Source organism: Oncorhynchus kisutch, linkage group LG18 (genome assembly GCF_002021735.2).
Source record: "Oncorhynchus kisutch isolate 150728-3 linkage group LG18, Okis_V2, whole genome shotgun sequence".
Lineage (NCBI taxonomy): Eukaryota > Metazoa > Chordata > Actinopteri > Salmoniformes > Salmonidae > Oncorhynchus > Oncorhynchus kisutch.
In genome coordinates, this window is record NC_034191.2 from 19,592,442 (window position 1) to 19,716,695 (window position 124,254).

Below are 124,254 nucleotides of genomic sequence, written 5' to 3' on the forward strand. Positions count from 1 at the left end.
GGCCAGCGCTGGTTCTGTACGGGAGACATAGGAGAGGTCCATCCTGATGGATGCCTCAAGATCATTGGTGAGGAGCAGGATTAACACCTCTTCTGAATGGCTTAATTCTCAGTGTCCCCTTTCACCATGGTTATGCACCCAAGTTCATATTTGCTAAAATAAGCATTTACATTTGGGCATGTCCATCAAAGGAGGCTGGTGGGAGAAGCTGTAGGATGATGGGCTCATTGAATGGTTGAAATGGAATCAATGGAGCAGAGTCAAACATTGTTTCCATGTTTGATGTGTTTGGTACCACTTCACTGATTGCATTCCAGCCATAACAATGAGCCCATCATCCTGTAGCTCCTCCAACCAGCCTCCTCTGATATCCATGTACAGTAGTATATAAAGAAAACTCCCTGATACTGCCTATGCCAGCACACCACATCAACATCATCCCAAAACCACTGAATCCCTTCTTCAAAACCTATGCCCCTACATTCATCAGTCTGGCAGGGCAGTTTCCAAGAACAACTGTTTCCCAATTCCACCTCACTTCTGAGAATTCCTCTTGAGCCATGTTTACTTTAGACTGACAGAAATCCTACAGCTCTCTCTTGTCTACATCTGTCTGTAAAGAATTGCAGTGCAGTGGAAAATGTGCTGTTTCCCCTCCAGTTCTCCTCAGTGTGTCCCTGTGTCTACAGATCGTAAGAAGGACCTGGTTAAGCTCCAGGCAGGAGAGTATGTGTCTCTGGGGAAGGTGGAGGCCATGCTGAAGAACTGCCCCCTTATAGACAACATCTGTGCCTACGCCAACAGGTGTGTGTGTGTGTGCGGTGTGCGTGAGTCTGTGTTTTTGTTTGACAATCCTTGTGGCAGTGGAGGCTGCTGAGGGGAGGATGGCTCATAATAATGGCTGGAACAGAGTGAATAGAATGGCATCAAGCCATGTGTTTGATGTATTTGATACCATTCCACCTATTCTGCTCCAGCCTTTACCATGAGCCCTTCCTCCCCAATTAAGATGCCGTCAACCTCCTTTGCCTTGTGGGTACCAGAAGTCCTCACAAGGATGGTAAACAAGGACAATTTGGACAAGTGGGGACATTTTTCCGCTCCCCACGAGGAAAACTGTTATTTTAGGCTTAGGGGTTAGGGTTAGGGTTACAATTAGGGTTAGGGTTAGGAGTTAGGTACAGTTTTAGGGTTAGGGGTTACAGGTTTGGGGTTAAGGTTAGGGTTATGGTTAGGTTAAGGGTTAAGGTTAGGGTTAGGGTTAGATTTAGATTTAGATTTAGGGTTAGGGAAAATAGGATTTTGGATGGGAATAAATTATTTGGTTCCCACGAGGATAGCTATGCAAAACTGTGTGTGTGTGAATCAGTCTATGTAAAAACACAGAGACATGGTGGTGTCTTCTTAACCGTTATCTCTCTTCAGCGATGAGATGTACGTGATTGGCTTTGTGGTGCCCAATCAGAAGCATCTGCTGTCGCTGGCGGAGCAGTATCTTATCCGGGGCTCGTGGGAGGAGCTGTGTGACAACGCTGCCATGGAGGAGGTGGTCCTGCAGGTCATCACCGAGGCCGCCCTATCAGGTGAGAGGTCAAAGGTCATCAGACCTTGGAGAGAGGAGAGGGAAGTTATAGATAGATGGTAGTGGTAGTAGTAGATACAGGTTATAGTGAGTCAGGTTGAAGCTCTACTTTTGTCATCCATTCCTTTTGGTGGTTGCTTTGGTTTCATCTCTGACTGGAGTTGTGATGCAATTCCTCTTCTTGTCTGTCTGTGCAGCCCAGCTGGAGCGGTTTGAGATCCCCCGTAAGATCCGTCTGAGCCCCGACCCCTGGACCCCCGAGACGGGCCTGGTGACCGAAGCCTTCAAGCTCAAACGCCAGCAGCTGAAGAGCAAGTACCAGGACGACATCGAGAGAATGTACGGCGGGAAGTAGGACCAAACCAGACCAGAACCTCTCCAAGCACAGAGCCAGCATCTGCCTCAAGCCGCCCAGCTCCTTGCTCAAACCTCTTTTCCCCACCCGACCCCCGAACCCCGACCCCCATCCTGGACGAGCCACCAGAAGCACTCAAATGACTTGAATCTACTTTGTTCTCCTGAGACCAAAAAAGATAGACAGATTGAGAGAGATAGAGAGAGAGACAGATTGAGAGAGATAGAGGGAGAGAAATATAAATATCAAAGAGAGGAGGCTGTGTTATTGCAATATTTCCCCTCCACTGTTCCTTTATTCGATAAAATGGCTTTGCTTAAAAATGTGAATCAATAGACAATAGCCTAGCCCTGAAGACTGTTGGAGAGAAAGATTAGCTAGGGGAGAGTAAGTAAGGAGTGTTGTTGGAACACCCTCAAACAGTATCTCCATGTTCATTCCACTTCTTACCCTCTTTGGAGATGATTTTCCTCAAGATGTGAGTTATGAGACAGGACAGGTAGGTCATGCTGCCTGTTGAGCTCGTGTCTGTCTGAGTGTTGTCGACTGTTATTTAAGCACAAACTCAGGTTGGTTGGAAAACTTTCCGTTTTAACCCCAATGCCCTTCTGTCTGAGGGCGTCAGGAATGTTAAGCCATGAGAGCCTGTAGAGAGCAAGTACCATTAACATTTAGGTTAAAAGCTGCTGTTTGATTATTTGTTTTTCTCCTTTAATTCCGTGATTCTGTTCACATTAGTATAGAGTCCTCATTGGCTAATTCTCTGTCCAAGTTCAAAATCCATGGCTCCAAATCCATTTTTTTTCACTGCGTATTCTATTGTTTATTTCAGAACCTAGTTCTGCCCAGAGACTAGTCTTACTTTCTGCAGGACAGGAAGAAACTAGCTGTCTGTGTTTATTTTTGTTGTGTTTGGTTGATGCTGTTTTTTTTGCTTAGTGAGGCTTTAGTACTATGATTTATATTTGATGCCCATCTGCCCATCCAATCCTACAAGCATGAAGTCAACAGGAGGTTCAGAGAGACTAAGATAAGATAATGACTTTATTATCCCAATGGGGAAATTTTGGTTGCGGCTAGGGCAGTGAAATGATGAGTCTCTTCCACCAGAAGAAAAACAGAACATTTTGACGTGAATATACAGTACCACTCAAAAGTTTGGACACACCTACTCATTCAAGGGTTTTTCTTTATTTTTACTATTTTCTACATTGTAGAACAATAGTGAAGACATCAAAACTATGCAATAACACATATGGAATCATGTACATAAATCACTGACAATGTCACCAGCAAAGCACCCCCACACCATCACACCTCCTCCTCCATGCTTCACGGTGGAAACCACACATGCAGAGATCATCCGTTCACCTACTCTGCGTCTAACAAAGACACGGCGGTTGAAACCAAATATCTCAAGTTTGGACTCATCAGACCAAAGGACAGATTTCCACAGGTCTAATGTCTCCACTTCTCGTGTTTCTTGGCCCAAGCAAGTCTCTTCTTCTTACTGGTGTCCTTTAGTAGTGGTTTCTTTGCAGCAATTCAACCATGAAGGCCTGATTCACGCAGTCTCCTCTGAACAGTTGATGTTGAGATGTGTCTTTTACTTGAAATCTGTGAAGCATTTATTTGAGCTGCAATCTGAGGCTGGTAACTCTAATGAACTTATCCTCTGCAGCAGAGGTAACTCTGGGCCTTCTTTTCCTGTGGCGGTCCTCATGAATGCCAGTTTCATCATAGCGCTTGATGGTTTTTGCGACTACACTTGAAGAAAGTTCTTTAAATTTTCCAGATTGACTGACCTGCATGTCTTAAAGCAGTGATGGACTGTCATTTTTCTTTACTCATTTGAGCTGTTCTTGCCATAATATGGACTTTTTCTTTCACCAAATAGGGCTATCTTCTCTATACCAACCCTACCTAGTTACAACACAATTGATCGGCTCAAATACATTAAGAAGGAAAGAAATTCCACAAATGAACTTTTAACAAGGCACACCTGTTAACTGAAATGCATTCCAGGTGACTACCTCATGAAGCTGGTTGAGAGAATGCCAAGAGTGTGCAAAGCTGTCAACAAGGCAAATGGTGGCTACTTTGAAGAATCACAAATATAAAATATATTTTCATTTGTTAAATAGTTTTTTGGTTACTACATGATTCCATATGTGTTATATCATAGTTGTGATGTCTTCGCTATTATTCTACAATGTAGAAAATAGTAAAAATAATGAAAAACTCTTGAATGAGTAGGTGTGTCCAAACTTTTGACTGGTACTCTATAATTTCAGAACTCTTCACTTAACATTTCTATCATTAATATGATTATTATTTATGATAATGCCAATTAATAATACGCTTGTCATAAAATCATAATGTTTGTAAGAAAGATGTAGATTGGTGAATACCAATTTCTTTCAGTGGTAGAAAACATATTTGTACTCTGTTATAGGTGTGCACTTACATTAACCACACATTCACTTGCTAAGAGCTGTAGTTCTAGAACCACTGTCATGCTTGAAGTACACAGTATGCCATATGATAATATAACATTTGGACCAAACTAAGGTGGGATTACTTGACCTATGGCAAGAAGAGATGCACACAAAACACTTCCGTACAACAGTTAAGAATTTAGAGAATTTAGTTAAGAGGACAGCTTCAGCATTTATTTGTGTGTGTGTGTGTGTGTGCATGCTGTGTTCTCGCACTTGAAAAGGCCATTCCTTGTATGTTGTTGTATGTGATGCATCACAGCAAAAGGTAGCCTAAAGCTTTCCTAAATGGTACAAACATTGCTCTGTAGAACACCATTCCGCACATGACACCTGTTGCCTTTTCTTGTGATTTCAGGTGGATAACTACGCATAGAAAATATTTGAATAACAATGCTGTACACAGTAAAGATATCGTTTCTTGACAGTATGTGTTACTGTCACCCAGAATAACATGCCTTTCTGATGTTTTCCTTTATACTGTACATACTTTATATGAGGGGAGAAGGAATTATGTATAGCCTATTTTAAATCTATTGAAGCTTTATAATATAGACCCGTTTTGGAACTCCTCCCTACTTGTCTGGGGAATCTGCCTTGTAACATAAGTGCATCAATTGTATTTATTTGTCATTTGCCTTGGAAATTATTAAATGAAGAAGTAAATAAAGATTGTGTTTGGTCTATCAGTGCTGTCCTGAGTTATTTGAGTGCAAATTGAGAAATTAAGCTGTCTTAAAAATCTGATATCCATTATGTCGTCCACTACAATTAGACCCATAATAAAGCAGTGATTGGTGACGTACCGTTAGGTGGTTATGATGATAATGATGGTGATAATAATGCTAACGATGACGATAACGATGATGATAATGATAACGATAACGATGATGATGATAATGATAATGATTGCATGAGAACGTTTTGTTTGAACTGTAAGCTAGAACAAACTTGTTTAACTTAATTTATCCAATAAGCTCAAAAGGGACCAGGCTAATCAAACTGAACAACCGTGCCCACCATCGTCATTCGTCACAGCCTACTTATTTGAGGCTCACATTTCCAAACCCCTCCCGTTAGCACTATCCTAGATCATTTGTTGCTTAAAACTTCTTAGGGCTGAAATCCCGTTAATGGGATCGATATGACAACAGCCAGTGAAAGTGCAGGGCACCAAATTCAAAACATCAAAAATGTCACAATTAAAATTCCTCAAACATGTATTTTATACCATTTTAAAGGTTATCTTGTTGTTTTAAACTCTGTTTCATTATCTGTAATAATTTATTTCTATTTTTATTTCACCTTTATTTAACCAGGTAGGCTAGTTGAGAACACCTTTATTTAACCAGGTAGGCTAGTTGAGAACACCTTTATTTAACCAGGTAGGCTAGTTGAGAACACCTTTATTTAACCAGGTAGGCTAGTTGAGAACACCTTTATTTAACCAGGTAGGCTAGTTGAGAACAAGTTCTCATTTGCAACTGCGACCTGGCCAAGATAAAGCAAAGCAGTTTGACACATACAACAACACAGAGTTACACTTGGAATAAACAAACATACAATCAATAATACAGTAGGAATATCTATATACAGCATGGGCAAATGAGGTAGGATAAGAGAGGTAAGGCAATAAATAGGCTGTGGTGGCAAAGTAATTACAATATACCAATTAAACACTGGAATGGTAGAATGTGCAGAAGATGAATGTGCAAGGGTGAATGTGGAAGGAAGCAGGCCCCCTGATCACCCTGTGTCTGCCAGCAGGGGAGGACCTAAGACCTCAGCTCATGCTGTATGGGGTGGGCCGAAGGCCTATTCCATCGAAGGCCTTCACCAAGATCTGGCCCACCCTCACGTGCCTGAAGGAAGCACTGTGGTCCTCCCGTAACCTGCTGGTAGCGAAACAAGTAGACACCACCCCCCAGGCAGTGGCCATGGTAGCCACGGAAGCCCTGGGGTGGTACGGAAGGAAGGAGGCCTCGACCCCAGGCGAAGGGTCCCCCACAACACCCTAGGTCCCAGCGGCCACGGCCTGACAGCGCTGCGGCACCTAGGGCGATGCGCCTAGGGGAGGGATCTCTTCTGGGCCCCTAAGGACGGGACAATGATTGATTCGGGAGAGCAGGAGGAGGCGAGTTTGATAAGGACTCACCCTGCTCCTGTACAAAGGACCGAAGACAGCCTTTTAACAAAGTTACTTTTTAGCATGTTTCTCATGTCTTAAAAATGTTTTACCTTTGTTAGATCATTAGTACACATTTTAAATGGCTTTACAGATTTGATGTTTTTACAATGAAAAGTACTTTTATTCATGGTTGTTCTTATTGGTTTTAACAACATGTACTTTTTAACAAATTTAAATGTAACCTTCAAATGCTGTGTTTTATGCTTTATTGCCGTTTTAATGTGTATGAAATGATGTAAAACATGTATGAGCTGTTTTTAAAGGAAATGTGACAATAAAAAAACTTTTCCAAAATAAAAATAAAAATATATATTACTTTGAACATCCTTGCTGCAAGTTATAAGGTTGTGGAAAAAGCTGATGTGCACGTGACAGATAACGGCAATTATAAATATTCTATATTGCAATCTTCAGTTCGCTTCTTTTTCCAATATTAAGTGAATTAAAAAAGGGTTAGGGTTATTGTGATATAATGTTGAACTTTATTGACGATGCGTGTGCAGTTGAAATGTGGCTATTGAGTCAATGATCAAAGACTATTTTAAATTTCTTTCAGAACTGAAAATTAATCTGATTTCAACTTCCGGGAAATATATATTTTCGCAATATTGGGATGTGCAATTTTAACAGGATTGGTGTGCTAGAGTTGAAGCGTTGCACACCCATTAACTCACACGAATGCATGTCGATCGAAAATTATTTTGGATAAATTCTGTTAAATATCTGTTAAACAACAGCTGTTAAATATCATATTCTATCAGAAAAGAAAAAGTTACTTTAGTAACTTGACAGAATTGGAACATAGCGTTCGAAAATCGGATAACCATTGTTTGTCACATTTGTGTCTGGGCTCTGTCGACTCCAAATTTGACACTGGGCCAAAACTTGCCTCTCGACCACAGAGTCCACGTGATTATAGACGTCCCAAGATCGCTATATAAATATTCCCATGCACTTGGATATCCTGTTATTAAATTCGAGAGGCGTACACACACGAGGACACGGATCATACAGCTGGGTCCACATGTCCCACAGCTTTATTGCTCGGTAAGTTGGATAAGTAGTGTATAATTAGTAACAATAGGCTTTAGCAATTGTTTACTAAGTTTTGTCTAATAAAAAATGTATTTGGCTGAATAGGCATACTTTATACGATTAATAAAATAATTCGTATAGCCTGCAATTGAGAAATGATGTGCTTAAACCTGTGCTTAAATGTGTGCGTAAAGATGTGCGTAAAAGTCTTGGCAAAGAATCAAGATCCTAACCTCTGTCATGTTTCTGTTTTTCAAGGAAACTTCCTTCATAAACTCCACTTCATAAACTCCACTGAGGATGGAGAGGTCAGACAACTTTACAACGCCCCAACTTCTTCCCCTGCAGAGGGCTAATGACGCGTCCCAAACTGACAAAAGCAACAGCAACGCATACGTGTACATTTTCATAGTAATCTCCTTTTATGGGGTCTTCCTCGTTGGAATAATGCTGGGCTACGTTCGCTCCAAAAGGCGGGAGAAGAGAAGGTCGAATGTTTTTACGCGTCTGTTGCACGAGGAGGAGCAGCGGGAATGGGGCGCGCGGCAAAAGAAGCACAGCATCACCATGCCCTCCTTCCAGGTGTCGCTTCCCTTCTCCGCGGGGAGCAAGGGCCTCTATGAAGGAAGGGTCCTGAGCTCCCCTCTGGCCTGCGCCCTGTGCTCCATTGAGCAAAGCAGCGTCAGTTCACTGTGCTCCTCCGCCGACGTGCGCCTCGCCATCGAGGAGGAGTCAGACAGCGGGACCGCGGAGGGACCAGACGAGACCCTGAAGGGCAGCTCTCTCGACGACTTCGCCGAGATACAGATACTCTGAGAGGAACTGTGACGCTCAGAACAGATGATGATACTGGAAATAAACGCAACAAAACTGTAGACTTTCCACCCCTCTACGTCATATAGGAAATAAGTGGAGAAATGAATGACTGGTAAAGAAAGTTTAGCTCGACATATGGAACAAGTGCTCTTTAACCATCCGGTTCTGAGCATTGAAATGTACCTGGAACCCACTTGAAATATATTTTCTGTAACGAAACCCTCTTAAGATGTAGCCTAATGATTTCACTGTGCAGTGTTCATGTCTATGTAGGTTTACTTGGGGTTGTTGTGTAAATTGAAGATTTTAAAAACTATGCTATGTTTGAGAGATATGGTTCTTCTCAACTCTTCTAGGGAAATAAATGTTTTTATGTTGAAAAAAGTTTATCCTCTCGTTTTTAAATGAAAGGGAGGTTGCAATATCTAGTTTTTCTCCAGAAGGAGGCAGTGCTGCAGTAGTGTTACACTACCTGTTTCTGAGACACACTAGTGGTTTCAGTAGAATCATCATTTACATGTTAGTCATTTAGCAGCTCTTATCCAGAGTGGCTTACATGAGCAATTGGGTTAAGTGCCTTGTTCAAGTGCACATTGACAGATTTTTCACCTAGTCGGCTCAGGGATTCAAACCAGTGCCCTTTTAGTTACTGGCCCAACCACTAAGCTACCTGCCACCCCCATCCTGTCCTTGAATTGTCTTGTTCTGAAGTGTTGACATACTAATTGATCAAATTAGAACCAACTTTTTCAGGCTGTTAGCGATTATTGATTTTGACTTATTTACATTTCTTTCATTAAGCAGACTCTTATCCAGAGCCACTTAGAGGAGCAATCAGGGTTAATAAGGGACATTGGCTGATTTTTCACCTAGTCGGCTCGGAGATTGGAACTGCAACCTGTATCTGACAAGTCATCATGCAGTAAGATTAGCCCAAACCACCCCACCCACTGGAGACCTTCCCATCTGATAGTAATCCTGAGAAATGAGCTCATGGGATTTCTCCTCATTGCTATGACAATAACGCTACTACTGCCCATCCCCCTCCCAGGCTACCACCCACCCACCCATCCACACACCTTACCATAACAGCCCAGCTGTAGGCCATAATGCTCACAACTCACTCCATTGACAACATGCCAAACCAATGTTAGGTAGAACACTATTATGAAAGAAAAGGAATGTATTTTATGATGCTATTTAGAATGTAATGGCCCCTGTCTGGGTCGTAGGCCTCAATAAGGAGTCTTGTCTTTCTCAAGCAATAAGCTCTGTGTGTATGTGGTCACGAGTTTTCTCCCTTCCTCTCTCTTTCTTTCTCTCTTTTTCTTTCTCTCTCTCTCTCTCCCTCGCTCTCTCTCTCACTCTGTCTCTCTCTATCTCTCTCAGGTTAAGTTGACATAGATACAAATCACAAAAGCAAGTTGAGGCATACTAAATTCTATTTCCTGTGCACCTTAAACATAACTGAATTATTGTGAAATAGTTAAATTTTGGGTACAATTCATACATTATACACAAGGAAAGTGAGGCAGGATTAATGCTATTGTCTACTTCATGTTATTCCACAAATGATTGATAGTGTAGACACATCAGTGTGGACCATAAAGTGGAACTACAGCTGTAGGAATGGTTGGGCTCATGTCTTTTTAATAAGGGCCAACCAGAGAGATAGGGTTGGTGAAAGAAAGAGCCTGACATCAAGGTGGAACTATACTGAACAAAAATATAGTTTACCACGCTCACTGCTTGTAGATCATTTTATATACTGAACAAAAATATAGTTTACCACACTCACTGCTTGTAGATCATTTTATATACTGAACAAAAATATAGTTTACCACGCTCACTGCTTGTAGATCATTTTATATACTGAACAAAAATATAGTTTGCCACGCTCACTGCTTGTAGATCATTTTATATACTGAACAAAAATATAGTTTACAACGCTCACTGCTTGTAGATCATTTTATATACTGAACAAAAATATAGTTTACCACGCTCACTGCCTGTAGATCATTTTATATACTGAACAAAAATATTAATGCAACATGTAACAATTTCAACAATTTTACAGAGTTACAGTTCATATAAGGAAATCAGTCAATTGAAATAAATCCATTAGGCCCTAATCTTCACATGACTGGGAATACAGATATACATCTGTTGGTCACAGATACCTTAAAAAAAAGTTAGGGGTGTGGATCAGAAAACCAGTCATTATCTGGTGTGACCACCACTTGCCTCATGCAGCGCGACACACTGTATCTCATTTGCATAGAGGTGATCAGGCTGTTGATTGTGGCCTGTGGAATGTTGTTCCATTCCTCTTCAATGGCTGTGAAGTTGCTGGATATTGGCGGGAACTGGAACACCCTGCCATACACAGAGGATCCCAAACATGATCTATGGGTAACGTCTGGTGAGTGTGCAGGCCATGGAAGAACTGGGACATTTTCAGCTTTGAGGAACTGTGTACAGATCCTTGCGACATACACTACCGTTCAAAAGTTTGGTGTCACTTAGAAATGTCCTTGTTTTTGAAAGAAAAGCATTTTTTTTGTCCATTAAAATGACATCAAATTGATCAGAAATTTGAGCAAGATGACAATTTTTGATCAATTTGATGTTATTTTAATGGACAAAAATGTGTTTTTCTTTCAAAAACAAGGACATCCTTAAGTGACCCCAAACTTTTGAACGGTAGTGTAGGGTCTTGCTGAAACATGTGGTGATGGAGGCAGATGAATGGCATGACAACAGGCCTCAGGATCTCATCACGGAATTTATGTGCATTCAAATTTCCATAGATAAAATGTAATTGTGTTAGTTTTCCATAGCTTATACTTCCCATATCATAACCCCACCGCCACCATTGACATCAGCAAACCGCTCGCCCACACAACGCCATGCATGTGGTCTGGGGTTTTGAGGCCGGGTTGGACGTACTGCCAAATTCCCTAAAACGACGGATTATGGTAGAGAAATTAACATTCAATTACCTGGCAACAGCTCTGATTGACATTCTTACAGTCAGCATGCCAATTGCGCACTTCCTCAAAACTTGAGACATCTGTAGCATTGTGACAAAACTGCACATTTTAGAGTGGCCATTTTTATGTTCCCAGCACAAGGTGCACCTGTGTAATGCTGATGATGTTTAATCATCTTATTGATATTCCACACCTGTCAGGTGGATGGATTATCTTGGCTAAGGAGAAATGCTCACTAACAGGGACGTAAAGACATTTGTGCACAACCTTTTTGTTTATGTTGTGTTTCTACTTTTGTTCAGTGTAGAAGCTGCAGTGTGTGAAATGGAAAGAAAGAGACCAAAACAATAGAGAGAAGGAGAGAAAGAGAGAAATGGAGAGAGTGACACACAGAGCGAGTAAGAGAGAGAGAAAGAGTATGAGAGAGAGAAAGAGTGAGTGTGAGTAAGAGAGAGAGAGAGAGTGTGAGTGAGTGAGAGAGGGAGTGTAAGTGAGTGAGTGAGTGAGTGAGTGAGTGAGTGAGTGAGTGAGTGAGTGAGTGAGAGAGGGAGGGAGGGATAGATTAAGAGAGAGAGAGAGTAACAGAGAGAGAGACAATTCATAGCAGCATAATACAACAGGATGTGTCTAAATAGCATCCTCTGTCAGTGGGAGCTGAGGAGGGTGAGTCCTGCCTGCGTCCTCCTGCATCCTACACTCTGCCCCACATATACTGTACACAACGAATGAGGTCTAAATGAGTCACTAATTCTGGGTCCTTTCACCTTCGTTCTCTGTCTGTTCTTTTAGCCACTTAATATCTTCCTCCCAAACTGTCTAAAATGTGAACTTTTTCATCTTGCAATTATGAGTCAAACTATTGACACACTATTGACACAGATGTTGTGAGTCACAGCTTTTTCCTTCATTGGCCAATAAATGTGTTGACTGTTATTGTGGTTAATTCTTTTACGGCAACACAGAGTCCCCTCCATCAGAGTATATGGATCCGCCAGAAGGTAAATACTGTACATCATTAAATCAATGTGATTGTGTTTACTTTCCTTACAGCGGAAAGACCAGTGAGAGTAATCATTCAGAAATGATTCCATCATTAACAGTGTTTGCTCTTTTCTCTCTGCTTTTTTAAAAGGAAATGTGGTTCATGACATTTCTGCTTTTTCCCTTGAAGATGCTGTCAGTGTTGCCAAGGCCACTAAATACATTACTGTAATCACCAAGGTGGTTAGCCAGGGCTTGGAAATAGGGGAATCATACATGAATCAAAACAATAATCCTGTTTTGTTGTATAATCAGCCATATGAAATGAACCACTCAGAAACTGCGAGAACACAGACATAGGCTGTATTTCTGCTACTGAGGACCAAAGGACTTTTTGCTGCCAGAGCTGGAGAAGATGAGGTTTAAAAACTGAAATAACCAGTATGCTAATGGTCATGAATTGAGGTTTGTGAATAAATCACATTTGCATTACAACAAACAACAGAGGAGCCAATCTCACCCTTTTTCTAATGAATGTTTCTAAAGAAGTCCCTGTTAGGCAAATGGTATTTCTGTTTCAGCTGATCAAAAGACATAAGAACTCCCTCCTCGTAACAATGTTCCAGAAGGGTGATCCCCTTATCAGACCATGGTCTAAAGTTACTATTCTGGAAAAACATAGGGATCAATCTATTGTTCCATAAAGGGGTGTTAGGGGAAAGAAATCCCCCTCGTCTGAACAGCTCATGTAGTTTGCACCATGCCAGGACATAATGTATGATTAAAGGGTTGTCTGTGATGGGTTTTATAGATTTTCTGTCCCATTTGTAAAACAATTCCACCACAGTGGCATCATTTACCTCAAGCTTTTCAATGTTCAACCATGAGGGAGAGGGACCATTGTCAAACCTCTGAGCCAGAAACCTAGACTGTGCAGCCCAGTAGTACATTCTAAAATTGGGGAGGTTTAAGCCCCCTTGACTGTAATCAAGGGTCAGTTTATCCAGGCCAACCCTAGGGGTTTTGCCGTGCCAGATAAACCGTCTGGTCAGCTTGTCGAGAGAGGAAGAAAATGCTGCGGGAACAGGGATAGGGAGAGATTGAAACAGATATAGAAATCTGGGCAGGACATTCATTTTAATTACATTGATTCTACCCAGTAGAGTGAGAGGTAAGTCTATCCATTTACAAAGGTCAACATCCACCTTTTGCAACAAACTGGCCAGATTGAGTTTATAGAGGTTGTTCAGATTACCATCCACCATTATGCCCAAATATGTGAAGCCCATAGGCGACCATCTAAAAGGAAACTTGTGCTTGATGGTATGATGGTCAAAGACAGACAACGGTAAGATTTTGCTTTTATCAAAATTGACCTTATATCCAGACAAAGAACTATAACACTGTAGTAGGATCTGCAAGTGAGAGAGGGAGTGTTCTGGGTTTGTTAGAAATAAGATAAGGTCGTCCGCAAAGAGTGATAATTTATGGGTATGGGGGCCCACCTCAAAGCCATGTATGTCAGGGCACGTTCTAATAGCCTCAGCCAATGGTTCGATGGCGAGGGCAAAGAGGTGGGGGCTAATTGGGCAACCTTGTCTGTTCCCCCTATAAAGAGGGAAAGAGGAGGAAGTAATCCCATTGGTAGCAATCCTAGCTTTAGGAGATTTGTAGAGTGATTTTATCAAATTTACAAACATGGTACCTAAACCAAACTTTTCCAAGACGTGAAATAGGTATGGCCATTCAACCCTATCAAAGGCCTTTTCAGCGTCGAGGGAGACTGTGACACTAGGTATTTTGTTTTTGTTAGCAAGGTGAATTATATCAAAGAGCCTTCTGAGATTATTGGAGGACCATCTATTAATTATGAAGCCAGTCTGATCTGGGTTGACCAACAGGGGAAGACATGACTCCAGTCTCTTAGATAGCATCTTGGTGACCAGTTTACAATCTGTGTTAAGGAGAGAGATTGGTCTATAGGAGGCGCACTTTAGTGGGTTTTTCCCTTTCTTGTGGATTACAGTAATCACTGTTTGAGAGAAGGACTCTGGAAAGCAGTTGTCTTCTCTGGCTTTTTTAAGTACCTCCATAAGGTAGGGGTCCAACAGCTCCCTACATTCTTTATAGAACTCTGGAGGGAAGCCATCCTCCCCAGGAGATTTATTAGAAGGTAAGGATTTAATGGCCTCCAACAATTCAGGAACTGAGAAGTGTTCACTCAGGCGCTCGCTGTCTTCCCCTGACAGGCATGGGAGGTTGAGAGAGGAGAGAAAGGAGTCGATCTCTGATAGATCATGGCTTGATTGGGAAGTGTAGAGGTCTTCATAGTATCTCTTAAAAGTATTATTAATTTCAGTAGGGTCGAAAGATATCTCATTAGTAAAAGTTTCTATGGCATTAATTGTCCTCTTACTTTCCTCTGCTTTCAGTTGCCATGCCAATACTTTGTGAGCTTTCTCTCCAAGCTCGTAATAATGCTGTTTTGATTTAGTGATGGCCCTCTCAGCTTGATATGTGTTCAGAATATTATATTTTAGTTTTTTATTTATCAAAAGCCTGTATAGATCTTAAGTCGGGCCTCTTTGGTAGGTTTTCTCTAGCTCAGAGATTTCAGATTTAAGGGCACTCAGTTCCGCACCGTGTTTTCTCTTCAGCCCTTTAGTATAGGAAATGATCTGTCCCCTCAGATAGCCTTCAATGTGTCCCAAAGAATGAAGCTGTCAGGAGCGGAGGGTTTGTTTGTCAAAGTAAAAATATTGATCTGCTCTTTGATGAATGCACAAAAGTCAGGTTGCTTCAGGAGTGTAGAATTTAGTCTCCATCTATATGCTCCATTTACCTTGGTAGGAATGGAGATTGATAATACCAGAGGAGAATGGTCACTAAGCAATCTGGGGAGATACTCAAATCAAATCAAATTTATTTATATAGCCCTTCGTACATCAGCTGATATCTCAAAGTGCTGTACAGAAACCCAGCCTAAAACCCCAAACAGCAAGCAATGCAGGTGTAGAAGCACTCGACATCTAACACTCTATGAAACAGTTGTGTCGAAAGTAAAAAGTTATCTATGCATGTGTGTGTCTTGTGTGGGTGTGAATAAAAAGAGTAGTCCCTATCCTGTGGGTGCAACTGTCTCCAGATGTCTAGTAAATTGAGATCTTTCATGAATGACATGGTGAGCTTGCCGGCTTTGATAAGAAGTGAGGGTTTATCAGAAGATCTATCAAGAACTGTATCTAAGAAAAAAAATTAATCTCCTCCAACCAGTAGCCACCCTGGTGGTGCTTGAGCGACCTGAAGGAAGACATTCTGAATAAACATATGGTCATCGAAGTTAGGAGCATAAATATTCAATAGGGTCCAAGACTCTGAATACATATGCCCCTGCACCAAAACAAACCTGCCAGAGGGATCAGAGATGGTGTTGTTGACGCAGAAGGGGATGTGTCTACTTATCAAAACAAACCTGCCAGAGGGATCAGAGATGGTGTTGTAGACGCAGAAGGGGATGTGTCTACTTATCAAAACAAACCTGCCAGAGGGATCAGAGATGGTGTTGTAGACGCAGAAGGGGATGTGTCTACTTATCAAAACAAACCTGCCAGAGGGATCAGAGATGGTGTTGTTGACGCAGAAGGGGATGTGTCTACTTACCAAAATTGCAGTTCCTCTTGCTTTGGAGTTAAAAGAGGATGCAAAAACTTGTCCTACCCATTCCCTCTTCAATTTCTTGTGTTCACTGGCTGTAAGATGTGTTTCTTGTAAAAACACAATGTCAGACTTTTATTTCTTAAGGTATGTATAGACTCTTTTCCTTTTAATCGGGCTGTTAAGACCTTTTATGTTGAATGTGACATATTTTAGTGGATTAAGCATAGGTTGGGTTTCAAATATGTAACTGAATGGAAATCTATCATATGCAGATAATTAGGAAATGTTTCAACTTTGGTTTGAGCACAAAAGTGACCTGTGTGTCTCTTTAGGAAGGAAACAATAAACATAGAAAAAATAAAGAAAAAAGAAATAAAAATCCCATCCACCCCGATTGTCAGACTAAAACAACAATCCCAACAATCAAACATGAATACACTTGTAGAGATACGTTGCTGCTCGCTTTCCATCTTGCTCTTACTAGCTAAAACTTGGCGTAAACTAAAACCTGCGAGCTCTCTAAGTTGAAAACAAACGTTGTGAATAGATATTTATGGCTGAATATTTACTGCCCACGGTAAGGGATTGCTTGAGTCTCTTTTCGAAAGATTAACATAAATGAGGGGGAAAGCAGTGGGCCTAAGCCCACTTATTGCTTCGCCCAGTGGATATGGACTAAACCAAAATATACTCTCCTGTAAATGTAATAGAACTCACCCCGGAAATATACGGTTAGTTGAAAATGTAAAAATCAATTATAGTGACCGGGAGATACCAGCAGTTCAGTCTGGATAAGAGAAAATAAACTAACTGCATTTTATCCCCCAGAGAGACTGTCCTGGCTCAGACGTTGCATTTTATCCCCCAGAGAGACCGTCCTGGCTCAGACGTTGCATTTTATCCCCCAGAGAGACTGTCCTGGCTCAGACGTTGCTCAGTTCTTTGAGAAAAGTGTGCACTTCTCCCGGTGTGTTGAAGAGATGGCTTCGGCCTTTGTACTGAACTTTCATCCGCGCAGGGTGGATGAGGTAGCCGGTGATGTTCTTCTCCTTCAGTGTTTTGGCGGCAGGTCTGAACTGCTTGTGACGTCTGGCGAGATCCGCGCTCATATCTGGGAAAAGGCAGACCCTCTTTCCATCGATGGTGATGTCCCCTTTGGCTCTTGCGAGTTGCAGTATCTTCTCTCTGTCTTGGAAACGGAGGAACCTGGTCAGGACGGCTCGTGGGGTCTCATCTGGCCAGGGTTTAGGTGCTGATGTTCTGTGGGCGCGTTCGATTTCCAGCGGCTTGGTGAAGTTGATTATGCCTAGGACCTCCGGGATCCATTGAGTGAAGAAACGGACCGGGTCACGGCCCTCGCTGTTCTCTTTCAATCCCACCACACAGATATTACTACGTCTACTCTGGTTCTCCATCTGACCTACCTTGTTTTTAAGGTAGGCATTGTCCTTTTGCAGTTGTATCAAGACCTGGTCATGTCGAGCGATGGTATCTTCAACTGTGCTAATGCGCAACTCTGCCTCAGTCGTTCTCAAAAGGAGATCATTCATGGAGGATTTCAGGTCGTCAATGGAAGAATGGAGTTCAGCCGATTTCTTATCAATTTTCATAGAAAGACCTCTGTTACCATCCTGAATTTCCAGGAGGAGAGTAGCCAGCATGTCGGCAGGCACGCAGTCTGGAACTGTCGTCTGAGTTATGAAGGCTAATGCTAATCTTGCTAGCTGTAGCGTTATCGTTATCTTTGGAATCACAACGTTTTGGTCGTCCTTCTTTCCTCTCGGTCAGAGGTCCATGGCTCTTTTGAAAGGTAAGTACTTGACAATTTATCAGCCGATGTAAGAATATTGTTTCAACGTTGTTATTTAGGTAAAAATATAATAATTTTGAAGAGCTCGGTTTGTCAACGTCTGCTCAGCTCCGCGGCATCACGTGCTCCCTCAAATCAAATTTTATTAGTCACATGCGCTGAAAACAACAAGTGTAGACTTTACAGTGAAATGCTTACTTACAAGCCCCTAACCAACAATTCAGTTAAAAAAATATGAATAAGAATATGAAATCAAAGTAACTGGGTAGCCATTTGATTAGATGTTCAGGAGTCTTATGAATTGGGGGTAGAAGCTGTTAAGCAGCCTCTTGGACCTAGACTTGGCGCTCCGGTATCGCTTGCCGTGCGGTAGCAGAGAGAACAGTCTATGACTAGGGTGGCTGAAGTCTTTGACAATTTTTTGTGCCTTCCTCTGACACAGCCTGGTATAGAGGTCCTGGATGGCAGGAAGCTTGGCCTAAGTGATGTACTGGGCCGTACGCACTACCACTATTGTGTCATCGGCAAACTTAATGATGGTGTTGGTGTCGTGCCTGGCCGTGCAGTCATGAGTGATCAGGGAGTACAGGAGGGGACTGAGCACGCACCCCTGAGGGACCCCTGTGTTGAGGATCAGCATGGTGGATGTGTTGTTACCTACCCTTACCACCTGGGGCGGCCCGCCAGGAAGTCCAGGATCCAGTTGCAGAGGGAGGTGTTCAGTCCCAGGGTCCTTAGCATATTGATGAGCTTTGAGGGCACCACAGTGTTGAACGTTGAACTGTATTCAACAAATAGCATTCTCACACAGGTGTTCCTTTTGTCCAGGTGGGAAAGGGCAGTGTGGAGTGCAATAGAAATGGCATCATCTGTTGATCTGTTGGAGCGGTATGCAAATTGGAGTGGGTCTAGGGCTTCTGAGATAATGGTGTTGATGTGAGCCATGATCAGCTTTTCAAAGCACTTCATGGCTACAGACATGAGTGCTACGGGTCGGTAGTCATTTACGCAGGTTACCTTAGTGTTCTTGGGCACAGGAACTATGGTGGTCTGCTTAAAACATGTTGGTATTACAGACTCGGACAGGGAGAGGTTGAACATGTCAGTGAAGACACTTTCCAGTTGGTCAGCGCATGCTCACAGTACACGTCCTGGTAATCCGTCTGGCCCTGCGGCCTTGTGAATGTTGACCTGTTTAAATGTCTTAATCACATTGGCTGCGGAGAGAGTGATCACACAGTCTTCCGGAACCTCTGGTGCTCTCATGCATGTTTCAGTGTAATTTGCCTCGTAGCGAGCATAGAAGTGGTTTAGCTCATCTGGTAGGCGTGTGTCACTAGGTAGCTATCTGGCTGTGTTTCTCTTTGTAGTCTGTAATGGTTTGCAAGCCCTCTCACATCCGACGAGCATCGGAGCCGGTGTAGTACAATTTGATCTTAGTCCTGTATTGACACTTTGCCTGTCTGATGGTTCGTCGGAGGGCATAGCTGGATTTATTATAAGCTTCTGGGTTAGAGTCCCGCTCCTTGAAAGTGGCAGCTCCTGCCTTTAGCTCAGTGCGGATGTTGCCTGTAATCCATGGCTTCTGGTTGGGGTATGTACGTACAGTCACTTTGGGGGCGACGTCATCGAATGCACTTATTGATGAAGCCAATGACTGATGTGGTGTACCGAGAACATATTCCAGTCTGTGCTAGAAAAACAGTCCTGTAGCTTAGCATCTGCTTCATCTGTCCACTTTTTCATTGACCGAGTGACTGGTGCTTCCTGCTTTAATTTTTTGCTTGTAAGCAGGAAGCAGGAGGATAGAATTATGGTCAGATTTGCCAAATGGAGTGCGAGGGAGAGATTGTACGGGAGAGACTGTGTGTGGAGTAAAGATAGTCTAGAGTTTACTCCCTCTAGTTGCACATAGATAGAAATTTGGTAAAACCGATTTAAGTTTCCCTGCATTAAAGTCCCCAGCCACTAGGATCGCCGCCTCTGGATGAGCATTTTCCTGTATCCTTATGGTGGAATACAGCTCATTGAGTGTGGTCTTAGTGCCAGCATCGGTCTGTGGTGGTATGTAGACAGCTACGAAAAATACAGATGAAAACTCTCTAGGTAGATAGTGTGGTCTACAGCTTCTAATGAGATACTCTACTTCAGGCAAGCAACACCTAGATACTTCCTTTGATATTGTGCACCAGCTGTTGTTTACATATATGCATTACCAGACGCCGCAGTTCTATCTAGCCGATACAGCGTATAACCAACCGGCAGTATGTTGATAATGTCGCCGCTCAGCTACGACTCCGTGAAGCATAAGATATTACAGTTTTGATTGTCCCGTTGGTAGTTTAATCTTCCTCGTAGGTCGTGAATTTTATTTTCCAATGATTGTACGTTAGCTAGAAGAACGGAAGGCAGGGGGGGTTTATTCGATCTCCTACGAATTCTCAGAAGGCAGCCCGACCTCCATCCTCTTTTTTGCCGTCATCTCTTCATGCAAATGACAGGGATTTGGGCCTGTTCCAGCAAAAGCAGCATCTCATTTAGATCGGGCTCGTCGGACCCGTTAAAGAAAAAAAAAGCTTTGGCCAGTTCGTGGTGAGTAATCGCTGTTCGGATGTCCAGAAGTTATTTTTCGGTCATAAGAGATGGTAGCGGAAACATTACGTACAAAATACTTTTAAAAAAAAGTTACAAACGACACAAAAAAAACTACGTAAAAACACAATCTGTTAGAAGTACGTAAAACGTCCGCCATCTTCTCCGGCGCCATCTTCCATTTCAATCTGTGTTGATGCTGGTAAAAAAAGGAATGCCACCCAGCACAGGGAAAGTCAGTTAGCTAGTGAATAGTAGAGAAGTCTAAACGTGACTAAATTAACTCTAATTGAAGGCCACCTGTGTCCACCTATGTCCTATGGTAATTGAACCTAAGCCTACTTCCTCTATGTACAGTTGAAGTCGGAAGATTACATACACCTTAGCCAAATACATACTCAGTTTTTCACAATTCCTGACATTTAATCCTAATAAAAATTCCCTGTCTTAAGTCAGTTAGGTTCACAACTTAATTTTAAGAATGTGAAATGTCAGAATAATAGTAGAGAGAATCATTTATTTCAGCTTTTCTGTCTTTCATCACATTCCCAGTGGGTCAGAAGTTTACATACATTCAATTAGTATTTGGTAGCATTGCCTTTAAATTGTTTAGCTTGGGTCAAACGTTTCAGGTAGCCTTCCACAAGCTTCCCACAATACGTTTGGGGAATTTTGGCCCATTCCTCATGACAGAGCTGGTGTAATTGAGTCAGGTTTGTAGGCCTCTTTGCTCACACATGCTTATTCAGTTCTGCCCACAAACTTTCTATAGGATTGAGGTCAGGGCTTTGTAATGGCCACTCCAATACCTTGACTTTGTTGTCCTTAAGCCATTTTGCCACAACTTTCAGAGTATGCATGAGGTCATTGTCCATTTGGAAGACCCATTTGCTACCAAGCTTTAACTTCCTGACTGATGTCTTGATGTTGCTTCAATATATCCACATAAAGTTCCTCCTCATGCTGCCATCTATTTTGTGAAGTGCACCAGTTCCTCCTGCAGCAAAGCACCCCCACAACATGATGCTGCCACCCCCGTTCTTCACGGTTGGGATGGCGTTCTTCAGCTTGCTAGCCTCCCCCTGTTTGGCCATAATAACGATGGTCATTATGGCCAAACAGTTCTATTTTTGTTTCATCAGACCAAAGGACATTTCTCCAAAAAGTACAATCTTTGTCCCCATGTGCAGTTGCAAACCGTAGTCTGGCTTTTTAATGGCGGTTATGGAACAGTGGCTTCTTCCTTGCTGAGCTGCCTTTCAGGTCATGTCGATATAGGACTCGTTTTACTGTGGATATAGATACTTTTGTAGCTGTTTCCTCCAGCATCATCTTTGCTGTTGCTCTGGGATTGATTTGCACTTTTCGCACCAAAGTACATTCATCTCTAGGAGACAGAACACGTTTAATTCCAGAGCGGTATGACAGCTGCGTGGTCCCATGGTGTTTATACCTGCGTACTATTGTGGTCGAGATTGGCCAAGATGGCTGCTTGAACAGACGAGCTCCGTACCAAACTTCAGAAAGATTGTGAAAATTGTTTTTTTTCTTTAAAGTGTAGTCATTATTATTTTTATTTGTTCAAGATATAAGACCTTTCCTGTGACTGGATTGATAATTGGATAATTTATTTCAGCATGTCCATGCAAAGTCGTGACAAAAAAAGAAAGGAAAAAGTTAGCCGTTCTATTGCTAATCAACAAGAGAGAAACGTGCTTATAGACAACTGCCATAACTACACTTGGCCTATGGATAATATCATGCTTTCGAATGCTGAAGATGACGAATTCCCCTCTTTACCGGTTACTCCGTGCAAACCTCCACCCTCCAAAAAACCCAACATGAACTCTGACATCGTGGCTACCCTCTCCTTACTCATCAACTCCAGGTGTGACGCCATTGAGAAAATGGTAGGCGCGAACACCATGGTTATCGAAGGCTTGAAAAAGACTGTGGAGTTTGCATGTGGTGAAATTAATGATGTGAAATCGAGAGTGACAAAAGTTGAAAAAAATGTGGAAAGGGTGGAAAAGAATAACAATATCTACCATAGATGTCTCACTGATCTGGAACAATACACAAGAAAATGGAACCTGAGACTCTACGGCTTGCCAGAGGTGGAGAATGAAGATGTGCGAGGAGAGGCTATCCGTATCTGCCAAGAAGTTTTGCCTGCAGAGAAGAACAAAGTTGGTGATACCATCGACGTTGTACATCGCCTCGGCAAGAAGCAACAGCAAAGCGATTCAAGACCCAGGGGTATCATCATCCTATTCACTACCAGATTCTACAGGGATGCTGTCTGGAAAGCTGCTAGGAAGAACGCCTTCCTTCAGAGCCATGGTATGCGTTTCGCCGAGCATCTCAGCCCGGAAGACATAGAAAGAAGGAACAAGTTGTGGCCAACGATCAAGATAGCACGAAGTGAGGGGAAGGCTGCTTACTTCGTCGGAGGACGAGGTTTCATCAACGGTTCAGAAATCCATATTCCTCCCTAAAATCTCACCAGAAGGAACAGGTTGATGGTTTCAGCCATGGTATTCTCATTTTCCTTATGTGGTTTACCTAACAAGCATCAGGTGACTATTTTAAAGGAATACTCAGGTATTTCAATTCATTAATTTGTTCTTGTATGACCAGAAGTCCTATTTTGTTTATAAACTTACGAAGAAGATTGAAAGCTGAATTTATGTTTTATGTATACAGTAACTAAGATACTGTCCTAAATGGCATACAGGTCTGCTCTGACTTTACACGGTTATTGTTCTATTTAGTTATTAATACTTATTTCCAAAAAAGGTCTTAGGAACGTTTATATGTAAAACATTTTGTTATACAATTATTTTATGATCAGTTTTCATATGTACTTAAAATAGTAGGTACCCTTTTATTTAAATTATTATTTGTTTTATTTCTCTAAATAGTTCCTGATTACACTAAAGAGGGTTTTTAGTCTCTCTTACTACAAGAACCCTTGGTTTGGTCTTGAACATAATTTCCAGTTGAGTTGAATTTCAAAGGTTATAGAATAAGCTATTTTCACTTTAAATTGACTTAAATGGTGCAGATCTCGGTTCCTTATCGTTTACGTTCACTGCTCCTACGTCTTTGACTCATCCTACTACAGTTTATACTTTTATATAATCTTTGTTGTTTTGTCTTTGTCTATATTATCTCTTAATGCTAGGGGGTTACGAAACAGTGTGAAGCGCAAGGCCTTATTTCTATTTGCTAAACAATTTCGAACAGATTTTTGCTTTTTTCAAGTCTCACTCAATTTCTGCTGATGCCAACTTCTGGAGGTCACAGTGGGGCAACGATATTTGGCTTTCCCATGGATCTGAACGCTCTGCTGGTGTCACTACAATGAAAAATACCTTTGGTGGTAATATTCTACACTCGGAATGTGACCCCTTTGGTCACTTTATTTGTCTTGTGATCAGTTACAATGACATTACACTCATTACTGTAAACTTCTACGGGTACAACACCAAACATGAGAATGATGAGTTGCTTGAATCTATAGAGAAACATATACTTCATTGGTTATCTAAATTTCCCAATTCGTTATTATTGATAGGAGGTGACTTTAACATTACAATAGATAATTCAACTGATAGATGGCCCCCAATCAGAATTTGGGTTTAATACTTTTTATGGAAAAGTTTGATCTTACTGATATATGGAGAGAGAGGTTTCCGGCCGACAGATCATTCACTTGGAGTAACAAAACAGGCTCCAGACGATCCAGAATAGATTTTTGGCTTATATCCAAATGTATTGATAGTGAGTGTGTTACTACAAATATTTGTACTACTCCCCTCACAGACCATAAGGCTATTTACATTGATATCAAAATATTTACCCCTGATACGAACCTTGGTAGAACATCCTACTGGAAGCTAAATAGCTCATTATTAAATAATGATATAGTTACATTTGAGGTTAAAGATCTGCTCTCACACTTTTGGGAAAGGGCTTGTGAAGAAAAATCTTATTGCAAGAACTGGGAGCTCTTTAAATTTGAGGTGTCCAAATATCTTAGAAAATATGGTAGTAATCTTGCTAAGACCAGAAGAGCTGAGGAGGAAAAGGTGATCATTAAGATAACTTCCCTTTCTCAGAGGTCCCCAGCTGACCTCTTGGGGGAGGAGAAGATGGAACTAATTGAGTTACAAAATAAACTGGATAATATATATAAATTAAAAGCAGAAGGAGCCTTTATTAGATCTAGGAAAAAATGGATTGAGGAGGGAGAACAGAATTCATCATATTTCTTTAGACTTGAGAAATTTCACTCTAAAAATAACACTATCCATAAGTTAAACATTGATGGTGTTATTACAGATGACCAAAAATTAATCGCTAAATACTGCAGCAATTTTTACAGAAAATTGTATGGCTCTACGTACTGTCAGGAATCCACAGATATGTTTTTTAACTCACTGAATAATGTTCACTCTATCAGTGATATAGAATCTAAACAGTGTGATGAACCCATCAAAGTTGAAGAGATTATAGAGTCTATCAAACATCTAAAGAACAATAAATCACCAGGTGTTGATGGAATTACATCAGAATTTTACAAATTATTTTCTGAACAAGTAGCTCCCTTCCTATTTGAAGTCTTTTTAGAGAGTATTAAAAACAATGTTCTCCCTCCTACAATGAGTCAGGGGTTAATAACACTGATACCTAAGCCTAAAAAAGAAGTGCTGCTCATCGATAATTGGCGTCCAATTTGTCTTCTTAATAATGACTATAAGATATTAGCCTCACTACTTGCAAAAAGAATTAAAGAAGTTCTGGATGCAATCATTGATGAAACACAGTCTGGCTTCATGAGGAACAGACATATTTCTAACAATGTCAGACTAGTATTAGACGTACTTGACTACTCAGACCTAATAACTGAGGATAGCTTCATATTATTTTTAGATTTTTATAAAGCATTTGACACAGTAGAGCATCAGTTTCTCTTCCACTCCCTTGAGAGACTTGGCTTTGGGGATTTTTTCTGTAAGGCTATTAAGACTCTCTATGCAAATGGTAACAGCTCTATCAAATTGAAATATGGCACCTCACCTAGATTTGAGTTAAAGAGAGGAATTAGGCAAGGTTGTCCTATCTCTCCGTACCTGTTTTTATTAATCACCCAACTTCTTGCAAATTCCTTAAATAATAGTCCTGTACAAGGTATTTCCATAGCTGGTAAAGAAATTATTATAAGCCAGCTGGCTGACGATACTACACTTTTTCTGAAAGACGCTAACCAAATTCCCATATCAATCAATGTGATACAATCCTTTTCCAAAGCGTCTGGTCTATATCTTAACATTAAGAAATGTGAACTCATGGCTGTCAAAGATTGTGTGACACCTTCATATTATGGTATTCCAGTAAAAGAAGAACTTACATATTTAGGCATAACCATTACAAAGGATCAGAAGTCTAGAGGCTTACTAAATTTTAACCCTCTTATTAAAAAAACCCAGAAGAAACTAAATCAATGGCTACAGAGGGACTTATCTTTAAAAGGTAGAGTCCTGATAACCAAGGCTGAAGGTATCTCTAGACTAACATATGGTGCTCTATCTTTATATCTTGACCGTAAAATAAGCAAGGAGATAGACCAGATGCTTTTCAACTTTCTTTGGAGAAACCGTACCCATTGCATTAGGAAAACTGTTGTAATGAACACTTATGAGAATGGTGGACTGAATTTTCTGGATTTTACTACTTTAAATAATACTTTCAAGATCATTTGGATAAAACAATTCCTAAGAAGACCCACTTCTATCTGGAATTTTATTCCTCATCATGTCTTCTCTACTTTTGGTGGCCTTAACTTCATGTTGTTTTGCAATTATAATATTGACAAAGTTCCAGTGAAACTTTCTGCTTTTCATCGGCAGGTTTTCTTGTCATGGTCCTTAATTTATAAACACAATTTTTCTCCACACAGATATTATATATGGAATAATCGTGATATATTGTATAAAAATACCTCTCTGTTTTTAGAATATTGGTTCAGAAATAATATCCTATTGGTGAGCCAACTGGTAAATGCAGAGGGTTTTTTACTCAGTTATAAAGAATTCTTATCACTTTACAAGGTCCCTGTAACACCTAAAGATTTTGCAATTGTTTTAGATGCCATTCCCTCAGGTGTTGCTATGTTATTCAGGAACATGTCAAGACCTGACCCTCAGAGCCTACCTTCTATTGACCCTGTTGACTCATCAGTAGGAAAGATTTGTTTCTCTTTTGGTCCATTCAACAACAGAGCGATACGATCCTTGTTTCAGCAGGATGTTGTATCTATACCTTATGTCATGCCTTATTGGAATGGATTTATTGATAATGTCTGTTGGAAAAAAGTTTGGATGTTGCCACAAACATACCTACTTGTTAACAAAATTAAGGAAATTTCCTTTAAAATTATTCATAAATATTATCCTGCCAACCACTATATGAAGAAGTTTAAGGAAAACATCAACTCAAATTGCTCCTTTTGTAATGACCACCCAGAAACAGTTGTGCATCTTTTTTGGCATTGTATGCATGTAAGAAAACTGTGGCAAGACATCAGTAGGTTTATAATTGAACACATTTATGAAGATTTTACACTATTGTGGAGAGATGTACTGTTTGGATTCTTTACATACAATAGAAATAAGCGGAATCATTATTATGTAATTAATTTTATTATTCTTTTGGCCAAATTTCATATACACAAATGTAAATTTACAAGCAGAAAACCACATTTTCGTACCCTACAAAAAGAAATTGAACTGTATTTTAAGACGGTTAAATGCTCTATTAACAAAAAAGCTGTTAGAATTGTAAGTATATGTATGTCCCTTAAGGTCCTTGTGTAATTGTAATGTGATATTGTGCCCCCTAGCTCGATTGTCCATTGTTTGTAATCTATGTATGCTTGTGTTCCCTCATGTGCTTTATGTATTGATTTGTTGTTAATAAACAATTTTAAAAAACCTGCGTACTATTGTTTGTACAGATGAACATGGTACCTTCAGGCGTTTGGAAATTGCTTCAAAGGATGAACCAGACTTTTGGAGGTCTAAAATGTGTTTTCCGAGGTCTTGTTTGATTTCATCGGATTTTACCATGATGTCAAGCAAAGAGTTTGAAGGTAGGCCTTGAAATACATCCACAGGTACACCTCCAGTTGACTACAATGATGTCAGTTAGCCTGTCAGAAGCTTCTAAAGCCATGACATAATTTTCTGGAATTTTCCAAGTTGTTTAAAGGCACAGTCAACTTAGAGTATGTAAACTTCTGACCCACTGGAATTATGATAGAGTGAATTATAAAATGACTTGTGTCATGCACCAAGTAGATGTGCTTATCGACTTGCCAAAACTATAGTTTGTTTTTAAGAAATTTGTGGATTGGTTGAAAAATGAGTTTTAATGACTCCAACCGAAGTGTATGTGAACTTCTGACTTCAACTGTATAGTTGGACTGTGGTAAGGGGTCACTGTATCAGTGGAGGCTGCTGAGGGGAGGACAGCTCATAATAATCGCTGGAACAACGCGAATGGAATGGCATCAAACCATGTGTTTGATACCATTCCACCGATTCCGCTCCAGCCATTACCACGAGCACATCCTCCACATTGAAGGTGCCTCCAACCTCATGTGCACTGTATAGATGAAGCATGTTCACTAAATGTCTTATTTCTGACTATGTAGAAAGAACAGATGTCCCTCCTATCATACATAACCTTTTAGAAAGGAGAAAAAGCCTTTCAAAGTAATTTCCAGAAGAATCTATTTAGTCTCTGTTAATATCAACCTGTTATGGCTGCGATCCCTGTACAGGGACCAACATCAGGGGAAATTTCAGAGTGACTTAATATCACAGTGAATGTAACTTGTCTCTCCCAAGTGAGAACCTACGTATTGACTCTGGAGGTTCGTCACCCACTGTTAGATGCTGCGTTGGCAAGCGGTGAGCTACAAAGCTTCCCAGAGATGAGGCGGGCGGATCAGAGCGGTGGAGGGAGAGCTACAGAGCTTCCCAGAGATGAGGCGGGCGGATCAGAGCGGTGGAGGGAGAGCTACAGAGCTTCCCAGAGATGAGGTGGGCGGATCAGAGCGGTGGAGGGAGAGCTACAGAGCTTCCCAGAGATGAGGCGGGCGGATCAGAGCGGTGGAGGGAGAGCTACAGAGCTTCCCAGAGATGGGGCGGGCGGATCAGAGAGGTGGAGGGAGAGCTGCAGAGCTTCCCAGAGATGAGGCGGGCGGATCAGAGCGGTGGAGGGAGAGCTACAGAGCTAAAGCACACAGCTTGGTGGAGGCTTTGTTAGTTAGGGTTTCCTTGAAGCTTCGTTAAGGATGTGGGAGGTGTTGCGTGGCCCTACATGCCTGCCGAATGCACAGCTAACAAGCATGTTGATTAGTCAGGGTGAAATGGTGAGACGATTCAGCAGAGTTTGAGAAAAGCAGACGAGGGAATCTCCCTTTATATTATCCCCACAAAAATATGACAACATGGATGACAGATAGGGCCCTGAGACTAGATAGTAACTGGAGTTTTTCTCGGTCAAGTCAAGTAGTAAGTAATCTTGGATACCCAGAAGTAAAATTTGTGCGAAAGTTGTCACTTACCATTTGAATCTGTCCACGAGAGATTAAGTAGTAAAAAAACTCAGCGCCCTTATGAGTATTGTCATGATTGAAACTGTTCAGACACAGTTCTAAAACAGTATAGTTGTCAAAGACTAACCATCCTCATTGGTTCATAGAACATACCTGCTAACGAATAGCAAACTGAGCCACAATGCAGGTTAATTACCCACAAACCCCTCTGGACCAACCTGTTGTCATGATGACCAGATCAGACAGTGGTCATGGACACCACAAGGCAATTTCATCTTTATAAGAGTGTTTCTTATGGTGTTGACATTATTACTTTTACTTGACAAATTATTGCTTCCTGTGTAAATGTTACTGTTCGACTCCAAGGCCACTTTCCATCCCTTTTCTACTCTCAGTAGAGCCATTCAGAAGGCTGCCTGTCATCATGGTGTCTGATTGAGCCAAATGCCAGAGACTCACTAATTAGTGAGCTCTCCAACGTGCCAGAGGCCTGATAAATCTGTTTAATAGCAGCAGTGTGATAATTCCAGGGTTAAAACTCTTTAAGTACTGCCTATTGACCCAAACTAGGTTTTGTTATTGATCCCATTGGACATACCGATCAATCAATTTAACAACTTGAAGACAAGGGTCATGTAGCAGTCAGCAGTGGCATTGACTTCCAGGAAAATCTTGGAAATGCAATGACAAGAATGATTATAGTGTAGTTAATTAGACTTCCAGAAACGCAGCCACATCCAGCATTAAAGGGGCAATCTGCTGTTCACGCCACTGTTTTGGTAAAAAGCTGAGGGATGGGGTTAGAGAAATATAACCACGCTCTACGGCAGTGCTATCGATACAAAGACTGACCATACATAATATACAAATTATAGTTAAAACCTTTGTTTTTAAACTATACAGAGTCTGTTTACAATTACATTGTTTACAAGCAATGGAGTAAAAATGTATTTTTTGTTGATTCTGATGGGGACGACAGTTGAACTAAGATCATGAGGCATTTCTAAGTTCTATTCTTCAATAATAAATGGGGATATATCATTCATTTAAAACTGCTCCTTTAACAGCATACCATATTCTTCAACATCAACTCATTATAATTTAAGACCAGGACAAATACCATGATGCAACATCATAACGAGTGGAGGAAGCAAACACATCACAACAACAACAACAATAACCACAAACGCATCCGTCTGGATATTGGGAAGGTGTGGCAGACACTGTTATGCTCTGAGGGTCTGGAATCACATAGCCACTAATAAATGGAGAGAGAGGGAGAGAGAGGTAGAGAGAGAGCGAGAGAGAGCGCGAGAGAGAGAGAGAGAGAACTGAAACAGTGTTGAGAGGGAGGAAGGGGGGGAGGACTGGTAGAGCAGACGATGAGTCACCTAGATAGAATATTTATAGAAGTACCAGGAAAGGAGGGGGCTTGAATGAAGCAAGACAAAGTCATCATAAAAAATAAAACATATCCTAACACACACACACGTAAATCCAATGGTATGAGAACATTTAGCAAAACTTCCCAGAATGGAGTTGAGTCTTTTGTAAAGTCTGCTCTTGAGCTTGAAATGTCAGCTGCTGATTGATACATTGAACTGCCTTTCATTAAATAGCAGAAAACTGAATAATTCAGTCAACATTGATACCGGTTATTGATTGATTATGGCAGTATGTCTATATGAATGCAGCTGCCTATTGAAGCCACTGGACACCGTTTATCAAAGCACACTATGCACTTTATTACGGGCAAAGGTTTAGTACACATCACTGCATTCTGTATCAGAAAGTAGGAGGGCCCTCTTTGAAGTCTTGTAGATCAACACATATCACTCTTTTTATTTATAAAGCCCTCTTGAACAGACTTCTGCCGTGTTAATCTGAAGAATGGATTCATTTTCTATGATTGTATTTTGTATCTCTGTTTTGCTTTTCGTACTGTATTAATGTGTATACAGTGCATTCGGAAAGTAATCAGACCCCTTGACTTTTTCCACATTTTGTTACATTACAGTCTTATTCTAAAATGGATTAAATAGTTTTTCCCTCAATCTACACACAATACCTCATAATGACATATCAAAAACAGGTTGTTAGAAATTTTAGCAAATTTATTACAAATAAAATCTGAAATATTACATTTACAAAAGTATTCAAACCCTTTACTCAGTACTTTGTTGAAGCACCTTTGGCAGCGATTAGAGATTCGAGGCTTCTTCGGTATGACACCGCTTGGCACACCTGTATTTGGAGAGTTTCTCCCATTCCTCTCTGCACATCCTTTCAAGCTCTGTCAGGTTGGATGGGGAGCGTTGCTGCAAAGCTATTTTCAGGTCTCGCTAGCGATGTTCGGTCGGGTTCATGTCCGGGTTCTTGCTGAGCCACTCAAGGACATTCAGAGACTTGTCCCGAAGCCACTCCTGCATTGTCTTGACTGTGTGCTTAGGGTCTTTGTCCTGTTGGAAGGTGTTCCTTTGAACAAGTCTCAGGTCATGAGCACTCTAGAGCTGGTTTTCATCAAGCATCTCTCTGTACTTTGCTCCGTTCATCTTTACCTCGATCCTGACTAGTCTCCCAGTCCCTGCCGCTAAAAAACATCCCCACAGGATGATGCTGCCACCACCATGCTTCACCGTAGGGATGGTGCCAGGTTTCCTCCAGACGTCACGATTGGCATTCAGGCCAAAGAGTTCAATCTTGTTTTCATCAGACCAGAGAACCTTGTTTCTCATGGTCTGAGAGTCTTTAGGTGCCTTTTGGCAAACTAAAAGCAGGCTGTCATGTGCCTTTTTTACTGAGGAGTGGCTTAGAAACCACATATGTATTCACCGCCTTTGCTATGAAGCCCCCAAATAAGATCTGATGCAACCAATTACCTTCAGAAGTCACATAATTAGTTAAATAAAGGGTTGGGTTCTAAAAAAATATCCAAAACTTTGAACATCTCACAGAGCACCATTAAATCCATTATTTAAAAAATGGAAAGAATATGGCACCAAAACAAACCTGCCAAGAGTGGGCCGCCCACCAAAACTCATGGACCAGGCAAGGAGGACATTAATCAGAGAGGCAACAATGAGACCAAAGATAACCCTGAAGGAGCTGCAAAGCTCCACAGCAGAGATTAGAGTATCTGTCCATAGGACCACTTTAAGCCATACACTCCACAGAGCTGGGCTTTATGGAAGAGTGTCCAGAAAAAAATAAGCAAACATGTTTGGTGTTTGCCAAAAGGCATGCCAGAGACTCCCCAAACATGTGGAAGAAGGTACTCCGGTCATTTGAGCTATTTGGACATCAAGGAAAAATTATATGTCTGGCACAAACTCAACACCCCTCATCACCCCAAGAACACCATCCCCATCCCCAGCATCATACTGTGGGGATGTTTTTCATCGGCAGGGACAGGGAAACTGGTCAGAATTGAAGGAATGATGGATGGCGCTAAATACAGGGAAATTCTTGAGGCAAACCTGTTTCGGTCTTCTGGAGAAAGAAGAAAGCTCAGGACAGGAGGGAGACTCTGGCAGCTCAGGACAGGAGGGAGACTCTGGCAGCTCAGGCGAGGTGGAATAGACCGCACTGGGCTGTGCTGGCGAACCGGGGACACCCTGCGTAGGGCTGGAGCCATGTACCCCGGCCCGAGGAGACGCACTGGAGACCAGATGCGCTGAGCCGGCTTCATGGCACCTGGCTCGATGCCTACTCTAGCCCGGCCGATACGAGGCGCTGCTATGTAACGCACCGGGCTATGCCTGCGCACCGGTGACACCGTGCGCCTCACGGCATAACACGGTGCCTGCCCGGTCCACCTCTCCACGGTAAGCACGGGGAGTTGGCTCAGGTCTCCTACCTGACTTAGCCACACTCCCCGTGTGCCCCCTCCCAATACATTTTTGGGGCTGCCTCTCAGGCTTCCTTGCCAGCCGTGTTCCCCCATAGCGCTGGCTCCCTTTACCTGCTGCCTCCGCTCTCCTGGCTGCCTCCACCTGTTCCCATGGGAGGCGATCCCTTCCAGCCAGGATCTCCTCCCATGTGTAGGAACCCTTCCCGTCCAGAATCTCCTCCCATGTCCATGAATCCATTCCACGCTGCTCCTGGTGACCACGCTGCTTGGTCCTTTTTTGGTGGGTAGTTCTGTAACGGCTGTTGGAAGGAGAGGACCAAGATGCAGCGTGGTAAGTGTCCATGTTAGATTTATTCGATAACTGAACACTGAAACACAAAGTAAAACAAAAGAACACCTGAAACAGTCCTGTCTGGTGGAGACACAGAGACAGAAAACAACTACCCACAACTCAAGTGGGAAAAACAGGCTGCCTAAGTATGGCTATCAATCAGGGACAGCGATAAACAGCTGCCTCTGATTGAGAACCATACCAGGCCAATCATAGAAAACAGTACAGTACTCGATATCATCTACTGCATCTTGCCTATGCCGCTCTGTACCATCACTCATTCATGTATCTTTATGTACATATTCTCTATCCCTTTACACTTGTGTGTATAAGGTAGTAGTTTTGGAATTGTTAGGTTAGATTACTCGTTGGTTATTACTGCATTGTTGGAACTAGAAGCACAAGTATTTCGCTACACTCGCATTAACATCTACTAACCATGTGTATGTGACAAATAAATTTGATTTGATTTGATTTGAAAAAGAGCATAGACTGCCCAACCAACTCACGCCCTGACCATACTAAAACAAAGACATCACAAAGGAACTATGTTCAGAACGTGACACACACCTAGTCATTCCAGGGTTTTGGTCCTTTTTTTACATTGTAGAATACATTGTAGAATAATAGTGAATGCATCAAATCTACACATAAATAACACATAAGAAATCATGTAGTAACCAAAAAAGTGTTAAAGAAATCAAAATATATTTCAGATTTTAGATTCTTCAAAGTAGCTACTCTTTGCCTTGATGACAGCTTTGCACATTCTTGGCATTCTCTCAACCAGCTTCATGAGGTGCATTTAAACGCATTCAAATGAACAGGTGTGCCTTGTTAATTGTTTTAATTAATTTGTGGAATTTCTTTCCTTCTTAATGCATTTGAGCCAATCAGTAGGGGTGGTACACAGAAGGAAGCCCTATTTGGTAAAAGGTATTGTATGTAGTTACAGGGCTAATCTGTAAAAGAGGATGACTCCCTGTCAAAATAAAGGTCAAATAAAAAAACATGTCCTTCAGAGGCAGGAAAGCATATTGCATCATCTGTGTGTATTTTTATGGTATGATTATAAACCTTAAATACCAGCTCCATTGTTGGTTGTTTGTCCTCTCCACCTCTCTCCCAATACACTACCCCACCTTCTCCTTCACTGACATATAGAGAAGAAAAAGCAACAAATGTGTTTCTGATATTGTATACGGCTTTCTATACCGTTCACAACAAAGTACGTTTATTTTTTGTAAAATATATTTATTATATTAGTGGTAAGGCAGATGATTACAACAGTGACATTTATATCTGTGTGTCTTTCTACATTGTGCTGTTGAATGTTGATAGTGATCAATTATGTTTTAATGGGTTTTTCATTGTAAATAAGAATTTGTTCTTATATCTTACTGACTTGCCTAGTTAAATAAAGGTTAAATAAAAACAAAATAAAAAACATTTGAGTTATGTGACTTCCCTGCATGTCTCCACTGCACTGAGATCTCTGTTGCCAAGGGTAACAATGTCTCACCGTGCTAGAAGCTGTGAAAAGCCAATTGAAAGCCATTTCATATCACCTGCTCCTGAGGGGGCCATCCACCAATGGAGCGACTTCCTTTGTCACCATGGATACCAATGCACACAAAAGCCAAGTGGCATTCTCTGCAGGGGAAGTGACAAAGAGCAAATAGATGAGAGAGGAGATTCAATACCAGCAGGTGCGATAGAGTGTACGTGTGAACTTGTGTGCATGTGTTGATGTGAGGTTGAGATAAGTAGTGGACGGATGTAAGGTAATGTGTGTGTTGATGTGTATAGGTCAGTGTGTGTGTTTGTAGCTGCCTGCATGACAGGGAAATCCAGGGTTTTGATGTTCAGCATGGCTCTCGATTGTTACTAATCGAATTTTGAATATACTTCTGTTAACCCAGTTCAGATAATCCTGTTCTTTTGACACTTCCCAAATCAACCCCTGCACAAAAGACAGAGAGAGAGAGGAGGAAAGAGAGAGATGCATATACTAGAAAGAGACGGAGAGAGAGAGAGAGAGAGAGAGAGAGAGATAGAGATAAAAGGACAAATAAATAGGGGGCTAAGCATATTTCACCTATCCTTCGTGTGTCTTATAGTCATTGGGTGATAAAGACAGACATGGGAGGGGACGTGGCCCTGGCTCCGGGCTCCGGGTATTCCTATGATCCAGGAAATGGGCTAATTTGTCTTGCTGTCGCGGGCATTTGGTCAGAGCCATCGGGAAATTACATCCTGGTTGACAGAAGACAATTGCCTTGTTCCTCTACCCTAGGAAATGATAAAAGACATTACAGCAAGCCTTGAGTCTGTCAGGAAATACCTGTTTTAGAGAGGGCTCTAGGGTGATACACGGTTCATCAGTTTTATAGTCTGCCTTCTATCTAAGCCCGAGCCAGTTTATCAAAACTATTTGTATTTTTCTGTCTGTTGTAATGGTTAAAGTAGTTAAAGTCACAACAAATCAGATGCAGAATTTAGACAGATTTAGCTGAGCAAGAGAACTCAATGACGAGGGAGATCATGAGCTGCTTCCAATAACACTAAAAACCTCTTCACTAACCAGCAGAACAAACAGACAAACACTCCCAGACACTCACACACCTCAGTCTGTTTGAGCAGTTTATTGATTAAGTCTTCCCACCACACGAAGGCCCAGTAGTCCCAGGTGACTGTGTGTTTGCCGCTCTAACACTCCGATCTAAAAAGGAGAAAGCAGCTGTAGAATCCATATCATTCGCTCAGTCTACTGTCCACACTCTGCTCTCTCAAGCTGAAACTCCTCACTGACTCAACAGACAGGCCACAGATCAGTTAAAGAGCCCCCCAGGAGACAGACCAAGAAGTCACACTGCAATAGGAGACAGACCAACACGTTAGTCACCCAGCCGTAGGTTCGACAGGGAGACAGCAGTATCCTTCTATCATTAAACATGTTAATGTACTGGATTTATTTCACAGTTTTTTACTCTCAGAGCCACCCAGGGAGCAGAATGTATTGTCTACACAGTCAGTCTGCACCTGCCCAGCTGGCACATTTGGTTCCTTGGAAGTTGTTTGAACATCTGTTTTTGGTTTTGCATAGGTTCTGGGAACAAAGCCATACATTTCCTGACCAGTAAAGCATAACATTCTGGGAATATAAGTGAAAATGTAGGTTGTTCTGGGAACTTACAGTTTTAGGTTGCAGGGAAGTTCTGATAACGTTTCACAATGGTTCCCTGAAAGTTTTCCTGAAAGGTTTTATTAACATTGAGAACGGAAATAATAGGATATTTGGATGTTTTTGAATAACTTACTTAAAACCGTCGGTGACTTTTATTAACAATGCTATCTTTTTGGGGGGAAAGTTTATTTTAAACTCAAAGCTCAGATAGAAAACATGGCAATACATTTCCTTAGGCATTAACACACTTATTTCTACTGTGACACGAACCTATGATCTTCTATTTTCTATCCATGGAATTAGAGCCAGCATGCCTTGTTTTGTTAACACATACAAAGCTATTCTTTTTTTGTCTATTTAAACAGACCCCATTTCAAAGGAAACAAGCAGTCATTAAGATCAGGTGTGTCCAACTAATGGGCACAGCCAACAGACCTGAACACACTTAACAAGATATATAGGGCTGCCCAACCCTCTTCCTGAAGATCTACTGTCCTGTGGGTGTTCAGTCCAACCCTCATTTAAACACACCTGATTCTACTAATAGTAGAATAGTAGAATAACACACCTGATTCTACTAATAGCTATACCTCGAAATCTCGAGGGAGAGTACCTTATGATAAGCTGTAGGCCACACTATCTACCAAGAGAGTTTTCATCTGTATTATTCGTAGTCATCTATTTACCACCACAAAGCTATAAGGCCATAAGCAAAGAAGAACATGCTCACCCAGAAGTGGCGCTCTTAGTGGCTGGGGACTTTAATGCAGGTTAACTTAAATCAGTTTTACCAACATTTTACCAGCATGTCACATGTGCAACCAGGGAATTAAATCCTAGACCACCTTTACTCCACACACAGATGCATACCAAGCTCTCCCTCGCCCTCCATTTGGCAAATCTGACCACAATTATATCCTCCTGATTCCTGCTTACAAGCAAAAACTAAAGCAGGAAGTACCAGTGTCTCGCTCAATACGGAAGTGGTCAGATGACACGGACGCTACACTACAGGACTGTTTTGCTAGCACAGACTGGAAAATGTTCTGGGATTCATCCAATGACATTGATACACCACCTCAGTCATCGGCTTCATCAATAAGTGCATTGATGATGTCGTCCCCACAGTGACTGTACGTACATATCCCAACCAGAAGCCATGGATTACAGGCAACATCCGCATAGAGCTAAAGGCTAGAGCTGCCACTTTCAAGGAGCGGGAAACTAATCCGGACACATAGAAGAAATCCCACTATGCCCTCAGACGAACCATCAAACAAGCAAAGCGTCAATACAAGATTAAGATTGAATCCTACTATACCGGCTCTGACACTCGTCGGGTGTGGGAGGGCTTGAAAACTATTACGGACAACAAAGGGAAATCCAGAAATCCAGCTAAATGCCTTTTATGCTCACTTCGAGGCACGCAACACTGAAGCATGCACGAGAGCACCAGCTGTTCTGGAGTACCAGGATGTGTACTCAAAGCATGCGCTGACCAACTGTCAAGTGTCTTCACTGACATTTTTAACCTCTCCCTCACCGAGTCTGTAATACCAACATGTTTCAAGCAGACCACCAAGGAGACAAAGGTAACCTGCCTAAATGATTACCGCCCTGTGGCACTCACGTCAGTCGCAATGAAGTGCTTTGAAAGGCTGGTCATGGCTCACATCAACAGCATCCTCCCGGACACTCTAGACCCACTCCAAGTTGCATACCGCCCCAACAGATCCACAGATGACACAATCTCAATCGCACTCCACACTGCCATTTCTCACCTGGACAAAAGGAACACCTATGTGAGAATGTTGTTCATAGACTACAGCTCAGCGTTCAACACCATAGTGCCCACGAAGCTCATCACTAAGCTAAGGACTCTGGGACTAGACACCTCCCTCTGCAACTGGATCCTGGACTTCCTGATGGGCTGCCTCCAGGTGGTAAGAATAGGCAACAACACGTCTGGCACGCTGATCCTTAACACTGGGGCCCCTCAGGGGTGTGTACTTAGTCCCCACCTGTACTCCCTGTTCACCCACGACTGCGTGGTCAATCACGACTCCAACACCATCATTAAGTTTGCTGATGACACAACAGTAGTAGGCCTGACACCGACAAGGATGAGATGGCCTATAGGGAGGTGGTCAGAGAACTGGCAGTGTGGTGCCAGGACAACAACCTCTCCCTCAATGTGAGCAAGATAAAGGAGCTGATCGTGGACTACTGTAAAGGCGGGCCGAACTGGGCCCCATTAACATCGACAGGCTGTAGTGGAGCTGGTCGAGAGTTTCAAGTTCCTTGGTGTCCACATCACCAACGAACTATCATGGTCCAAACATACCAAGACAGAGGGCATGACAAAACCTGTTCCCCATCAGGAGACTGAAAAGATTTGGCATGGGACCCCAGACACTCAAAAGGTTGTACAGCTGCACCATCGAGAGCATCCTGACCGAATGCACACCGCCTGGTATGGCAACTGCTCAGCCTCCGACCGCAAGGCGCTACAGAGGGTAGTGTGAACGGCCCAGTACATCACTGGGGCTAAGCTTTCTGCCATTCAGGACCTATATAATAGGCGGTGTCAGAGTAAAGCTCATAGAATTGTCAGAGACTCCAGTCACAGAAGTTATAGACTGTTTTCTCTGCTCGGCAAGCGGTACAGGAGCACCAAGTCTCGGACCAAAATTCTCCTCAACAGCTTCTACCCCCAAGCCATTAGACTGCTGAACAATTCATAAAAATTGCCACCTGACAATTTACATTGACCCCCTTGTACACTGCTGCTACTCGCTGTTTGTTTGTTACCTATGCATAATCACTTCGCCCCCACTTACATGTACAGATTACCTCAACTAGCCTGTACCCCTGCACAATGACTCGGTACCGGTGCCCCCTGGATATAGCCTCGTTATTGTTATTCTTATTGTGTTACTTTTTATTATTACTTTTTATTTTTGCCTACTTGGTAAATATTTTCTTCTTCTTGAACTGCATTGTTGGTTAAGGGCTTGTAAGTAAGCATTTCACTGTAAAGTCAACACTTGTTGTATTCGGCCCATGTGGCAAATAAAGTTTGATTTGATTTGATGCTCAACAAAACCTTAACAAGATGAATCAGATATGCTAAATTAGGGTTGGACTGAAAACCTACAAGACTGTAGATCTCCAGGAAAAGGATTGGGCAGCCCTGAGATAGAGGATAGAGAGTGTTCTGTTGATGCTGAGAACGGAATGGATATTTTAAATGCACATTCCTAGAACGTTTTCTGAGGGTTACTAAATGTTTTCTTGTGGTTTTTATGGGAAGTTTCTTTATGTTATCAAAACAATTTGAGAAATGACTTGAACCATGAGGAAACCTGTAAGAAACGTTATGCTGAAGTACTGAAATTGCCACAGAAGAACGTTGTTTCTTACATTCTCTGAACTATTTGAAAACATTTGCAATGTCAAACAAGTTGGAGGACGTTCCTAGAACATTACCAAATAAGTAATGAAATTGAACCTTTTATTTTTAGGAAATGTTCTGAAATGTGCTGAGAATGTTCCAAAGCCAAGCCCCTATCCTGCACCATTCCCAGACAGTTGTGGGAAGGTTGTATGCAAAATAACCATAGGACAACCATGCTCTCACCAAGCTCTAAGAAACATATGGTTCAGAACATTATGTGCTAGCTGGGTCAGTATAATAGCAGAAACCACATTTCATGGGAAATAATTATTTTGAAGCCTTGAGTCTTCTTGCTGTCATATCCATCACTTATTTTTATAGAGTGATCATCTTGGGCATCCATAGATGATGAGTCACACTTTCTAACTGACGCTGGTGTTTTGGTACCATGGGTTAGGAGTGACTTAAAATCAGGTGGTTCTTTTTTTCTTATTTCTCACATATCACAAGAAGCGCAATCACACACATGCACAAATACAGCCAAAGATGTCTGCACACACACTCATTGTCTATCTCACTCATTCAAATCTGACCTATGAGTCATGCTGGCTGTACAGACTCTCTCTCACTCTCACTCCTCTCCTCTCCTCTCCTATTTCCTCTCCTATTCCCTCGCCTCTCCTCTCCTCTCCTCTCCTCTCCTCTCCTCTCCTCTCCTCTCCTCTCCTCTCCTCTCCTCTCCTCTCCTCTCCTCTCCTCTCCTCTCCTCTCCTCTCCTCTCCTCTCCTCTCCTCTCCTCTCCTCTCCTCTCCTCTCCTCTCCTCTCCTCTCCTCTCCTCTCTCTTCTCCTCTCTCTAATATCTCTTTTTTTTCTCCCCCTCTTTCCTGTGTCTCTCCCTCTCTCTCTCTGCCCTTCTTTCCCTCCCTCCCTCTCTCTTCCTCCATCCCTCTCTCTCTGGGATCTCACAGACACTTTAGTAGAGCAGACAGCCGTGGCCTATACAGCTTCCTGTCTCAATGGGTACTTAGCAACCGCTAGGTGCGTGGCATGTTGAACTGTCAATTAGGGAAACCTCAGATCACCGCTACAGGAAGTCAGGCACACTGGGATAAAAAAAGGCCTAGTTCTCACAACATAACCTTTAACTTCCTCCTTACACACAAGAGGGTCAATTAAATCAACATGTTATACATCTGGAAATAGATCTTGGTGATCAAATTGATGTTAGTTGTGATGCCAATAGTAAGTCTCTTTTGACTCCTGTGGCATGAGAATGTTTGAGAAGGTTGGAATGGGATCAAAGGAACCAGTGCTGTTTGGGAGAAAAAAAGACTTAATATTCATTAGCATATAGTACCGTGGTGGTTTCCTCCACTGTCCGCTTATTTTTAGTTCAGGTGGGGATTGGAAGGAGGTTGAATTCCCTCTAAATTGAATGTGGACTCAGTGGGCTGAAACGGAGCCAAGCTGCTGAAGAGAAGCGCCTTTGCATGTGCCCACTGGAACGAACACAGACAAGCATAGACAACATTCTACTTGGGTGAACAGCTTATCTCCCTCTTTGTCCTTTCTTCCTATTTTCTCCTCCCAGTTGTGGGTATGTACAGCATTAAAGTGTAATATGATGTTTCTTTTGGGAAAGTCCCGCGTGACTCCTACCCCAATTACAACCTGTTTGTGTCACCGCAGGAAAGGGATGTCTCTACGAAATGCCAGTTGTGGGTGGGGAGAGATTCTTTTTTAACTGAGACTCATTTTCAGAAGTGGTAAACAAACAACCAACCAAGCTATCGTGGGTCTCCTTCTCTGTGCCAATCACAAAGCATCTGCCAATCACAAAGCCCCCCCCCCCTTATTGCTCGAAATAACAACATCAAAGCCCAAGACAATGTAATCAGAACAAGCAGGGATACAGCAAGGCCTATATTGACGTGCAGCAAGAAGCTTAAGACTCCAAGGGAAGCCATGTATTCACCCCAAACAGAATTGAGCGTGTTGTGTAACATGGCAGAATAGATTCAGAAAGAAGGGAAGCTGTGACTGACTGTCGGGGACATGGAGTAAAGCAAGAGAGAGAAATTAAAATATCATATAACCCCTTTCTAGCCAGACTCATTTTTTGCTATGTTTTGTTGAGTTTTCTGGACTCTTCCAGTGACTTTGTTAGCTGCCTTAGGCAAAGGAGACAGGGTGAGGAATGGAAGGAATACATTGGAAGTAATGTGAAGGAAAGATGTGGCACCACTGTAGCGTGGTTGTGATGAAGTCCTGTTGTGGTCTAATGTGTTATGACAGTACTGGATGAAGGAGCCCAGAATAGACACTACCGTGTGGAGATTCTGGACATCAGTAAACATCATCTGTTAGAAGACTGAGCATTACCTACACTTCTTTGGGGTTCTTTGGGGTTCTATATAGAACATTTTGGTTCTTTGGACGAGATTAAAGAACCCTTTACTACAAAATGGTGAGGGTTCTATCCCTACCCTAGAGTGTAATGGGGATTTTTGAAAATAACAGCAAACAAAAGCTAATCCAGTCAAATTAAACTCTGAAATGGCAGCTAACAACAGCTAACATTTAAATGTGTTTCATCTGTTTTGCATTGACATTTATATCCATAATGAATGATGCTGCTGCATGATTTCGCCTGATCAGAGAAATGGCTAGCTGACGTCCTACACTGTTAGCTCTCTGTGGCAGGGGGAAGATCAAATTCATATTTTGAAACATTGTTGGCGAGGTCTGAGTGGCAAACAGCAAGGTTCATACAAACCTGTGCTGTTGCAAACTATATGCTATGTAGAATGGTCGCCCTGCATCACCCAGGTGGGTGCTACACATTGGTGGTGGATGAAGTGAGTTTCCCGATACTATGTAAAGCGCTTTGAGTACCTCAAGTTGGTAGAAAAGCGCTATACAAATCCAATCAATTACTATTAATTCATTATTAGAAGCAAGAGGAAATAATGTGTTTAATAAAAGCATACATTCTTAAGATAAAAAAAAAGCTGATTTTATATAACTCAGCAAAAAAATACATGTCCTCTCACTGTCAACTGTGTTCATTTTCAGCAAACTTAACATGTGTAAATATTTATTTGAACATAACAAGATTCAACAACTGAGACATAAACTGAACAAGTTCCACAGACATGTGACTAACAGAAATTGAAAAATGTGTCCCTGAACAAAGGGGGGTCAAAATCAAAAGTAACAGTTGGTATCTGGTGTGGCCACCAGCTGCATTAAATACTACAGTGCATCTCCTCCTCATGGACTGCACCAGATTTGTCAGTTCCTGCTGTGAGATGTTACCCCACTCTTCCACCAAGGCATCTACAAGTTCCCGGACATTTCTGAGGGGGAATGGCCCAAGCCCTAACACTCCGAATCAACAGGTCCCAGACATGCTCAATGGGATTGAGATTCGGGCTCTTCGCTGGCCATGGCAGAACACTGACATTCCTGTCTTGCAGGAAATCACGCACAGAACAAGCAGTATGGCTGGTTGCATTGTCAAGCTGGAGGGTCATGTCAGGATGAGCCTGCAGGAGGGGGTACCACATGAGGGAGGAGGATGTCTTCCCTGTAATGCACAGCGTTGAGATTGCCTGCAATGACAATATTCTCAGTCCGATGATGCTGTGACACACCGCCCCAGACCATGACAGACCCTCCACCTCCAAATCAATCCCGCTCCAGAGTACAGGCCTCGGTGTAACGCTCATTCCTTCGACAATAAACGCAAATCCGACCATCACCCCTGGTGAGACAAAACCGCAACTCGTCAGTGAAGAGCACTTTTTGCCAGTCCTGTCTGGTCCAGCAACGGTGGGTTGTTGCCGTTGTCCTGTCTGGTCCACTGATAATGTTGTTTCCGGTGATGTCTGGTGTGGACCTGCCTTACAACTGGCCTACAAGCCCTCAGTGCAGCATCTCTCAGCCTATTGCGAACAGTCTGAGCACTGATGGAGGGATTGTACTTTCCTGGTGTTGTTGCCAGTTGTTGTTGCCATCTTGTAACTTGTCCCGCAGGTGTGATGTTCGGATGTACCGATCCTGTGCAGGTGTTGTTACACATGGTCTGCCACTGAGGATGATCAGCTGTCCGTCCTGTCTCCCTGTAGCACTGTTTTACGTGTCTCACAGTACGGATATTGCATTTTATTGCCCTGGCCACATCTGCAGTCCTCATGCCTCCTTGCAGCATGCCTAAGGCACGTTCACGCAGATGAGCAGGGACCATCTTTCTTTTGATGTTTTTCAGAGTCAGTAGAAATGCCTCGTTAGTGTCCTAAGTTTTCATAAGTGTGACCTCAATTGCCTACCGTCTGTAAGCTGTTAGTGTCTTAACGACCTTTCCACAGGTGCATGTTCATTAATTGTTTATGGTTCATTGAACAAGCATGGGAAATAGTGTTTAAACCCTTTACAATGAAGATCTGTGAAGTTATTTGGATTTTTACGAATTATCTTTGAAAGACAGGGTCCTGAAAAAGGGATGTTTTTTTAGAAGTTTTAGAGTTTAGAACCTTTTGGTCAATTCAAAATGTAACTGCCATTCTGATTTTTTTTAAACTGCCATTCCAGAATGACCTACCAATAAGCACAATATTTTTCAATATATCAAATCTAATTTTATTAGTCACATGTGCCAAATACAACAGGTGTAGACCTTAGAGTGAAAATCTTACTACGAGCCCCTAACCAACAATGCAGTTTCAAAAAAATATGGATAAGAATAAGAGATAAAAGTAACAAGTTATTAAAGAGCAGCAGTAAAATAACCATAGCGGGACTATATACAGGGGGGTAATGTATTACATTACACTCTGGGGTAGGAATAGAACCCTCACCATTTTTTGTAAAGGGTTCTCATCCAAAGAACCAGACCGTGAGGCTGCCTGAGAGACCGGCCCATTCAACGTCACCAGCTGTCATCATATGGTGAGAAACATCTTGGTCCCCAAGGCAAAAACCCTGTGCTACCCAAGAGCACGAGTACAGGACATAACAAGGATGCTTCCGACTGTTCTACCACAGATGACAGGAGCTGACACTGTCATAATCCATGTTTTGACACCTTCTGGAAACAGAAGATACTCTACAGGAATGACGGAGTCCATCCAAATCATCTTGGCTCCTGGACTCTGTCCACGCATTTCAAGGCTGCGTTGAAACAATGACCGGTAAATGATCCAAGACCAGCTCAGTTAATCCCTACCATTGTGTCAATGAGTCGTCATAATGCTGCATCAAATGTACATGATCTTAGGGACATTGGCAAACACAATGTAAGTCATTTAATTTACCCTAATTGCACCGAATACATCTGTTTATCCTACAGCTATTGTAAGCAGTAATCATGAGCCTATAAACCAGAGTTGAGTAGCACTGAGGCGGTGTGCAATAGTAGGAAGACTACTTTATGCAGCTCACCCTGCACTATCAGCTCCAATGTAAATAACATGAGTAAGTCTACCTCTGATAAGCTTCCCAGTAAAGCATTAAAAACAATCAAGCATCCCAGAAAAGTGCAAAAAAATAGCCCATATTAACATATTTAGCCTAAGAAACAAGGTCCATGAAGTCAATAACTTGCTTGTAACAGATGACATTCATATTCTGACCATCTCTGAAACTCACTTAGATAATACAGTGGTAGCAATACATGGTTATAACATGTATCGAAAAGACAGAAATGCCAGCGGAGGCGGTGTTACGGTCTATATTCAGAACCACATTCCTGTAAAGCTTAGAGACAATCTAATGTTAAATACTGTTGAAGTAATATGGCTACAGGTTCATCTGCCTCACCTAAAGCCCATTCTTGTGGGAAGCTGCTAATAGACCACCGAGAGCAAACAGTCAGTATCTGGATAATATGTGTGAAATGCTTGATAATGTATGTGATATCAACAGAGAAGTATATTTTCAGGGTGATTTAAATATTGACTGGCCATCATTAAGCTGCCCACTCAGGAAAAAATGTCAAACTGTAACCAGTGGCTGCAAAACTGGATCAGGTTGTCAGTCAACCTACCAGGGTAGTTACAAACATCACAGGAATGAAATCATCAACATGTATTGATCACATTTTTGCGCTGCAGATATTTGCTTAAAAGCAGTATCCAAATCCACAGGATGTAGTGATCACAATTTAACAGCCATATCTAGAAAAACCAAAGTTCCAAAGGCTGGGCCTAATATAGTGTATACGAGGTCATACAAGAAGCTTTGTTGTGATTCATATGTTGATGAAGTAAAGAATATTTGCGGGTCTGTGGTGTGTAATGAGGAGCAACCAGATATTGCACTTCATGCATTTATGGAACTACTTATTCCAGTTACTAATAAGCACTCACCCATTAAGAGAATGACTGTAAAAACTGTTAAATCCCCTTGGATTGATGCGAAATTGAAAAATTGTATGGTTGAGATATAGATGAAACAAAAATGTATGGCAATTAAGTCTGGCAGCCCAACTGATTGGCAAACGTACTGCAAATAAAAAGAAACACTATGAAACAAAGATAAATGATGTAAAGAATGATAGTAAAAAGCTTTGGGGCCTTAAATGACATTTTGGGGTAAAAAGCCAACTCAGCTCTTTCATTCATTGAATCAGATGTCTCATTCATCACAAACCCACTGATATTGAAAACTACTTGAATGACTTTTTCATTGATAAGATAAGCAAACTTAGGGATGACATGCCAGCAACAAACGCTGACACTACACATCTAAGTATATCAGACCAAATTGTACTCTAGAATTGTACTTTTGAATTCTGTAAAGTCAGTGTGGAAGTTTGTTTTTGTTTTTTTGTCTATCAACAATGACAAGCCACCGAGGTCTGACAATCTGGATGGAAAATTACTGTGGATAATAGCAGATGATATTGCCACTCCTATTTGCCGCATCTTCAATTTAAGCCTACTAGAGAGCGTGTGCCCTCAGACCTGGAGGGAAGCTAAAGTCATTCCGCTTCCCAAGAATAGTAAAGTCCCCTTTACTGGCTCAAATAGCAGACCAATCAGCCTGTTACCAACCCATAGTAAACATCTGGAAAAAAATGTGTTTGACCAGATACAATGCTATTTCACAGTAAACAAATTGACAACAGAATTTCAGCATGCTTATAGGGAAGGACACTCAACAAGCACAGCACTTACACAAAAGACTGATGAATGGCTGAGAGAAATTGATGATACAATTATTGTGGGGGCTGTCTAGTGCAGCTTTTGACATTTTCAATCATAGTCTGCTGCTGGAACAACATGTGTAATGGCTTTACACCCCCTGCTTTAATGTGGATGAAGAGTTACTTGTCTAACAGAACACAGAGGGTGTTCTTTAATGGAAGCCTCTCAAATATAATCCAGTTAGATTCAGGAATTCCCCAGGGTATCTGTTTAGGCACCTTGCATTTTTTAAAGTTTTACTAACAACAAGCCACTGACTTTGAGTAAAGCCAGAGTGTCTATGTATGCGGATGACTCATCACTATACACGTCAGCTACTACAGCGACTGAAACGACTGCAATATTCAACAAAGAGCTGCAGTTAGTTTCAGAGTGGGTGGCAAGGAATGAGTTAATAAATATTTCTAAAACTAAAAGCATTGTATTTGGAACAAAACACTCACTACACCCTAAACCTCAACTAAATCTTGTAATAAATCATTTGGAAATTGAGCAGGTTGCGATGACTAAACTGCTTGGAGTAAGCCTAGATTGTAAACTGTCATGGTCAAAACATATTGATGCAGTAGTAGCTAAGATGGGGAGAAGTCCGTCTATAATAAAATGGCAGAGCATCGCTTAACAACACTATCAACAAGGCAGGACCTACAGGCCGTAGTTTTGTTGCACCTTGACTACTGTTCAATCGTGTGGTCAGGTGCCACAAAAAAGGACTTAGGAACATTTCAATTGGCTCAGAACAGGGCAGCACGGCTGGCCCTTGGAGCTAATATTAATAATATGCATGTCAATCTCTCCTGGCTGAAAGTGGAGGAGAGATTGACTTCATCACTACTTTTATTTATGTGAGGTATTGACATGTTGAATGCACCAAGCTGCCTGTCTAAACTACTGGCACACAGCTCGGACAACCATGCATACCCCACAAGACATGCCACAATAGGTCTCTTCACAGTACCCAAGTCCAGAACAGACTATGGAGGCACACAGTACTACATAGAGCCATGACTACATGGAACTCTATTCCACATCAAGTAATTGACGCAAGCAGTAAAATCAGAATTAAAAAACAGATTAAAAAAACACCTTATGGAACAGTGGGGACTGTGAAGCAACACAGGCATTGGCACAGACACATGCATACACACATGATAACATACGCACAATACATCACATGGACATAGTACTGTAGATATGTGGTAGTGGTGGAGTAGGGGCCTGAGGGCAGTGTGTTGTGAAATCTGTAAATGTATAGTAATGGTTTTAAAATTGTATAAAACTGCCTTAACTTTGGCAGAAGCTAATTGGGATCCATAATAAATACAAATACAGTTGAGGTAGTCTGTACATGTATGTAGAGTAATTAAAGTGACCATGCATAGATGACAACAGAGAGTAGCAGTGGTGCAAAGAAGGGGTGAGGGGGGGGGCAGTCTGGGTAGCGATTTGACTAGATATTCAGGAGTCTTATGTCTTGGGGGTAGAAGCTGTTTAGAAGCCTCTTGGACATAGACTTGACGCTCCGGTGCCACTTGCCATGCGTTAGCAGAGAGAACAGTCTATGACTAGGGTGGCTGAAGTCTTTGACAATTTTTAGGGCCTCTGACACCGCCTGGTATAGAAGTCCTGGATGGCAGTAAGCTTGGCCCCAGTGAGGTACTGGGCTGTTCGTACTACCCTCTGTAGTGCCTTGCGGTCGGAGGCCGAGCAATTGCCATACCAGGCAGTGATGCAACCAGTGCTCTTGCTTGGAGTCAATGCTCTTGATGGTGCAGCTGTCGAACCTTTTGAGGATCTGAGGACCCATGCCAAATCATTTCAGTCTCCTGAGGGGGAATAGGTTTTGTCGTGCCCTCTTCACGACTGGCTTGTTGCGCTTGGACCATGTTAGTTTGTTGGTAATGTGGACACCAAGGAACTTGAAGCTCTCAACCTGCTCCACTGCAGCCCCATCGATGAGAATGGGGGCGTGCTCTGTCCTCTTTTTCCTGTAGTCCACAATCATCTCCTTTGTCTTGATCACGTTGAGGGAGAGGTTGTTGTCCTGACACCAGGGACCAGGTCTCTGACCTCATCCCTATAGGTTGTCTCGTCATTGTCGGTGATCAGGCCTACCACTATTGTATCATCAGCAAATTTAATGATGGTGTTGGAATTGTGCCTGGCCGTGCAGTCATGACTGACCAGGGAGTACAGGAAGGGACTGAGCACGCACCCCTGAGGTGCCCCTGTGTTGAGGATCAGCGTGGCGGATGTGTTGTTACCTACTCTTACCACCTGGGGGCGGCCCATCAGGAAGTCCAGGATTCAGTTGCAGAGGGAAGTGTTTAGTCCCAGGGTCCTTAGCTTATTGATGAGTTTGAGGTCACTATGGTGTTGAACGCTGAGCTGTAGTCAATGTAGTCAATTCTCACATAGGTGTTCCTTTTGTCCAGGTGGGAAAGGGCAGCGTAGAGTGCAATAGAGATTGCTTCATCTGTGGATCTGTTGGGCCGGTATGCAAATTGGAGTGGGTCTAGGGTTATTGGGATGATGGTGTTGATGTGAGCCATGACCAGCCTTTCAAAGCACTTCATTGCTACAGACATAGTCATTTAGGCAAGTTACCTTTGTGTTCTTGGGCACAGGCACTATGGTGGTCTGCTTAAAACATGTTGGTATTACAGACTCGGACAGGGAGAGGTTGATAATGTCAGTGAAGACACTTGCCAGTTGGTCAGCACATGCTCGCAGTACATGTCCTGGTAATCCATCTGGCCCTGCGGCCTTGTGAATGTTGACCTGTTTAAAGGTCTTAATCACATTGGCTGCGGAGAGAGTGATCACACAGTCTTCCGGAACCTCTGGTGCTCTCAAGCATGTTTCAGTGTTATTTGCCTCAAAGCAAGCATAGAAGTAGTTTAGCTCGTCTGTAGGCTTGTGTCACTGGGCAGCTTTCGGCTGTGCTTCCCTTTGTAGTCTGTAATGGTTTGCAAGCTCTGCCACATCCGACTAGCGTCAGAGCTGGTGTAGTACGATTCGATCTTTATCCTGTTTGGACGCTTTGCCTGTTTGATGGTTCGTTGGAGGGTCCCGCTCCTTTGAAAACGGCAGCTCTAGCCTTTAGCTCAGTGCGGATGCTGCCTGTAATCCATGGCTTCTGGTTGGGGTATGTAGGTACAGTCACTGTGGGGATGGCATGGTATGCGTCTTTGTGTGTGGAGTATAGGTGGTCCAGAGTTATTTTTCCTCTGGTTGCACATTTAACATGCTGATAAAAATTTGAAGTTTAAGTTTCCCTGCATTAAAGTCCCGGCTACTAGGAGCCCTGTCTCTGGGTGAAAGTTTACTTGTTTGCTTATGGTGGAATACAGCTCATTCAATGCTGTCTTAGTGCCAGCCTCTGACTGTGGTGGTATGTAAACAGCTACAAAGCATACAGATGAAAACTCTCTCTGTAGGTAGTGTGGTCTACAGCTTATCATGAGATACTCTACCTCAGGCGAGCAATAGCTCGAGACTTCGTAAGATATTGTGCACCAGCTGTTGTTTACAAAAATACAGTCCACCACCCCTCATCTTATCAGACGCTGCTGTTCAATCCTGTCGGTACATCGTAAAACCAGCAAGCGGTATGTTGATATGTCGTCATTCAGCCACGATTCCGTGAAGCACAAGATGTTACAGTTTTTAATGTCCCGTTGGTCGTTTAATCTTCTGCATAACTCACCGATTTTATTCTCCAAAGATTGCACGTTTGCTAGCAGAATGGAGGGAAGTGGGGGGGTATTCAAGCGCCTACAAATTCTCAGAAGGCAGCCCGCCCTTCGGCCCCTCTTTCTCCGCCTCCTCTTCACACATATCACGGGATGTTCCCGAGGAAGCAGTACATCCTTCGCGTAGGACTCGTCAGAGTAGTGAAAGGAAAAAAAGGTGCTTAATCGCAGGCCTGATGTCTAGAAGTTATTTTCAGTCATAAGAGACAGTAGGAGGATAGAATTATGGTCAGATTTGCCAAATGGAGGGCGAGGGAGAGCTTTGTATGCGTATTTGTGTGTGGAGTATAAGTGGTCCAGAGATGTTTTTTTCTTTCTTCCCTGCATTAAAGTCTCCGGCTACTAGGAGCACCGTACAAAATAAGTAAAAGAATAAGTTACAAACAACGCAAATAAACTAACAACAAAACCCAATCGGCTAGGGGCACGTAAAACGTCTGCCTTCTTCTCCGGCGCCATCTCACATGAAGGTAAGCAAAGTCTATTATTTATTTCAAATATATGAAGCCAAAGTCATATGATATGATAGGCTAGATAAATAAAGTTGAAATGTTAGAATATGAGCACTTTTGTAAGCTAGCTAGCTAAACCGAAAAAGATAGGCTACTTTAATTCACCTCTTTAGAAGCTAGCCAGCTAACCCTTTCAAATAAACATATTTTATTATGGGATATGCCAAATAGAGCTACAGAGCCAGCCTGATATTGGCAATTAGCTAATTGTTACTTTTATTTCAATTGAGGGGACTGTTTCATGAAGCCATTAGAAGACTGTTTCTGACTGAGAGGAGGTAAGTATAAATGACTTATAATAAATTATTTATAGTAAGTATTGGTAATTCAATAGCCTATTTAATCATGACATGACTTTTAACACACCATCTAGGTTTTTATCAGTCTGACAGTAACCCAGAACTATCAAAGGCAGAGGATCTCTATTTCGCTGCTGCTGACAACAACTGCATGTAAATTGATCTTCTACATTATAATTTAATTATAAATCTGCAAAGCATTTTGTCTTCATTTTGTCAGATTAACACATGCTTATTTCTGAAGATTAACTCATGTTTTGCATTTTTTCCCCCTTCTTCTCTGGAACCAGTCAGACAACAACCCCTTACTGTACTGGCGGTAGGTAGCACAGTGGCTAAGGAGTTTGACCTGTGGCCGAAAGGTGTCCGGTTCAAATCCCTGGCGCTGGAAAAAAATAATGGGTGGAATTGATCTGACAACTGGAGGGCTGCTGGGTTCATATCCTCAAAACATTGCCCAACATTTGGGCCCTTGAACAAGGCCCTTAACCCCACAATATGCACTCCATCCAGGGGTGCTGCACTGCAACTTGAACCTGTGCTTGTCTCAATTGTGTGTGTGTGAGGTCTGCTGTTTGGGGAGGTTGAGAATGGAGCAGAATAAAATGTTTTGTTGTTCAATGTAACTAATGGACAAAGTTGTATTGTATTGTGAAAGAAGTCAGAAGTCAGAGTTGACATGGGCCAACACTCAAACAAAAAGATGCCTCCCTGGCCACCAGTGCATGTTTGCATATAATGACAAATTGAACAAAACAACAATGCTGGTATTCATTTGGCCAATATTTAATTGTTTATTAAATTATATTCTTAGCTAAAAGTACAGTGCCTTGCGAAAGTATTCGGCCCCCTTGAACTTTGCGACCTTTTGCCACATTTCAGGCTTCAAACATAAAGATATAAAACTGTATTTTTTTGTGAAGAATCAACAACAAGTGGGACACAATCATGAAGTGGAATGACATTTATTGGATATTTAAACTTTTTTAACAAATCAAAAACTGAAGAATTGGGCGTGCAAAATTATTCAGCCCTTTTACTTTCAGTGCAGCAAACTCTCTCCAGAAGTTCAGTGAGGATCTCTGAATGATCCAATGTTGACCTAAATGACTAATGATGATAAATACAATCCACCTGTGTGTAATCAAGTCTCCGTATAAATGCACCTGCACTGTGATAGTCTCAGAGGTCCGTTAAAAGCGCAGAGAGCATCATGAAGAACAAGGAACACACCAGGCAGGTCCGAGATACTGTTGTGAAGAAGTTTAAAGCCGGATTTGGATACAAAAAGATTTCCCAAGCTTTAAACATCCCAAGGAGCACTGTGCAAGCGATAATATTGAAATGGAAGGAGTATCAGACCACTGCAAATCTACCAAGACCTGGCCGTCCCTCTAAACTTTCAGCTCATACAAGGAGAAGACTGATCAGAGATGCAGCCAAGAGGCCCATGATCACTCTGGATGAACTGCAGAGATCTACAGCTGAGGTGGGAGACTCTGTCCATAGGACAACAATCAGTCGTATATTGCACAAATCTGGCCTTTATGGAAGAGTGGCAAGAAGAAAGCCATTTCTTAAAGATATCCATAAAAAGTGTTGTTTAAAGTTTGCCAAAAGCCACCTGGGAGACACACCAAACATGTGGAAGAAGGTGCTCTGGTCAGATGAAACCAAAATTGAACTTTTTGGCAACAATGCAAAACGTTATGTTTGGCGTAAAAGCAACACAGCTCATCACCCTGAACACACCATGCCCACTGTCAAATATGGTGGTGGCAGCATCATGGTTTGGGCCTGCTTTTCTTCAGCAGGGACAGGGAAGATGGTTAAAATTGATGGGAAGATGGATGGAGCCAAATACAGGACCATTCTGGAAGAAAACCTGATGGAGTCTGCAAAAGACCTGAGACTGGGACGGAGATTTGTCTTCCAATAAGACAATGATCCAAAACATAAAGCAAAATCTACAATGGAATGGTTCAAAAATAAATATATCCAGGTGTTAGAATGGCCAAGTCAAAGTCCAGACCTGAATCCAATCGAGAATCTGTGGAAAGAACTGAAAACTGCTGTTCACAAATGCTCTCCATCCAACCTCACTGAGCTCGAGCTGTTTTGCGAGGAGGAATGGGAAAAAATGTCAGTCTCTCGATGTGCAAAACTGTTAGAGACATACCCCAAGCGACTTACAGCTGTAATCGCAGCAAAAGGTGGCGCTACAAAGTATTAACTTAAGGGGGCCGAATAATTTAGCACGCCCAATTTTTTTGTTTTTGATTTGTTAAAAAAGTTTGAAATATCCAATAAATGTCGTTCCACTTCATGATTGTGTCCCATTTGTTGTTGATTCTTCACAAAACAATACAGTTTTATATCTTTATGTTTGAAGCCTGAAATGTGGCAAAAGGTCGCAAAGTTCAAGGGGGCCGAATACTTTCGCAAGGCACTGTATGACTATTTAAGAGTAGTAATTCATAAGTGGCAGCACCAGGAGTTTTATATGGAACAAATTTTATATGGAACAACCTCTATGGTTCTGATCAAAGAACCATATAAAAGGGTTCTATATAGAACTTTTAGGGGTTCCATATAAACTCAGCAAAAAAAGAAAAGTCCCTTTTTCAGGACGCTGTCTTTCAAAGATAATGAATAAAAATCCAAATAACTTCATGGATCTTCATTGTAAAGGGTTTAAACACTGTTTCCCATGCTTGTTCACTGAAGCATAAACAATTAATGAACATGCACCTGTGGAAGGGTCATTAAGACACTAACAGCTTACAGATGGTAGGCAATTAAGGTCACAGTTATGAAAACGTATGCCTCTTTAGTGTCCTTTCTATTGACTCTAAAAAACACCAAAAGAAAGATGCCCGGGGTCCCTGCTCATATGTGTGAACGTGCCTTAGGCATGCTGTAAGGAGGCATGAGGACTGCAAGATGTGGCCAGGGCAATAAATTGCAATGTCCTGTACTATGAGACTAAGACAGCACTACAGGGAGACAGGACGGACAGCTGATCGTCCTCACAGTGGAAGAACACATGTAACAACACCTGCACAGGATCAGTACATCCGAACATCACACCTGCAGGACATGTACAGGATGGCAACAACAACTACCTGAGTTACACCAGGAATGCACAATCCCCCATCAGTGCTCAGACTGTCTGCAATAGGCTGAGACAGGCTGAACTGAGGGCTTGTAGGGCTTGTTGGCTGAGGGCTTGTTGTAAAGCAGGTCCTCACCAGACATCACGGGCAACAACGTCGCCCATGGGCACAAACCCACCGTCACTGGACCAGACAGGACTGGCAAAAAGTGCTCTTCACTGACAAGTCGCGGTTTTGTCTCACCAGTTGTGATGGTCGGATTCGTGTTTATCATCGAAGGAATGAGTGTTACACCAAGGCCTGTACTCTGGAGTGGGATCGATTTGGAGGTGGAGCTTGTTTTCATTGCAGGCAATCTCAATGCTGTGCATTACAGGGAAGACATCCTCCTCCCTCATGTGGTACCCTTCCTGCAGGCTCATCCTGACATGACCCTCCAGCATGACAATGCCACCAGCCATACTGTTTGTTCTGTGTGTGATTTCCTGCAAGAGAGGAATGTCAGTGTTCTGCCATGGCCATGGCTACATAAAGCTTCTCAACAGCAGTCCCAACACCTTACCACTGCTACGCCTAGCTATCAGCGGAGCCTTGTCTGGCAGTGAAACAGTTAATTCAGCCTAATTTATTGCATTAAAAAAAACATAGCTGATATGGCTGACTTGCTTATTAAACAAATGTGGTTTCTACTGACAATTGAGATGTACAAACTATGGCATAAGGGGACAACAAGCGGATAAGAGGCAATACGTAATTTCGATTAGGACATTAATGAGTGAGCTAGGACAGACGTAGTCAATATAACTATTTGTTCAGCACGTTTGAAATGTACAGCAACATAATTCAGAACATGGGCTGTTCTTACAGTGTTCTCCCTGTACACCAAGTCAGAACTGTAGGATAAATAAAGGGGGCATATAAGCAGCCAATTAAAGCTCTTACAATATTCAATGATTACATTTCTCTTAAACAGGTTATAGGCTACATGTGCACCATCTAGTCAGAACAGTAGGCAAAATTAGACCAAATTATTAGGGTGAAGCACGTGGGCTCCTAACAGCTTACTACACAAAATAGGCTTAATACTACTTTCTTAGCTACAGTATACACACAGTTGAAGTCAGAAGTTTAAATACAACTCAACCAAATACATTTAAACTCAGTTTTTCACAATTCCTGACAATTAGTCCTAGTAACAATTCAGTGTCTTAGGTCAGTTAGGATCACCACTTTATTTTAAGAATGTGAAATGTCAGAATAATAGTAGAGAGAATGGTTTATTTCAGCTTTTATTGCTTTCATCACATTCCCAGTTGGTCAGAAGTTTACATACACTCAATTAGTATTTGGTAGCATTGCCTTTAAATGGTTTAACTTGAGTAAAACGATGCAGGTAGCCTTCCACAAGCTTCCCACAATAAGTTGGGTGAATTTTGGCCCATTCCTTCTGACAGAGCTGGTGTAATTGAGTCAGATTTGTAGGCCTCCTTGCTCGCACACGCTTTTTCAGTTCTGCCCACAAATGTTCTATAGGATTGAGGTCAGGGCTTTGTGATGGCCACTCCAATACCTTGACTTTGTTGTCCTTAAGCCATTTTGCCACAACTTTGGAAGTATGCTTGGGGTCATTGTCCATTTGGAAGACCCATTTGCGACCAAGCTTTAACTTCCTGACTGATGTTTTGAGATGTTGCTTCAATATATCCACATACTTATCCTACCTCATGATGCCATCTATTTTATGAAGTGCACCAGTCCCTCCTGCAGCAAAGCACCCCCACAACATGATGCTGCCACCCCCACGCTTCACAGTTGGGATGGTGTTCTTCAGCTTCAGCGCCCTTTTTCCTCCAAACATAACAATGGTCTTTATGGCCAAACAGTTCTATTTTTGTTTCAACAGACCAGAGGACATTTCTCCAAAAAGTACAATCTTTGTCCCCATGTGCAGTTGCAAACTGTAGTCTGGCTTTTTTATGGCAGACTTGAGGCAGTGGCTTCTTCCTTGCTGTGTGGCCTTTTTTTCATTTATGTTTATATACGTTTTACTGTGGATATAGATACTTTTGTACCTGTTTCCTCCAGCAACTTCACAAGTTTCTTTGCTGCTGCTCTGGGATTGATTTGCACTTTTCGCACCAAAGTACGTTCATCTCTAGGAGACAGAACACGTCTTCTTCCTGAGCGGTATGACGGCTGCGTGGTCCCATGGTGTTAATACTTGCGTACTATTGTTTGTACAGATGAACGTGGTACCTTCAGGCGTTTGGAAATTGCTCCCAAGGATGTACCAGACTTGTGGAGGTATTCAATTTATTTTGATTTTCTCATGACATCAAGCAAAGAGGCACTGAGTTTGAAGGTAGGCCTTGAAATACATCCACAGGAACACCTCCAATTGACTCCAATGATGTCAAATTAGCCTATCAGAAGCTTTTCTGGAATTTTCCAAGCTGTTTAAAGGCACAGTCAACTTAGTGTATCTAAACTTCTGACCCACTGGAATTGTGATACAGTGAATAAGTGAAATAATCTGTCTATAAACAATTGTTGGAGAAATTACTTGTGTCTTGCACAAAGTAGATGTCCTAACCGACATGCCAAACCTATAGTTTGTTAACAAAAATTTGTGGATTGGTTGAAAAATGAGCTTTAATGACTCCAACCTAAGTGTATGTAAACTTCAGACTTCAACTGAAATAGATTTTTGGATTCACCTTGTTGTTCTGTACTCGCTTGAACAGAAAGGTGGTGATGCGGTCCTTCGTAGGGAAATGTTGTCATCAATGTCAGGCATTCTCTGGATTTATGGTGCTTTCAAGACAACTGGGAACTAAAAAAAAACAAGGTTGAATCATGATGACGTCAGTGATCTTCTGGTCATAGCTCTAGAAAGAGGCCCGAGTTCCTGATTTACAATTCCAAGTTGGATAACCATTCAAAACGTATTTTCCCAGTCGGAGCTAGTTTTTTTCCTGAGGTCCCAGTTGTCTTGAACTCACTGAAGTCAGATTTCCCAGTTAGTTGTTTTGAGCGCGCATAAATCATGCTGGATTGACAGCATGGCCAATGTTGAATGTTTATCATTTTAACCTTGGAAAAGATATGCTTAAACCCATATTTGGGAACACAAACCCACTCCACTGAATAGCAGGCTAGTGATTGCTTTGCAATGCTTGCAGTTAGCCACTGATTCCTTCCAAACCACTCATTGTTGAATTGGCGATTTCCAACGTGTTGTGTATTGTTTATGTCCAATGAGCACCAATATGTTTTATCTATCATTTCTCTTCATAATTTCCCTGCATATGACAAGCTTTAAAAAGGATTTGCCAGTAGATTGTCGACTTGATTCACGATGATGACTGCTAGCTAAGATTGAACGTATGAAGTCAGTCCAATCAAAGCTACTGTAGATATAAGGTGATTTGACGTAATTCAATCTGTAGCCAATGACCTTGCACCTTCTTGGATGGGCACTTCTAATGTAACTCTATGGCAGCACCCAAGGGACTTGAATTCTCGAGCTCTACCGTTAGATTTGGTGGGAATGTAGTGTCCCCATGAGTGACAGAACACTGAGCCAATCTGTATTTTCCGCTGGCTGCCCCACCACAAAAAGCATTGAGCTAGGCTGAAAGACCTACAGTTTGGAGCTGCCTTACTCGAGAAAGCTAAAAAAAAAGAGACCATGTTTTAATGCGGCTTTATTAAACAAAATGTTTTTTATATTGCAATCTAACTGATATGTGGGGTTCAAAACAGGTGGGGCTCCACCTGCCCTGAATGATGGGTCATCACTGATCAACATGAAATGCTGGTTAAGACATGTAGATTGAGACAGGCTTACCAAGAAAAACCTCCAAAAAGGAATCATTTGAGGTAGAAAGGAGTTGGAGCACTCAACAACAAAAAGCAGAGACATCTATATTTTTTAAAGAACATATTTGAATTGGTGGTGTTCCTCGGGGCTCTGTACTGTACTTCCCTCATTGTCCTCTCAATCGCTGAATCACCCTCGTCAATCCTCTCATACAAAATGAAAACTAATGCACTTTTTTCAACATTACATCATAATTATAGTTTGAAAATAAAGCTGCTTTTCATCTCACATCCACCAACAGCAGAGGATGTTTGTGTTCATCTCCGATTTCTCGCTCTGAGCACAATCTGTCAGTAGAAAAGCTACGTCTGACTCATCCTCTTGTTGAAATAAACAAATAGTGTTCCTTTTTTAGCTGGAGATGAAAACAGAAAAATAAAAAAAGGGCACATTTATGTAAGAGTCGTATGTCGAGCTACAATTACAACCACACACAGATGCCTCACAAATTACACATAAGGTTAGACATGTTCCCTCTATACATATCTACTCTATAATTTCTCATGTTCTTTCTAATTTTATTTCTCGTGTTTCTGTTCTACCTTATGCTATTTTTAGTATTACATTATTATTGATTACTGGATTGTTGGGTTTAGAGCTTGCAAGGAAGGCATTTCCCTGTACTTGTGCACATGACATTAAAAACGTATTTGATAATACTGACACCTTTGTAATCTACCTGTAAATCCCCTCACAATAACAAGGCCTATGCCACATTGATGAGTATTCATATGGCGTTCTGGGGCTCTGGAGGCTGGAGTATATTGAAATAATTTCATAGTCTTCCCACACTCAAGTGCTTCACACACACAAATGTATATCTGAAGCAAATTGCCATTGCCACAAATGTACAGAATTCAGTGGGGGCATGAACATGAGTCACAACACAGACAGAGATATATGCAAACACATGCAGACAACAGTTGAGACAACCAGCCCATATCATACGTACACAAAGAGGGACATGACCCACCTGAACATTGAGACAGTGCCGTCAAAGCTTCTAGACCAATACAATGTATCCCTCTCTCTCCCTCCTTCCACCCTGCCAGGTCATTTACAGGTGGGGTTAAGGAGTAGTATCAGTCATGATGCAGTTTCCCTATGATATGACATCAGCATGTGATATGGATAATTGGTATGGCATTGGAATCAATTTGATTGATTAGATCAATTCAAATAGAATTAGTACAGATGTGTCAGATGTATGGGTATTCCTGATACTGAACAGAGCAATAGCCTACTACAGATCAATGTCTATATGATGCCAAGCAAGCATTAAGAACCAATTGGCCTGAAATTCACTGATGTTATCTTATTGAAATCAGACTTCAGGCTACAACCAGGACCTAGGATGAAGCAGGTTGATTAGTATGAGGCACTTGGAGATAACAGGTTATGTTTCTCTAATAGGCTGATACAATTTGATATTACATCAAACAGATGGCACAAGATATGCAGATATTACAACAATATGTATATTACTGTAATTACACTTGAGACTGCTGCTCATTAAAAGCCTGCAAGAAAGTTTCTATTTGACCTTAAAGGCCAGTGTTTTGGGCGGATGGGCTGTAGGAGGAGGGAGAGGGTGGAACTGAGTGGTAATTGGTTTCTGTTTACCCGGAGCCTCCCCACAATCAATTAGCCAAGCTGCTTGAGCCTTACTTCCTTTACTGCTTGGTGTGTGTGTGTGTGTGTGTGTGTGTGTGTGTGTGTGTGTGTGTGTGTGTGTGTGTGTGTGTGTGTGCATGCTTGCGGTAAATAGGGAATTACATGAAGTGGAGGCTTGTGCTGAATGTAAAATATGGTTGGTCTATTAGCCAAACACGTCAACAAAAGCATACAGACACACTGAGACACCAGTCTATTCTAATTGTTATAATGGCAAAACAGAAGTGATATCTGAAAGCATATCTGGAATCAGGTGAACAAATCATACTACCGTACACATCTGAGTGCCGACTCCCGACTAAATGTATGAATGAAACTGACGGCTTCCCCCTGACCTGCGCCAGACAGAACTTGACAGGCAACCAAAATAAATTACCACTGGCTGACGATAGCACCGTCATAGGCACCTCCCATAGCGCACGGTCTCTCTGCAGTCCTCATCACCCCGCATCATTCTTTGGCCGATCTTGGGCGTGAGTGAGTCATCGATGGACTTTACTCTCTGTCACGAGGGACGCCCGCGAACGCCTTTTTGTTGACGCATAGGTACAAATCACAATTTACTGCGAACATCAGCCGTTATGGTAGGATACCTGATTAGGAGGAGATGAGGCGCAATACGGGAACAGGAAGTGATCTCTACCAATATGTTTTAAATCAATAGATGTTTCATTTATCCTTGCTTGGCCAGGATTATTATCCAAAATGTTGTGTAGCGTTTCTGTAATAGCCTACACAACTGTTTAGTTGTAAACACAAATAATGCAGCATTATGTAGCATACGAAATACTTAACGTAGTCTCATGTCCCTGTACAAATTATTATAGCTGGGCCTGTAATCTATAATTAGCCTATACACTGGCGAACTCGTGGGCATGGTTGTATAGGTCTATGACCATCTAAATAGACATTGTGCTGTGGGCTAATTAATCACGTCCTTAATGTCCAGATATTCATCACTATTGGTTAACCAATATAATTAGACATGACAGCACTTCCAATTGAAAGTTGAGGTTAAGAGATTATAAAATAATTTAACAAATGTGAGCCAGTTCTAATTGGGTTTGTATGTTTCTTTGGATCTAGTATTGCGTATGTCGCAGTGACGCACGAGTCAGGTGGCGCCTCATATAATGGGAGGAGCTGTCCCTGGTGCTGAACACAGAATCCCTGCTCGCGCTCACACTGAGAAAGAGATGCTAAATTCACTCACGACGATCAATTGAAACTATTTTGCAGAGGTAAGACTTTACACAGGGCCTACATCGAAATTATTATTATTTTGAGAAAATTGATTTTAATTAGACTATTTTCAGTTCGTTTAATATGTTTGTCCATTTTAAAATCCGTTTAGCTTTGCAACCAACCTGATGCATTGCAAACAGGTCTGCCGCAGTGAAGAGATACATAAACTGTTGTCATTCTTAGACTAACTAAAGTTTATTATAGTTTGTTTTCAATAATTATGTAGGCTAAACTGATAAGTAGCCTAAATTAAGCAATAATTTGATTTCAAAACCAATTAATCCACTAGTTGGTTTATAAATAGCCGTGTTCAATACCTTTATCTCAATTAGGTGTATGATTATAAAGTTCCATTGCATTTTATCAGTAAAAAGCTCGTGCAACAAATACAACAGCGTTTTTGTGCGCTAGAGATGTCTTGTGTAGGTAGTTGTGTTTCGACAGCAGCCAGCATCAGCCGAAGGGTTACCTAGACAACTAGATTGTGACTCATTCCGGAAGGCAGCAATTTGAAAACTAATGAGATTTACAGGCGAGCTGAATACCCATGCTATTACTGCTCCGCAAACAATAATTTGGGCATTCAACAGATTCGTTTTTATCCAGAGACTTAAAATCGCATTGCATATCACTATCACTGGTAAACTATAGCAATATATCTGAAGCGTCAAACGGGATAAAATGGCAGGTCTGAAAAGGAAAGGTTTCAGAATTTAAATGAGGATCATGAGAGCTGATCATTACAAAAGCATTTAAACTGGCCTTGTCATTACAAACCGTCCATTGCAGCCATTTTATCTCAATATCAAATCATTTCTGGGTAACAGTAAAGTATTTTACTGGGATTATGTTAAATTAAAGAGCAATTTCTCCAGCATGAATTTTCAGTATTATTCCAACCTCAGTGTGGAAATATATATATAATCACAAGAAAATCACGATTGACTGCACAGTCCTTTAACATATTCTTGTTTGAAATAAATATGTACATAATGGTCTGACCAGTGGAAAAAATCTTATCCTAAACCTAAAGGTCAGCATTGACACTTCTCTTCCTGTTGTGTCTGTCGTCTCCAGGCTGAAGACACCATGCCATCACTCCCCACGCTCTCCTCGGTAGGGATGGCCTTCCTCTTCTCCCTGCTCCTCCTCTTCTTCCTGGGCTCTGGCAGTGTCCAGGGGGCCTCTCTCAGAGAACACAGACTGAAAGGCAGTGAGCTGGACCCCCAGCAAGTAGACACCCCCTACCTCCCCACCAACGCAGACATGCTCAAGGCCTTGGAGTACATTGAGAGCCTCCGCCAGCGTACCGGGGGAGGGGGGCCAGCTCCACTCACCCCAGACTACGACACCACCAACATGGACACAGACTCAGAGAAACTCCGCTCCATGTTGAGGCTAGCCTCTCCTGCCCAGACCAGTCAGCGTAATATCGGCCAGGACCAGGCTGAGGAGGATGAGGAAGGGGAGCGCAACAAGGAGGAAAAGACCCAGGAGTGGCTGCAGGCGGTGCTGAGTACCCTCCAGCAGACCGAGAAGGGCCCCAAGCCAGCCCCTGTGAGGCCCAGTGTAGCCCGCCACACTCTGGGCAAAGGGCAGAGACCGGGGAATGAGGAGAGCCAGTTGGGAGAGGGCGTGTCATATCCATGGTCACAGCAGCAGCATACCAACCGGCCTCACAGGAAGTACCCACTGATGTTTGAAGATGAGGACGGTGAGGAAGAAAGCAGAGCCCCAGGCCGCGAGAGCCCCTTCAAACGCACCAATGAGAACATGGAAGGGAAGTACACACCCCAGAACCTGGCCAACTTGCAGTCTGTGTTTGAGGAACTGGGGAGGATAGCCAACGCCAAGGCTGGGCACAAACGCCATACTGAGGATGATGAAGAGGATGATGATGACGACATGTTCCGGGTGAGGAATCTGGCCTATGAGGATGTGATGGGGGGAGAGGACTGGGCACCCTTAGAGGAACAGGTGGAGACGGAGGACGAGGAGAGTGACAACAGGCAGGAGTTCGACAGAGGCTTGGAGGATGATGAAGAGGATGATGATAATGAAGATGAGGAGATTGATGAGGTCAAGCGATCGAGCCACCCGGGTCTGGGAGAACATGACGCAGATGACATCACCAAACTGGTCGACTACTACCTTCTGAAAGTGTTAGAGAAAACAGAGCAGGAGGAGCGGAAGAGAGAGCTAGAAGAAGAGGAGAGGGAAGAAAGGAGGGCAACTCAAACTCTGTACAGCGACAAGCCGGTAGATCCACAAGCCATTTACCAGCTCATCCAAATCTCCCAGAAACTACAGATCCCACCAGAAGACCTGATGAACATGCTGAAGAGTGGGGAGATGACAAAACAGGACAGGACACCCCTGAGGACACAAGCACATTCTCGGACACCCAACGATCTGGCCAGGGTAGAGGACAAACCAACTCAGATCTACCCTAAGAAAAAAAAGATCCCTCTAGAGACATTCTTCAACAGACGGCTGCCTGAGACCCAAACAAGCAACGTCCCATACGAAATAAACACAGAAGACATTCAAAAAATCCTCGGGCTGGGAAGTGTGGCAAATCAGAACACACCCGCGCTTAAGAAGCAGAAACAGCATACAAGCCCACCATTAAGGTTTTATGCACCAGTTGGAAGGCAGAAAGACTACATGTTCTCTGAGCCAAACGTCCCAGAGAAAGGAAAGGGCGACTACGACAACGCTGTCGACGAAGACGAGCTGGAGACGTATCTGGCTGCCCAGATGTTGGTGCAGTACCCGCAGGCAGCAAACAAGGCAGACCAAAAAAAGCGCGCATCGCAGCCTCCCTCACAAGACGATAAGCTTGTGCTGGGAAAGTTCGAGCAGGCGGTACAGGACTACTTTGACCAAATGGACTCAGACAAAAGCCAGCCTCAGAAAAGGCAGTCAGAACCCGAGGACACAGGCGGTGCTTTGCAAATGCATGGCTTGGATGACGACATGCTGCTGAAAGTTCTAAGCTATCTGAACCCAGAGACCGAAGAGGGCGAAGATAAGGACCTTTACGCAAAAACTGCCAAAGGAATGTAGATGGGGGAGATGCAGCTACATATGATATAATTGTTTTTGATGGGGGGGGGAATCATAATAAAGTATTTTGAAAAATAAATACATGCAATGGAGTTTAGTCTCTTCAGTAGATTTACTACAGCTCATGCTTTAATAGCCAATTTATACATGAACTTGATCTGATGTAGCTATAAGGTTAGTGCCTATTGATGGTTGTAACTGGGTGTGTGGCATAATATTCAATGTTTTTGATAGGCTAGATAAAACACAACACACCACTTCAAAATAGCCATACATTTGAGTGCACATGTAGCCGAATCAGTGTTGGATTCTTCACATCCACTTGTGTTCTTCCTCGTAAATGATATTTCGTACATGTGTTCGGTAATGTGTGACCTATGAGATGAATAAAGCATGGACTTTATTTTTTCCTTACTGTGTAGTGTTTACTCATTTGGAGCACACAGAGATGATGAACAGAGATGGTGAACAGGCTGCAGAATAGCACATTCAAAACACGATCTGCCTCAATGTGTCAGCAACAACATGTAGCCTCGATCAATCAAATATCTTAGTTTGACAGGTAAGCTAGTAGTATATTGTAATCCATTTGGAGCTACAATAATGAGCAAATGTGAAATTGGGCATTTCTGACACACAGAATGAGATTCTATTTCTATGATTTTAGCACCATGGGTCAACTCAGGTTGCAACGAACTTAGCCTGGGGCAAGCAGTGTAGTTCTAGTCAATTCCAGCTATAAAACCAAGAGATAGTCTAATAAAGTAGCAATAAAAGTAGCAATAATCAATTTTCAAAAGTTGGAAACAACGTACTCCAACTAAAATTTAAAATACTATTCTGGAAACAAAAAAACTACTCAGACAGTACAACTTTAACGGTATTGCAACACTTTCCAAAATGTCCACCTTTAACTTCAGCCTTAGAACCCTCTGGCTAGAGCTTGACTACTGATACATATTACAATAAGGCACTATGCTTGAGTAGGCAATGGCTACGTTAGCCAACATAGAATTCAAATAATAAATGTGACTTTCAAAATGGTAATGTTGTTACCATCCTTTGTATCAACTCACAACTGAATTAAAACATTTGAAAAAGCAGCTGCAACTATTCTAAAATAACATTGATTTGCTTGAAAATCACATAAGGCAAAGTAGGCTACAATTTTTTAAAACCTGTACGATCCTATCAAATATAAGGTCATTATAAAATAGTTTAAACTAATAACACAAAAAAATCTCAAAGTAAAAAAAGTTAAACTGTGTTTTAAAACAAACTCCTGAATTCTAAAACTCCTAATGCATCTTTTAGAAAGTGCTTATATAAAACAGACTATGTGTGATGTCTGAATGGAAGAGTGTATTACTATGTGTGATGTCTGAATGGAAGAGTGTATTACTATGTGTGATGTCTGAATGGAAGAGTGTATTACTATGTGTGATGTCTGAATGGAAGAGTGTATTACTATGTGTGATGTCTGAGTGGAAGAGTGTATTACTGTGTGTGATGTCTGAATGGAAGAGTGTATTACTATGTGTGATGTCTGAATGGAAGAGTGTATTACTATGTGTGATGTCTGAATGGAAGAGTGTATTACTATGTGTGATGTCTGAATGGAAGAGTGTATTACTATGTGTGATGTCTGAATGGAAGAGTGTATTACTATGTGTGATGTCTGAATGGAAGAGTGTATTACTATGTGTGATGTCTGAATGGAAGAGTGTATTACTATGTGTGATGTCTGAATGGAAGAGTGTATTACTATGTGTGATGTCTGAATGGAAGAGTGTATTACTATGTGTGATGTCTGAATGGAAGAGTGTATTACTATGTGTGATGTCTGAATGGAAGAGTGTATTACTATGTGTGATGTCTGAATGGAAGAGTGTATTACTATGTGTGATGTCTGAATGGAAGAGTGTATTACTATGTGTGATGTCTGAATGGAAGAGTGTATTACTATGTGTGATGTCTGAATGGAAGAGTGTATTACTATGTGTGATGTCTGAATGGAAGAGTGTATTACTATGTGTGATGTCTGAATGGAAGAGTGTATTACTATGTGTGATGTCTGAATGGAAGAGTGTATTACTATGTGTGATGTCTGAATGGAAGAGTGTATTACTATGTGTGATGTCTGAGTGGAAGAGTGTATTACTATGTGTGATGTCTGAATGGAAGAGTGTATTACTATGTGTGATGTCTGAGTGGAAGAGTGTATTACTGTGTGTGATGTCTGAATGGAAGAGTGTATTACTATGTGTGATGTCTGAATGGAAGAGTGTATTACTATGTGTGATGTCTGAATGGAAGAGTGTATTACTATGTGTGATGTCTGAATGGAAGAGTGTATTACTATGTGTGATGTCTGAATGGAAGAGTGTATTACTATGTGTGATGTCTGAATGGAAGAGTGTATTACTATGTGTGATGTCTGAATGGAAGAGTGTATTACTATGTGTGATGTCTGAATGGAAGAGTGTATTACTATGTGTGATGTCTGAATGGAAGAGTGTATTACTATGTGTGATGTCTGAATGGAAGAGTGTATTACTATGTGTGATGTCTGAATGGAAGAGTGTATTACTATGTGTGATGTCTGAATGGAAGAGTGTATTACTATGTGTGATGTCTGAGTGGAAGAGTGTATTACTATGTGTGATGTCTGAATGGAAGAGTGTATTACTATGTGTGATGTCTGAATGGAAGAGTGTATTACTATGTGTGATGTCTGAATGGAAGAGTGTATTACTATGTGTGATGTCTGAATGGAAGAGTGTATTACTATGTGTGATGTCTGAATGGAAGAGTGTATTACTATGTGTGATGTCTGAATGGAAGAGTGTATTACTATGTGTGATGTCTGAATGGAAGAGTGTATTACTATGTGTGATGTCTGAATGGAAGAGTGTATTACTATGTGTGATGTCTGAATGGAAGAGTGTATTACTATGTGTGATGTCTGAATGGAAGAGTGTATTACTATGTGTGATGTCTGAATGGAAGAGTGTATTACTATGTGTGATGTCTGAATGGAAGAGTGTATTACTATGCGTGATGTCTGAATGGAAGAGTGTATTACTATGTGTGATGTCTGAATGGAAGAGTGTATTACTATGCGTGATGTCTGAATGGAAGAGTGTATTACTATGCGTGATGTCTGAATGGAAGAGTGTATTACTATGCGTGATGTCTGAATGGAAGAGTGTATTACTATGCGTGATGTCTGAATGGAAGAGTGTATTACTATGTGTGATGTCTGAATGGAAGAGTGTATTACTATGTGTGATGTCTGAGTGGAAGAGTGTATTACTATGTGTGATGTCTGAATGGAAGAGTGTATTACTATGTGTGATGTCTGAGTGGAAGAGTGTATTACTATGTGTGATGTCTGAATGGAAGAGTGTATTACTATGTGTGATGTCTGAGTGGAAGAGTGTATTACTATGTGTGATGTCTGAATGGAAGAGTGTATTACTATGTGTGATGTCTGAATGGAAGAGTGTATTACTATGTGTGATGTCTGAATGGAAGAGTGTATTACTATGTGTGATGTCTGAATGGAAGAGTGTATTACTATGTGTGATGTCTGAATGGAAGAGTGTATTACTATGTGTGATGTCTGAATGGAAGAGTGTATTACTATGTGTGATGTCTGAGTGGAAGAGTGTATTACTATGTGTGATGTCTGAATGGAAGAGTGTATTACTATGTGTGATGTCTGAGTGGAAGAGTGTATTACTATGTGTGATGTCTGAATGGAAGAGTGTATTACTATGTGTGATGTCTGAATGGAAGAGTGTATTACTATGTGTGATGTCTGAATGGAAGAGTGTATTACTATGTGTGATGTCTGAATGGAAGAGTGTATTACTATGTGTGATGTCTGAATGGAAGAGTGTATTACTATGTGTGATGTCTGAATGGAAGAGTGTATTACTATGCGTGATGTCTGAATGGAAGAGTGTATTACTATGTGTGATGTCTGAATGGAAGAGTGTATTACTATGTGTGATGTCTGAATGGAAGAGTGTATTACTATGTGTGATGTCTGAGTGGAAGAGTGTATTACTATGTGTGATGTCTGAATGGAAGAGTGTATTACTATGTGTGATGTCTGAGTGGAAGAGTGTATTACTATGTGTGATGTCTGAATGGAAGAGTGTATTACTATGTGTGATGTCTGAGTGGAAGAGTGTATTACTATGTGTGATGTCTGAATGGAAGAGTGTATTACTATGTGTGATGTCTGAATGGAAGAGTGTATTACTATGTGTGATGTCTGAATGGAAGAGTGTATTACTATGTGTGATGTCTGAATGGAAGAGTGTATTACTATGTGTGATGTCTGAATGGAAGAGTGTATTACTATGTGTGATGTCTGAATGGAAGAGTGTATTACTATGTGTGATGTCTGAGTGGAAGAGTGTATTACTATGTGTGATGTCTGAATGGAAGAGTGTATTACTATGTGTGATGTCTGAGTGGAAGAGTGTATTACTATGTGTGATGTCTGAATGGAAGAGTGTATTACTATGTGTGATGTCTGAATGGAAGAGTGTATTACTATGTGTGATGTCTGAATGGAAGAGTGTATTACTATGTGTGATGTCTGAATGGAAGAGTGTATTACTATGTGTGATGTCTGAATGGAAGAGTGTATTACTATGTGTGATGTCTGAGTGGAAGAGTGTATTACTATGTGTGATGTCTGAATGGAAGAGTGTATTACTATGTGTGATGTCTGAGTGGAAGAGTGTATTACTATGTGTGATGTCTGAGTGGAAGAGTGTATTACTATGTGTGATGTCTGAATGGAAGAGTGTATTACAGTTTAATAGGTTAAATGTTGTGGCACTTATGGCAACTGAGGAAAGGATTCTTCAGTCTTAAGGTTCGACTGTTATTGGTTCAGTAGGTCGGTTTACTCATATACTCCTCCATTGTCTGTAAAGAGAACAGAATAAACATATTTACATATTTTGGCAAGTGTGTCAGACTTAAGTGACTGTGTGTGTGTGAGGGGGGGGGGGGGGGGGGGTCACCTCTTGTAGTGTCTCTGCCTCCTCCATAGCAATGCCCACAGCTGTCTTGGAGGTCTCCAGGATCTCTCCTCCCATCAGGAACTCATCAAGGATGAAGTAGGCCTTCTCAAAGTTAAAGATGATGTCCAGCTCACACACCTGCAGTGTGCATGCACAGGTACACAGTTAAAGTCCATCGATGACTCACGCCCAAGATCGACCAAAGAATGAGGCAGGGTTGTAGGGGACTTCAGAAAGAGACCGTGCGCTATGGGAGGTGCCTATGACGGGGCTATCGTCAGCCAGTGGTCTTTTATTTTGGTTGCCTGTCAAGTCCTGTCTGTCGCACATCAGGGTGATGCAGTCACTTTCATTTGTCAGGAGGCAGCACTCAGGATGAGTATGATTTGTTTACTATGGATCCTGATTCCTGATACACTGACAAAACAGAAGTGATCTGAAAGTGTAACAATTAGATTGAACTAGTGTCTGTTTGTCTGTATGCTTCTGTTGATGTATTTGACTGACTCATTTTACTTTCAGCACAAGCCTCCACTTTTCATGTAATTCTCTAATAACCACACACATGCACAAGCACAGACACAGCCATGTCTTACTATACTTGTGAGGACCATTAATTGATTCCCATTCAAAATACTATTTTCCCTAACACCCAACCTTAACCCTAAACCTAACCCCTAATCCTGAAATGCCTTTTTTCCTACTGAGGACCAGCAAAATTTCCTCACTTATCTGAATTTTTGTTTGTTTACTATTCTTGGGAATAGTAAACTAAAACGTGTACACACACGATGATGTAGGCCTTGTCAAAGTTAAAGATGTTATCCAACCCACAGACCTGCAGCAGAGCAGACAGGCTGACAACAGCACATCAATGAGAGGAATTAGACATCATTAAGATTGTACTTTTTTAAATTTTTTAAAGCACATTTAGTTTCTATTCACCAATTTAATCTGAACTTTCCCTGTGTTATATTGAACAATTGTCCCCCAAAGAGACCTTAACCTGCATTGCCTGTACATCATGCTTACGTTGCCAAAGTATTTGTCCAGCAGCTCGACATATCGGTGCAGCACCTCCAAGGTCAACAGTTCATTGTCCTGGTCCTCCAGACCACAGCAGAAGTAGAGGCTGGCATACCTGCAAGGGGGTTAGAGGTCAAGGAACAGGGTTATGGTTGTTATGTTTATATGCAAAAGAGTCACCTTACTATAGAGGTTCCAGGCGCCAGGCGCACCGGTTTGAGTGTGTCAAGAACCACAACGCTGCTAGGTTTTTCACGCTCAACAGTTTCCGGTGTGTATTAAGAATGGTCCACCACCCAAAGTACTGACTGACAGTTATAACTGTTATGGCTCCATGGATTGATGAGGAATTGAAAAACTGTATGGTTGAAAGAGATGGGGCAAAAGGAGTGGCTAATAAGTCTGTCTGTACATCTGACTGGCTGACTTACTGCAAATTGAGAAATTATGTGACTAAACTCAACAATAAGAAACGTCATTATGAAGCAAAGATCAAAGATATAAAGAATGATGGGAAAAATTACGGGCAGAAAGACAAATTCAACTCCATCTTTCATCAAATCAGATGGCTTATTCATCACAAAACCATTTGATGTTGCCAATTATTTCATTGGCAAAGTGGGCAAACTTAGGCCGGAAATGCCCACAACAAACAGTGAGCAATTATATTCATGCATAAAACACAAATAATGAAAGAAAAGCAGTGCAAGTTAGAAGTTGTAAAGTTAGTGTGGGGGAGGTGGAAAAATGATTGTTAGGTCCACAGACGACACAATCGCAATCACACTGCACACTGCCCTAAAACATCTGGACAAGAGGAATACCTATGTAAGAATGCTGTTCATTGACTACAGCTCAGCATTTAACACCCTAGTACTCTCCAAACTCGTCATTAAGCTCAAGACCCTGGATCTCGACCCCACCCTGTGCAACTGGGCCCTAGACTTCCTGACGGGCCGCCCCCAGGTGGTGAGGATAGGAAACAACATCTCCACCCCTCTGATCCTCAACACTGGGGCCCCACAAGGGTGTGTTCTCAGCACTCTCCTGTACTCCCTGTTCACCCATGACTGCATGGTCATGCACTCCTCCAACTCAATCATCAAGTTTGCAGACGACACAACAGTGGTAGGCTTGATTACCAACAACGACGAGACAGTCTACAGGGAGGAGGTGAGGGCCCTCGGAGTGTGGTGTCAGGAAAATAACCCCACACTCAATGTCAACAAAACAAAGGAGATGATCGTGGACTTCAGGAGACAGCAGAGGGAGCAGCCCCCTAACCACATCGACGGGACAGTAATGGAGAGGGTGGAAAGTCTCAAGTTCCTCGGTGTACACATCACGGATGTGTGTGGCTGCTGCCAACATACTGACTCATCTCTAGACACTTTAATTTAAAAAAATGGATGTAATAAATGTATCACTAGCCACTTTAAACAATGCCACTTTATATAATGTTTACATACCCTACATTACCCATCTCATTTGTATATACTGTACTCTATACCATCTACTGCTTCTTCTTCCCTATGCTGTTCGGCCATCGCTCATCCATATATTTTTATGTACATATTCTTATTAATTCCTTTACACTTGTGTGTATAAGGTAGTTGTTGTGAAATTGTTAGATTACATGTTACTGCATGGTCGGAACTAGAAGCACAAGCATTTCGCTACACTCGCATTAACATCTGCTAACCATGTGTATGTGACCAATAAAATTTGATTATTTAACTTGTGCATCTGTTTGTTTTTGTGGGTAAGTAGGAAGGATTTTAAGAGGTTAAACACTAATAAAAAGGGCCAAGGATGGTTCCAGTCTACCCCCTTCCTCCTACCCCCTTCCTCCCTCCCTCCACACCCCTACAGTACACAGGCACCATAGTCTGTTCCAGCCCAGAGACAATAGTGAAAGGGGGGAAACACAGACAGCAATAGGGGTCAACAGAGAAACAGACAGCAATAGGGGTCAACAGAGAAACAGACAGCAATAGGGCAGAGAAACAGACAGCAATAGGGGTCAACAGAGAAACAGACAGCAATAGGGCAGAGAAACAGACAGCAATAGGGGTCAACAGAGAAACAGACAGCAATAGGGGTCAACAGAGAAACAGACAGCAATATGGGTCAACAGAGAAACAGACAGCAATAGGGCAGAGAAATAGACAGCAATAGGGGTCAACAGAGAAACAGACAGCAATAGGGGTCAACAGAGAAACAGACAGCAATAGGGGTCAACAGAGAAACAGACAGCAATAGGGGTCAACAGAGAAACAGACAGCAATAGGGCAGAGAAACAGACAGCAATAGGGGTCAACAGAGAAACAGACAGCAATAGGGGTCAACAGAGAAACAGACAGCAATAGGGGTCAACAGAGAAACAGACAGCAATAGGGGTCAACAGAGAAACAGACAGCAATAGGGCAGAGAAACAGACAGCAATAGGGCAGAGAAACAGACAGCAATAGGGGTCAACAGAGAAACAGACAGCAATAGGGGTCAACAGAGAAACAGACAGCAATAGGGCAGAGAAACAGACAGCAATAGAGCAGAGAAACAGACAGCAATAGGGGTCAACAGAGAAACAGACAGCAATAGGGGTCAACAGAGAAACAGACAGCAATAGGGCAGAGAAACAGACAAAAGAAAAGACAGAAGTCAAAAATAGGAAAACAAATAATCTGCCAAATAAACCAAATCAAAGAGAGAGAGAAGGGGGTATAAGAGATCAAAGGTAAACCACAGACAGATCCAGCCCCAAACAGAGAATCTACTTCCTCAGTCACCTCTTGTAAACAATCTTGAGGTCCCTCCAGTGGAGGAAGTTACAGGAGCGGGGAGGGCGAGCCAGCACCATCAGAGTCATTTCCCTGATCACCTTCTTCTTCTCTCTCTCTGTCACCGGAGTGAACCACTTCTGCAGTCGGAGCTTCCCCTGCCGGCTGAACAGCAGCAGGAAGCGCAACTGTGGGGAGAGGGGGCAGGAAGTTGACCCACTTGGACACAAATCATAGAAATAGAATGACTAGAATGGGTATTATTGCAGGCAACAGATTGAAGTGTGTCAAACCATGTTGTTAACGACCTAGTTAATCAGTAACTGCATTAATACGTATTCACATACACAGAATAATACATAGTATGCTCATGTAACGCACAAATTGACATATTCATGAAGGCTACTCACTCACACATACTCAGACACTTTGAACACACCCCACAATTATACTCATTATGCCTAGATGTGTTGCAATCCAAACAACACTTCTAACTGATAAGTGGTTGTTGTGCCAGACATAAACAATATTTCACAATTCTCCACGGACAGCCTTATAATGGCCAGTTAAGGCCAGTTTGACTTTCAAGACGTTCTACTATAAAAACATGACAGCAACGCTTCTTTAGGCTAATGTAGCCTCTGGGCAAACAGGTTCAGGCGACAAGACTCAAGTTCAATGACCAGCCAAAGGAACTAAGTGTGCTGGAGCACCATTGACCACACAGTTAGTTACAGTAGGTTACTCACCTTTTGGACAGGTGCATGCTATAAAGAGAGCTTGCCCCCCTACTTGCCCTGTAAAATATGTCAAAACTTGAACATGGAACCAAATGACGACATTTGACTCACCATCGTGAAGCTGGAATGTGAGGCTAAGGCCGAATCTTGAGGAAAAATATGTTATCTAAATTATTGCGTAAAAATGATTCATATGGACGAGGCATCGTCAACCTTCCCACAATGCTGTGGGTTAAATTGCGAAACCACACCTTCTCTAGACTGTGCCGCACCCCGTTTTTCGCTTTGCTTGGTCGAGATTGGTTCACACCTGTCGCAGGAGCTTTCCTGGGAAAGGTGGATTGCAGTGTACTGTACACTCTGGTTTGGGATAAAATATAGAAACCATCCTGCTTGTCAAATCAAATGATGTGTTTGTGTGTCTATTCTTTCATTTCCAGACACATTGAGTGTTATTTGGGCTTTTTCTATTGGAGCCTACATGCCTATAAAAACCGACAATAGCTTAATTTCCCCCAGAAGCGTTATCAATAATTCCCTGATAAAATGTTATTCTGTTACTGAAATATGCGGTTGTTGAAATACATTTAATTTACATTTGAAATGCTGTGCAAGCGAATAATGAATTTGCCATGTAAGCCTATTGAAGATTCAGTAGGAAATATATTTTATTTCATTCATTCAATCCTATAGACATCAAGGACAGTGTCGAGCTGACACCAGTTGACACTGAATTTCATTGTGCTTCAGTTATTGTTCCCTAGTCGCCGCTGGGTGGCCGAAGGTGTCATCCAATGTAAATTCAAACACGTGGGTTTGGCCCAAGATAAAACCGGAGGAGAGAGTGCAATAACAGACGACGGGACGAGAGGATTCCATGGGTAATACAACGATGTCTCTTTACCGCAACTCTGCTTGGTTTCTGAAAGGAATGACTGAATTCACCAGGTAAGATTCGCTATGCTATGGTGTGTCTGTCATCATCATCTTTCATGCTTTTATATTTGCTCTGGAGAACAGTAGGCAACTGATAACTGGTCCCACACCTTTTGGGTCCATACGCACACATTTGTTATGGTTGATTTCATGGAATTAAATCCCTGGCTACAAATGTCACAAATATAAACTAAATCAATAAAATGTATAAAACGGAATAATACAAAAGACATCTTTCCTATTTCCAGAACAATGTGTATATTCTCTCTCTTTGTTTGTATGTGTGTTCATCCTTTGGCATGATAGTATTCAATTAATCACAGTGTTTCAGATAGATTCTAGATTTGTTTTACCCTCATTGATTAAGAATCAGGATAGGCAAAACAAATCAGGATAGGCCTGAGACTTTACTGATGTGTGGCGTCAAAACCGCTAAATGGACAAAACTGTTGAAGAACTGTTTACTTTTTGCCATCATATTACTAAATAAATTGGGTTATCAATGCTTACTATAAAGCTTGCAATCTTATTTGGAAATCCACCAGCTCAAGTCAAGGCCGTCATGTGGAACTGTTGATAAATGGCTTATCAATAGCATCAGACCAAAACATTATTTTATTTTTAAATACAAAACATAGCATCAGACCACACACTGCCTTTCCTCATTCTAAAACAAAGCAATCAAATCCAACTGAAGAGGTGTCTTTGACATTTATTCAGCACTTCCTTTGTTCAATGTTGTGTTTTCTTGCAGAGACCAACCAGTCTCCCTTACCCTGGACTCCACTAGTGTTTACACTGCATGACACCACCAAACAGAGCATGCATTTAGCCAAAAACAATCCCTAAGCACAGCACCGCCTTGCTCCCTTAATCCCCCATTGGGAACAATGGCTGCCATTGAACCCCTTGATGCGGCACACAGGCCGCTGTCGGTGTCACCAGCGGTGGCCTCAGAACCGCCTCCTCTCTCCTTCTCACATTACCTAAGAGATGATGCAACAGTCTTTCCCTTTGTTAGACCTTTGTCTTGCTGATTGAATATCTAAACTGTTTGGAATTTGCTCCATTTTAGGTTTGGAGCGGGAGACAGCATCTATCTGACCCCAGGACATCTATGTGCGCTGGCACTGACCTACTTTCTTATAATCTGTTTTCAATCGATCATTCAATCATTTCAAGTGGAAAAGGGTGTATTGTTACTGAGCTCCTCAGTCCCCCTCTACCTCCCTGTGGAGTGGAGCAGTAGATTGATATCCTCCACCTAACCGCTGTCTGTCTAACTGTGTGTGTGTTGCAGGAGTGCGTTCCTCTCTGCCGCCAAACACTTTGTGGAAAAGGACCTGGAGGTGTCCATGGCAGGCAGGGTCTTCATGATCACCGGAGCCAACAGTGGCATAGGGAGAGCTACAGCCATGGCCATCGCCAAGAGAGGTACGGTGTGCGTCTGTAGAGGAGAGAGAGTGTGTGAGTGAGTTGAGTGTGTGCATGTGTGTCTTTGGAGGAAGAGAATCATCACGTTTCACCGCACTGAATACACCGCTGGTTCAGCCACTCTTGCTCTACTGTTATCCCCCCATCCCGTCTACAGGTGGTACAGTTCACATGGTGTGCAGGAACAAGGACAAAGCAGAGGAGGCCAGGGCTGACATTGTCAAGGAGTCAGGAAATAAAGTGAATGAGTTTGGGCCTCTCTCTCACCTTCAAATTGTTTGTGTGGAGGACTTTTTACACTGTTTGGATATTATAAACCAGAGTGTAATAATCATGTAATTTCAGGAAATATATGTCCACATTCTGGACCTGTCTGAGACACGGAAGGTTTGGGAGTTTGCAGAGGCCTTCAAGAGGAAGTACAAAGCCTTGAATGTACTGGTGAGTGATGAACATATGTTTGACTCAAAGTGATAACCTTGTAACATATATTTTTCTCCCTCTATTCATCACCCTGCCTTTCATCATCATCCTCTCTGTCTCTCGTTCTTTCTCTGTCTCTCGCTCCCTCTGTCTTTCATCCTTCCCATAATGTAGGGCTTCTTCCCATGTTTGATGTATTATCACATGTGTACAGTATTCATAATGTAGGATTATTTACTGACTGATTGGTGTGAACAGATAAATAATGCAGGCTGCATCATGAGTGAGAGGGATGTGAACGCTGAGGGGCTGGAGAAGAGCTTTGCCAGTAACGTCATGGGTGAGTCAATGAGAGAGGTGAATGTGAATACTTCAGTCTCAATACCCTTTTAAAGACAAACATCTCTCTCTATCTGTAGGTGTGTATATCCTGACCAGGGGCCTGATTCCCTTACTGGAGAAGAGTGCAGAGCCAAGAGTGGTGAGTTTGAAACCCACAACCCACTGGCACCACCACTGATGGTTATTGTCCTTAGATGTAATTTTACTAAATCCTCCTCCTCAGATCACAGTTTCATCTGGAGGGATGCTGGTCCAGAAGCTGAGGACAGGGAACCTGCAGACAGAAATAGGTCGCTATGACGGCACCATGGTCTACGCACAGCACAAGGTCAGGGGAGCAGGGGAACGGGAGGGCGGGGGAGCAGGGGGACAGGAGGGCGGGGGAGTGGGAGGGCGAGGGAGCAGGGCCTCACATGTCACATTTTGTTGCGTCAGACATCAAATCAAATGCTATTTGTCACATGCGCCAAATACAGAGGGTGTAGACCTTACTGTGAAATGCTTATTTATGAAAATAAGAGTTAAGAAAACTACAAATAGTAACACAATACAATAGCAATAACGAGGCTATATACAGTGGAGTATCGAGTCAATATGTGGGGTTACAGGTTAGTCAAGGTAATTAAGGTCATTAAGGGGGGGGGGGGCAATGTAAACAGTCCAGGTAGCCATTTGATTAATTGTTCAGCAGTCTTATGTCTTGGGAGAAGAAGCTGTTAAAGAGTCTTTTTGACCTAGACTTGGTACTCTTTTACCACTTGCCGTGAGGTAGCAGAGAGAACAGTCTATGACTTGGGTGGCTGGAGTCCTTGACACAGTTTTGGGCCTTCATCTGACACCGCCTAGTATAGAGGTTCTGGATGGCAGGAGGAAGCTTGGCCCCAGTGAGCCATACAAGGTTGGAGACAATTCCATTAAATGCATAATGTGGTCTCTTGCTGGTCTGTGCTTGTGTGACATGGTCTAGGTCCGATTTTAATGTTGCGTTTTTCATGACGTTGTATTAGTTAATGTGACGACTGTTGTTCATCGAATGATTAAAAGTTACTAATTGCGTGATTATCTGAATCAAGCAATTATTAACTCATTAACCTGGAACACCATGGGAAAACTAGTTTTTATTGAGTTTCTATTTCCCAAATGAACTCAAAGAATATCAGAATATCGTTTTGAACATCTTATAGTCCGTGAATCTGCACGGACCCGGGTCTCACCAATGAGTTCGTAACACACCAATTTTTAGTTGAATATTTATTTACGAGAAAGCTAAAATGATGATACACATAGACAAAACACATTATAGGCTATTGATTAGAACTTAGTATAACGGGCCCACACACTATGGCGCGTTACCCACAACGGGGATTTCAGAGAGAGAGAGAAAACAGAAAGTACATGAGAGAAATATACATTTGGGTGAATTTGTCAGCTATGCTTATTCTAACCCTAGCCCCAAACTGTCGCTCTTATGGGCCAGAATATAATGATGTAATTACGTGAGGAAGATCTCAGAGGATTCTCTGTGTGGACCGTTCAAGGGACCGTTCAGCTGCTCGATGATGCACCTCTCTGATCGTCCTCCCGATGTCAGTGTCCTTTTGTCTTAGGAGTCTGTTCCCTCAAACTTGCTCTGGAAGGGGTCTTCTGAGGACAGACAACTCTGTAGCTCAGAGCTCACAGCGTTGGAATGAAACAGTGTAGATACCACAATTCGATGGGAGATGGAGGCTAGGTGGTTCGACTTGAATTCACCCGCTTAGACACAGCTACTCATCCGTAGCTTGGGTAGAAAAATATTTATTTGTCTTCAAACTTGGGTTGCGTTTTGGGTTTGTTCACTTTTTAGACCTTGGCTGCAGCTTGGGTCACGTGGTCTTGTCTGTAAATTCTTTACTCACAGGTTTTATATCCTTGGGTGAGAAGTGGGCGTAACCGCCTTTAGGGAAATTCTCTGGGCGTACCAAGTTATGAGGGCAAGGTCTAGATTTGACTCAAATCCAATTTTAGACAACTAACTTCACATTTCATCTTTCCCAAAACATTCTCTTTGATTTGGGCATTTTCAATACAACGTACAATGTATAAACATCAAACATATACTAGGTAAACTGTTGACGTTACAATGTTTTCGTAATAACGTCATCTATTAACCTTTAATAACAAAACAAAAATGACATACATTTTCATATTCCATCTATCGTCATGACCACCATTGTGGCTGACGGAAACCATTGTTCCAAGGTCCCTTTATTTCATGTTTAATGTTCTGAGGCTGGTTCTCCATAGTAACAGGACAAAATAATTTGTCTGTGGCCTGAGATTTACCAGGGGCGTGAGGGGTCATAAAACCCCCACATCTTCAGACCCCTAGATCTCTCCTCCTCTGTTGGGTTGTGGTCTCCTGTAACTTGACCTGATCAGGACAGTCATGACACGTTTGAGATTTGTGCTTGAACTGGTCCCAGCTACTAGTGTGTGTGTGTGTATGTATTGTGTGTGTTTCAGAGGCAACAGGTGGTGATGACAGAGCAGTGGGCCAAGACCCATAGCAACGTCCACTTCTCAGTGATGCACCCTGGCTGGGTGGACACGCCGGGTACTGTATCAATACACCACAACTACATAATCACCAGCAGCAAACATCTTTGGTTCTAAGTATGACAACATTGTAAACACATATCCACATTTGGAGGTTGACCAATGCTGTTTTAATATCATCTAAAACAGTTTTGACCATAATACACTAAGATAACTGTGTTACTGACCCGTCTCTCTCTCTGGAGTTGTAGCGGTGGCCAATGCCATGCCTGACTTCCACCAGTCTATGAAGGACAGTATGAGGACCCCGGAGCAGGGGGCTGACACCGCGGTGTGGTTGGCCATCTCAGAGGCCGCTGCCACCAAGCCCAGCGGAAGCTTCTTCCAGGGTAGGCAGTAAGAGACACAGAACACACAAGTTCTAAATTAAGTATCACAAACAAAGTGAAGCATTGTCTGAAGAATGGGATCGTCCCATTTGTTTAGCAATTACAGGTAACAATTTAATATGTGTTACATGGTAAAGTATCTAAGGTCATGACTAGAAGAGCGAGCGAGAGAGAAAGCTACAGTAAGACAGCAAAGTGAGGTCTAGCGTAGAGTGTCATGGGTTAACTGTCAGATCCACACGCTCTCTCTCCTTACAACCCGTTCTCAATATGTGCTTCTGGAGAAAACAAGAGCTCTTTAAAACAGCCAGGCTTCTCGGTACAGTGGACCTCAGTCAGAATTGGAGAAAAGAGGTTGAAGGAGAGGGAAAGGGGAGAGAAAGAAGAATAGTGACAGAGAGAGAAAGAGATGAGAGAGGATATTTGGAGTGTATGGTAGGGGTTTAGAGAGTGGGGAAGAAGGAGAGAAAGAAGACAAGTGCTGTCTGAATGCAGTGTTTGTCTGTGTGGGTTGGACTGAGGGCATGAGAGGATGGGGAAGGTTGGAGATAGCAAGCGGGCGGTGGGTTGGGCTGGGTTTCTGGCATTGGGCCACTGCAGCTGGAGCTCTCGGTACCAGATACTGCCAGAGAGTACAGTGGAACCCCCCTCTGACACATGCCCTCTCCCTCCAATGCGGCGACCTCAGTGACCTTCCCCAGCACAGCAGGATAGAAAAGAAACACTTCAATAGATTCACTAACACAGACACCTCCTCTCATCTCTGTGCCTGCATGTACACAATACATGTCAGGGGATCTGTGGTCAACAGCTAGGCCTACGGTTTGGTTGAACTGTATTTTCTAGCTAACTTCATTGACATGGCTATAGGATGGATCAATCACAATGTGAATAGTAAATGTTTATCTTTTAACCAACCAGGTTGTAAAACAGATTGTATTGTGTGTGTCAGATCGGAGGATGGTGTCGGCCCACCTGCCCCTGGCCTGGACCCACAGTTCCCAGTTGGAGCAGCAGAAGTTCATGAGTGTGATGGAGGATCTGGCCAAGACCTTCCAGCCCCACTGAAACCACTACCACACACAAGTACCATACCAGTACTACAGTACACACTGGAACCAGGGCCGTATACTGGGAACCAGTTCAGCATAGCTAACAGTCTACACATACCTGTCAGGGGGGGGGGGGTCCTACTATATTTGATTTGCACTACTTTAACAGTTTAGATATTTATTGACCCCTAACACTTTTTAAATATATAACCTCTACATGGCTTAAAACACTTAATATTCTAAGCTAAAACAGAACCGTGTTTGATGCTGATTTGGGGTTCCCTGAAAATAGTTCTTTACCTTGTAGCCTTTGAGCTGCTGATAGGGAAGGCATTTTTAAGTTCTTTATACATTTAACCCAACAAACACAATACGTTGTTTTTCTACCACTTCAAGCAGTGACTCAATGAAAGCTGTCAATCAGATGGGAATCTGATGTGACCAAAGTCACTCCCTTATCCATCCACCAATCACATCACAGCCTGTTGCTATGGGCCCAGCCTAACAACACAGGGTTTGTTGGTTTGCTCTGCTTTGAAAATGTTCAAACTATTTTACCCAAGTGTTTCTTCAGTATTACAACTTCGTGAAGTTGTCTGTTGATCCATGAAAAGTCTACAACGCTTGTGTACATAACTGATTAAATCCATTGTTTTGCATTATCAAAATTACATCATGAGGGCAAAACGACAGAGCAGGATTCATGAGTTAGCCAGCTAACTTTGATTAACAACCAGAAACATCAATTAAAAGGTCAACTTAGGTATGTGATTTTGGTTGTTCAGTCAATTACACCATCCTCATTTCATGCTTATCTACAAAAGTATAATAGTCTGAATATTTTGGCAAGTTAGCTGTTTAAATCATTGAACTTGCATTATAATAGACCCCTCTGGGTGGTTATACTGAGCCCAGGCATGAAGAAACCTCACTATCAGCAGGTAGATGGAGATTTGACCTATTCAGACCAGAGGTTCCCACTGCTGTACCTGACATGGCCAATACAGCTAAGATATATTTAAGTAACACTTGATGTTTAAGGGGCACTTAACACTTTGAGGAAGTAATGAGATATATAAATATGCTTATTGATGAGGCAGTCATGTATTTTGTGATTTCATCCTTGAATAAAAAAATACACTGATGTAAAACCCAACTGATGTAAAGTATTTTGTTACTATATTGAGGCATCCAACACAAGCGTTAGACTTAATAACATGTCTGAATGGATATCTTTATTATGCTTTTATTTATTTCCTCACCGTGACAGAACAGAGTGCCACAGGGAGACTAAAGTCAGTACGGTCAACATTATCAACAGGAGATTCTCTTTAAAAATACAATTATTAGAGATATACAACAACGTCGGAACAAGATTATTTTACAAGCAGTATGACATGATAAAATGACAAACAGCAACAAAGAGATTAACAGAGTAGTAGAGAATGTATACTGTAGAATTCAGAGGCTGCTGGTGGGAGGAGCTATAGGATAAAGGGTTCAATGTAATGGCATAAATGGAACGGTATCAAACAAAGAAATGGAAACCACGATACGACTCCGTTCCATTCATCCCTTGAACCTGTCCTCCTATAGCTCCTCCCACTAGACCCCTCTGCTAGATATGGCTCTAGTTTGAGATCTTACTATTTTATACATGTGTGAAAACGTGGATAGAGTTTAGTCAAATTACATATAAGAACCAGTAAAAAGTATATAAATTCTTCTTCATGGGATCGACCCCATAAAACGGACTTATTACAAACCAACATACCTAGAGAATTGTATTGATCACAATTGTGGTGGGAACAATCATTTGTGGAGGGAATCACAAATATTAGCCTCTAAACGTTAGTGGCTCTCGATTACTCAAAGGAATCGATCTAGTTGGAATTCATCTATAGTTGGGAACAGAAATCACTGGGACTCCAGTTAACGGTCACAGATATTCTCTTACAGAGAGATTTCTTTCGATCGAACACAATTTAAAAAAAGCTGATCTTGAGCCTTGATTGTGCTGTAGCAAAAGTGTTTCCCAAGAACACTGCACATCCCTGATGACTGTACTTTACATTTAGCAGACACTCTCACCCAGAGCAACTTACAGGAGCAATTAGGGTTATGTGCTTTGTTCACCTAGTCAAATCAGGGATTCGAACCAGCAACTTCCCGGTTACTGGCCCAACGCCCTTAACCACTAGGCTGCCTGCAGCTTCTGTGACCTCGCTATGTCCCTCTGAGACATTAGCATGTTCTGTGTGATATTAACTCCTCTCTGTGAAACATGCACACCCCTGTATCTCTGTGATGTCCACAATATGTATTTATGATGTCAACACCTCTCTGTGACATAAACATGTCTCCCAAAGATGTCATCACGTTTCTGACATAACATTACAAGCACATCTGTGAAAGATTTCTCAGTGACATCAAAACATCATCCTGTCTGTGTGACCTCACCACCATCCTATACATGAAGTAAACATCATCCTGTCTGTGTGACCTCACCACCATCCTATACATGAAGTAAACATCAAGAAACAATCAAACACTTTGCTACAAATAGAAATATTATACAGTAGGTGATCAAAACTGGAATGGGACTACATACGTTACTCCATCGTCATGTTCAGTTTTACCTTAAGGCAAGCGTTAGTCTAACCTAGCATAAAATTTGCCAAATATATACCAGTTTAAAGACATTATGCAACTCAAGCCGTAACAAAGCAAATCATCCCTAAAAATAAAAAAAAATAAAAAAAGTTACGCACATCTGCTCTCTAAACCACAATTAGTGCATTTAAGTGCAGTTGAGAACCTTACGGGGCTCTGGAAACAAAACAGAGCGGGAGAGTGACAGAGGAACTAGTAAATAGTGTTGAATGCTTAGTATTCATGGGTGAGTGTTGAGAGAAAAATGCAGCTATGCTACAGAGTAGTGTGTGTAAGAACAGTCGTGAGAGTTTTGAAGGTTCTAGAAGGCTTGGTCCATCCCGCTCTCTTAAGGCCTAAGAGGAAACACAAGCAGCTTCTAATTTTACCCACAATCCCACAGTGAGAGATTAAACAGCGTAAAACATCAGTGCATGGGAACTTTAGCGCTACGTTGACTTTAATTCAGTACCATTTCAATACCTATGTGCCTGTAAAGAGAGCAAAAGCCAAATAAAAACCTCTTGTTCAAAAGCTTACACCGTTTTTCATTATACGCAAATTCATCTTAACTAATCGCAAAGGCAACAGAGTATGGGGTCTTGGTTATCAGGACTAGAAGTGTAAATTGATGGAAGATGTTTTAGGTGTCGGAGATGAAGTTGGACAAGGTCTGTGGGAGAACAGCTGTGGCTACAGCTCGGCCAGGGTTGCCATGGTGACGGCACATACAGCCATGCCCTCTAATGACTCTTCCATCTCCTCCTCCTGAGACAAACGAGTGAGTTTAAGGCCAACTAGTGAAGAGAAAGAAAGAGAGGGAAAGAACAACTTGCGAGGAAAGAGAGAAACTGACCTCATGATCAGTGAGGGATATAGAGCGATAAGCACACTGCATCTCATACTGTACACACTATGCATATGGGTATACAAAAGCTGTGTTGTCATGGTTAGCATTTGCAATATTTAAAATGTAGAAAGTTGAAGTAAGCAGCCAATAGGAGAGACCTGTGTGTGTCTGTTGGGCAGGGCTTTGTGGATTATCGGGTCTAGCAGTCCAATGGTACAGTGCAAAAGGAATTAGAGCTGACCCACTACGTCAAAGAAACCAGACAGAGGTGGAACATACGTAAACACAAACACTGCTCCCTTCCATTCACACATTAGAACAGAACATTGTGCTTGGCACTCCGCTGAACGGGTACACACTGGAAGTTAGACCTGAGACACATTTGAGACTCAAATTCTCACGTACAAAACTGACACCATATCAAGCAAAGGGTTACCAACACTAGTACCCACCCACTTACACAACACAACACACGCATTCGTATCTTCATTCAAACGACCAGTGGGAGATGAGTGAACAGAAGCAGCCGGACAGAAAAGGAGACAGAAAGATGAGGAGACAGAGGAGGTCCCAATGACAGAGACACCTGTCAGTAGAGTAGAGGACAGAGTTTGAGGGCCGATGGGGTTAATCAACGTGGGGAGAAGCCTGTTGCTATGCTGCAGCCAACGACTTGCGTCATGTCCCATATCTGTGGAAAGAAAGATCCAATCAGGGATTTGGAAAGTCAGATGAATATGTAAAGATGAGTCATTCGCATAGAAAGTAGACACGCATTGATGCACATCACAATGATAAAATGTAAACAACCAACACCTCAACATTTTTGGAGGCAGGTTATTGACATGTCAGTGCTAAATAATAAGCAAAATAGTGTAGAGGCGATTGCTAACTAACTGCAAACTATTTTATCTGACAAGGTAATAATCTTGGCTAACCTTGGGGCGAAACAATTCACTTACTTACTGTTAAATTAGTCACTGTAAATCTCTTTGCTAGCAAAGGCGATGCTGTCTCCAAAACTGCAAGGTCTCCAGTAATGTTAACTTTGACGTTCTAGAACGTTCCCGCTTTCCAAGCATATTAAAAAACATTTAGTAGTATTGAGTCTAAAACCCACTCATCAGGGACTGTATCTGACCACTAGTTACTGATCAAGGCTGATAGTATGTCTGACCTTGACGACACGGTCGCTGCCACAGGTCACCATCAGGCCTCTGGAAGGGTCCATGTCCATAAAGGCTATGTTGTGCTTCCCCTCATGGAACGTTGCTAATGCAGTACGACTGGAAGATGAGACAAAGTGGTACGTGAGGAAATGAGGGGGTGGGATGAAGAAGACAAATGTAAATCTGACTCACATTTTTATTATACTCCATTACAGTATTATTATAGTGACATTCCATTTAAGTCATTTAGCAGACAGTCGCTCTGGATAAGAGCGACTAAGATTGTTTTGAGATGTTTTATCACAATTATGTTCTATTACTCATTGATCATACTCACTCCTCGTCCTTGACGGTGTCGTAGCAGGTGTCACACACGCGCACCTGGAACTCAAAGCCCATCACAGGGTATGTAGTGCTCTTGGAACTACACTTCCCACACACCGCTTTGCCACACTTCCTGCAGTGGTGCTAAAACAGGAAACACGAGGGTTCGCCAAGGGTCAAATAATAAAGACAGATCACTCCTAGTTCCTGTATTTCTATGTGCCTATATCTATATTTCTACCACTGCTATTACAATAGAGTCACAAGGATATTTGTATTACAGTAAGGCTACACCAGGGGCTGCCTGCCCTCTCACCTGCCGAAGCCCAATGGTCTTAGAGTCCCACATCAGCATTAGCCAAGGGTCAAAGAAAATTAACTGATCACTCCCTAGTTCCTATATTTCTACCATTACTATTATACAGTTACAAGGTCATTCTTACAACAGTAATGGCTATGCCAGAGCCTTGTATTATATTCTCAATACAAGGCTCTGGACTATACCAGAGGCTGCCTGCCCTCTCACCTGCCTAAGCCCAATGGTCTTTGAGTCCCACATCTGTTTGACGTTCCAGAAAAAAGGCTGCTCACACTTCTGACATGAGTCACTGTCCAACCACTGAGGAGCCTGTAGAGAGTCAAGCAGGAAGATAAAGTTACAGAGTAGAGGGGGAGTGATGTTACTTTGTGGCAATGTTCAACTTTCAACACCAAAGGGCAGTAGAGAGTTGACGTCGCTCCTTAACAAGGAGATTGTGAGTTCAGCAGCATCTAAGGCAGGGGTGGGAAAACTACAACATGTGCCGAAAAGGTTACCCACCTCTGCTTTTTAAGGAAAAGGTGAAGTGAGGCATTGAGATGTATTCCTGGCTCCTGATTTGCAGTGCATTCTGAAAGTTCAGACCCCTTTACTTTTTCCTGCATTGTTACGTTACAGCCTTATTCTAAAATGTAATTGACGACCCAAAGCACAGCCTTGACAACGCAGGACAAGTCTCTGAATGTCCTTGAGTGGCCCCAGCCAGAGCCCGGACTTGAATCCAATCGAACATCTCCGGAGAGACCTGAAAATAGCTGTGCAGTGACATTGTTCATCCAACCTGACAGAGTTTGAGAGGATCTGCAGAGACGAATGGGATAAACTCCCCAAATACAGGTGTGCCAAGCTTGTAGCGCCATACCAAATTAGACTCAAGGCTGTCGTCACCAAAGGTGCTTCAACAAAGTACTGAGTAAAGAGCCTGAATACTTACGTAAAAGTGATATGAGTTTCTAAAAACCTGTTTTTCCCTTTGTCATTATGGAGTATTGTGTTTAAATTGATAAGTGGAAAAAAACTTCAATCAATTTTAGAATAAGGCTGTAACTTTACAAAATGTTGAAAAAGTCAAGGGGGTCTGAATACTTCCGAATGCACTGTACCTACCTCTTCTCTGGGACTGTCCATGTTCCACACTGTGACGCCGCCATCTGCAGAACAGGACACCAGCTGTCTGGTCAGCTGCAGGTATCGCACCGCCTGCACTCGTTCACTGGGGGGTGGGGGGTGTAGAAAATAGAGTGATCTTCCAAAGAATTCCAGATGTAAATTGGTCTGATAGTTACGACATCTGAGGAGCTCACAGATGGTAAAACATCAAAATAAAACATTAGGAAGTGAACAGCTCCCTGCGACAACTGGTACTGACCTACAGAGCCCTGCTGCTGATAAGCATATGCACTGACTGACACACACACATACACACTCCCTCCCTCTTACTGGTGTCCCTGGAGCAGTAGTGTTCGTCCCTTGCGGCCCCCGATATCCCACATGATGACACTGTGGTCAGACGCTCCTGAGAACAAAAGCCTCTGAACAGGATCCCACCACAGAGCTCCAATACTACCTGGGGGGGGTGAGAAGGAGAGAGAGACCAGGAAGTTATGACAACAGACGGGTGGTTGGTAGTGTGACCGATTGGTATGGTAACTGCTTGGCATCCAACCGCAAGACACTACAGAGGGTAGTGCGTACAGCCCAGTACATCACTGAGCTTCCTGCCATCCAGGCCCTCTACACCAGGTGGTGTCTGATGAAAACCCTAAAAATGTTCTAAAATGCCAACCACCCAAGTCATAAGACTGAGCTCTCTGCTATCGCACAGAAAAGCTGTACCGATGCACCAAGTCAGGAACCAACAGGACCCTTAACAGTTTCTAACCCAACGGCATAAGATTGCTAAAAAGTTAACCAATTGCTCCTATCCGCATGGACCCTTTTTGCACTTTTTTTGGTGCAAAAATGGATATTCAACAAGGGACTATGCATTCTATGGAAGATTATGAATGATGTGGAAGGTGCATCATTTTGGGTTCCCGCGTGGAGCATCGGTCTAAAGCACTCCATCTCAATGAAAGAGGCATCACTAGTCCCTGGTTCGAATCCAGGCTGTGTCACATCCGGCCATGATTGGTGGTCCCATAGGGCGATGCACAATTGGCCCAGCATCGTCCGGGTTTGGCAGGGGTAGGCCGTCATTGTAAATAAGAATTTACAACTTATGTTAACTGACTTGCCTAGTTAAATAAATGTTAAATAAATAAATTTTTACCACATCTGCCACTAGAAATGTGTTCAACATCCACTAAGTAGCTAGCAAGTTTAGTACAGTAGCTAGTTGCCTTGGTGACCAAACAAACATAGTTGTATGTTTCGCTAACCAAACCATCAGCCCTACTGCTAGTATGAAAATCAAATTCAACAACACCAATAAATGTTCAATTCGACTTTTGCTTTCTAAAGCAGCTCAAACATAGAAAATGTGCATTATAGAGAAATAATGCACGCTACAAAGAATGCCCTTCAAGCCAATCAGAAATGAGTATTCAACAATGCCATGGTATAATGTTTATTATAAACCAAGTAGTTTGGCTCCTGGATGCTGAAAGCAGTGGTATATCAGACTGTATACCATGGGTATGACAAAACATATTTTTTTACTGTTCTAATTACTTTGGTAATAATAATAATAATAATAGCAGCAATAAGGCACCTCTGGGGATTGTTGGCCAATACACTACCACAGCTAAGGGCTGTATCCAGGCACTCAGTGTTGTGCATAAGAACAACCCTTAGCCGTGGTATATTGACCATATATGTCACGCCCTGGTCAAAGTATTTTGTGTTTATCTTTATGTATTTGGTCAGGCCAGGGTGTGGCATGGAGTTTTTGTATTGTGGTGTGTTTTGTCTTGGGGTTTTTGTGTGTATATATTTGGGATTGTAGCTAGTGGGGTTATCTAGCAAGGTCTATGGCTGCCTGGAGTGATTCTCAATCAGAGGCAGGTGCTTATCGTTGTCTCTGATTGGGAACCATATTTAGGCAGCCATATTCTTTGAGTTTGTCGTGGGTGATTGTCCTTAGTGTCTTACGTGTACTCTCTGTTAGTTTGCACTAGATAGGCTGTTTTCATTACGTTTATTGTTTTGTAGTGTTTAGTCGTGTTTACGTTTTGTTTAAATAAATATGGATCGCAATCGACACGCTGCAGTTTGGTCCAACTCTCCTTCATCACAACTAGAAAGCCGTAACAGAATCACCCACCACCAACGGACCAAGCGGCGTGTCAACAGGCAGGAGCAGCCGAAAAAGGAGATGCTCAAGAAGGATTTCTGGACATGGGAGGAAATCCTCGACGGGAGAGGACCCTGGGCTAAACCAGGGGAGTGTAGCCGCCCAAGGGAGCAGCAGGAACAGAGGCAACAGAGGCAGCAGCAGCAGGAGCAGCAGCTGCAGTGGGAGAGGCTGCACCACCTGGATAAATGGACATGGGAGGAGGAACTGGACGGTAAAGGACCCTGGGCTCAGCCTGGAGAATATCGCCGTCCCAAAGAAGAACTAGAGGCGGCGAAAGCTGAGAGGCGCAGATATGAGGAAGCAGCACGGCAACGCGGATGGAAGCCTGAGAGTCAGCCCCAAAAATTTCTTGGGGGGGGGGCTCACAGGGAGTATGGCTATGCCAGGTAGGAGACCTGCGCAAACTCCCTGTGCTTACCGGGGGGCTAGAGAGATCGGGCAGGCACCGTGTTATGCTGTGGAGCGCACTGTGTCTCCAGTGCGGGTGCACAGCCCGGTTCGGTATATTCCAGCTCCGCGTATCAGCCGGGCTAGATTGAGCGTCGAGCCAAATGCCATGAAGCCAGCTCTACGCATCTGGTCCCCAGTGCGTCTCCTTGGGCCGGCTTACATGGCACCAGCCTTGCGCTCGGTGTCTCCGGTTCGCCTGCATAGCCCAGTGCGGGCTATTCCACCTCGCCGCACTGGCAGGGCAACCGGGAGCATTCAACCAGGTAAGGTTGGGCAGGCTCGGTGCTCAAGAGCTCCAGTGTGCCTGCACGGCCCGGTCTATCCGTCACCACCTCCACGCACCAGTCCTCCGGTAGCAGCTCCCCGCACCAGGCTTCCTGTGCGTGTCCTCGATCCAGTACCACCAGTTCCAGCACTACGCACCAGGCCTTCAGTGCGCCTCGCCTGTTCAGCGCAACCAGAGCCTCTCTCCTCTCCTGCGCTGCCGGAGTCTCCCGCCTGTTCAGCGCAGACAGAGCTGCCAGCCTGCAGGGAGCAGCTGGAGATGCCAGCCTGCATGGAGAAGCCAGCCTGCATGGAGCAGCCAGAGCTGTCAGCCTGCATGGAGCAGCCAGAGCTGTCAGCCTGCATGGAGCAGCCAGAGCTGTCAGCCTGCATGGAGCAGCCAGAGCTGTCAGCCTGCATGGAGCAGCCAGAGCTGTCAGCCTGCATGGAGCAGCCAGAGCTGTCAGTCTGCATGGAGCAGCCAGAGCTGTCAGTCTGCATGGAGCAGCCAGAGATGTCAGTCTGCATGGAGCAGCCAGAGCTGTCAGTCTGCATGGAGCAGCCAGAGCTGTCAGTCTGCATGGAGCAGCCAGAGCTGTCAGTCTGCATGGAGCAGCCAGAGCTGTCAGCCTGCATGGAGCAGCCAGAGCTGTCAGTCTGCATGGAGCAGCCAGAGCTGTCAGTCTGCATGGAGCAGCCAGAGCTGTCAGTCTGCATGGAGCAGCCAGAGATGTCAGTCTGCATGGAGCAGCCAGAGATGTCAGTCTGCATGGAGCAGCCAGAGATGTCAGTCTGCATGGAGCAGCCAGAGATGTCAGTCTGCATGGAGCAGCCAGAGATGTCAGTCTGCATGAAGCAGACAGAGCTGTCAGTCTGCATAGAGCAGCCAGATATTCCAGTCTGCAAGGAGCTGCCAGTCTACATGGAGCAGCCAGAGCTGTCAGTCTACATGGAGCAGCCAGAGCTGTCAGTCTACATGGAGCAGCCAGAGCTGTCAGTCTACATGGAGCAGCCAGAGCCGTCAGTCTGCACGGAGCAGCCAGAGCCGTCAGTCTGCACGGAGCTGTCAGTCTGCACGGAGCTGTCAGTCTGCACGGAGCTGTCAGTCTGCACGGAGCTGTCAGTCTGCAAGGAGCTGTCAGTCTGCAAGGGGCTGCCAGTCTGCAAGGGGCTGCCAGTCAGCACGGAGCCGCCAGAGCTGTCAGCCTATATGGAGCAGCCAGTGCCGCCAGTCTGCCCAGCGCCGCCAGTGCCCCCAGTCTGCCCAGCGCCGCCAGATCTGCCAGTCGACCAGACTCTTCCAGATCTGCCAGTCGACCAGACTCTTCCAGATCTGCCAGTCGACCAGACTCTTCCAGATCTGCCAGTCGACCAGACTCTTCCAGATCTGCCAGTCGACCAGACTCTTCCAGATCTGCCAGTCGACCAGACTCTTCCAGATCTGCCAGTCGACCAGACTCTTCCAGATCTGCCAGTCGACCAGACTCTTCCAGATCTGCCAGTCGACCAGACTCTTCCAGATCTGCCAGACTCTTTCAGATCTGCCAGTCGACCAGACTCTTCCAGATCTGCCAGACTCTTTCAGATCTGCCAGACTCTTTCAGATCTGCCAGTCGACCAGACTCTTCCAGATCTGCCAGACTCTTTCAGATCTGCCAGTCGACCAGACTCTTCCAGATCTGCCAGTCGGCCAGGATCTGGTAGATCTACCTACCTGCCTGAGCTGTCTCTCACTCCCGAGCTGTCTCTCACTCCCGAGCTGTCTCTCACTCCCGAGCTGTCTCTCACTCCCGAGCTGTCTCTCACTCCCGAGCTGTCTCTCACTCCCGAGCTGTCTCTCACTCCCGAGCTGTCTCTCACTCCCGAGCTGTCTCTCACTCCCGAGCTTCCCCTCAGTCCCGAGCTTCCCCTCAGTCCAGTGGGTTTCTGGGTGAGGACTACTAGGCCATGGTCGGCGGCGAGGGTGGTCTATCCAGGGACGCGAGGAGAGGGGACTAAGACATTTACTGAGTGGGTTCATCGTCCCGCGCCAGAGCCGCCACCATTGGACAGACGCCCACCCGGACCCTCCCTATTGTTTTGAGGTGCGTTCGGGAGTCCGCACCTTAGGGGGGGGACGCCCTGGTCAAAGTATTTTGTGTTTATCTTTATGTATTTGGTCAGGCCAGGGTGTGGCATGGAGTTTTTGTATTGTGGTGTGTTTTGTCTTGGGGTTTTTGTGTGTATATATTTGGGATTGTAGCTAGTGGGGTTATCTAGCAAGGTCTATGGCTGCCTGGAGTGATTCTCAGAGGCAGGTGCTTATCGTTGTCTCTGATTGGGAACCATATTTAGGCAGCCATATTCTTTGAGTTTGTCGTGGGTGATTGTCCTTAGTGTCTTACGTGTACTCTGTTAGTTTGCACTAGATAGGCTGTTTTCATTACGTTTATTGTTTTGTAGTGTTTAGTCGTGTTTACGTTTTGTTTAAATAAATATGGATCGCAATCGACACGCTGCAGTTTGGTCCGACTCTCCTTCATCACAACTAGAAAGCCGTAACAATATATAACAGCCCTTCGTACCCCTTTGCTTAATTATCCATCCTGTTGCCTAGTTACTTTATCCTTACCTATATGTACATATCTACATCAATTACCTCGTACCCCTGCATATCGAATCAGTACAGGTACCCAGTCACATACAGTGCATTCAGAAAGTACTCAGACCCTGTGACTTGTACCACATTGTTACATTACAGCTTTATTCTAAAATGGATTAAATAGTTTCCCCCCCTCAATCTACACACAATACGCCATAATGACAACGCAAAAACATGTTTACTTTTTTTTGTTGCAAAAAAAAATGAAATATGACATTTACATAAGTATGCAGACCCTTGACTCAGTACTTTGTTGAAGCACCTTTGGCAGTGATTACAGCGTTGAGTCTTCTTGGGTATGACTCCACATGCAAGACACACCTGTATTTGGAGAGTTTCTCCCATTCCTCTCTGCAGATCCTCTCAAGCTCTGTCAGGTTGGATGGGGCGCGCCATTGCACAGCTATTTTCAGGTCTCTCCAGAGATGTTCGATCAGGCTCACCTTTGCCCCAGTCTGAGGTCCTGAAGGTTTTCATCAAGAATCTCTGTACTTTGCTCCCTTCATCTTTCCCTTGATCCTGTCTCAGAGTCCCTTCCGCTGAAAAACACCATGCTTCACCGTAGGAATGGTGACAAGTTTCCTGTCATGTGCCTTTTCCTGAAGAGTGGCTTCCATCTGGCCACTCTACCATAAAGGTGGAGTGCAGCAAAGACGTTTGTCCTTCTGGAAGGTTCTCCCATTGCCACAGAGGAACTATGGAGCGCTGTCAGAGTGATCATCGGATTCTTGGTTAGCTCTCTGACCAAGGACCTTCTCACCCGATTGCTCAGTTTGGCCGGGCGGTCAGCTCTCGTTTGGAACCACAAAGACTCTTCCTTCTTCCATTTAAGAGTGATGGAGGCCACAGTGTTCTTGGGGTCCTTCAATAGTATACATTTTTTGGTATCCTTCCCCAGATCTGTGCCTCGACACAATCCTGTCTTGGAGCTCTACAGACAATTCCTTCGACCTCATGGCTTAGTTTTTACTCTGACATGCACTGTCAACTGTGAGACGGTGTGCCTTTACAAATCATGTCCAAACAATTCAATTTACCACAGGTGGACTCCAATCAAGTTGTAGAAACATCAAGGATGATAAATGGAAACAGGATGCACCTGAGCTCCATTTCGAGTTTCATAAGGTTTTTTTTTTTTTTATACGTTTGCAAAACATTCCTAAAAACCTGTTTTCACTTTGTCATTATGGGGTATTGTCAGGGAAAATGTTATTTAATCCATTTTAGAATAAGGCTGTAACAAAATGTGGAAAACTGAAAACTTTCTGAATTAGCATTTCAGTCTACACCGGTTGTTTACGAAGCATGACAAATAAAATTTGATTGACTTTAGAAGGTTGGGGTGAGTCAAAGGGAAATGAGAGCCAGTTTCATCATCGCACTTGATGGTTTTTGCGACTGCACTGGAAAAAAACTAAGTTCTTGAAATGTTCCATATTGACTGACCTTCAAGTCTTAAAAGGAATGTACTGTTGTTTCTCTTTGCTTATTTGAGCTGTTCTTGCCATTATATGGACTTAGTCTTTTACCAAATAGGGCCCTCTTCCGTGAAGCATGGAGAAGGAGGTGTGATGGTGCTTTGCTGGTGACACGGTCTGTAATTTAGAATTCAAGGCACACTAAACCAGCATCGCTACCACAGCATTCTGCAGCGGTACACCATCCCATCTGGTTTGCGCTTAGTGGGACCAACATTTGTTTTTCAACAAGACAATGACCCACACCTCCAGGCTGTGTGTAAGGGCTATTTGACCAAGAAGGAGAGTGATGGAGTGCTGCATGGAGTGCTGCAAATGACCTGGCCTCCACAATCACCCAACCTCAACCCAATTGAGATGGTTTGGGTGAGTTGGACCACAGAATGAAAGAAAAGCAGCCAACAACTTCTCAGCAAATGTTGGAAAAGCATTCCAGGCGAGGCTGGTTGAGAGAATGCCAAGAGTATGTAAAAAATTTCAAGGCAAAGGGTGCCTACGTTGAAGAATCTCAAATCTATTTTGATTTGTTTAACACTTTTTTGATTACTACATGTTACTTCATAGTTTTGATGTGATTATTCTACAATGTAGAAAATAGTAAAAATAAAGAAAAACCCTTGAATGAGCAGGTGTGTCCAAACCTGACTGGTACACACACACATTGTAAAAAAACAATGTGCAATCACACAATATATACACTGCTCAAAACACAAAAATAACACATCCTAGATCTGAATGAATGAAATATTCTTATTAATTACTTTTTTCTTTACATAGTTGAATGTTCTGACAACAAAATCACACAAAAATGATCAATGGAAATCAAATGTATCAACCCATGGAGGTGTGGATTTGGAGTCACACTCAAAATTAAAGTGGAAAACCACACTACAGGCTGATCCAACTCCGATGTAATGTCCTTAAAACAAGTCAAAATGAGGCTCAGTAGTGTGTGTGGCCTCCACGTGCCTGTATGACCTCCCTACAACGCCTGGGCATGCTTCTGAGGATGTGGCGGATGGTCTCCTGAGGGATCTCCTCCCAGACCTGGACTAAAGCATCCGCCAACTCCTGGACAGTCTGTGGTGCAACTTTGCGTTGATGGATGGAGCGAGACATGATGTCCCAGATGTGCTATGAAGCGATTTTCTGGATTTTTTTTTTCTAATTTTGTTTGTCATAGTTGTAGTGTACCCATGATGAAAATTACAGGCCTCATCTTTTTAAGTGGGAGAACTTGCACAATTGGTGGCTGACTAAATACTTTTTTGGCCCACTGTACATACAAGTACAAAACTGTTACCCCACTGCATGACAATACAGTATAGCGCCATACAATCTGCCAGCAACATTTCCTCTTTTTAAATGATTGCCAGTTAGAGATGGCATCCGAGCAATTTATAGCATCCGTTTCCATATTGTCCATAGGCTGTCCGTGTGTCCCTGTGTGTGTCACAGGAGGCTGCTGAGTGGCAAACGGCTCATAATAATGTCTGGAATGGAGCAAATGGCATCAAACGCCTGAAAAGCATGTATTTTATACCATTCCACTCATTATAACAAGCCCATCCTCCCCAATTAAGGTGCCACAAACCTCCTGTGGTGTGTGCATTACCTTCGTGGCCCTTCAGTGTGGTGATGGTGGAGTAGGTCTGTCTCTCCAGTTTCAGCAGGGTGATCTGTCCTGAGTAGTCCCCTACAAAGGCATGCTGGGTGTCGTTGTCATACCTAGACAAAGAGTCAAGGAAGATACACAGGAAGAGCACATAGGACAGATAGGAAGTTACCTTTGACCATAGAAGTCATTCTTAGGAATATGAACATTAACAATAAACTGACCCCTGTCTAGCTCTCACGCAAACAGAGAAGGATACTGTAGACAGGAGGCCCAGGAGCCGAAGTAGTGGCGCCCCAGCATACTGCCGCTCTGGGTGCACATCCAGCTCACGCTCTTGTCGTGTCCGGTGCTCACCACCCACTCGCTCTCCAGAGAAAACACCATGTCTGACACACGGTTCTGATGGGCTGGACACACACAGCCACAATGGGTCAAATACACACAAATGTTGAATTCATTCTCCACTCAACTTTCTCTTTCTGCAAAAGGTTTTAGCGAGTAGAAAGACTATAGATCACTTAATGGAGATATTCTGTTCTGGGCCCCTTTTCACTGCTGGATGAGAACTGCTACAAACTTCCAGAGACATGTTTTTTGGCATTTAATGCTTAAAAAAAAAAAAAAAAAGTTTCCCTAAGCAGGGATTTTCCAGTGATGAGAGAAGGGTCCAGACTACATGGCTAGGCTGTTAGTCACAGAGACCATATATTCTCTGAGCCTGGGGGAAGGTGACTGTAATAACAGATTAATAGTCAGACAATATGAGGTGGTGGTGGATCATCATCATCATCAAGTTGGGATTGCTTGAACAATAATTACTTATCCTCTTTCACTGTGGGTCTGGGTCTGTGAGTGTGTGCATGCATGTGTTCTAAGCAGCAATGACGTCGGTCTCTATTTCCTGTTCGGACATTTCCCCTGAGGCATGCTGGGTAGGGACCAGATGATTTCTCATGGGACTGGGCAGTGCTTCAGAACACAGCTCAGTAGACACACATACAAACACTAATGTACACTAAAGAGCCATTATCACTGATATATACGGTTACACAAGACTCCATTACTGAACACTAGAGATCATATCATGTCTATGTCACCAAAGTTTCTTCGTTTTCATTGACTTTGTAAAGACAGAAAACCCCCACTAAGATCTCACCAGGATAGGTCTTCACATGGTTCATCTTGTTGAAATCTTCAGACAGAAGGAATTCCTGTTAGCACCACCAAACAATAGTAAAAATCAGTTACCCGTCCCACTCTTATTCCATGTAACTTCATACTTGTAGCTTGTTTCTCATTCAAAGCAGGGAAACATTAGAAACAGGGTCAGTGTGAACCAGATTGGAATGTTATGGGTCCACTCAAAACACAGAGACTGGGGTTTACACATGAGGTCATCTTAAAGGCTTCATCTCACTCACCACAATGGCTCCGTTGTCCTGCCCAATGAAGATACGCCTGCTGTCGTGATGGTATGACATACAGGAGCATGGCGCTAGTACAGAGATGAAAAATATGTCTTGAAAAAACAATTGTGTATGGCCAATGTTTTGATTCGATAGTATACGCTTCAGCTACAGAGGCTTGCGAAAGTATTCACCCCCTTGGCATTTTTCCTATTTTGTTGCCATACAACCTGGAAATGAAATATATTTTTTGTGGGGCCTGTATAATTTGATTTACACAACATCCCTACCACTTTGAAGATGCAAAATATGTTTTATTGTGAAACAAACAAGAAATAAGACAAAACAACTTAAAACTTGAGCATGCATAACTATTCACCCCCCCCCAAAAAATAAAAAAAATAAAAGTCAATACTTTGTAGAGCCACCTTTTGCAGCAATTACAGCTGTAAGTCTCTTGGGGTATGTCTCTATAAGCTTGGCACATCTAGCCACTGGGATTTTTGCCCATTCTTAAAGACAAAACTGCTCCACCTCCTTCAAGTTGGGTAGGTTCTGCTGGTGTACAGCCATCTTTAAGTCATACCACAGATTCTCAATTGGATTGAGGTCTGGGCTTTGACTCGGCCATTCCATGACATTTAAATGTTTCCCCTTAAACCACTCAATTGTTGCTTTAGCAGTATGCTTAGGGTCATTGTCTTGCTGGAAGGTGAACCTCCGTCCCAGTCTCAAATCTCTGGAAGACCGAAACAGGTTTCTCTGAAGAATTTCGCGTATTTAGCGCCATCCATCATTCCGTCAATTCTGACCAGTTTCCCAGTCCCTGCCGATGAAAAACATCCCCACAGCATGATGCTGCCACCACCATGCTTCACTATGGGGATGGTATTCTCGGGGTGATGAGAGGTGTTGGGTTTGCACCAGACATAGAGTTTTCCTTGATGGCCAAAAAGCTCAATTTTAGTCTCATCTGACCAGAGTACCTTCTTCCACAAGTTTGGGTAGTCTCCCACATGCCTTTTGGCAAACACCAAATGTGTTTGCTCCTTTTTTCCCTTTAAACAATGGCTTTTTTCTGGCCACTCTTCCGTAAAGCCCAGCTCTGTGGAGTGTATGGCTTAAAGTGGTCCTATGGACAGATAACCCAATCTCCACTGTGGAGCTTTTCAGACCCTTCAGGGTTATCTTTTCTGTCTTCGTTGCCTCTCCGATTAATGCCGTCCTTGCCTGGTCTGTGAGTTTGGTGGGCGGCCCTCTCTTGGCAGGTTTGTTGTGGTGCCATATTCTTTCCATTTTTTAATAATGGATTTAATGGTGCTCTGTGGGATGTTCAAAGTTTCTGATATTTTTTTTATAACCCAACTCTGATCTGTACTTCTCCACAATTTTGTTCCTGACCGGTTTGGAGAGCTCCTTGGTCTTCATGGTGCCCCTTGGTGTTGGAGACTCTGGGGCCTTTCAGAACAGGTGTATATATATATACACTGAGATCATGTGACACTTAGATTACACACAGGTGGACTTTCTTTAACTAAACTTATTTAGGGGCTTCATAGCAAAGGGGGTGAATACATATGCACACAACACTTTTTTTTTTTTTTTTTTTTTGAAACAAGTAATTTTTTCCCCAATTCACTCCAACAATTTGGACTATTTTGTGTATGTTCATTACATGAAATCCAAATAAAAATCTATTCAAATTACAGATTGTAATGCAACAAAAATAGGAAAAAGGGCAATGGGGATGAATACTTTTGCAGGGCACTGTATTTTTTAGCATCTAACGTTAGTGGATGTTTCAGCTGAGGCCTACTTCTAATCGCTTGTGGTACTTACAGGAGACCGTGTGGTAGATGCTGGGCCAGTACTGTCCACTGTCTCTCTTCAGCCATACCCGGATAGTTCTGGACATAGGACACAGGAAATGTCATATTCAAACTTCAAGTGCCCCTCTTGGCACTGCTCCTGAAGGTGCAGCATGATAGTCTCAAATGTGAATAGGGATTACAGTACTAGAACTTGGGCTACTTGGGAGAAAAATGTCTGTAAGACTGTCAGCTCCTCTATTGCAATATAATACCGTTTTAGAACACCATGAAATTCTCAAGCCACAAGATCATTGTGAGACAAAAGGAGAGTACAGTGCCATTACGACAGTCCAGTCACAAGATATATATATGAAAAAAAAGAACTTCTCATACTACTGGATTCTCCCTTCCTCAAAAATGTTCCTTTTCTAGTCAACCATGAGAAGCTTATCCTACTGGGGACAAGGAAGGGTATCGCTCCAGAGATTTAAATTCTCTCTCTATTCTCTCTTTGCTCAGGATATTGCTCCTCAATGTACAATTGACCAAGCATGACCGACACATTAATTTGCTCTGATCTACGCCTGCCTGGTGCCCTAAAGTTGACCAGAAGCAGATGGCCTCCCGTTTTAGAGAAGTGCCCATGATACTCTCTTCCTCACCGTTTATGAATACTTTTTGGAGTTGGGTGTTAATGGCCTACATCTCTTTTGTGTCTAAATTGTGTGGTTAGGAGGTGTACAAAATGACTGAAAACAAAATAAAAATTAAACTGCAATTAGGATTGCAGTAACACTTGTCAATTGATTCACATAAGATAATGTCTCAAATAATGGTGACCATTGGGTATTAGGTAGTGTTTTTATGCTAGTTTGCTGTACCTGCACCAAAACTTTAGTATTTTTCCTTCATAGCTTGCTCTCCATCTTTTTAAATAGGCAGCCAATTTGTTTTCAGGACTTTTATTCCCATAGCTGATCAAAACTCATTCTCTCATGGCTCTCTCGTCCCTCTACAGCAGACATACGGTGAGCAATATGTTTGGAACATCGAATCGAAATACATATAGAATCGTAATACGTACCGTAACCCATGTATCGTGATTAGAGGTTGACCGATTAGGATTTTTCAACGCCGATACCGATTATTGGGGGACCAAAAAAAGCCGATACTTATATATTTTTTTAATAATGACAATTTCAACAACACTGAATGAACACTTATTTTAAATTAATATAATACATAAATAAAATCAATTTAGCCTCAAATAAATAATGAAACATGTTCAATTTGGTTTAAATAATGCAAAAACAAAGTGTTGGATAAGAAAGTAAGTGTAATATGTGCCATGTAAGAAAGCTAACGTTTCAGTTCCTTGCTCAGAACATGAGAACATATGAAAGCTGGTGGTTCCTTTTAACATGAGTCTTCAATATTCCCAGGTAAGAAGTTTTAGGTTGTAGTTATTATAGAAATTATAGGACTATTTCTCTCTATACCATTTGTATTTCATTAAAGACTTAGTTATAACATAATAACACACAGAAATATGAGCCTTAGGTCATTAATATGGTCGAATCCGGAAACTACCATCTCGAAAACAAGACGTTTATTCTTTCAGTGAAATACGGAACTGTTCCGTATTTTATCTAACGGTGGCATCCATAAGTTTAAATATTCCTGTTACATTGCACAACCTTCAATGTTATGTCAAAATTACGTAAAATTCTGGCAAATTAGGCTGCCCAAACTGTTGCATATACACTGACTCTGCATGCAATGAACGCAAGAGAAGTGACAATTTCACCTGGTTAATATCGCCTGCTAACCTGGATTTCTTTTAGCTAAATATGCAGGTTTAAAAATATACACTTCTGTGTATTGATTTTAAGAAAAGGCATTGATGTATATGGTTAGGTACACATTGGAGCACCTACAGTCCTTTTTCACGAATACGCACTGCATCGATTATATGCAACGCAGGACACGCTAGATAAACTAGTAATATCATCAACCATGTGTAGTTAACTAGTGATTATGATTGATTGTTTTTTATAAGATAAGTTTAATGCTAGCTAGCAACTTACGTTGGACTAGTTAACTGTAAGGTTGCAAGATTGAATCCCCGAGCTGACAAGGTAAAAATCTGTCGTTCTTCCCCTGAACAAGGCAGTTAACCCACCATTCCTAGGCCGTCATTGAAAATAAGAATGTGTTCTTAACTGACTTGCCTAGTTAAAAAGATTAAATAAAAAGGTGTAAAAAATAAATAATAAAAATAAAATAAAAATGTAACGGCCAAATCGGTGTCCAAAAATACAGATTTCCGATTGTTATGAAAACTTGAAATCGGCCCTAATTAATCGGCCATTACGATTAATCGGTCGACCTCTAATCATGATAATATTGTATCATGAGGTCCCTGGCAAATCCCAGTCCTAGTATGTAGCGAAGGTAACAGGTAGCCAAATATATACCAACTAGCACACAAATCAACAATATCCTGATGTCAGTGCCAGGATTGTGCAGCTAGCTAGCTAGCGTTACACACATTGTTATGCCCTGAGGATATGCATTCCAAACCTACTAACTTGCCAAATCAATAAAATAAATATTTGCTATTGCTAACACCTACAAAAGCAGTAAACTGTTTAAGTAGTTGCCTCTATGAGCGAAGTTGATTCGTCCCACAATGAGCCATTGTTTAGTGTACATATAAATCATTGGTTTACAGGTTATTTAGGCAGAGGACAGTTAGCTGTTTGGTTAGTTTGATGATAACCTTGTCACGAAACGTGGCGATGTCTTAAAATTATGTAGACAACGTCACGCACATTTACAAATCCTAAATGTCCCTAGTCTGTAACGATTGTAGAATACAATTCTATTTAAACTTACTCTGTTGACTGTCTGTGGTGTTGGTCCCTCAGTTGCTATTTTGAGACAAAATATTTTTAAACAGACTTCAAAACGCGGGTCTATGTGTTTGGTAATCAAGATGTATTTTGCTCATGACTGAAGGCACACACACAAGACGGAAGTATACGCATGCGAACCATGCATACTAACCCAAGTCTTGCACATAGAATTAGGAATTAGAATACCAAAAATGGACATGAACCTTCATATGATGGTCCAAAGGTCAGCCATATTGCTCAGGGAGTTGGTCATGGTTTGACAGTGCTGTGATAACTTTCAGTGTTTTACACTAACTTAAGAATTGATCTGCACTATATGTGTGTTAGCTAGCTAACCAGTCAATTTTAGAGGAATGATTGTATTCAAACAATGCAGTTAATCCACAGTCATACAATGGTTCAAATCAGATGATGATAGAAAAGTTGGACTGATATTGTATCCATCATATAATATCACTAAAAGCTTTCCAAGAAAAATACATCTAAGACATTTATGGTCTGTTTACATTTATTTGAGAGGCCATTTATACAGAAAATGTATATAAAATACAATACCGGTCAAAAGTTTCAGAACATCTACTCATTTAAGGGTTTTTCTTTATTTTTTACTATTATTCTACATTGTAGAATATTATTATATTGTAGAATAATATTATTCTATATTGTAGAATAATATTGAAGACATCAAAACTATGAAATAACACATATGGAATCATGTAGTAACCAAAAAGAACAATTCAAAATATATTTTATATTTGAGATTCTTCAAATAGCCACCCTTTTCCTTGACAGCTTTGCACACTCTCGGCATTCTCTCAACAAGCTTCATGAATTAATTTCAATTAACAGGTGTGCCTTGTTAAAAGTTCATTTGTGGAATTTCTTTCCTTCTTAATGTGTTTGAGCCAGTCAGTTGTGTTGTGACAAGGTAGAGACGGCATACAGAAAGAAGATAGCCCTATTTGGTCAAATACCAAGTCCATATTATCGCAAGAACAGCTCAAATAAGCAAAGAGAAACCACAGTCTATCATTACTCTAAGACATGAAGGTCAGTTAATCCGGAACACTTCAAAAACTTTGAGAGTTTCTTCAAGTGCAGTCGCAAAAACCATCAAGAGCTATGATGAAACTGGCTCTCATGAGAACCGCCACAGGAAAGGAAGAACCAGGGTTACCTCTGCTGCAGAGGACAAGTTACCAGCCTCAAAAATTGCAGCCCAAATAAATGCTTCATAGTTCAAGTAACAGACATCTCAACATCAACTGTTCAGAGGAGACTGCGAGAATCAGGCCTTCGTGGACAAATTGCTGCAAAGAAATCACTATAAAAAAGGACACCAATAAGAAGAAGAGACTTGCTTGGGCCAAGAAACACAAGCAATGGGCATTAGACCGGTGGAAATTTGTCCTTTGGTCTGGAGTCCAAATTTGAGATTTTTGGTTCCAACCGCCCTGTCTTTATGAGACGCATAGTAGGTGAAAGGATGATCTCCGCATGTGTATTTACCACATTTGAGGGTTTATGACAAAGCTAACACAGAACAATGAGCCAGATATTTCACTGGATGTATAAATGTGAAGCATCCTGTTGGCGTTTCCACACACTACCAAATATGGTGATGAGAGGAAGCCCAGTGACTGGCAGTGGGAGAAGATAGAACAAGATGGATTTTCCCCGACATCCAATGAATCATTTCATCTCCAAACAGTGGACTGCGTTTTGTAGACTTTCGCCAAAGTTTCTAAAAAATTGCGTTAGGGAACGCATACTCTGTTAAGTGCGCGTTCCCTAACGGAAATATGAAAATAAAGGCTAAAACGCGCCAATAGGATCTCACTAGCTCCTGCTTGGCCCTGCCTAACTCCTTGCTTGTTCTGTCCACTATGATTAATTTGCTCCCATTGGAAAGACAAGCTCTGGGTTAGTTATAAAAATCTTTGTAGCTAGCCCCTCTAGTTTAATAGGATATCTATTGTCTTGCAGGTGTCTACATGGTTTTGCGCACGTACCAGGTGATATACATTTAAACTTCAATACCGGTGTTCTAAAAAGTCGACTAAATATTTTCCTGTAGATATTTTGTCTAAAGTTTGGAAAATTTGAAGGATCAACATCAGACAATAGGCTGAGTAAGTTATATTTGAACTGTATTCAACATTCCGGCTTGTAGAGGAGGACCATTTCAAGAATCAAACACTGTCATGATGTTCCAGACGGTGAATTTAGAATAACACAGTCTGGTCCCCATGGCAAATTGTTATTGACTGTACGTTTGTTTGTGTGTAACTCTGTGTTGTTTTTGTCGCACTGCTTTGCTTTATCTTGGTTGTAATTGAGAACTTGTTCTCAACTGGCCTACCTGGTTAAATTAAATAAAGGTGGAAAAAAATAACAGTAAGCAGGCTAGCTAGCTAACGTTACCGTTATCTGGCTAAGAGCTAGATAATGGTCTGGAAAACAGCTAATGGGGCGTCAGACAACCTACCTGTCCTCGCTAACCGTGATCACTCCGTCCTCTTTCGGTATCAAAACCGCAGCATTGACCGCGTCCGAGTGTCCTTCGATTTTATTTAGAAGAACTGGTCTTGAGCTTTGAGGCCTCGAATGAATCTCTGCCGCCATGGCTATGTTGTCTTTTTCTCCCAACTCGACAATCAGATGACGGCTAAGGAAGTTCAGTAGGATTACCATAATGTCTAGACTAGCAGCGCACTACTTTGTTTCTTCTTCGAACTATAATATTATGGCGGCCCGTAAACAAACGTTAACGGTGCACAGCGCTTCCTACTGCATTGGGGCGTGTAGTCAATCACAGTTTACAGACTAAATGAATATAAAGAAAATTAACATTGAGAGAAACTAAAACCTCCTATCTAATCCTGTACTACTAAGACAAAAAATAGCCCTTCTATCAAAACCTCCCCATCCCTGTCCAACCTCAATAACCCAACACATCAATCTTTCCCTCTCTTCCACATCTTTTTTTTATTGTACCTTTATTTAACTAGGCAAGTCAGATAAGTCAGATTCTTATTTACAATGACAGCCTACCCCGGCCAAACCCTTACCCAGACGACACTGGGCCAATTGTGCACCACCCTATGGGTCTCTCAATCACAGCCGGTTGTGATACAGCCTGGAAGCAAGTGCTTGATAGGAAGCCCAATAGCCATCATAACTGTTACATCCACAGAAAGCATGAGCTCCTGAGTTGGGAAAATCTTGTGCAATACACCGACGCATGTCTTATATTCAAGATCCTAAATGGCCCGGCTCCCCATCCACTCAGTATTTTTGTTAAACAGAAAACCCAAACAGATTCAATGACCAGTTCAATGTACAATGTCCTACATGCAACAAAGCAAACACCACCTCTTCCTTCCTAAATTGAATCTTGGTCCACCAACCTTTCTTTGGAGGGCTCTGTCCCATCTATCATAATGGCTTTAATCTTACATTTGGCCTAACTTCTACCCAGTGGAGCACGAATATCCATTTTACAGTGCATTCAGAAAGTATTCATTCCCCTTGACTTTTTCCACATGTTGTTACATAGCACCCTTATTCTAAAATTGATTAAATCTTTTTTTAAATCATCAATCTACACAGAATACCCAATAATGACAAAGCAAAAACAGGATTTTGGAAATTGAATTGTTTTTCAACTGTCCATCCAAAGCCAATGCCTTGTCTACTAGGGCGCACAACTCTTTGCTGCTGTCACTGTTATGTGGTCACACTTAGGGAGAATCTCAACTGGTTTGCCAACTCATCCGTCCTCTCCTCAACATCTTTTGAAAAGGGTCAAAGGTAACCGAGGAGAGGAAATGTGGAAACAAATAAGCTTGTATGAAATTACTCTTTATTCACTTCTCTCCCATCACGCAAACTGTGTTTACAAGGGTGGAATCCCAAATTAAATCTGTAACAAGGTAAAAAGACATTTAGATAGTTGTGCTAGACATTTTATAGATACAATTAAAAGTAACACATCGTTATTAAATATGTGCATGTTTTTCTTCTCCGAGTAAACCACAGCTGATTCGAAGGAGGTGTGGTAGATTTCAAAACTCTTCTGAGAAGGACTCAACAGGATACTCTTGAGCTTCCTCTTCTTCTTTGGTATTATGGCATTTGCACATTTTGTTTGTGCATACTGCCACCTAATGTGCTTGGTCGATCATGTTACATTTTGTGATACAAAAATAAAGGGGGGAAAGGATAACAATTGCACCAGCAATGAACCATTAAGCATCTCCAATCCCAAATTAAATCTAGAATCAGCTTCCTATATCGCAACAAAGCATCCTTCACTCATGCTGCCAAACATACCCTCGTAAAACTGACCATCCTACCGATCCTCGACTTCGGTGATGTCATCTATAAAATAGCCTCCAACACTCTACTCAACAAACTGGATGCAGTCTATCACAGTGCCATCCGTTTTGTCACCAAAGCCCCATACACTACCCACCATTGCGACCTGTATGCTCTCGTTGATTGGCCCTCGCTTCATACTCGTCGCCAAACCCACTGGCTACAGGTTATCTACAAGTCTCTGCTAGGTAAAGACCCGCCTTATCTCAGCTCACTGGTCACCATAGCAGCACCTACTCGTAGCACGCGCTCCAGCAGGTATATCTCACTGATCACCCCCAAAGCCAATTCCTCCTTTGGTCGTCTTGCCTTCCAGTTCTCTGCTGCCCATGACTGGAACGAATTGCAAAAATCTCTGAAGCTGGAGACTCACATCTCCCTCACTAGCTTTAAGCACCAGCTGTCAGAGCATTTTATAGATCACTGCACCTGTACTTAGCCTATCTGTAAACAGCCCATCTATCTACCTACCTCCTCCCCATACTGCTATTTATTTATTTATTTTGCTCCTTTGCACCCCAGTATCTCTACCTGCACATTCATCTTCTGCCGATCTACCATTCCAGTGTTTAATTGCTATATTGTAATTACTTCGCCACCCTGGCCTATTTATTTCCTTAACTTACCTCATTTGCACTCACTGTATATAGACTTTTTTTGTTTTATTTTGTTCTACTGTATTATTGACTGTATGTTTTGTTTATTCCATGTGTAACTCTGTGTTGTTGTATGTGTCAAATTGCTGTCCCTGGGAGGGGTGCGTCACCTGAGTGGGTTGAGTCACTGATGTGATCATCCTGTCTGGGTTGGCGCCCCCCCCCCTTGGGTTGTGCCGTGGCAGAGATCTTTGTGGGCTATACTCAGCCTTGTCTCAGGATGGTAAGTTGGTGGTTGAAGATATCCCTCTAGTGGTGTGGGGGCTGTGCTTTGGCAAAGTGGGTGGGGTTATACCCTTCCTGTTTGGCCCTGTCCGGGGGTGTCCTCGGATGGGGCCAGTGTCTCCTGACCCCTCCTGTCTCAGCCTACAGTATTTATGCTGCAGTAGTTTGTGTCGGGGGGCTAGGGTCAGTTTGTTATATCTGGAGTACTTCTCCTGTCCTATTCGGTGTCCTGTGTGAATTTAAGTGTGCTCTCTCTAATTCTCTCTTTCTTTCTCTCTCTCAGAGGGGACCATGCCTCAGGACTACCTGACATGATGACTCCTTGCTGTTCCCAGTCCACCTGGCCATGCTGCTGCTCCAGTTTCAACTGTTCTGCCTTATTATTATTGGACCATGCTGGTCATTTATGAACATTTGAACATCTTGGCCATGTTCTGTTATAATCTCCACCCGGCACAGCCAGAAGAGGACTGGCCACCCCACATAGCCTAGTTCCTCTCTAGGTTTCTTCCTAGGTTTTGGCCTTTCTAGGGAGTTTTTCCTAGCCACCGTGCTTCTACACCTGCATTGCTTGCTGTTTGGGGTTTTAGGCTGGGTTTCTGTACAGCACTTTGAGATATCAGCTGATGTACGAAGGGCTATATAAATACATTTGATTTGATTTGAAATTGCTACGCTTTATCTTGGCCAGGTCGCAGTTGCAAATGAGAACTTGTTCTCAACTAGCCTACCTGGTTAAATAAAGGTGATTTTTATTTTATTTTAAATAAAATACTAAATACCACCAACAAACCCTCCACCTCTATACCACTATTAAACACCACCAACTAACCCTCCACCTCCATACCCCTATTAAACACCACCAACTGACCCTCTACCTCTATACCCCTATTAAACACCACCAACTAACCCTCCACCTCTATACCGCTATTACATACCACCAACTAACCCTCGCCCTCTATACCACTATTAAACACCACCAACTAACCCTCCACCTCTATACCCCTATTGAACACCACCAACTAACCCTCCACATCTATACCGCTATTAAACACCACCAACTAACCCTCCACCTCTATACCCCTATTGAACACCACCAACTAACCCTCCACATCTATACCACTATTAAACACCAACTAACCCTCCCCTCTATACCGCTATTAAACACCACCAACTAACCCTCCACCTCTACACCACTATTAAACACCAGCAACTAACACTCCACCTCTATACCCCTATTAAACACCACCAACTAACCCTCCACCTCTATACCGCTATTACATACCACCAACTAACCCTCCACCTCTATACCTCTATTAAACACCACCAACTAACCCTCCACCTCTATACCCCTATTAAACACCACCAACTAACCCTCCACCTCTATACCGCTATTACATACCACCAACTAACCCTCCAACTCTATACCACTATTAAACACCAACTAAACCTCCACATCTATACCTCTATTAAACACCACCAACTAACCCTCCACATCTATACCCCTATTAATAAACCAACTAACCCTCCACCTCTATACCACTATTAAACACCACCAACTAACCCTCCCCCTCTATACCACTATTAAACACCACCAACTAACCCTCCACCTCTATACCCCTATTAAACACCACCAACTAACCCTCCACCTCTATACCCCTATTAAACACCACCAACTAACCCTCCACATCTATACCGCTATTAAACACCACCAACTAACCCTCCACCTCTATACCACTATTAAACACCACCAACTAACCCTCCACCTATATACCACTATTAAACACCAACTAACCCTCCCCTCTATACCGCTATTAAACACCACCAACTAACCCTCCACCTCTATACCACTATTAAACACCAGCAACTAACCCTCCACCTCTATACCCCTATTAAACACCACCAACTAACCCTCCACCTCTATACCGCTATTACATACCACCAACTAACCCTCCACCTCTATACCTCTATTAAACACCACCAACTAACCCTCCACCTCTATACCCCTATTAAACACCACCAACTAACCCTCCACCTCTATACCGCTATTACATACCACCAACTAACCCTCCACCTCTATACCTCTATTAAACACCACCAACTAACCCTCCACCTCTATACCACTATTAAACACCAGCAACTAACCCTCCACCTCTATACCCCTATTAAACACCACCAACTAACCCTCCACCTCTATACCCCTATTAAACACCACCAACTAACCCTCCACCTCTATACCACTATTAAACACCAGCAACTAACCCTCCACCTCTATACCCCTATTAAACACCACCAACTAACCCTCCACCTCTATACCCCTATTAAACACCACCAACTAACCCTCCACCTCTATACCACTATTAAACACCACCAACTAACCCTCCACCTCTATACCGCTATTACATACCACCAACTAACCGTCCCCCTCTATACCACTATTAAACAACACCAACTAACGACTCCACCTCTATACCACTATTAAACACCACCAACTAACCCTCCACCTCTATACCACTATTAAACACCACCAACTAATGACTCCACCTCTATACCACTATTAAACACCACCAACTAACCCTCCATCTCTATACCACTATTAAACACCACCAACTAACAACTCCACCTCTATACCACTATTAAACACCACCAACTAACCCTCCACCTCTATACCACTATTAAACACCACCAACTAACGACTCCACCTCTATACCACTATTAAACACCACCAACTAACCCTCCACCTCTATACCCCTATTAAACACCACCAACTAACCCTCCCCCTCTATACCACTATTAAACACCACCAACTAACCCTCCACATCTATACCACTATTAAACACCACCAACTAACCCTCCACATCTATACCCCTATTAAACACCAACTAACCCTCCCCTCTATACCGCTATTAAACACCACCAACTAACCCTCCACCTCTATACCACTATTAAACACCAGCAACTAACCCTCCACCTCTATACCCCTATTAAACACCACCAACTAACCCTCCACCTCTATACCGCTATTACATACCACCAACTAACCCTCCACCTCTATACCTCTATTAAACACCACCAACTAACCCTCCACCTCTATACCCCTATTAAACACCACCAACTAACCCTCCACCTCTATACCGCTATTACATACCACCAACTAACCCTCCACCTCTATACCTCTATTAAACACCACCAACTAACCCTCCACCTCTATACCACTATTAAACACCAGCAACTAACCCTCCACCTCTATACCCCTATTAAACACCACCAACTAACCCTCCACCTCTATACCCCTATTAAACACCACCAACTAACCCTCCACCTCTATACCACTATTAAACACCAGCAACTAACCCTCCACCTCTATACCCCTATTAAACACCACCAACTAACCCTCCACCTCTATACCCCTATTAAACACCACCAACTAACCCTCCACCTCTATACCACTATTAAACACCACCAACTAACCCTCCACCTCTATACCGCTATTACATACCACCAACTAACCGTCCCCCTCTATACCACTATTAAACAACACCAACTAACGACTCCACCTCTATACCACTATTAAACACCACCAACTAACCCTCCACCTCTATACCTCTATTAAACACCACCAACTAACGACTCCACCTCTATACCGCTATTAAAACCACCAACTAACCGTCCCCCTCTATACCACTATTAAACAACACCAACTAACGACTCCACCTCTATACCACTATTAAACACCACCAACTAACCCTCCACCTCTATACCACTATTAAACACCACCAACTAACGACTCCACCTCTATACCACTATTAAACACCACCAACTAACCCTCCACCTCTATACCACTATTAAACACCACCAACTAACGACTCCACCTCTATTCCACTATTAAACACCACCAACTAACCCTCCACCTCTATACCACTATTAAACACCACCAACTAACGACTCCACCTCTATACCACTATTAAACACCACCAACTAACCCTCCACCTCTAAACCCCTATTAAACACCACCAACTAACCCTCCCCCTCTATACCACTATTAAACACCACCAACTAACCCTCCACATCTATACCACTATTAAACACCACCAACTAACCCTCCACATCTATACCCCTATTAAACACCAACTAACCCTCCACCTCTATACCACTATTAAACACCACCAACTAACCCTCCACCTATATACCACTATTAAACACCACCAACTAACCCTCCACCTCTATACCCCTATTAAACACCACCAACTAACCCTCCACCTCTATACCACTATTAAACACCACCAACTAACCCTCCACCTCTAGACCGCTATTAAACACCACCAACTAACCCTCCACCTCTATACCGCTATTAAACATCAAACTAACGACTCCACCTCTATACCACTATTAAACACCACCAACTAACCCTCCACCTCTATACCACTATTAAACACCACCAACTAGCGCTCCCCCTCTATACCACTATTAAACACCACCAACTAACGACTCCATCTCTATACCAATATTAAACACCACCAACTAACGACTCCACCTCTATACCACTATTAAACACCACCAACTAACCCTCCACATCTATACCGCTATTAAACACCACCAACTAACCCTCCACCTCTATACCGCTATTAAACACCACCAACTAACCCTCCACCTCTATACCGCTATTAAACACCACCAACTAACCCTCCACCTCTATACCACTATTAAACACCACCAACTAGCGCTCCCCCTCTATACCACTATTAAACACCACCAACTAGCACTCCCCCTCTATACCACTATTAAACACCACCAACTAATGACTCCACCTCTATACCACTATTAAACACCACCAACTAACCCTCCACCTCTATACCACTATTAAACACCACCAACTAACGACTCCACCTCTATACCACTATTAAACACCACCAACTAACCCTCCACCTCTATACCACTATTAAACACCACCAACTAACGACTCCACCTCTATACCACTATTAAACACCACCAACTAACCCTCCACCTCTATACCACTATTAAACACCACAAACTAACGACTACACCTCTATACCACTATTAAACACCACCAACTAACCCTCCACCTCTATACCTCTATTAAACACCACCAACTAACCGTCCACCTCTATACCACTATTAAACACCACCAACTAACCCTCCCCCTCTATACCACTATTAAACACCACCAACTAACCCTCCACCTCTATACCACTATTAAACACCACCAACTAACCGTCCACCTCTATACCGCTATTAATCACCACCAACTAACCCTCCACCTCTATACCACTATTAAACACCACCAACTAACCCTCCACCTCTATACCACTATTACATACCACCAACTAACCCTCCACCTCTATACCACTATTAAACACCAACTAACCCTCCCCCTCTATACCACTATTAAACACCACCAACTAACCCTCCACCTCTATACCACTATTAAACACCACCAACTAACCCTCCACCTCTATACCACTATTAAACACCACCAACTAACGACTCCACCTCTATACCACTATTAAACACCACCAACTAACCCTCCACCTCTATACCCCTATTAAACACCACCAACTAACCCTCCACCTCTATACCACTATTTCATACCAACTAACCCTCCATCTGTAGACCACTATTTAATCAAATAAAAATCACCACCCCGTTCCACTACTTTGACCCTAACTGATCCTACACCAAGCCAATGGCTTGAAAGGACGGGACTCTTTCGTTCAACACACCTTGTAACTCTTCTGCAGTAAAAACTTGTACACCCAAGTTCTTCTCTGCAACTGCCACCACAACATATTTTATATGATTTACCTTCCATTTCTGCGGTACAGTTGATAACCATGGTAATGAATGCTCAGATGCCAACCTTACTGAAGCACAAATTTGTATCACTATGTATCAGCCTAGGCCTACTGCTCACCCTTGACCCATCATCCTCTTCTTTCTTCACTGCCTCAGCATACAACACCTTCTGTTCTACTCTGACCCTGGCAACCTCAACCTGTCTCTCGCACCAGGCACTTCTGATCCCCAGCAACATGGGCACCCCCACAATTGACAAAGTTTTTCCACAGATACTGCACATTCCTTTGTCCCATGCCCTCATACACACTTCTCACATCTTGGAATCTCCCTCCTACACACTGTTTCAACATGACCATAAGCTTGGCATCTGAAACACCTTAGTGGGTTCGGCACAAATGCTCTCGGGATAACTGACATATGCTAACATGACTTTATCAGGTAAAGGCTGCTTCAAATCTCAAAAGGACAATGTCTTCTCAGTTTCAACACCGGGTCTGGGTCACACCAAACTGTGGGCGTCACAGACACAGGGAATTTTTTATTTCATCCACCTCAACGCCACCCCGGTAAGGCTCGGACTCAGAGGTCTTCACCACACCTGCCACCACAGGTAATTAATTCTCACTCGGTCAGGTTCAATTTCTGAGCCATCAGAGACAGAAGGATACATTTTGTACTTCAACATCTTCTCCCTCGCTGTCCATAATCACGTCTATCTGTTCACCATGCTCATGCCGTGCCTTCGTCCGCTATACTGCTTTCGGGAACACACACAAAGATGGCCTTTCTTCAATACCCATCTTATCTCAATTTACTAGTCTGCCTATCTCTATCCTGTCCATGCTCACAAAACTTTAGTTCACATGACTCTTGTGCTTCATTGGCAGAATGAGGCGAGGATGCTCCTCCATTCGCCTGCTAATTAATTGACACTCTCCTCAACCACTAGATCACTTGAGTCGTTTCCAGGTCACGGAGGAGAGGGGATGAAGGAGTCGAGGAGAATACTGTCTTTTTCGCAAATGAGAATCTCCCAGTCGAATGCACATCAAAGGTACTTTTCAATAATAGAAGGTACCCTTTACATAATATGAATTTACTTTATAGAAAGTAAAAATATAGTTTTGTATATTTGATTGAGACAACAGAAAGGATGTTTATTTAAAAAATAAAAAGTATTGGAAACAAACAGAGTTTAATGCCTATCAAAACATGGGTTTGAGTGGCTAAATTAAAGTCAGTGACTTGGAGTGTAACTTTCCAATCTTAAATTGAACATGCAAAATCACCAATAACATGAATTCAAACTGAAATGTACTCCATAATAATATACACATTTGACATTCAGGGTCATTTAAAAAAAGGTAGCAAATAATCTAGAAAGGATAATTAAACACAATGGAAATGTCTCATTGGCAGAACACTATATTATGGACCATAATAAAAGTAAAATCAAATGCAAACATTTAAAAGAAATAGCATCATAATATGTCCACAAATACAAGTCTTTGAGTATGACAGTGTGTATGTTGTTTGTGTGCAAGTGTGGTATAGGTGTGCTTGCATGTGAGCAAGGAAGTGTGTGCTGTGTATATTAAATATGTATTGTTTTGAAGCTCGGAAGTCACATTCCAGTGAAAGGGATATCTGCAGGCAGGAAAGGCTCAAGGCTGATTGACCTGGCCGATGAAGAGGATTGTACCTGAGGACCAAGGAAACAACAAGTAATTCTACAGAAAATAGAAGAAATTGAACATAGTCAACATATCAGTAAGAAAGAAAAACAAAGACAGAATATGACCAGAGATCAGAATTTGACCTGACATGCGTCCCGATTTATGTAATGTCAATTACACAACAACTAGTGATCTTTGCCAAAGAGGATGCCAGTCTTTTGAAGCCATTAGAGTATATTCTAAAAGTAATAGAAAAATGAGAGATTGACAGAGAGACAGCATGCTGTACCTGTTGGGTTGTGCCGAATGAGGAAGAGGAAGGGTCGGTCTACGATGATCCAAGGTGGAGAAGACCTGGCCATTAAGATGGCAGCTGGAGAAAAAATTTGAAATACAAATGAAAACACTTACGTCTTCAACCTGCCTGATCTCTAATATTCAGAGAGAATATCCACACAGAATCTAAATCCAATTCACACACACTAAACTAAATACAAACAGAAACAAACCAACAACCACTCACTCGTAACAGCTGCTGCTTTAGTTCCATCCTCATTGATCTCGATCTTGGCCTTCTGTAGAGCTTTAGATATATACACAGGCTCTGTACCTAAGGGAAAAGTTGGATGACAAAATATTAGTGCTGTAAAGTTCCATTGATTAAAAACAATGTCCCACTAGGTGGCGGTAAAGGACAACCCAATTATTATGCACACTAATTCTGATCCATAATTTAAGGAAGCCTGCAGAAGATGTTAGTAGTAAAGAACATCTTATGCTTTATCGGCACTTCACACCGGACAGTTAGTCATGAATCATGGCTATTTGGAGATCTCACTGCAGTAAACAGTCCACAATCCTTTCATATATTAGCTCCAGTCATTGTTGTGTCAAGTCAGACAGACCAATGATTGATACACTGTCAGAAAGAAGACATTACAGTTCTATGTGATATTTGATTTATGATCCCAGTGCCACTCACTGAGGTGTCTGAAGTCAGCTTTGCCCTCATCAAATAGGATTGTTATCCCCAGGGCTGAGAGGGAGGCTTGCAGGTCCACTTCAGCCTCAGCAGTAAACCTACACACACACACACACACACACACACACACAGAGCCTTTCCTTCAACAATTAGTGAAGACTTTTCATACACATAACAAATAGAAAGATTGCACAATGTTGTACCTAGGAGTTAGTCATTTATGTGTGAAAATTGATGAGTGTTAGCAGGTGACAGGAAGTGCTTCCTGCCAATAAAAGAGCTAGGAGTGGGTGTGTCTTGTCTTTGACCTGTCCCTGCAACAATACCTGGAAGTTACCTGGTCATTGGGATGCAACATTACAGACACGCTTCTCTGTCATGTAGTGGGCAATAACGTCAGCTCTATACAATATATTTTTTACCTGCAATGTGTTTAGCACATTGCACCCTCCTGTACAGGATTCTGGGTAAGGGTTTTTGAACCAGTGAGTGGGTTGTGTTTGGGTCTTACTTGGGCAGCAGCAGGCGGACCTTCCTCTGGTGCAACAGCTTGGTCCAGCTCTGTACCGTGGCTGTGCTGATGTGAGCGATGACATCACCTAGGGGCGTGTCCTCCTCAGATGGCAGGGCGATCAGCATGCTTATGCTGTTGCCGTGATACGGTAGTTCGATGACCTTATAATTCAGCCCTTGGGGTGTGCTGGCCAGACCTAGGAGATGAGGGGTCAGGGGTGAGGGGTATCCATACCGTAGGCTAAGAAGTGTTACTGTATTCATGGTCCACCTGAAATTCTGACATTAAATCAACACCTTTGAGGATAGTCATCTTGTGAATAAATACTATATCTCTCATCTATAGTGACATTAATATGTTTGTTTTCTAGTCTAGTTTGGCTTTAGTTGCATAATGAGAAGGATGGAGTTTGTTGGTTCCCAGAAAAATCTGTGGTGGGATGTGGCAAGACAAAGATGCCAAAACCACAGTGATACCGATCCAACAACACAATCATTGACAGGACTATATACAGTCATACTGTGAAACAGCCATAAAACAAGTCATCAAAGCTGAACTCCACATGTTGTGCTGAACTCCACATGTTGTCATAAAGCAACAATGTTTCCCATTATTCACAAATATCAAAAGTGACTTAATCTGTCATTTATGTCTGAGAAGTATACTTGCCTAATGTGTTGTTCTGTAACATTTTCTCTGTAAATAGAGGATGGAAATTATTCCATTATTATTATTTACTGCAGTAATTTTATTCAAGAGGTTTTCCCAATTTATTCTCAGAAATTAACTAGGCACGTCAGGGAAATAATCCTAGACCGTCCAGAGTAGCTATTCTGTGCTAAAACTATAAGGCATTGATAAATACCCAACTCGACTACTCTTAGGCCGACATGACAAACTCACGTCACATAAATGGCTAAACTACAGTCAAGATGGAATTATGTGGTCTACAGCAGACAGTATATCATTTCACACACAGGTCAGAATATTAGCCCAGTGAGCAGGACAGAATATTAGCCCAGTGAGCAGGTCAGAATATTAGCCCAGTGAGCAGGTCAGAATATTAGCCCAGTGAGCAGGTCAGAATATTAGCCCAGTGAGCAGGTCAGAATATTAGCCCAGTGAGCAGGTCAGAATATTAGCCCAGTGAGCAGGTCAGAATATTAGCCCAGTGAGCAGGACAGAATATTAGCCCAGTGAGCAGGACAGAAGGGTTCAGAGTGGTGTCTTAGGGCTCAGAGCAGAACTCACCAATTTTGAAGACCGACAGCTGGGACATCATGGGGACCTTGTATGAATTGCCGTCTCCTGCGTTGAAGGTTCTCATCTTGGTGTTTTCTGTCTGGAAGCGGGACTTCCACAGGCCTTTAAAGTAGATGGCGTTGACGGCCACCAGGCGGGTCAAAGCGCCATCCAACATGTCTGCCTTGACCAGAGTGGGGATGTGGCCTGTAAATGAGAACACAACAGTCAGAAAAATGTATCATTCCAACACCGGTGACACACTGACCAAAATAAACCTTCAAGTTAGTGACTTCTATTTAATGTAAAATCATCACAAGACCTAGTTAAATCAAATCTGGTTCTACATGAATGTAGCTTAATTACATACCATTAGAGATCTACGGTCATGTTTTAATTGACTGTCCAACAGTAACTTTGAATCCAGTTGGAGTCTCACCTTTGGTCTTGTTGTTGACCCAGATGTTGATTGTGGCTGCAGCCGCCTGGGTGTCAATGAAATCCAAGGTCCGGCTCTCACACTGGAAGTTGGCCCTGTTGGAGGACATGAAAGCCTCCTCCATAGGGAAGCCCTGCTGGGAGAACATAGCGTTGGCGATAGTCACAATGTCCTGGTTGGACTTGGCCGTCAGCATCTTGTGGAGCTTTTTCAACATCTTATAAGGGCCTGGAAAGAAGAATTGGGGAATTTTAATGAGATATGTTGTGATTCTCTGAAAGCAGTGTCGTTCCTCAGGGAAGGAGTATGACTGGAAGTAAACAGGTACAGTAGCATACGCTCGTGTACCTGTAGACTTCCAGTCATTGCGTTAAACTAGTTAGCATTGGCTCACAAAACTACCACGCAGAGACATAAAAATGGTATCCATGAGTTCATCGGACTGTGGGCAAGTAGAAAAGTGGCTTAATTTCCAGAATCTCACAGTATCCCTTTAATGAGAGACACTGGATGAGGCTATGAAAGGACTAGTATTAAGGGAGTCTTACCATTCTTCTTGTAGCGGAGTGCTGTGAGGAGCTGCCTGCGGGTCTCTCCGTGGGCGCCTGGCAGCAGCATACCCAGGATGGATGCCACGCCATGGGGGGAGAGCACCACGTTCTCCTGGGGTCTGGAGCGGGCCACCTGCTGGAACACCTGGAGACCCAGGTCGGAGCCACGTTCGCCATAGGATGGGGTGGAGGGGGCCTGGGAGATCACCCCCCGGTGGCCACCCAGGGTCACCAGCACACACATGCACAGTAACGAGGGGAGGCCCATCTCAGGTCTCACTCACTGATTGATTGACCCACCTGGAAGAGGGGGAGAGAGAGTAATGGAAGTCATTTGCATGTAGGATTATGACTCACTGTTGTTCACCACAATCCAAACAGAGAGCAGTCTAGCATGTCCTTCTTCCTTATGGTTTTGACAGGAGCTACAAGGTCCTGTGCCCCTATGGCACTGGCTTCAGTATCACCATTGTCAAGTGAAGTGTTAGTCATGCTGTCTAAACATGACTAATAGACACTGTCAGGCCCCAAGACCAGCACCAAGTAGTGCACTACTTATCCTGTTATTGGCACCTTATTGCCAGTCTCTCTATAGCTCATATAAAGTCAGATAACATTTTTAGGAGACCACATTAGCTCTAGCCTCCTTTCTGTGGAAATACTGGCTTTATGAATTCAATTATGCAACAGCTTGCAATAAAACCCAGACAGCCATTGTCTCAGTGCAGAATGAGAAACAGATGTGGTGGGTTAATTATATTCTAAAAAAAATAGTGGTCTAAGGCACTACATCTCAGTGCTAGAGGTGTCACTACAGTCCCTGGTTTGATTCCCGGCTGTATCACAACCGGCCGTGATTGGAAATCCCATAGGGCGGTGCACAATTGGCCCAGCATTGTCTGGGTCAGGGTTTGGCCAGGGTAGACTGTCATTGTAAATAAGAATTTGTTCTTAACTGACTTGCCTAATTAAATATAGGTTAAATAAAAATAATTAAAACAATTGTAAAGAGTTTGTCTCTGCACAATGGCCTACAGTAGATCAACTAAGGTACCATGCTAATCTTTGGAATTCTCTGATGTTCCTTGGGATCTTTAATCCTCTTCACAGTTACTTTATTCTCAAACTGTTAGTAAAATAAAAAAGGAGGCTACTGACAGATACAGGACAAGATAACCCAACACCAAGCCCAATCTTGACCAGGAACTATCAACAACACTCAGTCATAGCCTCCTGCAGCAGAGGAATTTAAGGGTGGTGACAACACACCCCTGCCTCTCCTCCACAAGTTAATTAAACTAACTCCAGTTCAGACATGTACAGACTGTAAACTCCTTCAGAGCTCTGTGTGTGTTGGCTAGGAAAATGTAGGCTAAATCCTGCCCTACTGTAGGCTATTCAAAACAATTGGTTACAAAAATGAAGGATGCTAGTCTGAAAATTTGATTAAAGAAATGAGATGACAAGCAGCCTACTAAATCACCTTGACATTTACTTTGAGAAACACTATCCATGACTGAAACAAAAAAACAAGTATAATTCTGTATTTCAGTTATGGAAATGGATGTAGGCTTTGCTAACAGTACAGTAACCGTGAAGTCTAGAGAATGAGGATATGACCCAAGTGTTGACCAATAATGATCATTGTTTACAAAGTAGCTAATTAGAATACATCCACTTTGAAGAGTCGCACTAGAAGTTGAATCCATCCTGGCTGGCAACAATGTAGCCTCACATCACTCATCTCTCACTAACTATACAAAGAACATAATACGTAGGCTAGCCTGAAACATAGTTACATTGCCATATCCTGCATACATTTTTAAAGTGTATACCGCGTCTCCATGTGGAGATAGTAGATCCTTACTTGAATAGTTTGGATTTAAACGGTCCAAAAACGTTATTTGAGCATACAACGCCTCCGGTTAGTAACTCAATACAAGTACAACACCAGCCTCTAGAGTTACCAGAAGAGTGAATAGCAAGGCACAAGGTCTCCTTCGATGTTTGTCCCAAAGGTAAAGATTCTGTCTGACACTTAGATTATAATATGGAGGGTTTTGGTGAGTTGAACTCCGCCCTCCCGACAGTGAAACTCGATTCGGGAAAAAAACAGCGCAGAAAGTGACAACTTGCAAGTGTTTAATACTACTACTAAATTAGTAGCCTGCTGTCAACAGGAAGTGACAAAGAACATGTCGCGCAACATCGAAAAGTCCTTGTTATTTAACGGTTAAAAATAACTTTCTTATAACTGTTAGCCACCATTTGTGATTTAAAATGGTTCATGTATTTCATTTAGCTTTGTGTATGTGATAGGTGGTGGGTGCCCTATTTAAAAAATGTGCTTAATTGCCTTTACTCATTTTTGTTAATGCACACCCAAGGGAGTGGTGTGTTCTCACCCAGCAATGACATTTCAGACCCAGAAGAGCGTGTTTGTAACATAAAGTTATAAGTAGCCAACTCAAACTTCACCTCTCCCCCACTCAATATGGAGACATTGGAAGACAGCTTGTATTGTAAGTCAATTTCCCCCCGTGGCCCCTGTATGGGTCCCCCAGATAACTGTTGGCAGGACAAAAGGACCACCCAGTGCCTCTATTCACCTGTGTGCTGCCCAAACACACACACACAAACACACATACAGGAGGGGCCCTACCCTGGCTCAGTTATACCCCCTCCACCATAATAAAAACACATGATTCTTTAAGTGTTAGTGAATGTATGGGGAATTGAGTTACAGGAGATTAAATAAGAGGGAAGGTACATGTAATCAAGAGGCAGTGTGCTCAATAAGGGGAGGGGGAGTATGAGGTTATGAAAGCAGGTGAGGGAGGCATGTCCTGCTCAAAGGCTGCTGAAACTAGAAGCAGAGCAGATCATGCAGACTGCACAGTCATGTATGCTGATAACATATGCTCAACTGTTGGTTATATCTACAGGCGTTATTAGAACCATCTCTGTCCTTCCCCTTTAATAGACCCTTACTCTATATCTACAGTAAATATTGGAGCCCTCTCTGTCCTCCCCTTTAATAGACCCCGGAGACATAGCCTTTGCTCCTCTGCCTAGGTGGAGACTTCAGGGGCCTTATTTATAACTCTTGCATAAGTTTCACACTGAATTTCAGCATGCACCATTTCAGAAAAGTCTGCCAACAAATGTATAAACTTGGGAAAAACCATACATACAGTTGAAGTCAGAAGTTTACATACACTTAGGTTGGAGACATTACAACTCATTTTTCAACCACTCCACGTATTTCTTGCCAACAAACTATAGTTTTGGCAAGTCGGTTAGGACATCTACTTCGTGCATGACACAAGTCATTTTTCCAACAATTGTCTACAGAGATTATTTCACTTATAATTCAGTGTATCACAATTCCAGTGGGTCAGAAGATTACTTACACTAAGTTGACTGTGACTTTAAACAGCTTGGAAAATTCCAGAAAATTACGTCATGGCTTTAGAAGCTTCTCATAGGCTAATTGACATCATTGGAGTCAATTGGAGGTGTACCTATGGATATATTTCAAGGCCTATCTTCAAACTCAGTGCCTCTTTGCTTGACATCATGGGAAAAACAGCTATGTTAGGATCAGGAGGAAGGGAGGGATTTTGCAGTATCACTGGATCTCAAGCTCTTAAGTACTACATATTCACATACATTCTTATCCAGGGAAAATATGGTCAGGATGATATACTGTAACAGGTGTCGTGGAAGATTCAGAATTTGTTGGTAACATTTGTAAGATGTTTTATATTCATCTAATGTGTGTAAGTTAATTCTCATCAGAATGGTATTTTTGTATAATACTGTGGCGAGGTTGCAGTTATCTGTTCTATGTCAAGACTAAGTTGCATGGGCGGCTGAGAGGGGAGAGGTCAAAGTGTCATGTGTAAACACTACCTTTTTCTAGTGGAGAAAGGAGGGTGGCAGTGTCTGGAATCATTCTATGCTCCCTCTAATGTTGTTAATCTAATCTTAACCTATAGCCTCATTCTCCTCTCCGTGAGTTTGTCCAGGAGTTTGTATTTAGAGTGGGTTGTATCTAAATGACAATTTGATATATGCCTGTTGATTTGGAGGATTGGTTTATGGTTCTGGGGTTTGGGGAAGGAGACAAAGCTGAACGATGAATTATGTCTATGCTGTCTGACTATGTGTGATCTTTGCTATAAAGGATACCATTTTGCCATTGTGTGGGGACTCTCAACTTTTCATTAGAGATACTGAAGTGTTGAAAGTCTAAATGCTATAGAGCTTATATGATTAAAGCTGGACTTTTATAACTAACTCTGACTTGTGTGTGTGGTTTGCTCCCATGATTTGGTAAAGAGAGGACATTTCCACAACACAGGCCTTCTGCTGTAGAGTGACTGTATTTACAGAATGTTTGACACGTCATCTTCTGGTCTTTATGGTGGACACAATCAGTTCTCCTTCTGACATAGTGCCAAGAGAGAGAGCATCTGACAGTCAGACATTGTGAAGTGTACTGACTATCTGGGAAAAAAAACTATTCAGAATTATTGGGAAATACACTTTATTTTGAAAGAATGTACCATGAGATCCAAGTCAAATCACATTATCTGATTTATCTTACTTTCAGTGTTATTTTAGTTGTATTTGTCATGTACAAGGGGACAACATTACATTTGTCACGTTCTGACCTTAGTTCCTTTGTTATGTCTTTGTTTTAGTTTGGTAAGGGTGGGTAGTCTATTTTTTTTCTGTGTTGTGTTTATGTGTTTGGCCTGGTATGGTTCTCAATCAGAGGCAGGTGTCGTTCGTTGTCTCTGATTGAGAATCATACTTAGGTAGCCTTTTCCCACCTGTGTTTGTTTTGTGGGTGATTATTTTTCTATGTCAGTGTTTGTTCCACACAGGACTGTCTGTTTTCATGTATTTCTCTTGTTCCTTTTTGTTTTGTGTCATTTTATTAAAATATATTATGGACACTTACCATGCTACATTTTGGTCCTCTTCTCCTTCATCCCACGACAGCCGTTACTGTAACGGCGTTCTTCGTTTGTTGAGAGAGAGTCGGCCCGAAATGCAGCGTGGTGGTTACTCATGTCTTTAATGAAGAAAAGTGACGATACATGAAATAACTATAATAAATAGAAAACAACAAACGGAACGTGAAACCTAATTACAGCCTATTTATTTTTAATTTTTATAAAAAATAATTTAT

The 124,254-nt window shown here is 42.4% G+C and overlaps 7 protein-coding genes across 10 annotated transcripts in view; 4 read left to right on the forward strand and 3 right to left on the reverse strand.

The window, feature by feature from the left end:
• The window catches only part of LOC109882820 (long-chain-fatty-acid--CoA ligase 3-like), a 40,720-nt gene extending 35,596 nt beyond the window's left edge, over positions 1-5,124 (forward strand). The window contains exons 12-15 of the mRNA XM_031796331.1: positions 1-67; positions 690-804; positions 1,426-1,583; positions 1,780-5,124. The exon at positions 1-67 is cut by the window's left edge and continues 122 nt beyond it. Coding sequence (XP_031652191.1) covers positions 1-67; positions 690-804; positions 1,426-1,583; positions 1,780-1,937 — 498 coding nt within the window. The 3' untranslated portion in view covers positions 1,938-5,124. The remainder of the gene's footprint in view (positions 68-689; positions 805-1,425; positions 1,584-1,779) is intronic.
• A 2,439-nt stretch (positions 5,125-7,563) lies between these two features.
• LOC109882816 (potassium voltage-gated channel subfamily E member 4-like) lies at positions 7,564-8,858 on the forward strand. Its single transcript, XM_020474901.2, has 2 exons — positions 7,564-7,670; positions 7,917-8,858. Exon 2 carries the CDS (start codon positions 7,959-7,961, stop codon positions 8,472-8,474), a length of 516 nt encoding a protein of 171 aa, XP_020330490.1. The 5' UTR covers positions 7,564-7,670; positions 7,917-7,958; the 3' UTR covers positions 8,475-8,858.
• Positions 8,859-61,459: 52,601 nt separating this feature from the next.
• On the forward strand, positions 61,460-65,074 carry LOC109882810 (secretogranin-2). The gene is made up of 2 exons (XM_031796241.1): positions 61,460-61,590; positions 62,672-65,074. The coding sequence occupies exon 2, from the start codon at positions 62,684-62,686 to the stop codon at positions 64,661-64,663; it is 1,980 nt and encodes a 659-aa protein (XP_031652101.1). The 5' UTR covers positions 61,460-61,590; positions 62,672-62,683; the 3' UTR covers positions 64,664-65,074.
• Positions 65,075-69,415: 4,341 nt separating this feature from the next.
• Positions 69,416-74,475, reverse strand: LOC109882813 (AP-1 complex subunit sigma-3). The gene is made up of 5 exons (XM_020474898.2): positions 74,369-74,475; positions 73,527-73,705; positions 70,744-70,852; positions 69,712-69,849; positions 69,416-69,613 (listed from the first exon to the last, which is right to left on the reverse strand). Exons 1-5 carry the CDS (start codon positions 74,369-74,371, stop codon positions 69,578-69,580), a joined length of 465 nt encoding a protein of 154 aa, XP_020330487.2. The 5' UTR covers positions 74,372-74,475; the 3' UTR covers positions 69,416-69,577.
• A 534-nt stretch (positions 74,476-75,009) lies between these two features.
• Positions 75,010-82,527, forward strand: LOC109882812 (dehydrogenase/reductase SDR family member 12-like). Of its 2 annotated transcripts, none has more exons than XM_020474897.2 (10): positions 75,010-75,205; positions 76,494-76,627; positions 76,785-76,867; positions 76,973-77,068; positions 77,309-77,390; positions 77,470-77,531; positions 77,616-77,720; positions 79,898-79,988; positions 80,182-80,319; positions 81,272-81,742. In XM_020474897.2, the coding sequence occupies exons 1-10, from the start codon at positions 75,135-75,137 to the stop codon at positions 81,385-81,387; spliced, it is 978 nt and encodes a 325-aa protein (XP_020330486.1). In that variant the 5' UTR covers positions 75,010-75,134; the 3' UTR covers positions 81,388-81,742. The 2 variants fall into 2 exon arrangements, with proteins under 2 accessions (XP_020330486.1, XP_031651358.1); XM_031795498.1 differs by having other exon boundaries at positions 75,118-75,205; positions 80,176-80,319; positions 81,272-82,527.
• A 57-nt stretch (positions 82,528-82,584) lies between these two features.
• LOC109882811 (WD repeat and FYVE domain-containing protein 1) lies at positions 82,585-105,278 on the reverse strand. Its single transcript, XM_020474896.2, has 12 exons — positions 105,058-105,278; positions 99,680-99,747; positions 97,856-97,929; positions 97,591-97,645; positions 96,691-96,841; positions 96,432-96,544; positions 88,126-88,252; positions 87,793-87,898; positions 86,893-86,994; positions 86,380-86,510; positions 86,051-86,159; positions 82,585-85,564 (listed from the first exon to the last, which is right to left on the reverse strand). The coding sequence occupies exons 1-12, from the start codon at positions 105,261-105,263 to the stop codon at positions 85,505-85,507; spliced, it is 1,302 nt and encodes a 433-aa protein (XP_020330485.2). The 5' UTR covers positions 105,264-105,278; the 3' UTR covers positions 82,585-85,504.
• Positions 105,279-114,778: 9,500 nt separating this feature from the next.
• Positions 114,779-121,242, reverse strand: LOC109882818 (glia-derived nexin-like). 3 transcript variants are annotated; one of them, XM_020474902.2, is made up of 9 exons: positions 120,919-121,242; positions 119,049-119,351; positions 118,501-118,728; positions 118,071-118,268; positions 116,817-117,015; positions 116,306-116,403; positions 115,847-115,933; positions 115,613-115,696; positions 114,779-115,349 (listed from the first exon to the last, which is right to left on the reverse strand). In XM_020474902.2, exons 2-9 carry the CDS (start codon positions 119,317-119,319, stop codon positions 115,312-115,314), a joined length of 1,203 nt encoding a protein of 400 aa, XP_020330491.1. In that variant the 5' UTR covers positions 119,320-119,351; positions 120,919-121,242; the 3' UTR covers positions 114,779-115,311. The 3 variants fall into 3 exon arrangements, with proteins under 3 accessions (XP_020330491.1, XP_020330492.1, XP_031651359.1); XM_020474903.2 differs by having other exon boundaries at positions 121,019-121,224; XM_031795499.1 differs by having other exon boundaries at positions 120,870-121,219.
• Positions 121,243-124,254: the final 3,012 nt, after the last annotated feature.

Bases quoted from the DNA above. Each gene is read 5' to 3' on its own strand.
- LOC109882816 (XM_020474901.2), top strand. From the start codon at position 7,959: ATGGAGAGGTCAGACAACTTTACAACGCCCCAACTTCTTCCCCTGCAG.
- LOC109882810 (XM_031796241.1), top strand. From the start codon at position 62,684: ATGCCATCACTCCCCACGCTCTCCTCGGTAGGGATGGCCTTCCTCTTC.
- LOC109882813 (XM_020474898.2), bottom strand. The intron at 70,853-73,526 runs GTGACTGAGGAA...ACCCCCTTGCAG, and splicing joins CTCAAGATTGTTTACAAGAG to GTATGCCAGCCTCTACTTCT. The intron at 69,614-69,711 runs GTGACCCCCCCC...TTCTCTTTACAG, and splicing joins AGGCAGAGACACTACAAGAG to ACAATGGAGGAGTATATGAG.
- LOC109882812 (XM_031795498.1), top strand. From the start codon at position 75,135: ATGGGTAATACAACGATGTCTCTTTACCGCAACTCTGCTTGGTTTCTG. The intron at 76,628-76,784 runs GTACGGTGTGCG...TCCCGTCTACAG, and splicing joins CATGGCCATCGCCAAGAGAG to GTGGTACAGTTCACATGGTG. The intron at 80,320-81,271 runs GTAGGCAGTAAG...TGTGTGTGTCAG, and splicing joins CAGCGGAAGCTTCTTCCAGG to ATCGGAGGATGGTGTCGGCC.
- LOC109882811 (XM_020474896.2), bottom strand. From the start codon at position 105,263: ATGGTAATCCTACTGAACTTCCTTAGCCGTCATCTGATTGTCGAGTTG. The intron at 96,545-96,690 runs GTATCCTTCTCT...CTCTTTGTCTAG, and splicing joins TCCTGGGCCTCCTGTCTACA to GTATGACAACGACACCCAGC. The intron at 87,899-88,125 runs GTAAGAGGGAGG...CCCACCCCCCAG, and splicing joins CTACTGCTCCAGGGACACCA to TGAACGAGTGCAGGCGGTGC.
- LOC109882818 (XM_020474902.2), bottom strand. From the start codon at position 119,319: ATGGGCCTCCCCTCGTTACTGTGCATGTGTGTGCTGGTGACCCTGGGT. The intron at 115,934-116,305 runs GTGAGTGGCACT...CTTTTCCCTTAG, and splicing joins AGCTGACTTCAGACACCTCA to GTACAGAGCCTGTGTATATA. The intron at 115,350-115,612 runs GTACAGCATGCT...CTTGGTCCTCAG, and splicing joins CATTCGGCACAACCCAACAG to GTACAATCCTCTTCATCGGC.